The sequence below is a fragment of the Echiichthys vipera genome (assembly GCF_963691815.1).
Source record: "Echiichthys vipera genome assembly, chromosome: 9".
Classification (NCBI taxonomy): domain Eukaryota; kingdom Metazoa; phylum Chordata; class Actinopteri; order Perciformes; family Trachinidae; genus Echiichthys; species Echiichthys vipera.
The window spans coordinates 22,168,577-22,309,495 of record NC_139834.1 but is presented as its reverse complement, the minus strand read 5'-3'; the positions used below and the strand labels follow the sequence as shown (position 1 = coordinate 22,309,495).

General features: G+C 40.9%; 8 protein-coding genes across 9 annotated transcripts; 5 read left to right on the top strand and 3 right to left on the bottom strand.

Annotated features, from left to right (window-relative positions):
* Window positions 1–6,761: 6,761 nt before the first annotated feature.
* Window positions 6,762–12,076, top strand: actr5 (actin related protein 5; the record flags this gene model as incomplete). Its single annotated transcript, XM_083919893.1, has 9 exons — window positions 6,762–7,145; window positions 8,612–8,850; window positions 9,049–9,218; window positions 9,481–9,698; window positions 9,939–10,100; window positions 10,441–10,545; window positions 10,772–10,911; window positions 11,152–11,284; window positions 11,453–12,076. The coding sequence occupies 9 exons, from the start codon at window positions 6,762–6,764 to the stop codon at window positions 11,783–11,785; spliced, it is 1,884 nt and encodes a 627-aa protein (XP_083776019.1). The 3' UTR covers window positions 11,786–12,076.
* Window positions 12,077–18,080: 6,004 nt separating this feature from the next.
* On the top strand, window positions 18,081–25,556 carry ndufa4l2a (NDUFA4 mitochondrial complex associated like 2a). The gene is made up of 4 exons (XM_083920955.1): window positions 18,081–18,197; window positions 23,974–24,059; window positions 25,300–25,360; window positions 25,472–25,556. The coding sequence occupies exons 1-4, from the start codon at window positions 18,153–18,155 to the stop codon at window positions 25,526–25,528; spliced, it is 249 nt and encodes an 82-aa protein (XP_083777081.1). The 5' UTR covers window positions 18,081–18,152; the 3' UTR covers window positions 25,529–25,556.
* Window positions 25,557–30,575: 5,019 nt separating this feature from the next.
* LOC310952155 (serine hydroxymethyltransferase, mitochondrial-like) lies at window positions 30,576–40,652 on the bottom strand (the record flags this gene model as incomplete). The annotated part of the gene is made up of 12 exons (XM_083920662.1): window positions 40,581–40,652; window positions 39,348–39,542; window positions 36,210–36,289; window positions 35,096–35,296; window positions 33,962–34,043; window positions 33,671–33,793; window positions 33,392–33,531; window positions 32,998–33,160; window positions 32,695–32,794; window positions 31,643–31,798; window positions 31,280–31,387; window positions 30,576–30,703 (listed from the first exon to the last, which is right to left on the bottom strand). Exons 1-12 carry the CDS (start codon window positions 40,611–40,613, stop codon window positions 30,576–30,578), a joined length of 1,509 nt encoding a protein of 502 aa, XP_083776788.1. The 5' UTR covers window positions 40,614–40,652.
* Window positions 40,653–41,205: 553 nt separating this feature from the next.
* LOC310951283 (neurexophilin-2-like) lies at window positions 41,206–46,163 on the bottom strand (the record flags this gene model as incomplete). Its single annotated transcript, XM_083919432.1, has 2 exons — window positions 41,206–42,048; window positions 46,086–46,163. 2 exons carry the CDS (start codon window positions 46,161–46,163, stop codon window positions 41,206–41,208), a joined length of 921 nt encoding a protein of 306 aa, XP_083775558.1.
* A 5,340-nt stretch (window positions 46,164–51,503) lies between these two features.
* On the bottom strand, window positions 51,504–57,828 carry stac3 (SH3 and cysteine rich domain 3). The gene is made up of 13 exons (XM_083920031.1): window positions 57,549–57,828; window positions 56,650–56,689; window positions 56,115–56,193; window positions 55,412–55,565; window positions 55,184–55,281; window positions 54,955–55,015; window positions 54,688–54,785; window positions 54,447–54,516; window positions 54,158–54,207; window positions 53,098–53,180; window positions 52,876–52,927; window positions 52,617–52,754; window positions 51,504–52,485 (listed from the first exon to the last, which is right to left on the bottom strand). The coding sequence occupies exons 2-13, from the start codon at window positions 56,655–56,657 to the stop codon at window positions 52,378–52,380; spliced, it is 999 nt and encodes a 332-aa protein (XP_083776157.1). The 5' UTR covers window positions 56,658–56,689; window positions 57,549–57,828; the 3' UTR covers window positions 51,504–52,377.
* A 2,373-nt stretch (window positions 57,829–60,201) lies between these two features.
* mbd6 (methyl-CpG binding domain protein 6) lies at window positions 60,202–76,819 on the top strand. 2 transcript variants are annotated; one of them, XM_083920026.1, is made up of 13 exons: window positions 60,202–60,372; window positions 61,338–61,563; window positions 62,430–62,569; window positions 63,749–63,851; window positions 64,488–64,659; window positions 66,901–69,342; window positions 69,772–70,793; window positions 71,153–71,261; window positions 71,665–71,810; window positions 72,450–73,217; window positions 73,439–73,491; window positions 73,822–73,888; window positions 75,172–76,819. In XM_083920026.1, the coding sequence occupies exons 3-13, from the start codon at window positions 62,454–62,456 to the stop codon at window positions 75,241–75,243; spliced, it is 5,070 nt and encodes a 1,689-aa protein (XP_083776152.1). In that variant the 5' UTR covers window positions 60,202–60,372; window positions 61,338–61,563; window positions 62,430–62,453; the 3' UTR covers window positions 75,244–76,819. The 2 variants fall into 2 exon arrangements, with proteins under 2 accessions (XP_083776152.1, XP_083776153.1); XM_083920027.1 differs by lacking the exon at window positions 60,202–60,372 and adding an exon at window positions 60,649–60,748.
* Window positions 76,820–78,339: 1,520 nt separating this feature from the next.
* On the top strand, window positions 78,340–98,946 carry kif5aa (kinesin family member 5A, a). The gene is made up of 29 exons (XM_083920028.1): window positions 78,340–78,882; window positions 82,563–82,650; window positions 82,740–82,813; window positions 83,361–83,465; window positions 83,573–83,621; window positions 83,775–83,830; window positions 84,092–84,179; window positions 86,909–87,033; window positions 87,115–87,219; window positions 87,890–88,038; window positions 88,498–88,646; window positions 88,766–88,944; window positions 89,465–89,533; window positions 89,665–89,871; window positions 90,689–90,835; window positions 90,987–91,175; window positions 91,320–91,437; window positions 91,581–91,642; window positions 92,211–92,320; window positions 92,520–92,621; window positions 92,926–92,986; window positions 93,177–93,248; window positions 93,714–93,818; window positions 94,655–94,871; window positions 95,054–95,228; window positions 95,589–95,668; window positions 95,914–95,953; window positions 96,179–96,264; window positions 96,734–98,946. Exons 1-28 carry the CDS (start codon window positions 78,754–78,756, stop codon window positions 96,255–96,257), a joined length of 3,129 nt encoding a protein of 1,042 aa, XP_083776154.1. The 5' UTR covers window positions 78,340–78,753; the 3' UTR covers window positions 96,258–96,264; window positions 96,734–98,946.
* Window positions 98,947–111,248: 12,302 nt separating this feature from the next.
* LOC310952076 (pleckstrin homology domain-containing family G member 4B-like) lies at window positions 111,249–139,697 on the top strand. Its single transcript, XM_083920562.1, has 27 exons — window positions 111,249–111,565; window positions 121,914–122,111; window positions 122,246–122,575; window positions 123,578–123,770; window positions 124,359–124,538; window positions 124,673–124,876; window positions 125,581–125,701; window positions 125,829–125,922; window positions 126,386–126,472; window positions 127,368–127,484; window positions 127,597–127,695; window positions 127,905–128,056; window positions 128,585–128,723; window positions 129,403–129,525; window positions 129,628–129,825; window positions 130,279–131,000; window positions 131,254–131,700; window positions 133,260–133,509; window positions 133,897–133,986; window positions 134,921–135,247; window positions 135,339–135,509; window positions 135,666–135,843; window positions 135,951–136,067; window positions 136,875–137,159; window positions 137,420–137,655; window positions 137,847–137,905; window positions 138,819–139,697. Exons 1-26 carry the CDS (start codon window positions 111,563–111,565, stop codon window positions 137,883–137,885), a joined length of 5,100 nt encoding a protein of 1,699 aa, XP_083776688.1. The 5' UTR covers window positions 111,249–111,562; the 3' UTR covers window positions 137,886–137,905; window positions 138,819–139,697.
* The last annotated feature ends 1,222 nt before the right edge of the window (window positions 139,698–140,919 follow it).

The following is a 140,919-nucleotide window of genomic DNA, read 5'->3' as shown; positions in this document are numbered from 1 at the left end:
AAATTGAATTGTTCCTCGTGACCTGCTAAACTGTATTTTAACATGTGAAATCAATCTTTAAATTGTGAAATGAAGCACGCGGACTGCGGCACACCAGCGTGCAGTCACAGACAGCCGAGAGTCGTAGCTTCTCTGTAACGTGAAGACAAAAGGCCTGATACTCCACGCTTTATATTTTCAAGAAATGGTGAAATTGAGTTTCTACATTATGCCTTGGCTACACATTTGCATGCATTTCCAAATCATATTCTACTATTTGTTCACACATTTTCATTCTATAAACGAGCGTAAAAAACACCATGTAAGCGTTTCCATAGAAATACGCCCCGCTTTCATATCAGACATTTAAATGACTGACGCTATTTGCTCAGATCTGCGTGTTTGAATTTCTCTTAGATGTACAGATTTTAACTTTCCAGCTCATTTAACATTTTATTCCAGATGAGCATGTTCGGCAGCCTGTGAAGGGATGCAACTCGTTGCTGATATGATGAGCATCCTGCAGCTGGCCTGCTGCAGAGCAGCGTCAGCACCACGGTCAGCTCCTCAAACACAGAAAGAAAGGAAGACGGGCCACACAGAACTGAAGGGGAAAACAGCGTGCACTTCATCCAATAGCTGCTAATTATTGTATTGCAGTGGACTACATTTAACCTGCTAAATATCTGCAGAGTGGGAAAAAAAATCTCAGGGGGAGATTTATTTTTCTCCACCTCAGCTCTAATCCTGGGGAATACGAAGCACCTCGTCTTTGCTTCCATAATCTGCTGTGACACGGCTGAGCAAAAGTGTCATCGCATTTTTGCATCGTGCTACAGAAATGTAGCCCGCTGTGGCAGGAAAGCTGAAAATGAAAGCATTTCTCTCTCTTGGTCATTTGTGAGCTCTAAAAAAGATATTTAAACATTCTGTTGATTAAGGATTTGTGAAGCAAATTTTCCCCAAGGCTGTAACAATTGTTACGCATCGTAACAATTAACAGAATAAAAGTATTATAATGCGAGAGAATGTTTAACGTGCAGCATTGCAAGACAAAAACCCAACATGGAGGAGAGGTCTAAATTTAGAAACCAGCCAGAGGACAGAGAAAGTTCCGCATATTTTCATGCTTGGCTTGGGCTGCTTTGCCAGCTGCCATTTGTGCTCAGGCCAACATAGTGTTTGTTAGTGAGTGTGTGTCATCAATGTCTGGGGGTATGTGCGTGCGTGTGTGTGTGTGTGTGTGTGTGTGTGTGTGTGTGTGTGTGTAGGACAGTGAGGAAATAGGGAGAAACCTTGAGGCATCACTCCCTCCCCCATCACACACATATTCCCCGGGCTGACGCTGGGACAGAGGCTGCAAATGTCACACGCACACACGTTTACACGCACACACGCACACGCACCCCCCCCCCCCACACACACACACACACACACACACACACACACACACACACACACACTGCCTTACCCAAAACCTGAAAAAGCTTCTACTCCTATCAAAGAGAAATGTGAAAGAAAGACATGTAGAAAAAGAAAAACCGTTGCAGAAATATAAAATAGATTTTCACATATAAATATAACTGAACTTAATATTGAAAAAAATATACCAGGCGACATTAAATTCTCTCCAACACGATAGTTGTATTTCTATACTTCCTGACAAAATGGATTTTCAGTCTGCCTTTTTTCTTTGAAAGGGCTTTAAGATTGGTTGCTGGGGCGACCAATTTAGCTTCTAAGGCTACAAAGAGAAGGATTAATTCAGACTCAGTGTGCGCGCGTATGAGTGAGAGAGACACTCAGAGATGGGAGTGTATGCTTGCAAACACGCTCGCTTCAGTGTGTGTGTGTGTGTGTGTGCGTGTGTGTGTGCGTGTGTGTGTGTGGAGGCCTGAGATACGGAGGGGCTTAAAGCCTCGTCTAACAGCCAGTGCTGACTGGAAACAATAATCTCTGATAGTTGCCATGGCTACAGTAATTGGACAGGGTGTGTATGTTGAGAATTTAGAAAAAAGAGAGGTTTTTTTTCAGCACAGGTTATTTGTTAAGCTACTATTTGTGTCGTAAACCTTTTCCTGCTGGATGAAACATTTGAGCCAATAAACCTTTTGTGCGGCTATAATGAGCGACGATGGATGAAGCAAAATACAAATTAGGCAACGTTGTCTCTTGCCTCTAACAAGGCTGAACACTCTCAAGAAACTATTATGATTTTATGATATGAAATATATTTTTATGCGGACCTGCATCCGGATCTGCATCAGATAACGCTGATTATTATTGACTGACTTGAAATTGAACTGAATGTAATCTCAAGTGAGTCAGACTGGAGTCCGGTGAATTTGGTTTCAAATGCCTAACTACAAAATAAGACCTTTTTTTACAGCCGACATTTTGATTTTAGCAGAAAAATGACAGGTATACTGTACATGATACAAGTGTCCTGGTATTGTGCATGCTGGCTCACTGTCACACCGTCACACTTACTGGGGCACTTGAATACAACAGAGCTATCTATTGTTATGAGTAACATCTGTGCTTTTCCCACTGTACAGGTTAAACTGTCTGCTTACAAAAAGTCCTACCAGGCCACACTTACAGGCAGGGCCATTTGTGGCTTTTTGGTGGCCCTATGCAAATGTTGTGGGGTTGTGGGGGGCTATTTTGTGAACCTGCTGGGGGGATTTCAAATCCTCCGCGTGGTCCTTGTGCATGCATTTAACTTGTAAATGCATAATTCTGGTTCACTATTAAAATTCAATTCAAATCAACATCTCAAGTTGACCTTTCACACTCTTTCATTTCTAGAAATAAAAACAATAAATAAACACACACACACACACACACACACACACACACACACACACAAATTAATTATAATATTCACATTTTTAGAAATACCCTTCACACACACACATGCACACACACTCACACACACGAATACATTATAATATTCACATTTTTAGAAATACCCTTCACACACACACACGCACACAAACAAATAAATTATAATATTCACATTTTTAGAAATACCCTTCACACACACACACGCACACAAACAAATAAATTATAATATTCACATTTTTAGAAATACCCTTCACACACACACACGCACACAAACAAATAAATTATAATATTCACATTTTTAGAAATACCCTTCACACACACACACGCACACAAACAAATAAATTATAATATTCACATTTTTAGAAATACCCTTCACACACACACACATGTACATGAATGCATGAATAGTGACAGGTGCACAAACACATTAATCACTCCATGGCCCAAAAAGATCTGCTGGGCTTACAGGGCCAGAGACTGAAGAGAGTGGTAGTGACAGACTCTGTGTGTGTGTGTGTGTGTGTGTGTGTGTGTGTGTGGGTGTGTGGGAGAGAGAGAGAGAGAGAGAGAGAGAGAGAGAGAGAGAGAGAGAGAATGAGAAAGATAAATAGAAAGAGAAAAAGACAGACACACAGAGAGAGAATATACCGTGTACACTGTAAATGTCTCAAAGAGGAAGGATTTCTGTGTGTGTGTGTAGGCGTGACAGGGCGCGGAGGAGAGTCATGGAGGTTGCAGGGGATTTTGTCCGCAGTGTGGCTGATATATCAGAAGTGCTCAGAGTCAGGATCGTTACATAAACTGGCCTCTCTTCCTCAGTCACCCCCCTCCCCTCTCTTTCTTTTTTTTTTCTTTCCTCACGTCACACTCTTTTCAGCCAGGTTCTCCCACATTCACAGATTCATTTTTTAATTCACTGGAGTCCTGTGAATGAATGGGCAGCACTGTACAATAATTTGGTCAACTGATGTTTACAAAATAAACGGCTGTGTTGTCATGACAATGAAACAGAAATTATTCCATAATGCCGTGATTCATCCCTGGGGTGGACGATTAAACATTAGGAAAACATATGATTGTCTCATGAAATGTATATAAAAAACACTGTAGCATTAAATATCAGCATAAAAGGTTTGAAAAAAAAGTTAAATCCTGTATTTAACATTTTATTTTCCACATTCGTCCCTATTAAATCTCATCATTTTCAGTTGAAACCCCCCAAAATAATTATATAAAATAATGAAATCCATTATGAAATCAATGACTTATTCATAATCACTAAACATGACTGACCCTATCTAACATGATATTTCCCCCTCCTTCCCCTCCCATCACTGGGAGACGGTCTTTTCATTCCTCCACAAAATGGAGGCTGCTTGGCATCACGCGTGGCAGTCCCAGAGTGCTTGTAGCCTATTAGTTCCCCTGCGCATCATCACCGATGCCTGGATGACAAGCACAACAAGCAGAGAGCTGCGAGCATCGTGCACGTGCGCAATGTCATGTCTTGCCTCCTGGGAGGAGTGGACATCATGTGTGTGTGTGTGTGTGTGTGTGTGTGTGTGTGTGTGTGTGTGTGTGTGTGTGTGTGTGTTTGTTGGAGACGAGAGAAACTAGATGGGGTCGTATTTGTATGAGTTTGTCACCGTATGTGCATGTTTGTGTGGGTAAGGACGTGTGGATAGTGTGGATGCGTGAGTCTTACCATTGGGTATGTAACCATGTGTGTGTGTGTTTGAGAGGGTGAGCTGACCCAGATCTGCTTATTAGCATCAGGAGGAGGGGGACGGCAGTCACTTAGAGCTTTGTGCTTGAGCAGTGAACTGTGCTCGTGCTTCGGTGACACACCATCAAGCTTCATACAGTACCCCTCCCACACATATACACACACACACACACACACACACACGCACACACACACGCACGCACACACACGCACACACACACACACACACAGTTATCTTCATCTTCTCATCCTCCTCTCCCAAATATCTGTGCTATCCAGGAAATAAAACACACCCATAAAACATACTTTCTCCATCGTTCAATTGCATATTCTTCTGACCAAGAGAGCCTGTGGAAATAATATAGACACAACAAGAATAAATACAATCAAATGTATTGAAATGTATAAGACAGTAGGCCATATGTCCTCATTACATTTTATTATAGCAACAGATTGAGTGAAATATTTACACCTGGTGAGCCATTGTAGGCTATATGGCTGCACCATTACTTAAAATGCAATACTGTGCATTTCTTTGACCCTTAAAATAAGTGTTTGTAAAGATGGATTTGCAGATTAATCATGCAGATTTTAAGGAGTTTAACTATCGATCCACCTTTGCACGTTTATATGAAATCCTCCTCTAAATTTTTTAACATTTTTTAAAATTTAAAATTTCAGGAATTTCCCAGCTTTGGATCAATAAAGCATTTCTATTATAATCTATCTAAATATATGGTACATAATGTATGTCAGTTTACCTTCAAAATCTACACTGGCCGGAAAGTGTCACTAAATATTCTAGTTAAAAAAAATCAAAACAAGAAACAAATGCAGTCGGTTATTGATTCACATAAATTGCAGGAGGAGGAATTCAAACTGCTCTGATGTGAAAAAACCCTAAAAAATATTTTGTAAAAATGTGCACAAGCATGTGCTTCCATTTCAATGCAACAATGTAAGCTACCTTTTGATACAAACATTACATTGATGTCTGGCTTTAACTTGCATATGTATGGAATTATGTAATGAAGGTATGCATGGGATATACAGAGCAAACCGATCAGTCAACCATCTACCATGGGAAAAAACCCAGCACACTCCAATAAAATCCACATTGCAAAGCCAAATGGGCTGTAGCCAGTAGTACTTATCCAGGTACATTTGTTAATTGGCTGACTATACTAAAGTCAGGATCATTAAAATCCTGATTGAGAGCTTTCCAACATGAGCATGTGCATTGACTGGATGCTCTGAATTGAAGCAGACTGGATGTACAGTAGTTTACATGTGCAGGTGTCCCACATCACCAGCTGAGGCCTCACTCGGTCAACTGAGAGTAACAGGACGGCAGACAGAAAAAAATCAGGGATCTCGGGGCCTGAGGGAAAATGTCTGTTCATGTTAATGCAGCTTCAAAATCGGACTCAACCATTTCTCGCATTTTTATTCAGTTCTCTCCAAGTGTGAGGTGAGAAGTGAGGATAAGAAAATGGCAATGGGACTTGAAACACTACTTTTAGGTTTTCATACAGATTGGAAATGGTTATAGTTGGCTTCTTTTATGGCTGCAGTATGACATCGAGTGGAAACTTTGGGGTCTAAAAATTAAAATGAGGCTGCACAAAATAGATTTTTATATAGCATAGCCTCAATTGTTTGAAAATTTGAAAATATTATGATAGGAAGCTATACAAGGCCTTTGCCTACCCAGTTATCCACCTAGGATACATCAGGGTGTCTCATCTCAGAGGGATTTATCCTTATAAAGAGTGTGGTACGACCTCTGGTGGTAAATATTTGTCAAAATCACATTCATTGTAAATGTGGATACATATGGTATACATGGTATGCACAAAACCGTATTAATGTTAGTGCAGATAAACAGGGAGTGTTTTAAAAAAGCCATAAAAATGTGTTTATCACACTTGGATTTTTTTTAAGCCAAAACGTGTGTTTTATTTTACTTATTTAAATAAAATAGATTATTTTGCTTATTTTTGTTCACGTTCTACTCGGATGTTTTCTACACATTGCGGCACATATATTCAACATGGATATAGAAAAAAATAGTTGCATATTGAATAGTCAATCGGATTCAATGCCTTCAATGTAGGCCGTGCTTGATTTAAAAAACAAGTGGGAACCATAACTCGGCGAGACTGTGACTCCACTCGGCTGTGTTTTGCAGTGACACCTCTTTAAAATGGCTTCCAAACAGGAGCCGGTCTATCAAATTTTCTCATTTCAGGACTGTAAATCCTCCCCAGACCCGGTTTTTGAAATCCCCGCCCAGTGTTTGACCCCGACCCCGGCACCGATAGTGATCGATAACGGCTCGTTTCAGACCCGGGCCGGCTGGGCGGCTCCGGCGGGGGAGGATGACTCTCCGCGGCTGCTCTTCAGGTCGGTGGCGGCGCGCAGTCGAGGGGCCGCCCGCAGCGAGACCCAGATCGGTAACGATATCCCAAACCTCGAGCCTCTACGGTGGCTACTGAAGAGCCAGTTCGACCGAAACGTGGTGGTCAACTTCGAGATCCAGGAGCTCATGTTCGACCATGTGTTTACTCACCTGGGCCTCGGCTCAGAGGTCAGTGGTGGACGGGGACTGGTGTGTCCTCTGCTCTGGCGCCAACATTTATATCAACCATGTGTTTCCACGGCTTTTCCCACGCTCACACGTGACATTGGGTTATATTTACAAGTTATTTTATTATGCCATGTATTTTCCTACCAATGCCTTTTCAAAAAGATCAGGACAAGTTTATTTACTTTCTACAATTCACTTTTATCCCGGGACAAAAGATACTGAACTCATAGTCAGTGGCGGATTAAGGTGGTCAGGGGCCCCTAGGCTACTGTTTGTTTGGGCCCCCCACTTTATTAATCATGCTTTATCAGAAAACCCCCCGCTAGAACAGAAGAAGAGTCCGCAAATTTGAAAAATCCTGTCAATTTAGGAATTTTCTTTAGTAGATCTTGGTCCCATTGTTCTTTCGTCCTTGTGCTTTTCTTTTTCGAGCTCCGCCATCGCATTTCCTTTCTGACATTTTGCCTCAATACTGTGTAGTAACAGTGAGTGACATTTGACAACAAAACTGCCACATGATGGCGGCTGATTGGGTAAATGTCACATATCTATCCAATCAGTGACTTCATTTTATTAATGTTTCTAAGGGCCCCCATAGGAGGCAACTCTTTTTTTTACCCAGTGTAGTAGATAAAAAACAACCAAAAAAAAACAGTCTGTCCAATCCTGCACACCTGGGGCCCCTAGGATGCAGTCCAGGCCAGCCTGTGCATTAATCCGCCTCTGCTCATAATGTAAATTTCGTTCAAACACCATTAGCCTAATTTTGTAGATCTCAATTTGTGGCATCATGATATTTTTACTTCAACCAGCCCAAATATCTGAGGAAGGACACGATAATCCCCAAAAAGTATGTGTATATGTTTTTAACCTTTAACTCCAAAGTTGTCAAAATTGTCAGTCACATGTACACTGAATTAATGCACATTAACTGTTTTTAATTTGTTCTTTGAATTTAATAAATGTGCATATCTGTGCAGATATATTTTGTTTATAAATTCATTATTCAATAATCCAGATTGTGATTATAATGTTTTAGAACCAACTAATTCTAGAAATTAACCCTGACAAAATCCAGAATAAATCAAAAATAAATAACAAACATGTTAATTATCAGTCAATTGCTGACTATTTAAACAAAGAATAAATAAAAAAATAATTAAAAAAATTCTGTGTGACACAATTTCTGTGTAATGTTCTGTAAAAAAGGTTTTCATACCAGCACTTATATATGTCAGTCTGGCTCTAATTCATATCAGTGATGCAGATTAAAGGAGGAAAGAACACATCAAGAAGAGAAATATCTTTCAAATGACAAAAAGAGTGAATTTGTAGCAGAATGCGGCACGTTTTACAGTTATGCAGGCTGGTAACATTTTGCCATTTCTGTTTCCTATGCAACATCAAACTAACTCAGCGTGACAACTGGATAATAAATCTGCATTTTGTTCTCCATGCTTTTGTAGGACAGTGTGGCACACCCCGTTGTGCTGACAGAGGCGCCCTGCAACCCGCTGCACTGTCGACAGATGATGTCAGAGTTGCTGTTTGAGTGCTACCGTGTCCCGCACGTCTCCTATGGCGTGGACGGCTTGTACAGTTTCTACCACAACAACACTCAAAGGAACCTCCAGCCACCACACACCGGCATCGTTCTGTCCTCGGGATACCACTGTTCACACATCCTGCCGGTCATCAACGGCAGGTGGGGGTTCACAGGCACAGCTTTTGGGTTGTATTTGCCCTTTCAAAGTTACTTTTTATTATACCTGCATTATTTTTCTCTAAGAAATGTTTTTCCTGTCTGTTCTTCTTCCCTGATTATTTTTCACTCTCTTCAGTGTAATAAATAAAGCACACGTTTCTTCTGTAGAGATAAATTTTGATATGGTTTTGATTCTAGATTTGATGCGGTGAACTGTAAGCGTGTGAATGTGGCTGGGAGTCAGGCAGCGTCCTACCTGCAGCGCCTCCTTCAGCTGAAATACCCAGGTCACCTCGCCGCCATCACACTCAGCCGTGTGGAGGAACTGCTGCATGAACACAGCTACACTGCTGTGGATTACAATGAAGGTACATTATATCAGCGCACACATACATTGATCCACTAAGAGCTTCTCTGGGCAAGTTCACAAATACCTCTTTAGGTTTTTGGATAGTTTAAGGACCACCAATTATCTTAAGTAACATGAATAAACTCCACACAGACTGGCTTCAGATGAATTTGCTATTTGTGTGGCTGGTGAGGATGCAGATGGTACTAGACTAAAGGAGCTAGAGGACAACATTGAGATGTATGCAACCCCTTTCTTTTTTTCACCATCTTTCTCCACAGAGCTGGAAAAGTGGCGCAGCCCAGAGTTTTATGAGCAGGAGGTTCACCGTATGCAGCTTCCCTTCTCGGGTAAGGTGCCGGGCGGCTGTGTGAGCGTGGAGGAGAGGCAGGAGAGACGAGCTCAGCAGCTCCGACGGCTTCAGGAGATTAATGCTCGCCGCCGGGAGGAGAAGCTGCTGCAGGACCAAGAAAGGCTGGACAGACTTATGGCAATACAGGCAAGGGGCCTATTGTATCATTTACAGTCTATTCAGATAGCATTTGTATGTGTAATGAGATTTAATATACAGCAGGAAAGCCCATTTGACCCATTCACTATCTGTTCTTCTAAGGAATTTTGTGTGTCCACGGCCACAACAACAATAACTATAAAACATCCCAATCTTCCCAAACCTGATCATAGTTAGAGCATTCTGAGCTGGCTACACAGTGACCCCGGAGTTTGTGTGTATGTGCAGGAGCTGCTGGATGACGGCCTGTTGGATCAGTTTCACAAGAGCCTGGTGGAGCTCAACATGGACTCTGCTGAGGAGCTCCAGTCGTACATTAACAAACTGCAGCTGGCCGTGGAGCAGGGCAGACAGAAACTGCTGCACGACGGAGCAGAGGGAAAGACAGAGGTGGGTGTTACTCCACCAAATCAGAGAGAAACAGAATCAGGAAAGCTTGATTCGTTCTTATATTCGTCCAAATTGTGAGACTCTTTGTCTGGACAAACATTTGAATAGTCAAATAAATAGACAGACTACACTTTATTCTCCACAAAAAAGGAATGACAGCAGCTTATCAATTTAGTCATTAAGTTGAGGTCACATTCAAATGTATCAGTAATGAATTAGGTCTACATGTCATCGCTGTGAATGTGCTGCGAGCCTCTACAGGATCAGTCATTGAGTGCTGCAGTCGATGTGCTGCTGCAGCTGACATGAAGCCTGAGGCTGTTCTGTTGCCCTCTGCCAGGTGTCTGAGCTGGAGCAGCCGATGGACGAGGGAGACGGAGTGGCGCTGATGGATCCTGACTTCCCTGAGGACACGCTGCCAGAAAAACCTGCTAATGCAATTCAGGTGGTGGCACAGACACACTGGAGCACACCCAGACAGATATTTGGATCCTCATTAATGCTGTGCAGGCAATTATTTGCCAGTTAACTGTGTGCCAAAACGTGTTAGAAAACCTTTTTGTCCTGTAGTATATTTGTGAGCCAGAACAATGAGGAAGCAAACTTTGCTCATATGCGGAAACATTTAGTTTCACAAATTCTGTGAACATTTGCTTTGTTCTTCTCTCCAGCCTGTGTTCAACATGGCAGAGTACCACCAGCTGTTTGTAGGGACGGAGCGTCTGCGGTGTCCAGAGATCCTGTTCCAGCCATCGCCGACCGGAGAGGACCAGATGGGGCTGATGGAGACGCTGCAGTATGTCCTGGCCAGGTAATGATACAGTACAACAGGTGCACACAAAATGACAAGAACACACAGTATGGCGCATATAAACATAACATAACAATAATAAAATGCTGCTAATGAAATCATGGAAATGCACACGTGGATATTTTTCCATTCGATTTATTTCAGGAATAATGTATTTTTGGCTTTTTTTTAGCATCTTAAACGCAATTTTTCGCATGTTAGTTGTATTTGTAAACTCATGTATCAATATACCCCATACAGGTACACTCCAGAGCAGCAGGAGGCGTTGGTGAGCAATGTGTTTCTGACAGGAGGGAACATGCAGTACCCGGGGATGAAGGAGAGAGTGGAGAGAGAACTGCTGGCTATGAGGCCCTTCCAGTCACACTTCAAGGTTCATGGTCCTTTTAAAAACCCTATGTATATCTATCTATCTATCTATCTACCTATCTATCTATCTATAAAAGAACATAAGAAGTAAAGCAAAAAACAAAATATTAAGCAAGAGAAAAGTCTTCAAAATCTTGTAATTACATTTGAACCCTGACTGACTCCTTCCCAGGTGACAATGGCGTTGCGGCCAGCCCTGGACGCCTGGTACGGGGCAAGAGACTGGGCCTTGGAGCATCTACCTAGTGGAGAGGGAGGAGCGACAGAGGGATGGATAAGCAGACAGGAGTACGAGGAGAAAGGCGGCGAGTACCTGAGCGAGCACTGTGCCTCTAATGTCTTTGTTCCCATGAAAATCATAAAACCAGTTCCTGCTCGCCCCTCCGAACCCTCTGCTACAACACTGACATCCACTGGAGCCTCTGCTGCCGTCACCACAGTTACGTCTGCCCTGACTTCCTCCTGTTCTACTGTTGCTGCTGATGTTGCTATGGTTACCTCCTAAACTGGAATCTACATCATCATGAGTCTCTGATGTTCAAAAGTGAAATGTGACTCTTTTGGTGTGCCAGCTTTAATTCAATTTGACTCTAACGTTTTCCCAGAATGCCTTTCACCAACCCCCAAAGAGCAGGTGGAAAACCTTGCTCTTTGATTCTGAGGGACTGAAAACACAACTTGATTGAAACAGCAAATAATATATCTCAATGTGGTCTTCTATGAGGCATTTATCTGTGGATATTTACAGAAACACAACGGAACAAAAATATAAATGTACCAAGGAAGTTACCATCCAGGGGTGTTGAGAGGGAATACACTTCCACTCTGTTTTTCGTCTGTTATTTTTATCAATTTTATTTGATTTTCATCATTCTTGGCCAAAACCACAAGAGATCATTCATATTGAATGGTCATCAAATATGTGATCTTGTCTTGTGGGAACATTTTGTTTTACTATGTAAATAGAATTTGTTGTTTGTATGTTTTACAAAAATATATTTTCACTGATGGAAACAGCTGTTTGCTTTTGATTGAATGAGAAGAAAGTCTCCCAGCAGTCTGATGCCACCGTGATGAAAAGTCTTACTTTTTGATAACACACACACACACACACGGACACGCACGCACACACACACACACACGATCTGACAATGCATATCACAGTTTCCCAGAGTGTCAGGAAATGCTTGTTTTTCTGACCAACGGTAAAAATCCTAAAGATATTCAATTCATAGTGACAGATAAGAACAGATAAGAAAAACAAATCCTTAATAAAGTTAGATTTTGCATGATAAATGACTGAAACGAGTCCATTATAAAAATTGTTGAGTATTTATTATTAGTTCAGACAAATATGTCCAATAAAACCAAAAATATTAGCAATAATACATAAGGTAAGTGAGCAAATATTGTTTTTGTGTATTTGTTTGGGTGAACTGATCCTTTAAATGCAGCATGATTAGGTGTTGCATTATAGTTTTACACCACTAGATGGCACAGAAACCGAATCTAGACCACTTTTCAGCTTCTACAGTGGAAACTGAACATATTGACAATAGCTGATGCAACATAATGAGACGTTTTCATTAATTTAGTTTTTCTTAAAGCCCAGAGTATCAAACTTCCTCTGAGAAGCTGGTTTATAAACCTATAACCGTAAAGTCTGCTGTGTCAGCCAGCTTTAAGAACAGACACATTCTCTCTATTGGTTTTCATTAATACTGAAACTGATGTTATGGAGTGCCAATCCAACAAAATGGACATTGTGTTCAACCTTCTAATCTACAAAGCCACACTTTAATCAGCCACAACAACAGCAGGGACCCTTGATACTGTATACGTGCAGTTCTCTCTCTCTCTCATCGGATCTAAAGGTTTTGACTCTCATTGAAGAACTGTCTTGCAGGTGTGTTTGCTTCACTGTTTTGTTCCCAATTTGTCCACATTATTCACCCAGCAGACCTCTGTGGTCTAATAGTATTACATGGTGTTAAACTGTGCCACAGCTCAAGGTTCAAACCTTCTGCCAGCTTGTTCTGTTTCTCCTCAAGCTGCCGTAAAACGCATGCACGCACGCACACAGACGCACGCATGCGCACGCACACACGAATACACGCACAAACACACAGCAGGGCACAGTGAGGCTAATCAGAGTCAAAACAGGCTCAAATTTAACAAGAGGGATTAGAAAGGAAATAAATTGTTTGTGTAAAAGCAAATAAGCAGGATTTATTTCTATGGCTACACTAAATTTCCGCAGTTTTCTTATTGATAACTTCAACTGCAGGTGCAACTCAAAGAATAATATGTTTCCAACCTTTTTCATGTCCATACTGTGTTTGGTTAATGCAGAGATACCATTGCGTGGCTTTTGGTTTGTTGTAAATTTGCAGGTGAATCATCTCTGAGGGCTTTCTGATGTGATATATTTGCCATATTATGTTGCTTCGATCCTTCCGTCTTGATAGTGGCCTGTTCCCACTTTTCCCTTCAGGACATTTCCCTTCAAATTCAACAACGGAAACGTGAGGTGTGGTGCATGGTTCCCACTTTTATCCGTCTTCATACCTGCCTTCCCCTTCCTCTTCCCTGTGCTCAACCTCTACCACCTTTCCAGATGTCAGAGATGCACAAGTTAAATTTACTGCTAGGAACAATGTACTTCATCATTAGGTGAGGTCTCTAAATAAATTCCCGTCTGAAAAGCTCAAGGGATACTGCAGCTACACCATGCACGCCTGGACTGTATTGGACCTGTTTGTGTCATAGTGTTGGCTAGTGTCCAATTAGGAGGATTTATCTGTGAGCTGTGTTCTGCAGGTCAGCAGGGGCAGCAGGCAGGGCTGAGCTCATGTCAAACAGTCCCGTGTCGGAGGGGAGGAGAGAATAACGACCCAGAGTTGGCGGTGTGACAGATGCACAATGAGGTTTTGGTTGGGCAATCTTATTTTATTATTCCTGTGTATAACTGGAGCCTGTCACACATTTTAAATAATTCTGGAGGCCACAATGTGATCCACTTATTTTGTTCTTGTCTTGATGGTTGCAGAGTTTAAAATAGCCTGTTGTCAGAGTGTCCTGTTGGCACGGTTACATAAGGTGAAGACGTGTTGAAATCCAACACAACCTTTGTTGCAGACAATCCGGCTATTTCTGCCCATGCTTCCTGTTTCTCTTCATTCACAGGGACAAAACTTTTGCAGACTATCGTGAAAACTAAACAAATACTTGAAAACTAAACACTAACTTTAGCTGTCAAATAGTGGAGTGAAAAGTACATTGTTTCACTGTAACGTAGCGTAAAATGAAAATACTCAACCTCAACCCATGGATTCAGTGCTTCTTGGCACCTATCCATCTAGTCTCCAACCCTACAGACCTGATATCTCCTACCACGACAATTTGTGACAACTGTGAAAGGGATGTTCCACTTAATTTAAATTAATATTTGAACATAAAACACTCTCCTCCCATAGTCTTGAAAAGTGGCTATAAAAGCTTTGTAGTTTCCTTCACAAACAGCAAAGGTTTACATAATGGATAAGTGCCAAAATAACCACAGAAGCATGCTGTTCTTTTTAAATAAGATTTTAAAATAATACTTTCTGTACTAATACTAATACACTTCTCTATTGTCCACCCATGTATTCCACTGCTGCAGAGCTTTGAGGAAGGGGCTGATACAGAAGCAGTGCATTTATATCTATATCTTTGAAAGATGATTTAAATGTGATTGACTGAAAAGTTGTCTATCACAGGAGCAGTTTGAGAAGTTTCTGTGGATGTTTTACTTTTTACTTTTTTTTTGCTACTGTGAAAACTTGCCACCTTAGGAATCCTTTGTAAGTGACTTGAATCCAACCACCTGTCAAACCTACAGGGGGTAAAGTAGGTGTTTCATACTGAAAAAGTAGATATTGGATGGAGTATCTCTTAAAAGCAGCTGTAAAACACTGTTGAATGTGCTTGGATTATTGTTGTTATAAGGCCCTGTCTCACAATGGGATATATAAGCGTCTGTGGACACCTCATCCGAGGCTAAAGGTCATTGTAGTGACTAATTGGCCCTATGCTGAGGTGTGTTGAACCCTAAAATTGTGTCCTTGATGCGCATACGGTCGTCTGCCTCTCGTTGAGGTGTTAGTAATTGTTCAAATAACTTACATTTTTTATGTTTTTATTCATTGTGTTAATCATTCATATGAGAACTGTTTTTCTCTCTGCCATTCAACCAACACGCTCAAACTACACACCTGTGCCATTTATCACTTAATTTTGTGACATAACCCATCACCATCAAGTTACCGTCCCCTTGTGTAATCATATACCAATCAAGCCCCCACCACAGCGACTTCCTGGTCGATCCTATACGGAAGTGCCAAAAACTGCAGTTATCTGAGTGTCCACTAGGAGCAGTTTGAACAGTAGAGCAGTTTCTCATTGACCCCCATGTTAAACAGGCCGTTTTCACAGCCCGATTAAACCTGTTTAAGGCCTGGTACAAAAAAAACATTCTAGTCTGTATGTTTAGGTCATATCTCCGTGACAACAGTGAGTGGGGTGAATGTTTTTGTACCAGGCTAGTTTTTATTTTATTGGAGGTTAAAGTTTATGAATAATTAGGGACGTGGCCTCTTGAGTGACAGTTAGCCGCTGGCCCTCACTTTGGCACAATGACTTGAATATAGATTACTAGCGATGGCACATACACTAGATGCTAATCTGGAGCACCGGTAGGATTCGGGCCGTGAGGGTTGGTGTTTTACAGTCTATGGGCATGGTATTGTGTTGAATATCAGTTTAAATCATATATCATAAATGCTAGATGCCTGTACTTGACTCACCACGCCGTCTAATCTCTGTTAGAGACATGGGAAATAAAAAAAAAAAACACTCCGGGTCCCAGAAAAAATCTCAACATTGACTCCCACTCCTTTTTATCTAGTAACATGTTGTGTTATCCTAGCTCCCGGGCGGTGATGCTAATGTTGCTAATCCAGTATACGTTAGCTAGATGGACGTATCTCCCTCCCCCGCAACGTCACATACATGCCCTTTTTTGGTAAGAGGAAATGAGGCGGAGCCAAAGTCCAACAACATGGCGACTCCCAGAGGCGAGTACGATTGCATCAAGCGGAGAGAACGGGCCTCGACAGAGAGGCTATATATGTCTGCTGCTATGAAAAAATCCCTAGCTCCACTTTTGCGAATGACCATTTTCATTTAAACTAAAATGATACTTTCCATATTAAAATGTAATCATTTAGTATATTTAAAAAACAACCATAAATGCCACTTAAAAGATGAAGATATACTGTATGTTTTTTCTTTAACAGTGCTGCTTTATTATCTGAGGACTGATGTGCGGCGTCTGCGAGGTAAAGACTTGTTTGTGAGGTTGAAAGTGAAGCGCTCAAGTGCCAAAGTGGGTTGTGTTTGTTTAAGCATCCAATTAAACTAGAGTGCAATGAATCAGAGTCACTGGTCCATTAAACAGTCTGGGACAGGGTTTTCTTTTCATAAGAGAGAAGCATTGTTGCACTGACCTCTTTTGGTTGGAAGTTTTATTTTTGGGTTCGTATCATCATTTCTGGGCTTGAAAAATTGTGCAACAAGAATAAAAAAAACACATCCTCTGAGCTCCTGTTCATTCAACATGAACTGATGGTTTTACGACTGTTAATGTGAAGGTAACATCTTTATTCCACTCTTCAGTCATCACCGTGTTATGTTGGCCTCTGTGTTTTCATCTTTTTTTCATGTTTAGCTATAATCATACAAAGCTAATTATTTCTCGGCTGAACCACGTTTGAAGCACTTGCTGGGACAATGTCCCTTTAATACCCCTCAACATTTTTGGCTGTCTGGGAGTTCTTTTGCAATGAATGGTCAATCTGAGTTGCCATTGTGTATTTAAGTCATCCACTATGTCGGCTGCCTCTTAAAAAGTCCGTAAAAGGTATAAATGGTGGTGATTATGGTACATAATTATGTTCTGTGTTCCTGACTTTAGTTGCCAAGATAATCAGCCAGGAGAGCATCTCATTAATTAGACGAAAAAGGGAAAATTCCCCTGATTTTGAAGAGGACTCAACGCAAACGCATGAAAGAAGTCGGTGTAAATGCTTCTTTGGTATCATTCATCGTGTTTTGAATAATTTTTTCTTCCCAATAGTTTACTGAACCCTTGTTTGATTTTCATTATTGAGAATCAAAATATGCTCACAGAGAAACAAACTTCAACTGCCGCTGCATTTTAACTCAAGGAGCCGCAGTCCTGTGTGTGGATCTTCTCTTTCTCCAGCAGCGTTCAGTTTAACCATGTTTTTGGGATGTGTACATCTTTACTGATAGGATTTGTGCAGCTGAAGAGGTCCAAGGAATATAGATATTCCCAAGTGGCCTTAAAGAGGACACAGTGTTTGTATGCTTTTCCATTTCCTCCAGTCAGCTCCCAAAGGGTTGAGAAGTCTTCAAACTGCCATGAAGGAAATGAGGGAGAAAAAGCCTCTGAGCTCCATGCAGGAGCATACACAACTTCTTCTGGGTGAACTCCATGATAAGAGCATCAAATGTCTCTGGCCTGGATACTTAATGAATACAAGGATGAAACCTTAACGTTTAAATATAAACTATTACACAGTGTCTAGCTCAGGGTAATCAAACTAACAAGGGAGCAGAAGTAGCTGTAATCAGATGTAAATGACCTCTTTCTCCTCCTCCTCCTCCTCCTCCACTCCCTCCTCAATACAGAGAGCAACAGGTCTAAATCCTGTCTGTGCACGGCTGCTTGTGGATAACAAGGGCCTAACACACTGACACTGAATCATTTTATTACATGCATTGTTCCTACATTTCTATAATCTGGAGCAATGATCTTTCGGACAGCAGTAGAGCATGCTAAGAAGCACCCAGGCGTAAGTAATCTTACTTTCTTTCCTGTTTGTTTGTATCCAAAAACGTTTTGAAAGTGTAACTAAAGTTAAAATTTGTTAACTTTGTATGATTCATTTTCCTGATTTGCTTGTAAAGTAATGATTTAAATGTATAAGGAACATGAAAATAAAAAGTAGACATGCTTGACTGAATGGGATCATTATTCGGACAGATCATGTTCACAAAAGTGAGTCTGATATAATGTAAAAAGAAATCCTGCAATGTTAATTTCTCCCCACATTTTTAAACATCAATGCTGCAATATATCTGGGTTAACTATAGAAGCTAAGTATTCTGCTTGTTTCTGGCAGATAAACTTTATTTATGCATAGGACAAAGAATGTGATGTAACTGGTTAGGCTTTAAAACTCAGACCCAACTGTAGTGTGTATTTGTCTTTTATGACATCACAATAATGTGTATAACATAACAGACACACTTGATGAGTGTTGGTGAATTAATTGAAACGATAAGAAGTCTAATTTGGTCTCATCTAATCTTACTTCCACTCTCAGTCAGCAGGTTAAGTTCCTCCAGTGGCTCATTTAAAATCGAGCCACACTGAGAGAGGCTTAAGACTTCAAAAATATGATCTTTACAAACCTCCAAAATCTAAACTGACAAAATCTAAGCATATAAGGAATGAGTAGTTCGAAAAAAGAAAAAAAAAGACATTTAAAAATATGAGTTGTCCCTGGAGGGGACAGGATTATTTCTGTTTTTTTAACCAGCTGTCAGAGAGCGCAGTGACAGAGTTTTAACTTGTCATTGAGCTCCCAGGAGAGATGGAGAGTGAGAGAGAAGCTGCAGGGGGGAAACTCCTATGAGACTCTACCAGAGCTCCTTGATATGGTCTATCATCCGGACAGACAGACAGGCTGAGGGACAGACAGTGTGTGTTTGTGTGTGTGTGTGTGTGTGTGTGAGAGAGAGAAAGAGAGAAAGAGAGAGCGAAGCACTAGGGAGCAAACCCCTACGAGACTCTTACAGCTTCTTGATGAAGTTACAACAGACAGACAGGCAGGTGCAACATTGGCTCTGAGGCTGTGTCCAAAATCATTCACTACCTAAAATATAGTCTCATTTGTCTTGTCAATACCATAAATACGTATGTTGCATTTTACTGCTGTGGATGTTTACGGTTTATATATGGTTGGGTAGTTTAATCTATAGTAGTGCATCATATTCAAGCACTTGGGTAAAAATAGTTTACACCACTGCAGCGCTTAAAGTCAGAAGTGATTAGATTAGACGATGGCTTAATCAGAAGGATAGAGCGTTTAAGGACAGTCAGATTCTCTTAGAACAAGTCTGAATGGGAGAGACAGAAAGGTAAGTAAAGTCAGACGGACGAACAGAGTTTGACAGGCAGAAATAATTAAAGACAATCGAGATGATCATTCAGTCGTGTTGCTGCAGATCTAAAGCTGACAGAAAAAAATGTTTTGTCTAACAATCAAATCCATGGCTGTTTTGCTTTTTCCGTCCATCCTTAATTTAGGTTTTACTTGAATAAAAGTACCAATAAAACAGTGTAAATATACTTTTACAAGTAAGAGGCGTGCATACTACAAGGGTGTGTATTTCAGATCTATGTGTTGAATGTAATAACAATAGAGTGTACAAATTGAATTTTCCCATTGATGGATTAATTAAGTGCTTCGTCATACTAGTAAAAGCATAGAGGTATTGTCAGTTAAATATATATTACATAAATATATATATACATATACAAACCCCAATTCCAATGAAGTTGGGAATTATATCATAATCATAATACAATGATTTGCAAATCCTTTGCAACCTATCGTACATTCAAAAGAATACACTGCAAAGACACAATATTTAATCTTCAAACTGATAAACATTATTGTTTTTTTGCAAACGTTCACTCATTTTGAATTTGATGCCTGCAACATATTCCAAAAAAGCTGGGACAGGGGCATGTTTACCACTGTGTTTCATCACCTTTCCTTTCAACAATAGTCAATAAGCAATTGGGAACTGAGGACACTAATTGTTGAAGCTTTGTAGGCGTAATTCTTTCCCATTCTTGCTTAATGTACATCTTCAGTTGCTCAACAGTCCGGGGTCTCTGTTGTCGTATTTTGCGTTTCACAAAGCGCCGCACATTTACAATAGATGACAGATCTGGACTGCACCAGGCCAGTCTAGTATCCACAACCTTTCACTATGAAGCCACGCTGCTATAACATGTGCAGAACGTGGCTTGGCATTGTCTTGCTAAAATAATAAGCAGAGAAAAGACGGTGCTTGAATGGCATTATATGTTGCTCCAAAACCTGTATGTACCTTTCAGCATTAATAGTGCCTTCACTGATGTGCAAGTTACCCATGATGCCACGGGCACTATCTTAAATGTGAACTTGTCAGACCACAGCACACTTTTCCACTTTGCCTCAGTCCATTTCAGATGAGCTTGGGCCCAGAGGTGACAGCGTTTCTGGGTGTTGCTGATATATGGCTTTCACTTTGCATGGGAGAGCTTTAACTTGCACTTGTAGATGAAGTGATGAACTGTGTTACCTGACAATGGTTTTCCAAAGTGTTTTTGAGCCCACGTGGATATATCTTTTACAGAATGATGTCGGTTTACAAAGCAGGGCCACCGGAGGGGTCTAAGGTCACATTCAACGTTGGTTTTCGGCCTTGTTGCTTATGTGCAGAGATTTCTCCAAATACTCTGAATCTTTTGATGATATTATGGACTGTAGATGATGAAATCCCTTAATTCCTTTCGATTGTACATTGAGAAACCTTGTTCTTAAACTATTGGATTATTGCTCACTCAGTTGATCACAAAGTGATGAAGCTTGCCCCACTCTGGCTTGTGAACGACAGAGCCTTTTATTGATGCTCCATTTTTACCCAGTCATGACACTCACCTGTTTCCAATTAACCTGTTCACCTGTGAAATGTTCCAAACAGGTGTTTTTTGAGCATTTCTCAACTTTCCAAGTCTATCTTTACCCCTGTCCCAGCTTTTTTTTAAACGTGTTGCAGGCATCACATCCAAAATTAGTGAATATTTGCAAAAAAACAATAAATTCTATCAGTTTAAACATTAAATATCTTGTCTTTGTAATGTATCGAATTGAATATAGGTTGGCTAGGATTTGCAAATCATTGTATTCTGTTTTAACTTACATTTGACATTTGGAACAATATTACATATTACAAATATGTAACACCTTGACATCAGATGGGACTGGAAATGCAACACTGCTTACAGTAAAGTACGTCCTGGGGAAACTAATGTGCTCTAATGCAACAAAATGTTACAGATCTTGATCTTGATCTGTTGTTGCAAACATTATTTTCTCTTCATGAACACCTCACACCCTCTTGACGACCGCCTGGTCAAACAGGCAGAGCTCTTTCAGTAGGGACTGGCAGAAAGCCCTGAAGGGCAACTTGTCCATGTACGCTCTGATGTGACAAGGACGCTACAGGAAGTCATTCCTGCCAACTGCCATCTCCTTGTACATCCCCCATAGCAACCACTGCCCTCTGTTTCAAGACAGGAGGGGCGGGAGCTGAAGCCTTGCTTTCTCCCTAATGGACTAAATAATAACACATTCTTATCCTGGACTCATACACATTTCATCCCCTTTAAGTTATCTGAACCACAACTGATTTAATTTAACATTTTATTTTGCCCCGCTTACACTTTCATGACTTTACACATTTATACTACATGGTAAATATTGTCTCATTTATTTAGGTATTGTCTAGAATTATTGTGTATTGTTAAGTTTTATATCTATTATTCCCCATTATATTTTTTAATACTGATGTATCAACACTTACGCAGCATTTTACTGTTTGATACGTTAGTGCAGCCTGCGCTCAGGACCCCTCCAAAGATTTGATTAATTGGAGGAGGAAATAAGACATTAAAAATAAAGTTATACAGATTTAGAATCATATTATACCTTTTTTGGGCCTCAAATTGTTATTAAAATGAAACCATGGGAGAAGTCCAGAGAAGAGATCAGTCTAACATCTGAAAGTTTAAATGGATTCTATTTTACAAGCTTAGCATATGTTTTATTTTTAAAGTGAAATCTTAATCTTAAAAGTAACTACTGCTGTCAAATACACACATCCGAGAACTGTGTGTCAGCAGGTTCATTTGGATGACGCAGGGTGACTGAGCAAAAGCAGGGCAGTTGTTAATCTTTAGAGCTGTTACAGTAACTAAAATCTGCAGACAGGAAGTGACTAATATAAAATATGCGTCTTCTCCAACAGCAGGGAACAGTAAACGTCACCTACTTCAGCAAAGACATTTCCTACTTTATGAAAACCTTGTATAATTTAGTATAATTTTAAATTACTTAATAGGAATTTGGACAGAGTTACTGTGGTGTTACTGTTGATGGTTGGCCTGGGATTCTGTGGAGACCTTTTCCCAGTTGAATAAGAAGCATCTCACTATTTAATTAAAAACATTTTTTTCACTGAGTCATTCGGCTAACACAGTGTCAGCAGTCATGAGGCTGAAGCTGACTGAGGCTGATGCAAGAGGAAAGAAGAAGTAACTGTTTTTCATCATTATAACAGCTGCTTAACACACTGTATGAAGGCTTTTTCTCCTGCAGACATTACTTTGGTTTTAATGACCAACAAATCAGAATTTTCTCATTTTGTGTCACAATGTCTCACTATACTGTCTTTGTACTTTATTGGGTATCTTTTTAATTGTGTGTTAATATTGTAGGATATAGCCTAGGCCTACACCATACCACAGGGTGAACACTACTTTATTACCCTGTATATTGGTTATTTTATATTGAGTATTGAATATGGACAGGGTGACAATAAATTCTACCTTGAACATTGGACATAGCTCCAGACATTAGAAGATTGATCATATCTGTAGGCAACCTCAAGGACTATATGGGGTTACTTAGCATAAAGACTGGAGGTAGGTGGACACAGCTAGCCTGGCTTTGTCCAAAGATTAAAAAAACAACCAAAAAAAACCCCCACTAAGCCAAGGACAAATGTAATTCATGAAGATATAATGTGTTAATAGTGTAAATGTAGTGGTGCTGTGCTGATAGGTTGATTCTTTTAAATGATGGTCAAGCTAGCTGTTTTCCTCTTCTTCCAGTCTTTATGCTAGTAAGCTAATATTATTATTAATAATAAGCTTATTTGATATAGCAACTTTTACAAAGTCACAAGGGGCTTCACATGATAATATCGTTAAACTAAAACCCAAACAGGAAAATGAACATGCAAAAAACAAACAAATAAAAATACCAATGCATATAAAAATTAAAAAGTCTTAAGTACACAAACACAAACACAAAATTACAAACATGAGACAAAAGGCAGTTTAAACAAGTGTATCACCTGATAGATTGGTGTGATGTGAGGTAGGCAGCTTAATACATTAAATTGCTTCTAATAATAGGCAGTAAACATTGATATGAAGTACATGTATTGCTTACACTTCTATATTTCTTCTATTTAGTCAGAATTTGAATACTGACCCTGGGGACTCAGTCCATCGATCAAAGAGATATGGTGCTTCAGATAATTTAACTTCTCTGTAGACTGTAAACCTTATCCTATACACTATGGATAACAGAATATCAATGGTATACACTCTCAGGTTATTGTGAAAGGTCAGGTTGTGTTGTCACAGTGAACAAATCAACTTGTGTTAAATAAAAGAAGATTCAAGAAGCTTAATCTTTTGTTGATCTCACTCTGTGTCTGCAGCTCATCCCCCAGTTCTTCTTCATCTGTTTGGGAATGGGCGGGGCCTCCCTGTATCTGATCCGGTTGGCCAAAGGACCCCATGTCACGTAAAGACCTCTGATCATATTTAACAAGACAATATGTAATATCAGTGGAATGTCAGCATGACAAAACAAACTTTTCACTTTTTACGGATGAGTTTCGTGGCTGGCTGGAGCTGTTTACTGACAAAACAGCAGCCTTTTAGGTGATCCGCAGTCTCCAAGGAAGAATCAATGACCCCCTATGGTCACAGGATGGAGTACACCGCCATAGATTTCATTATAAAGATGTGTAAACAAGGAAATGATGGATTTTAAGCTAATTAAACGCAGGCTTCCTTCCTCTTATCATTTCATCTTAATGCAGATTTCCGCAGATGAACACTTTCTACACTGTATCTAAGCAGAGGGATTTGTTTCAGGATTGTTACTGACTACAGGGATCCCAGCTGGCTTTCAATCCCCCCTACCGTCTTTTGCTTGGACTTCCTCTCCTCCTGCTGCTATCCAAACTGTTGATTTACCCTTAATCATGCTCCAATAACAGGAGACACAGCTAACTACTTTTAACAAGAGCTCACAGGGTGGTGGGTTGTCTTGTCTGTTTGCAGGTTTTTCCTAATTTATTTGTTGCAATGATTCTTTAGTTTACATGCTCGATCAAATTACTAGAGAAGAGTGGGTTTAAAGGGATTGTTCTGATTTTTTTGAAGTGGGGTAGTAAGAGGTACTCATCCATAGTCAGTGTATTACCTACAGTATTTGGCATCTGCATGTGCCCGGTTTGAAGAAGCAGGCACAGAAGCTATGAAATGTTATGCTGTGGATGGGGAAGCAGCTAAATAGATTTAAGACACCTCAAAAATATAATATAAGTTTAAGTGTACGATATATTTAGACCACCACTTGACCTTGCCGTCAGACACACCTGTTTAAGTTTACACTGAAGATACTCTATGCTTTCACCAAAGCCACCCGACTTCATTGCCAAAAAAAGTAGTTTTACCTCAATTGGTTAGTTTGTTTGTGTTCTTGTGTGACTTTGGTCTCTTAAAGGTTTAGGATCTAATAAAACTGACAATGATACACTGGCTATAACTCCACTTCAAAAATACCAAACTATCTGTTTAAAGCATGTACTTTGAGCTGAATCCTCAACTTTTGCTTGCCTTTGCTTTTAGTGTGTGTAATCTATCAAAAACAGTGATGAAACAAAGCAGCTCTCAGGGGTATCACATCACTTGTGACTGAATTCCCAAAGAGCGGAACTTATCCCAATCCTGTCTTTATCTATTTGTATGTGTAGCTGGAACAAGACCAAAAACCCTGAACCGTGGAATAAACTTGACCCCACATACCAGTACAAGGTACATGCAACACACTACAGGCATTCATTGTGTGGAAACTGGATATACACGTATATTATTTCTCTGCATAACAGCATCAAGCTTCAGTTTGATTTTCTTTTTTTTCCCCAGTTTGTGGCCATCACCACAGACTACAAAAACCTGAAAAAGGATGGACCCGAGTTCTGAGTCTCTCACTGGGCTCCTCTCACAAACCAGAGTGGAAAAGCATAATGGAAAATCCTGATCTAGGGTCAGATTCACTCCCCCTCTCCTCTTGACATCTTCACTGCAGGTGGAAGGTGAAATGGATCCTAGATCAGGATCAGTAACCCCTTAGTGTCTCTGTGCCTGTGTGATGTTTGCATAGCAGCTGGTGATCTGGTAAATGTGACCAGGATTGTCAGCGAATAGATCCTTGAGTTGAATTTAGTATTTCTACATAATTACACTCATTCAGGAGAGATATGACACACACACACACACACACACACACACACACACACACACACACACATATATGCACAAACTATAAATGCACGTATTGCACCATGCAAGTATTACATTTTCAACCCAATTTATACAATTAAGGGATACATCCCAGATTACTGATGCATGTATTCTGCATGCTGCTTTGTTTTAGAAATTCCAGTGTGTTATTTTGAATGTTTCAGGCATCCATTTGTTTCTATTTTCTGTTAGCTATGAAAATCAATTATCAGACTCCCAAAAGCCGCGGTGGATGATGCAAGTAAGCTTCAGGAGTATGCTAATTGTTTGGAGACTGCACAGATATAAATGGAGCCAGACAGCTGCCTGTAACAGAGGGCAAAGATACACTGATAATGTTAAACTACACAGCATGCATCCAAAAATGAACTGCACAAATACATCATTTGTAGTTCAAGCCTACAAACACTTCAATCGTCAACTTGTAAATGTCAAAACCAACAGCATGTCATCATCTCTGAAAAGTTGTATGTATTCCTGTTTGTCCTGCAAGTATAAAGCTTTACCAACCTTTGAATTTAATTGGTCTGCTGCAGAGCACTGATGGTAAAATGAATGTGAGTTGTCTACATGTGTTTCTTCATTACTGGCACACGACTGTTGTTTTAGCAGCCACTAAATTCAGCAATGACTGTGTAAGTTATGGTAAGAAAAAGCCAGAGATGGATAAACTGGGCTGGATTCTTTCAATAAACAAACTGTCTGTTTCATGTTTAGATGAGAGTGATTGTCGCCAATCTGCACCTTGACTTTCCTCACCCACCTGCATGGAACTGACTCAGATACAGATCTTTTTTCCACCTCTGAAGATAAAAACACACATTCAGTAACTCTGATGGAACAGATCCATCTGTTGGCAGTGCAGCTGTCACTTTGCAGCCTGATTGGTGTGCGTGCGTGTTTATCTTTATGCACCAGTGTGTGTGACAGCAGTCCTGTGCCTTTGATCAGCGACAGCAGTGGCAGGATGCTGAGCAGTCCCCAGCGTGGCGTTGATGTGTGACAGCAGAGCACAGAGTGTACACACACTCCCACACACACCAGTTCACATCCAGGTACCACTGTCTCCCACTTCAGACACGAGCATATTTTACTTACGGGTGAATCAGGCGAAAACTCTTTCTCTCGTTTACTTCTAACTTTTACTTCTAACTCATCTGTGCCCACAGGACATCACTAGTTTCTCACACTGCTCTATTATTTTTTGCTCAGTGTTTTTTTTCAGTAAAGGTTTTTGTTTAAGTGCCTTGGTTAATAAAAAAACAAACATGCTAGAACAGTTGTGGTATAGCCACAGCTGATATTCTATCAAATTCTGAACAATAGAAAATAAATAATATCAGAATAAATCAAGTATTAATAACTTGTTTTCTAATTTTTATCTCCAGTGTAAATCCACGTCTGTCTTTAAAAAGAGATGCAGATGAAGAGGAGGAAACTGGTTATCATCACACACATACACAGAGAATGTGGGCTTCATACTAAACATAACTTCTTCCATCATCACAGGATTTGTCAATCCCTAATCCCTATGATATGACATATTGTGATACAGTATTTATACCTCCCTTATTTTCCTCTTAACTTTTTCAGTAACACCATTGCTTCTTCTGAAGGATTAAATTAAAAGCAAACCTTTAAATTGACAGGATTTTGGCTTTGTTCAGTGGAGGTGAGACTTTTGTTTTATCCTTTTAAGAAACCTTCAAACCTCCTCCGACTCTATGTGCTTATATTCATCTCATATCCTCCCCGTAGAAAAACAACAAAAAGATCAAATGAATAGAAAAGAAAATGTAAAATCATCCAACTTAAAGGGATTGTTGTGGCAATGAGGAGAGGGCTGGAATGATGGAGCATGAGGGAGCATGTTATTTTCCCAAAAGGACATTTAAAAACCTTTTAATCTCTCTCTCTCTCTCTCTCTCTTGCTCTCTCTCTCTCTCTCTCTCTCTGTCTCTCTCTCTCACACACACACACATGCACAAACACACACATGCACTCTGCGTCAAAGAAGTTGTCAGGTCATGAGAAACAAGCAGCGATGAAGCAGATGAGTCGTTATTTGTGTTGAGATGCTACGTGTGTGTGTCCTCGTGTGTGTTTTCTGACGACAGAGTTGTGAGAGCTTCCCTGAACCTTGACCTGTGATTCAGCTGTCCGGTCACCGTGGAAGGGGCACATTCCTCTGGCACAAACTCAAGCAATAACCTTCAACTGAAAAACTGGAGGACAGACTGAAAAGCCCAGCAGGACTCAAAAGACGTCTGACACCAAACAAAAGTCCATTCATTTCTTCAGTGAAATAAATATGAGGCGCCCCAATAGGCAGCGGCAGCAGCGCTTCATGTTGCAAAGCTGCTTTATAAAAGAAACTTTCCTTTCAGAATAAGAAATAAATACATCAAAATAAAATACGACAAAATGTCATCCCAGCGTGAAAGAAAGAGAAAGCAAGCTCTTTTTTATCTGGGATTATTCAGATCTGACTGCAGCAATTGGGTGAGGAAGGGTTTAAATAAATAGAAAATCAAGTTTTGTGAGGACAGTTAAGGACTGTTGCATAATGCTCTGTTTATTAGTATTATGTAATGTGGGGTAAGGGAAAGGGAAGTTTGGGGTCCCCTGCTAAAGCTGCTGCCCCCGCGACCCGACCCCGGATAAGCGGATGAAGATGAGATGAGATGAGATGGGTAGCAAGGTGACATAAAGAGAAACTATCAAAAAACATAAATGGTATTAAAAGAAGTAAGAACTTCATGCAAAGAAGTTCATTTTAATTGAAGTTGTGACACAATTAATTCCCTTAGAAAACAAAACTAGCTCTCGAGTGGAGATAAGAAGTCTCCATCGGACAAATCAGGCGTCTGAAGCTCCCCGAAAACATATCAAAGCTCTGGCTTTGACCATCTCCATGTCAGATCTCTCACTGTCTAAAGATCAGCTTTTATTTTCTCTTTCTGTTCCCTGAAGTTGACAGTGAGAGGAAATGACCGGAGGAAATTCCAGCAGCTTAACACGGGTCAGTGTTTATAAACAGTCTCCTCCCTCTGTCCACTGTACACATAAATCATCTGTCTCTCTAACCAATGCATGTGTGTTACATGACAGTATTATTCATAAGACCAACGCAAGTGACAACAGAGAGCCCATGAAATGCTGTGAGCATTGAGGATCAGTTTTTATTGCAGGGAAAAACAGATATCTACTGTATATGAACATTTCTTCACAATTCCCTTACAATAGAAGTCAAAGTGAAGGTATAGAAGACGATATCAGTGTGTTATACCAAAAAAAGAGCCTAAAACACAGTTTGCACTGTTTAAGGGCTTCTCCCTTTAGTTTGTGGTTTTGCGAGTGTAAACTGAGCGTTTGTTCATTTTCCAACAGCTGCTGTAAACTTCCTGCCCTGGGACAAAGCCTATAAGGGCTCTAAAAAGAGCTTAGCGGCAAAAAGCCAAATACCTTAAACACTTACAGACTTTCAGGCTCAGGGCAGCAAATAACAGACTGAGAAGTGGAAAAGAAATAGAACTTGTTGACGTATTAACTTGAAGATAACATACTCTGTAACATCTTTAGGCCACTGCAAAGCATCTTACACTTACACTTACATACATCAAATAAGCCATCTAGACAGATTTTTGCGAGTAACTATTAACGGAGAAATCCGGTAGAGTCACTAACAACCGGCTAACACTGATTAACTCGGGGCAGTACGGTGAAGGCATAAAAATGGCTTTTTTAACCGCTAATACTGCTCAAAATAACACCAAACCTCTGCAGTAGCATGATAAGAGTCCTTACACAAAAAACAAATCATCAATGGGCTCCTTCCTTTTGGATTGCATTTGGTAATGGACTTGAATGGACTTTACTACAAGAGGAGCTGGTACCGTGGCCAGTTGGTAAGTCTTTCAAAACATTCTTTTAATAAACTCCGGGTTCACTAACTACGTTGTTGTAGCTTCGGCTTATCCTGCTACTGCAGAGGTTTGGTGTTATTTTGAGCAGTATTAGCGGTTAAAAAAAAGCCATTTTAATGCCTTGTAATGCCCCAAGCTAATCAGTGTTAGCCACGCCCGGCTGTTAGCAACTCCCGGATTTCTCTGTCTCAGTTGCTTATTTGATGTATGTAAGACCATGGGATGTTTTTGACATTTTAACGGAAAGCATCATGATTATAAACCTCATCATAACTTGCCATCACGAAACAAATTCATATGTCGTAAGATCAAACGTCTGCATTTCCTAAAGCAGCCCATAAGAATGTTGCACATCACCGTAATAGGTTGTCAAGTGTAATAACTTGTCCACACAAATGGATTGCTAATACAATGAAAACTAGCTGAACTATGTTCTACTATAGCATTCATTTTCTCTTATTACAACAGCCTTATAGTTATAGTTGCTGACAAATACATCAATAAATAAACACACAAAATATCTGCATCATCTAGCAAGTTGTATGATGGGACTTTTTATTTATCTTTCATACATCGTATTGCATTTTCATGATGGATATACAGTGATGTCATTAGTGGATATGGAAATGTGACAGAATGGACCGCAGATGTTGTGCAGTGCTACACAAGTTTCAACTGACAGTGTGTTGAAACAACGCTTGTTTCCATGGAAACATTATTGAAAGACTATTACATTGAAGGAGTAATACAGGAAATGTCCACAAAGTGGTGGGGAAACTGCCTTTCTGTGAGTGCTGTAATTAGTGGTCAGTGAACCCGGGCATGGGGAAGGGCCTGGAGAATAGCTCCACCCGCTGGCGGAGCTCTGCGATGCGCGACACTGTCTCTTGGTCCTCCAGCAGGAACGACTTGAAGTTGGCTAGATTTCCTGTTGGGAGAAAGAGGAATCAAAACATTAGATTTTATAAATCTGACTACAAAATATCATCTAGTGCTGTAAAAACATGCCTGGCATATGCTGGAAAGTTAGGGACTGTACAAAAATATTGGGGTTGGGCTGAAGATGATGTTTTCTATTATTTTGTCCACCCCATTTATATCCATGAGGGTAGGCTAAATAAAAGCATCAACTTCTATATCTAATGCAGTACAATTCAACAGCCTCACAAACTACATTCTCCAAAATGAGCATACAGCTGAATCAACACCTCTCTGAAACGGTTTCAACAAGAACCTTCATGACGGTATCATTTATTGCAGGACTGTTGTATTATACTGCATTAAAAAAATGGAAACTGAGTGTATATTTCTATAAATAAAAGGATTTTCAGAAAAAAATAATTTTAAAGTCTTAAAATGTTTAGAAATAACATTATTCCCTTTGATGCACATCGTTATGTCATTTTTGAACACATTATTACTGGTTCATCTTGGCCACAAAGCATTAGAAAGCTTTCTCAACCAACAACATGTCAACAACCCCAAACTCTTCCTCCTCTCTCACCCGTCTTCTTCTTAACATCCAGTGCGATCTGAATCCCTTCATCAATAAACTCCACAACCTTTTCAAAGTCTGCCTCCTTGAGCTGTCTGGAGGTGAGAGCCGGAGTTCCTGTAAGAAACAAGATTATTATTAAATATTACGGCGAAGTTAAGAGAGAGACTGCTGACAGGTTCACTGACAGACCAATGGACACAGACACATTTACAGACAGACACAGAGGGACGAGAAAGGGTTCGGTATCATAAGTTGACAGACCGGTTGACATATTTGGCCCAAACAACCTCCACTCCTGCAGATCTACACCGACAATAATAAGTTAAGCAACACATCCTGTACATGCTTTAAATCTACTCATTTGAGTACCGAGCCTGAGTCCTCCTGGGGTGAGAGCGCTCTTGTCTCCAGGGCAGGTGTTTTTGTTGGCGGTGATGGACACCAGCTCTAGGACTCTCTCAGCTCGAGCCCCATCCATCCCGCGGGGTCGCAGGTCAACCAAGACCAGGTGGTTGTCTGTTCCACCTGGTAGGAGGAGGAGGGGAGAGATTTATTCATTTTTATTACATAAATTCAGTTCAGCTCTGGGGAAAATTCTTAATATTATCCCCCGAACACACCCCCTCCCCACTCTGTCAAGTGAAGGTTACATGAGCTTTTCCAAAGGCTTGAAAACAGAATTGACATTAGGATGGAGCAAATAAGAAAAGCAATTGCATCAGGTACTCTGCAGTAAATGCAGTATTACTTAAAGTTTAATTCTGGCGCAAAAAGCATCCAACGGTCTTTCGCCGCATTAAATAAGCCATTTAGATGATCACCATCCAAAATGGCTTTTTTAACCACTATTGTTGCTCAAAATAACAACAAACCCAGACAGTAGCATGGAAACAATCCCTACACATAAAACTAAACATCAACAATGTAGTTAGCGAACCCAGAGATTATTAAAAGAGACTGTTTTACAAGCCTTAGCAGCCGGCTACCTCCGTATTGAGAGGCAGTTTGTACGATTACAGAGTTCAGTTCAAGGAGGTTTGAATATGGGGTTAAAAAAGCCTTTTGGATGGTTCAGCGCTCTGCCCCGAGCTAATCACTGTAAGCCATGTCGAGCTGTTAGCGACTATCTGGGATTTCTCTGTTAATAGATGATCAATGAAAAAAAACTGTCTCAATGGCTTATTTGATTTATGCGGAAAAAGACCATGGGATGCTTTTACGCTGGAATTACACTTTAAATTCAAAATTACTAAATTACTGTTAATCACTTTTAACTGGTAAAATGTAATTCCATAATCAATAAAAAACAAAACAAAAACACATGAACAAACTTCTTATGTCTAAACGAATATGTGTGGTGTGTAAATAAAACATGAAGTGTGTCTTTATCCTTAAAAAGCACGCCTCGGCTCCCTCAGTACCTGACACGAGGGTGTAACCTTTCTTCAGCAGAGCACTAGCCATGGACTTGGCATTCAGCATCACTTGAGCGATGTACTGTTTGAACATAGGAGTGGAAGCCTGCAGAGACAGAAATGATGCATGAACGACAAAGACCAGATCAGGACGCTCCGGATGACTTGTATGTTTTAAACATGAGCTGCTGAAACTAAGCTGGAGTTGAAAATGTTCTGCATAGTGTTTTCTCAAAGGATTTTCTCTCTCGTTTTTTTTTTTTTGCTTTCTATTCTTGAAAATCAATGATATTATGTTGATATTTGGACCTGTTTGAGGGCGACGGCCACTCCTGCAATGGCGTGGTTATGGGGTCCTCCCTGAAGTGACGGGAACACGGCAAAGTTCACCTTGTCCTGGAGGTCATAGGTCACTTCCCGACCTTTCTTATCCACAGACCGCACGCCTTTCCTGTAGAAGATCAGACCTGCCCTGCAGAGAGGAGAGAGAAAACCGAATGCACGTTACCCGAAATGTCCCATTAAAATGTTTTACTTGATTTAAGGCAAGCATACCCAGCTTATTATGCTGTATTGTGCAATACAAAGCAACGCGGTTTCATGGTCACATCACGTAAATTTGTTACATTCTGACCTGACCATCATTAACACATATTATGGTACAAGTGAAAAGATCATTCACACACAACATCCAGGCCCTCACCTTGCTCCACGCAGGGACTTATGGGTAGTGGAGGTGACCAGGTCAGCGTGCTGGAAAGGAGAGGGAACAGCACCTGCTGCCACAAGGCCGCTGATATGAGCCATGTCTGCCAGCAGGTAGGCATTAAGTTCCACACACAGCTGAAACACACAGTCAGACACATTATTTCATATTCATTCATCATTCCTTCAGCTTGTTTTCTCTCGTTGGTGAATAAATAAAATAAACAGCTATGATAGCTATGTATTAACCACTACTTTTTTACAAAACAAGAGGTACCTTCTTTATGCGAGAGTAGTCAATGAGGCGAGCGTAGGCGCTGGTTCCTGCTATGATGAGTCTGGGTCTGAAGAGTCGGGCGGTCTTTTCCAGCTGGTCATAATCTATCAGCCCTGTTTTGGGCTGAGATGCAACAGGAAGATAGAGGGGAGCGACACATGATATTCAGCGGTAAGTATCTTGTAATTAATTGTTTTTCAGGTAAAGTAAATGCTTTCTCACTGATTTCTCTTTGACAATTTTGGTTTGAAATACAATTTCTATTTACAAAAAGTCAACCAAATTACTCACATCCAGCTTGTAAGGCATCGATTCAAAGTAGATGGAGGTGGCCGAGATTCTCTTGGTGTCTGTCATGTAGCCGTGTGTAAGGCTGAAATGAGGGGGAAAAAGAAAGAAAATTTAAATTTAAAATTTAAGTGTGCATCCCAGAAGTTCAGCGAGTTCCCTTTGCAGCACTGTGAACTTATTCTGACCTCTTTAGAACCTTATTTATTCTCCATATGATCAGAATTATTTATGTAACTAACTATGGTAAAGAATCATTTCTGTGAAACTGACTTCTGTAGTTGTGGTGCTTCAAACACCTTCTTCCCACTGCCTGCATCCTCTCATCTGCAGCTCCTCTTTAGTTGCTGCTGCTTAAGTAGTTTGAACATTTTTACAATATTTACAATTCCTCTGCTCATGTAAAGACTAGACCTTCCTTTTATTATATTGTGACTTTGAGAACTAAAAGGCTGTTTCATGTTGTAACTTAGTGTATTAGTGTGTATCGTCCCTCTCTTTGCTATCTTTTGTTATATGCTACTGTAAATATATGAAATATTTGTATCCATTTGTATAAAATCAAATCCTTCTGTACCTTCAGTAACTGTACCCCTGCCAACCATCATATAAGTTTTATATACAGTACATGTAGTGTCAGGCATATAAAAGTTCATCCCTAAGCCTGCAGCAGATATACTGTAGGTATGACTCAGATGTGTATGTCAGTTTTGAAAAAAATCATTAACATTTTCCACACTTCCGTAGTTCAAAGAAAGAGGGTGGTATGCTTTGACAACTCCAGACTGTGTGAATTATATTTTGTCATCTACATTAATTCCTCTTGACATTGAGTTCCATAAAATCATCCAGTTTCATGCAGGAAAATGTCAAAACCACTCAGGCAAAGTCTTACAATCCAAGACACATTTAACAAAACTGTAGCAACTCATAACATAATACCTGTCAAAAAATATCAATAACATGTCCACCTAATTGCACTAAATAACAGTGATGGCACAACATCATATTATGTATATACCCGGAAATTATAATATGTTCTATTTTATGTAACATCTTGTAAGAATCACAAGAATGTGAGTTATTACATTATTAGTCAGTGTTATCATAAGCTCTATATATCTGAGTACAACTCACTGTCCTCCATCAGGAAGATCCAGGCCCATAATGCGGTCATGAGGCTTCAGTACAGATGTGTAGGCTGCAAAGTTAGCAGGGGATCCAGAGTACGGCTGGACGTTAATGCCCCACAGATTTGGATCCAGACCGAAGGCGGTGAGGGCTCGCCTCTGACACAGCAGCTCAATCTGGTCTACGATCTCTGCACCTCCGTAGTACCTGAGGAAGACAAAATGCATTGATTAGGATTAGAAAGTATCATATTGTATCAGTTTGTACTGTTATATATTGTAACGTATTGTATATGCATGTTTTATATCGCCGTGTATTGTATCGCCGCGTATTGTATCGCCGCGTATTGTATCGCCGCGTATTGTATCGTTGTGTATTGTATCGTTGTGTATTGTATCGCCGCGTATTGTATCGCCGCATATTGTATCGCAGCGTATTGTATCGTTGTGTATTGTATCGTTGTGTATTGTATCGCCGCGTATTGTATCGCCGCGTATTGTATCGTTGTGTATTGTATCGTTGTGTATTGTATCGCCGCGTATTGTATCGCCGCGTATTGTATCGCCGCGTATTGTATCGCAGCGTATTGTATCGCCGCGTATTGTATTGCAGCGTATTGTATCGCAGCGTATTGTATCGCCGCGTATTGCATCGCCGCGTATTGCATCGCCACGTATTGTAGCGCAGCGTATTTTATCGCAGCGTATTGTATCGCCGCGTATTGTATCGTCGCGTATTGCATCGCCACGTATTGTAGCGCAGCGTATTTTATCGCAGCGTATTGTATCGCAGCGTATTGTATCGCCGCGTATTGTATCGCCGCGTATTGTATCGCCGCGTATTGTATCGTTGCGTATTATATCATGCGTATTGTAGCGTGATTGTATTGTATCGTATCGTTAAATATTGTATCGCTACGTATTATATTGTTATGTATTGTAGTGTTTTGTGCCATATCATTTCATATATGTCATATGGGGTCATAGTGTACCATATAATAGTGAATTATATTCTACAGTACTGCATGATATTATATTGAATTGCATCATATGCATTCAAAAAAAAATTTGTACATAATTGTAACAACATATTTTGGAAAGTGCATTGCTCTTCTCAATACCTTTGTCCTGGGTATCCCTCAGAGTATTTGTTATTCAGACAGGAGCCCTGGGCCTCGAGTGCAGCACGGCTGCAGAAGTTCTGACAAGACAAACAAACAAGCACTGTGTCAGGATCCACAGCCACACACTGTACTTTCGTAGATCCACAACACTGTCACCAAATATAACCTTTATTTACCTGGAGAAGGTTTGCTCTTTTTCAGCACAGCTACACAGTCCAAACGTATTATTCAATATGAAGTATAAGAACAATAGTTAAGGATTTCTATTCTATGTACCAATTATAAAAACAATACAACACATCCCAGAGTCAGAGAAGGATAATCAAATCTGTTTTAATGTGTTGATTTTTTTGTATAAAGCTTACAAAAGGTTCAAATATAAGTGGTGCCACAGAGTCAAATTAGAAGAGAAATCTAACTGCTGAATCCTTGTGAGGATCAAATCTCCCAAAGACACTTGAGAGACAGACGAGAGATGGAGGTGAAAAAAAAGGAAAATTAATGTAAATTATTTTTTTCCCCGGCTCAGTCACTTTTTTTTATCTCCTCTGTCTCCCTCTCTGGCCTCCTCAGCCGCCCCCTCTGCCTTATTTTTATAATAAACCTGTCACTGTTCAGGGATCCCTCAATCATTCCAGTGGGACTTAAAATCAGTCCCCCATGTGACACAAAACTCTCTCTGTGACATTTCAAAACACTATCTCTAGACACACACACACACACACACACACACACACACACACACACACACACACACACACACACACACACACACACACACACAATATCACCCCTCCTCCTCTGTCTCAACTTAAAATGTAGAGATCAATGGTAGAAATCAGTGGGGGATCCTAATGGGATCACAAAATGGTGGCTCTCCATTGGGAGTCAGCCTGCAGCTGCGAATGACTGACAGCACATGCACAAGAAGATGAAATTCTTTCAGATGTCATTGTGACTGATAGTGCTGTGGATTCATAATTGCTAGAGAACAGAAGAATAAAAAAGCTCTCGTCTTTTCCCACAGCTTCCACTTAGATGGAATCACTGACTTGCGCGGGGGAAAACTCTCTGAAGAAAACAGTTAAATTCTAGAAACTATATCTCTGGTGACTTGTGGTTACACTGCCGAAGGAGTCTCCTCTGCAGTTTAAGTTGATCTTCTTGCTTTCTGACTAACATACTGCGATCGTTAACACCTCTGTCGACAGGAAATCACAAAAGATAATTGGCAACATCGTTTTATCACCTTTATTCACAGTTTGAACAGCTGCCATCATGTAGAATTGACAAAGCACGATTTTAAACCAAACGTCCTTCACACCAAACTTCATGCAGATAATGAACTACACTTTCTAGGCTCACTATTAAACGGTTTATATGCACATACTGCGATTATTGCACAGATGATATTAATTTATACATTTAATGCAATCATTCATTCATTCATTAACTGTGAACTATCTTTGCGGCTGAGAAAGTCTTCCATGAATTCCGCAAACTTCCATAATGGTTGAGTGATAATTGAATGTTTAATGTATGTTCGTCGAGTACTATGTTCAGTTTGGTTTCTGTTTTGAAATCATATTCTGGCACAACCTCATTTACTAATAATCTGAACTGAACAAGCAAATAAGATAAAGGAAATACACCCGAGAACTGGATTCTGGCTTCTGGAGATGCTGTACAGCAATCCTGTTTGTGTGTCAAAATACACCTGTTTTTCCTCTATCAATTTCACACACACACACACACACACACACACACACACACACACACACACACACACACACACACACACACACACACACACACACACACACACACACACACCACACACACACACACACACACACACACACACACACACACACACACACACACACACTATGTGTAATGCAAGATACTGAACAAATATTTACACAGTCACATTGAATCCTCCTCCTCACCTGACTAATGGACATGGCTTATCACAGTTTAAATTCAACCTGCATTTAAATGCTGTTTTTTTCAGTCCGGATATACACTGGAGATCAATCTATCTATCTATCTATCTATCTATCTATCTATCTATCTATCTATCTATCTATCTATCTATCTATCTATCTATCTATCTATCTATCTATCTATCTATCTATCTATCTATCTATCTATCTATCTATCTATCTATCTATCTATCTATCTATCTATCTATCTATCTATCTATCTATCTATCTATCTATCTATCCAACCAATCAGCTGCAGTTTTCATGCAAGACAATTCCCCCTGTCACACTACAAAACGGGTTACACAGTTCCTTGAAGCTCAGAATATTGAAACAATGAAATGACCAGCCCAGAGTTCACATATAAACCCCATAGAGAATCTCTGGAAAATCCTTGGCAAGAAATTGCTAAGAAACCCACTACTGTTACCGAACTGTGGAAGAGACTGCAAGAAGAATGGACCAAGATCAAACCAGAGAAGAGTGAGAAACTAGTGAGGTCCTGTGGGCGCAGATGAGCTGAAGTCATTCAAAGCAAGGGCCTCTACACTTCCTATTAATTTTAAATTCTACAGCCCTGAGAAAACATTGTTTGAATCTTCTCTTCTAATACAATGATTACTGTTCTCTAATTTTACACAAAATTCCTTTGTTATTTAAAAAAGCATGCTACTACATCAGTGATATAGTCACAGCTGATATTCTATCAAATTCTGAACAGTAAAAAATAACAGTATTTCAGAACAAATCAATATTTAACATGTTGTTCTCTAATTTTGATCTCCATTGTATCTTTTTCTGAGAGGGTCACACAGGGTTAGGCAGAGTTACGCAGCCCCCATGTGTTGTAGGAATATAGTTACTACAGATTCATAGAAGCAAACATACAGAACTATTTAGAAAAAAAAGGAAAGAGGAGGGAACTAATCATATTGCATTTTAATAATGAATCTGAGGTCGTGTTGTGCTATTGCTGTGTGTACAACATTCAATGCGGAGAGTTTACAGTCAATAGTTATTTCCTCGTCAGCCAAATCCTCCAAGGGATCACCCCAACTCTCTATTATTGTTTTATTATATTTACAATGAATCTCTATTGTTCTTTCACTTTATAGTTCCACTCCACTGCTTCTGTCTCTTTCCTCTTTACCTCTGACGCGATGAGCTCCAGTCCCCGACACTGCCTGTCCTTTTCCTGCTGCAGAAGACTCCACATCTCCGGGTCGTCCTGGGCCAGGCTGTCCTGTCCCGTCCACCCGCCTGCACTGCTGAGGCCTCGTCTGCACGACTCTGCTGTCACCTGCCCCTCTCGGCCCAAACATCCTGAAGCCCTGAGGAAGAGGGGCTGGTGGATGGGCACACAAGAAAACATTATCATTTCAGCTAACACCTAAATGTCCACTTCTTAAACGATAGTTGTAAAATAGTTCTCTGTTTGGGAAGAGCCTGAAAAAAAGGTGCAACAAACTTGTCTCAGTGTAGTTAATAAAAACTTTTATGAGGATACAAACACCGTGTCAGAGGATTTTATTAAAACTCTCCATTGTGCTATAAACTGTCTGTGCAGAAAAAAAGTGTTCATTTTTGTTGTTGTTTTCCGAGATTGCTTCTTTGGTGTCTTTTGAAAACCTCAGGAAGAGTGAGCCTGTGCAAAAACACTTTCATCACTCAAAATTATAATACTTTGCACCAGCGGTTAGGAAACAAGGGAGTTAAAATAATGTGCCTTTTGATGTTCTAAACAATCCATTAAATGAAAGGCAGTGAAAAAACAAATGTGCTATTCAGTGGAGCAGTTATGAAAAACCTTGGACATGAAATAATGTGGGCTGGCCACACAAGCAGTGACTTATTTATCAGGGTCTTGTTTGTTGAAGGCAGCTTGTGGCTGCATGACAGTTACGTAACTAAGTGTTACTTTGGCCTAATAGAGATATTACTGTTCAAGCATTTACAAATGTTCAAACAGGTCTCCTTTTATCTTTTTTGTTCATGTTTCTAAGCCGTGGGTAAATTAAGTCTTGCATAAAGCCGGTGAACAGTCTACATTACTTCAAATATTCTGGGACAAACAGCAGCACTCTTTTCTCTTTTGACAGCCTGAAATAATTGTAGTTACTGTATCAGATAAACAAAGTGAAACTTATGCAACTGGACTGACAATTTGAAAACACAACAACAAAGTCGAATACAAACCAGACATTTCTATCATGGCTGAGGTGATATTGGGTGACAAGCTGACCTAGTTTGCAGTAAAAAGTGATTTAGTTAAAATAGCGGATAGGAGTGGGGTGAGGGATCTCCTGATGCAGATACAAGTGAATCTGTGTGTACATTTAAAAAAGCTCTAAAATAAATGCATTAATACAAAAAATGTACTCACCCGTAATGTTTGACGTAATGACAGAGAAAGCATGTCTGTGACAGCTGAGGGAAAACAGAAACTCTTCAATGTGCAAAGGTTGGAAGTAAAATCGGTACTGGAAGAAAGCCAAGGACATGCGTACTTTGTTTCCCTGATAAAAGGGACAGCTTGAGTAAATCATCTGTTTCACCTCCCTCTGTGACTATCAGTTCTTTGAAGATGAAACATCTAATCAGCCACTGTACAATGAAAAAGCGAAGGAATTGATTAGTATTATTAGTAAAAAAAAGAGGATTCTCTCACTAAAGATCTATTTTTGTTTTATTGATGAGCTAAGAAATCCCATTGTTAAAATTGTGAATATCAAACTAGGGATTTCAAGTCTTTTCTTCCATCAAGAAACAAAAACCACTACACACAAATTGATATCATGGGTCAAGTCACTGCTTTTTTTTCAAGACGATTCTTCAGATGAGTGTAGTTTCCGACAACACGAAGCTCACGTTAAAATCTCACTAACACATTAACACAAGGCTCAAACTGCACTCACTGACATGTTGAAAATGTGTTGTTAACAGCATATAAAAAACAGTCAATCTCCAACCTATTTTGAGAACTCAGTCTTTTGATATCTCAGAATCCGTCATCCGAAGTGCTGCTGGTTCTGCTCTGTCTGAAAGTTGTGGTCCGGACAGACTTTCTGCACCAGCCTGTAATCGGTGCCGGTGAAGGCGATGAAGATGCATATAACCTTAAAGGGTTTGGCGCAGATCCAGGCTGCCTGGGATTGGGTGTTTTCTGAGTAGCAGGTCTGCCCGGGGTCGTACATGCAGGGCTTGGTCTTCTTGGACCGGTTGGTTCTCTGGTATTCGATCCGGCAGTTGAGTTCGGTCACCATCAGCATGTCCTGCTGCTGCTTCTGCTTGTCTGGAGGAGAAAAGCTGGTGGACTGAGGTGGGCTCTGGAACTGGGACATCAGATCTGGAACCAGGACTGAGTTTTTGGCATGAATGCTCTGGGCTTCTGCATCCAAAACCTCCCATCCTACAGCTTTGGAGGGGGGAACGATGCTAACGGATATGTTCCCCAGACGGGATGAGTTGTGCCGGAAATACACGCTGAATGTGCCATTGATGTGGTCCACAATCTTCCCCGTCACCAGGAGGCTGAACTTCACTGTTTTCACGTTGAAGTAAAAATCGCCCCAGCCCAGGATCTTCTTGGCCTTTGTGGAAGTTTTTGAGGGAGGTTTGGATTTTGGAGGAGGGCGGTACAGATACTGATCCAGGGCTTGAGAGAAGTTCTGGGGCCATCCGTACGGGCCGAGAGAGCCGTAAGCAGGCGTTTTTTGTTTGGTGGAGATGATCTGTAAGTCTTTGAAGATATGTTTCACTTTCAAAGGAGCTCCCACAGTGTCTCCTGTTCCTCCCTCCTCCTCGCTCCATTGTTGGCTCTGAACGTCCAAGGGCTTGGATGTTTCTTGAACCTGCAGAAAGCAAAAAGATAAATCAGGAAATGCTTAAAATTGTAAGTGCTCATTTGATCCTAGTCTAAAGGGTGAACTTGATACAATCGTCCTCGCCTACGGGAGTCCCCATCTTGTCAGACTTTGACTCTGCCTCATTTCCTCTTACCAAAAAAGGGCATGTATGTGGCGTTGGGGGGAGGGAGATACGTCCATCTGGCTGACGTAAACCTAAGGGCCAGAGGCTAGCTGTCACTCAAGAGGCCGCGCCCCTAATTATTCATATAATTTAACCTCCAATAGAATAAAAACTAGCCCTACAAAAAAAATCAGTCCCCTCAGTGTTGTCATGGAGATATGAACTAAGCATATAGACTAGAATGGTTTTATGTACAAGGCCATAACAGGTTTAATTATGCTGTGAAAACAGCCTATTTAACATGGGGCTAATGGAGAAACTGCTTTATCATGAAACCGCTCCTAGTGGACACTTGGAGAACTGCAGTTTTTGCACTTCCGTATAGGTTTAACCAGGAAGTTGCTGTGGTGGGGGATTGAGTCACCTCTCTACTTCCAGCCACACACACACACACCAGGTGTGGGCCAGGTGCAGCTTTAGTGGTAATGGATAATTTCTCCTATAGCTGTCTTCATATCTTTCCATATTCTTCAGAGGTACTTTTATACCTGCAGATAGTTTTGAAGAACTCATTCATAGTATAATCTCTTCAAAAGACAGTTTCTCAATCTAAGTACAGTAAATACAGTACGACAGATTTGTTTTGGTGCATTATAAAAGATGAGAGACAATAGGCCTCTGGACCACCAGGACGACCTCAAATGAAGGACAGTTTCATTGTAGCTGCATCGCGAGGTAGCAGATAATCGAAACAAATAATTATGCTCAACTTGAAATTGACTGTGATCAATACATCAGCACCTTCAGGCAAAGACTACACTACCACGGAGCACGCACACACACAGTCACATTCATATTGCCATTAACACGTTTTAATTTGGCTGTCCTCCTTCACACTCTCTCTCTCTCTCTCTCTCTCTCTCTCTCTCTCTCTCTCTCTCTCTCTCTCTCTCTCTCTCTCTCTCTCTCTCTCTCTCTCTCGCTCCCTTGTTAAAACTCTCAATCCTCTTTTCAATGCCACCTTGATGACGGACTGAATCTATGGGCTTATTAATCAATATGTTTGAGAGAGAGAGAGAGATGAGCACGGTCAACACAGAGATCACTGTTGAAGTGATATTATCTGTGAAAGAGCTAAACACCTGCAAACTGTATATAATATATGTTTCATACTGATCTCCCTCTGTGCCAAATATGTGTCAGCCATCTCAAAAATCCCTCTTCCTGCTTTTAATCTTTTTCTTCACCGTCGTCCCCTTAAATATCAATATTTCCATTTTTACATTGATTTGGATTGCTTGAAATTAATAAGGGATTAATCTTTTGACTGGAGTCACCATTCACTTCTCCTTCCTGTCCCTCATATTTTTGTATTATATTATTATATAGTACATTATATTTTTGCTTTGGTAGGATGGTGATGTCAGTAATAGTTTGGTTTCCATAGCTCACACAGAACAGTATACAGATATACGGTTAACTCCACCTGACTGTCCCTCTCCGTTATAAATAGCACTGCATAAAAATTATAAAACAAGTGAGGCTGTGAAAATGAACTGCATGTCCAGATTAATGAAGCATCTTATTATAAGCCAGGCAGCCAACTGCTATCCTGTCTATTACATAAAAATCTCAAAGAACTTTACTCCTTAATGAGGCTGTTTGTGACTGATATGTCTGAGATTCACTGCACAGTTGACGTGTGTAGGCACAATCAAAAATACCAATGTTAACAAAAAAAGGCTGAGTTCAGCATAAAAACTAACGACTAGTTGGGTGAATCCAAGTGCATGACTTTCTTTCCTCTCATTTGATTTTTAAGTGGAAGTGTGGATGCAGTGTGGGAGACAAGTCAACGTGTTTTAATGCCTGGAGAGAGTTTAGACGCGAGTTTAGGACTTGATCTCTATTTTCATCATTATGTGCTGAAAGCAGATAAAGGTTCAGTGTTATTCTCCCCAGATTTCCGAATAAACAGCTCCCAGGATATCATTATTTCTCGCACCTAACCACCCCCGGCCTGTGCCAATCTCTGTCTTCTCCTGTAACCATGAGCTTCAGCTGTGCCTATTGTTACAAGCCGAAAATCTCCAGCTATGTGCTGTTCTCACCTGTCCTAATTGGAGCCCACTGGGTGACAGCCGTGTCATTGGCTCTGTGTCAAGATGCCAGCACAGTGACTGCAGCTGAGCATTAACAGTGGAGTGGAGTGGATGCATGCACAACACCTGAGCAAAGCACCTGTAGAGGCACTAAAACTGACAAACCTGAGAGCAGTAATTGCATGTTAAGGACAGAGAGAACATTTTTGCCATTGGCTAAAAAGATCCTTAATGCATAGGATCATTTTTCACAACTTCACCACAATGTTTCTTGAAGTGAAATTTCGGCCAGGGTCTTTTTCGTACTTACCTACATCAAATAAGCCAACAAGACAGTTTTTTTCATGAAACAAATATTAACGAAGAAATCAACTAGAGCCGCTAACAGCCGGACGTGGCTAACACTGATTAGCTCGGGGCAGTGCGGTGAAGGCATTAAAACCGCTTTTTTAACCGCTAATACTGCTCAAAATAACACCAAACCTCTGCTGTAACATGATAAGAGTCTTTACACATTAACCGGAGCACCGGTGGGCTCCTTCCTTTTGGATTGCATTTGGTAATGGACTTGAATGGACTTTAGTACATTTGTGGTGCTTCGTTTTATGTACAGGGACACTTAGCATGCTACTGAAGAGGTTTGGTGTTATTTTGAACAGTATTAGTGGTTAAAAAAAACCTCCACTGCGCTGCCCCGAGCTAATCAGTGTTAGCCACGTCCAGCTGTTAGCGACTCTCATGGATTTCTCCGTTTATAGTTGTGACACGAAAAAAACTGTCTCGATGACTTATTTGATGTAAGTGAAGAAAAAGGCCATGGGATGATTTTGCACTGGAATTACGCTTTAATCGTAAAGGGTGATAAAACCTTTAAAATGGACAAAGGCTGCACATTAATCGTTTTAACTAATAAAGCACAAAATTAGGTTGCTTTGAGGTTTTCACATGGCAACTTCGATTTTCAAGTTACAGATGCTGCAGTCAGCCGCTCATGCAGCTAAATTAAGAAAATTGAATTAAAAAAAGGAGAGCCAGTTCATCTACAGTCATGTCTGAAAGAGAATCACAGATCAGGAGACTGGAACAAATTTACATTATGATGTTGGAACAGACCCATTTTGGCTGAACTTCACCACCTGATAGAAGAGACAACTTTGTCCTTTCAGAAAAAAAACAGTGAACATTTCATTCCTTGAATAAAACAGCATACTGCAAATGTTTCAATGGAACATTTTTAAGACTTGAATGTCCAAGTTGAATGTGAAATTACCTACAAAGTCAAGTCTCAAGCTAGTTAAAAATAATCTTACTGAAGTCACACCTGGGCACATGCCGATTAACTGTTCCCAACTCAGTCTATTTCTCAAAATAACATATTCTATCTGCAACCGATGTTACCATGTCAACTTGTATATTATCCTTTAAAAATGCCATAAAACTTGTTTTATTTTGAGCTTTGAATAATTTCTTTCTCTACTCTCTCTCAACAGAGTTTCATATATTTAAGAAATGATTCATGCTGATTGATTATTGATGATTCCCTTTCTCATACACAGAACAAACACATCTTCAATTATGAAAAAACAACAAAAAACACAACAAAAGAGGGCCGTTGATTCATTGTGCGACAATCCAACAAGATGTTTAACCGTGGCAGAACATGAGCAAATATGAAATCAACCGCAAATTAACAGCAAGTAAGATAAATAAAATAAAAGGACACTTCCGGGTGCCACTGCAACAACACCTTGAGTTAATAATGAGCAACACAACCTCAGGAGCAGAGCTAAAAGCGACTGTTTGCTGATCCTACTCACCGCTGAAGGGAGAAGCCACAGACAGGTGATGGCAAAGTTCAAACACAGCAATCTCATTTTGCAGCAACGTTGCTCCATGCAGAAAGCCGGAGTGTCTTCGAGGCAATCTGGCCGGCTGAATAAGTGGTGATTTACTGAGTTAAAGCTTACACTCACTTCAAAAGTAGAGAAGACATTCTGCAGTGAGAGACTCAAAATCCCCAAGATGTGGAGTGAATACTCGGCTCAGTGCTCCTTCTCCCCCCCACCGGCTCTCTCACTCTCTCCATCTTCTCTTCCTCTCTCTACCCCTAAACACACACACACACACACACACACAGAGACACACACACACACACAGACGCACACACACACACACACACACACACACACACACACACACACACACACACACACACACACACACACACACACACACACACACACACACACACAGAGACACACACAAAGAGACACACACACACACACACACACACACACACACACACACACACACACATACACACACACACACACACACACACACACACACACACACACACACACACACACACACACACACACACACACACACACACACACACTCTACCTCATGAATAAAGCATTGCCTCGGGAGGAGGATTGTGCCCAGTAAGATATTAGCCTAATCAAGGGAGAATAATTTGAATTTGTCGTTGGCTAATTTGTAGACGAATGTTTGTAACAGAAACAGTGTCACACTAAATATTCCTACACACAACCCCCCACACACATGCAGAGTCTTCACTCGCCTCCGTGCTCATTTTCACCACCTGACCGGCCCTTATTATGACTCATCAACCCGGGGAAAGGCCCTTTCAGGCGGGTACAGTTTGACAGCCCTGCCTGCTGTCCCTGCATACTGTAGCCACAGGGAAGCTGACAAAATGACAAGGGCTCTCTCCGGGAAATGTAAAAATCACTGACAAGTGAGATTCTGCCACTGCCTCTGCCTATCAGTGGAATTTCAAGCCAACAAATCACTGTAAGTAGGTCCTCACCGACCACACAAGTTGTCTCTAATAAAAAATGAGAGTCTGCATACCTAGAAACCCATTACATTTTATGCTCCCACATGTTTAAATGGCAAATACCATAACATGTTACGTATAAGCCCTAGTGGCTCATTAGCATGCTGGACGTCCAAGCCTCAGGCCGTGTGCCGTGCGAGTCCCAAGACTTCTAAAGGAAGTTTATTGCGGGGCCCTCAGTGGGCACAGCGCAAGCTGACCACTATGGCCCCTGGGTGCATAAGCATTACCTAACCACTAGGGCCCCCCCAGACCTGTCCAGCACTTACAATGTGAAGACTCCCAGGCCCCTTGGTGTTTAAAATGTAAGCTCACCAATAGAGCGCCCTTGTGTTTGAGCTGACCACTGGTACCCCCCGGCCCCTTTAGTATGAGGATCCCTGGGTACAAGAAAACAGAAAAGGTAATACAGACAATAATAATATTACACAACTGGAAAGCATAGATACATGAATAACAAATGCTTGATATTTGTTCTTCTCTTTTTTAAAAGTCTGAAAAGGAGTGGAAAGAAGTTTACACTTAAATCAGATGTACAGTGTTGGGATAAATCCTGTTATCAGGTGTCCCCAAGTCCCCAAGGCACCAAGTCTAAAGTCCACATCTAGATAGTTACATGCAGTGTTTTTGAGTCGTGGAATAATGTAATCAGACTACAGAAAATAATCAGTCCAGATTACATTTGTGAGTGTGTAATTACATTTTAGTTACATTGTCAAGGATTTCTTGATCACATTTTTGATTATGTCATAAAAATACAGAACGGAAATTTTAAAATGAAACTCTTTTCATGATACCAATTTGAATTCCTGAATATGTTCTAGCGTAGGACTGTCCCAATGTAAGTTACTCATCTCAGGTTGCCCTTTTTGTTAATGGTGACATAACTTTAAATTTGTTGTTGTTTCTGTATGATGATTGGTTGATTGAGTTTGTATTCCTTTTTATCCTATTTACATTGAAAATAGGATACCAACCTTTTAAAGTAAGTCCTTTTGTCGTGCAAGAGCAAAGTCCTCCATGTTGCATTTGAACAGCAACAAATACTTACATTAAATAAACAGTAACCAACATGTTAAATACACACAGTACACATGCAGTTTGTAGTACTGTTTTTGCATCAGCTCTAAATAATAAATATGCTAAATGCATTGTATTTGCATTGCAGATCTTTTAAGATGTTTAAAGAGAAAAAATATTTGTTGAACTAAATGTTTGTGGGTATGTAAATCCATGATTTTAAAATAAACTGCGGGATTTCCAATGTTTCATTTCGATGCCATCTACAATCTATGATCTAAGTAATCCAATTGATTACACTACATATTCCAAGAAAATGCATAATAATTTGTATACAGTAGCTGATTCAATTCAAAGTAATCTGACCCAGGACCCAACCCTGGTTACACGTCAGTGCGTCTCAATACGGATGCCCCTCTTGTTTTGTTTGCGCATGCGTGCGAGCAGGTTGAGGCGGAAGAACGTTTACGGTAAAAACGAACAAACAAAAAAACAGGGCCATATTAAAAGACAGAAACATAATTAAACATTCTACTTTCCTATGGTCATCATCGTCGCTTATTCAACAGACATAAAACTTTCGGCGAAAGGAAAACAGTTTTTCTTCTGGAGGCGATTTTAAAGAAAACAGAGGCGTGGTCAGGGTCTTCACATTCCCACAATGCATCGCGCAAATGTGGCATTTACAGGGTAAAAGGTTTAAACATTTATATCCTTCGCAGTATTGCTTCGACTAAAGCACTAAAGAGTGTATCGCTGCTGTGTAGATAGTTTATTTTGTGGAGGCTAATTAATTAAAAAATATTATATCTTTGTACATTGAACCGTCAGTGAGGATCGTAAGGCGGAGAATCACTCGAGCCTCTTTAACTGAATAGAGTCAGATCACTCTTGATTCTCTTCAGATCGTATAAATCTTTCGCCTTTTACTAAAGATTTCCGTGGAGAGGATCAATAAGAGTTTTAACTAATTTTTTGATGCCCTGCTCACGCGGGGCTTCCTCTATATGTTCAATAATAATTACCTTAGCAACACCAATGTATCTACCATGGCAATGACAGGCTTCAGATATATGTGCATTTCATTGATACATATATAACATATGTCCTGTATCGTGTTGTGTAAGTGTGTTATCTGCAGCAGCCCCGTGGACGCGGTACTGGAGTAAAGTGTCGTTGTTTACCGGGAAGGTAGGAGCAGAAAGTCCAGAGGATGGATGTTTGCAAAACAACAACAACTCTAATTTCACATCCTCGCGTTATTCAACAGTCACATCTTTTTGGTTAAAGGAAACATGACCTTTTCCTTGGGGGCGGCTGGGAACCGTAGGGTCGCCAGTTCGAGTCCATGTGTGGACCATGAATGGAGTGTGGGCTGGTGGCTGGAGAGGTGCCAGTTCATCTCTTGGACACAGCCGAGGTGCTGTTGAGCAAGGCACCGAACCCCCAACTGCTCGGGGCGCCGATCCATTGGCAGCCCCCTCGCTCTAACATCTCTCCATTAATTGCATGTATATATGTCCTGTTTGTGAATGTGGGCCTGAATAATAATAATGATAGTTTTTTGGTGTTATATTTTAATATTTGTGAATAATTATACATGGATGTGTCCAGTTTATTTCAATACTGGTAGCCTCTTAGCTTTTAACTGAGTCCTCTTTTACTCTTTTAGTCATTTATCCTGTCCTTATCTTTGTCTTTTAATTTTCTCTTAAAGGTTTTGTTATTCATTCACTTATGCGCGGAGTGAGGATGTAAAGGCTTTTGTTTTATTTTATTTTAATGGAAAGCACTTTGCATAAATGTATAAATAGAGTTGATTTGATTGCTAGTGCAATAGAATCTAAATGGGGATCCCTTTCCCCCGCACCTTTAGATAATGTTTATTATTTATACTTTTTTATGCGCACTATTTTCTGCTTTGTACTTCAACTGCTGCACAATCATTTCCCTCGGGAAAAACAGTGAAACAGTCTGAAGTAGACACTGAATCAGTTGCTTTACGCGCCTCTCTCCACTAGAGAGCGCACACCTCAAAATAAACCCAAACTTATCTAAACAAACATGATTATGATCGTCATGAATTCAGGACCGATGTATGTAAAAGCATAAATAATAACCCTAACTCGCACTCTTCACCCTTAGGTTTATTAACAATCAATTCGTTTTTCAGATGCATACACTTATTTTTTTATCGTCTCTAAATATCCTGCAAGAAAAAGAAAAAATTCTGTTGTATATTCCCTCAAAATAAAGCTATCAAAACTCCTCGTTGACAGCTTTATTTCTCCTTTTTGGTGATTTTAGTAAACAAACGAATTCAAAATGTGAAACAAGCTCCGTGCATGACTGCGGGGGGCAGCAACACACCAGCGGCGCAAACATCTACAGAGAAAGAAGAAGAAGAAGAAGAAGAAGAAGAAGAAGGGGAGGAGGAGAAGAAGAAGAAGAAGAAGGGAGGGGGAGGAGGAGGAGGAGGAGAAGAAGAAGAAGAAGAAGAAGCAGCAAAACACTAAATAGAAACACAATGTTGTTCCAGTGTTGCAGCTGAGGAAGGAGCAGAGAAAGAGCAAATTGTATGTGGACTGATGTTGATCTATGATTCTATCATTTATAGGATAATAAGATAAACACCAGTACTGTATCCAGAAGTTAGTTTGTCATCAGTTTAGACCAATCATGGATGCTGATGAGACTGAGGTAAAGACTGAAGAATAGATAGACTGTGATAGTGAGTGCTGCTGCTGCTGCTGCTGCTGCTGCTGCTGCTGCTGCTGCTGCTGCTGCTGCTGCTGCTGCTGCTGCTGCTGCTGCTGCTGCTGCTGCTGCTGCTGCTGCTGCTGCTGCTGCTGCTGCTGCTGCTGCTGCTGCAGCACCTGTGTGTGCAACATTGTGTGAGCAGAGGTAAGGAGGATAGGGATGTGAGAAATCTGCTAGAAGCCTTCCATCCAAGACCTGTTTTAATGCACTGCTCAGCCAGCTTGCTTTTCAAAAAGGTTGAAAGCTGCTGCTTCTGCTGGAAGTGGATGTTGAGGAGTTGTGTGAGCAAGGCAGGATGGATTTAGAAGGTGAAGCTGGTTCTTTGACAAATATATATTGATGAGTTTTATTTAGAAGGATATTTAGTAATACCTTGTTGCTGGCTTTTTTTCTGTCAAGAGTTGATTAAAGCACTCATTAGCTAATACTCCATAGTAAGCTGGTAACTTAAACAGCAACAGTACCAAGTGCTACTATACTGGACATGACTGCTTAATGCATTTAACTCACCAAGATGAGCCCCTCTGCCTCTTTTTGGTTAGAAATGCCATGTTGCCTTTTTTGGAAACATTTTAAAGAAACGCTCACACAAAGGGCACTTTCGGTTTAATATTTGAAACATTTATACTTCAAGCATTCAGCTAATTTTATCATCAGGAATTAGTGCAAACACTCAAGACCCCTTTTGAGCAGTATTGCTGTTTTTGTACCCAGTCTGTTATCATATAGCTTTTCTTCAGTTTGTCACATGTGAAATCATGTACGAGCCAAATCTAGAGAATGACCTTTGCACTGTTTACTCTCTGTGTTAATATAAAGCTATGTACATGGAGAAATGGCTTTGCAAACCAGTCATTAGTATCAGACAATAAAGATTAAAAGATCACTCACTAAGCAGGGGAATTGGTTCATTATCAGTACATTTAATTGTAATAAATAGTTAAATTCATGTTTTTGAATAATATAGCCACTAAGAAAAAAAACAGAAAGTTCAATGAATGGCACTCAGAGGTCTGAGGAACCCTCAACTGTATTGTCAAATTGATTTAGAAATATATTGCATTTTTTAAAATCTTTGTTAATTTTAAACCTTCATATCAAGTCACGTATTGATGCATGACCTTTCTCGAGGCTCTCCAGGTAGTCTCCACTTCTCCTCCTCAGCAGGTAGTAGCTCAAAGCATCTGACTGTTTCTATTACCATGCAGTCACAACAAACCCATCACCTGATCGTCTCTAATCAACATATTAATGTATGTAATGTATCGATCATTAATCCCTCCCCTCACAGCAAATACATTTCTGCTGATAGACATTCAAAAAGAGCAAATTTTGATATTCTTTCAGGTAACAAAAAGGAAAATTGACGAAAGTTTAGGTGGATCTCCCAAACAATGACATTTCCAATCTGTGCTGATGTTTAAAGTGTGTTGCAGGCTCTTTCATAGCATGTTGTGTTTTTCTTATGTCACAGTGATCTCCTCCAGCAGATCAGCAGGGAAGTAGCCCAGCTTGCGTCCAGTGCTGACCTTCAAGTAGCCGCCTTTCTCGTCCCCTTTTTTCACCACAATCTGAAACACAGCACAACTTAACACCCCAGCACCAGTATCTGCTTGATACATTCTCGCTAAGATCTCTACAGATTGATGCATCATTTGCAAAAGAAAAAAAAACGACTTTACTGGCAGACGTTCACACTTACCTGATCTTTCTTCAGTGTGATTTGTCCCATCTCTCTGTTCCCTACAAAGGAGCGTGTCACCTTGAAAACTCTTTCCGATGCTCGCACTTTTATGAGGTAGTTGGTGGGGAAGTAGCCCGACTTCTCCCCCATCTTTCCCTAAAGAGAGTGAACAGACTTTTAACAGAATCTGTTTTTTTTTTTTCGCAGACTGGAGCTGAACATTTAACGGATTATGTGAAAACTGAAAAGAATCAAGAAACTATTACGTTATACTCACCCTCCACCACTCTTCATTGGAGTCATCCAGTACTGTGATCCGATCACCAGGGCTAATACACAAACACACACTTTAAATGTCTTTTATCGCGGCCTTTTGGTTCAATTAATTGTAGTGTAGTGAACATTAGGGTAGGTTTAATTATTAAATAAGAAATGAATAAATGCTTTGTCTGAATAACATTAATGCATCTTGTGAATTATTTGCATCTTCCAAACATACTGAAAGTCGAGGTCGTCTTTCTCTATGGCCTTGAAGCGGTAGAGAGCCAGGTAATAGTGGGTCTGGGAGAATGTCCCCTTACTCTGTGGACAAAACAACACAGATGCAACTATTTTTAACATGCATATGCAAACATACAGCAGTGATACTCTGTCTGATACTTACTGCCTGCGGACAACCCAGTCACCTGAGTAAAATGTTGGCATTGTATGTTTGTGCAAACCAAAGATACGTTGAATATCAACGTTTCTGAACTGTCCTCATTCCCTCTTTGTCGCATACCAACACTATTTCACGCAGCAGGTTTTGAACACGTGGTTAACATTTCAAATTTAAACAAGAAAATTAACGTAACTTAGTTTTAGGCGTTAAAATTACATGGTTAGGTTTAGGAAAAATACATTTGAGGTGGTTTTACACCAGAGTCAGTTGAAAGCTCGATATGTCTCATACAGACAGAAAAAAACGGGCAAATATGTTTCATATCAACAAGGCCAACATTGTTTTTTCTAACGACTAAGCTTAGGGGTTGAGTGGCTGGTCGACCCTTTGCTTATTAAATCAAATAAAAATAAATTGATTCAAACTGGGATTTTTTTGTTTACTCTGTAAATAAGGTGCCAGAGCGCATAATAATTGAAAGCATCATAATAGAACTTGGTTATCAAAATATCCCCCTGGAACCCCCGATAAGGAAGTCTGGGTTAAGCCCTGAATGTTGTAGGAACACCCCTGCTTTCAGATGACCTGTGGGGAGCTGCTGTGACTGGATTTACCTATTGGCAAAGATGAGTGAAGACAGAAAATATTAACTGGCAATTCAATGAGAAAAGGAGCGATGGAGTTACCTTTTTTACCACCTCATACCAATCCTAAACCACTGTGTTTAATTTGACCATTGCTGTATGAAAGGTTAATATAAATATTTGTTTATTAAGATGCCCCCTAAGAAAAGCAAGTTGGGTATTTCTGACATACAGTACAGTAGGTTACTTTAGTTACTGCTTGAGAGTAAAACTGAACTGTTTTGTAAAAAAAAACAAAAAAAAAACGTCCTAACCTTGTCATCTGCTTTGTCTCCTCCTTTCTCCTTCTTCTCATCAGGCTTCCCTGTATGGACATAAAACAGCTGACTCATCAATACATTTCTGCTTTTGGCGAAGGCGAAGAAGTTTGAATAATGTTACTTATGTTATATTCACTGTTTCATGTAACATTTAATCCCTACACTTTAAAGAATACACATTTTTTTATTAATTTCATATATATGATATGATATGATATCGAAATATGCACAAATTTTCATTTCTTTACAAACACGTAACCATCACAATAGTTTTTATTTGTACCATCTCCTCCCTCCTCATTCTCTTTGGGCTGTTGGTTCTCCTCTTCTTCTTCCTCCATCATCATCATTATCTAGAGGGGGAAACGCTGTTAATGTCAGGTGTCATATTTCACATCATTTTAGATTAGCTTTAATACTGTTATGTCTGGATTCATGCTTGAACAATTTCCTCTGCAGGCGTACGACTGAAGGGTTTGACTTTTGCAGTTGGGTTAAAAGTTAATTTTACATTTTTCACTCACATTTTTCTTGTCATTTTCATTCTTTTTGCGCTCCTTATTTGCCATGATGACTCCGACCCGCAGGGTGTCAAAGACGGGGTCGTTCCTGTTCGGGTTGTCTGGTTAAAGACAGAGTAGTTAGCCAGATAAGTAAATTATAGTATTGCTAATTAGATTATACACTTTTACAAATAAGCTATATTCTTTTACACACAATCAATACATTGAAAAGGTTGATAAAACGTATCGTAGGTATACATGAGACATATTGTCATGCAGTGTACTCACTCGGATCTGGTATGTCACTGCTGTACAGCGGGGAGCTGTAGGCCCTTCTAAAGCCAGGTGGCTACAGGAAACAAATAGATCCCATCAGGTTTCTCTATTTCCAAACATATCTGTCTCATAAGAGGTAAAAGCATGGGAATCTGTATACATTTGAGTGGCCTGCTGTAGCTACACTAGGTCTAGGTTTTTTATATCGAGCAAGCATGACAGCGAAAGGAACAGGACTCACAATTTTACCAAAGCACTTCTGGAACTCGACGTAAGACTGACATGAATGGTGGATGTTGGTCTTGCAGTTTTTACACCTCAGCGCAAACTTGTTGTTCACTGAAAAATGAACACAGGGACAGCAATCGGGTCAGTCAGAATCAGCCAAGATTGAGTTATATGTAGAAAACATATAAACTATATACACGCACACATATGTAAATAACAAAGTATAATTTCCAATACATACGGACTATCATGCGAGCGCAGACATCACAGAACTTGGGTTTTTTGCAGTAGTGGTCCTTGAACTTATGGGGTTTGTCGTTGACCCGGACAACAGGAGGAGGAGGTTCTGGTTCCTTCTCCTCCACCTCCACCTCCTCATCATATATGAAATAGACCTAGAGACACAAAAGGCATATCTCAGTCATTTAAAAAACACAATACAGGGCAACATTTTGATGCTTGGGGAAGCATTGCCTGCACGGGGGAAATAATTTGATTAAGGGAAAGCGATTAAGTGGCAAATTTGTTGCTGTGTGTTGCCCACTTTTCGTGATTTGATGCCAATGTGTAAAATCATGACACATTTTTTGCATTATGTAGAGTTTCTTCTATAAAAACAGTTTGAAAAATTATGTACCCACTGTTGCATTTCTATGGTATTTAATTTTAAGTACAGTGAAGCATTCTTAGGATGTGCATAGAGTCATTTATATCATGTGATGTTTGACAAGATTTGCTTCATTTTGGTGTTTTCTGACCCCACAGGTGTCAGCCAACAGTGTTGCTTTATCCCACAGAGGATAAAAGAGATAAACATTTAAGTCAAGGCTCATAATTTTCCAATGGACTCTGCACTGCGTTCCTGTCCCAGCTGGTGGCTATTTTAAACTAGCCCGGGAATGGCACTTCTAAGAGTGGGGGGTTGACATGGTCCTGTCACTCACAGTGTCTCCGTCCTCTCTCACTACGTTGTCAGGAGCTGGAGGGTTGTCATGGATATCCACAGAGTTTTTGTCATCCTCCCTGACACACACGAAGAAAAAAACAACAACAGTGATGTGACTGTGATCAAACCATGCAGCTATCATGCATCATTACTTTTACGTTTGTGTCAACTTTTGTTTCAAAACAGGTTACAAGGTATTCACAGGACGACCTCATGGAGCGACCCAATGTAACCGACATATCAAATTGCCATTCCACCTCAAAATAGTTGATTATTTATTGTTGGAGACTCATTTGACATATTTGCTCCAGTGGACACAGAGCTGGTTTATCATTGTTGTATTTAAATATACTGAAATTGATGAAAACTTGGTTGGTTAGGAGGTTTTGTGCTTTTTTCAGTCTGGACTGTTGTAACAAGTAGCCCACTAAAATTTAAATGGAGGCTTGTGAAGATGTAGGTGAAGAGGCAGTCAAAGTCGGGCAAACAATATATTCGTACTGTAATTAAACTTATTTCAAGAAAATACTCACAGGTCCATGATGTCTGGTGGATAATGTCAATACTGCCCACCTAAAAAGATGCATTTATATATTATTATCTTTCTGAAGCAAATAATTGTGAGAAGTTTTGAAACAAGTTTGCAAATGAATGATGGCAGGAATAAAGGACAAAAGATTTAGTCTTATATTTTAAGCACTTTAACAAAGAACTAAACTTATGTCTTGTTTCTCCTTTACCTCAAATACATGCGTCTGTTTAACTATGCCAGCTGTTATGTAAGATCAACAAATAGCCACCACAAGCCACATACAGTATGTATATTTCTAAATGCTCATAGAGACACAATTGAAGGAAATAACATTTAGCGTTTATATTTGTCATGTATGAATGTTGACCTTTACATGGCACCCAATCAAAAGGTATTACATATATTGTGGCACTGTGCTATATCGTCTAGTATCTTCTATAAGACGATTAATATACACAGCAGAATTATGTGGTGTTTGTGATGTGGAAATTAGATTAGCGCAAACACTGTTGTATGAAACACAGGACACACAAACTGATACAGGGTGTATCATTGCGTCTGTATTAACAAAAAAGCTTACATGTAGCTTTGCACTTGAAGACACACATACTGTAGTGCACTTGTCTGCTTGACCCAAACTATTCAAGGGTTGTGAAATTCAATCTCATCGCAGCTAAATTTGGGTGCCTCTGCCAGTCAGGAAAAGAAGAGCGAAATTCTCGAAAGTAGTAAGGTAAATATGGGCAAAACATTCTTATCATGGCAGTTATTCACCTGGTATTTCAAAGCTTTATGTCACTGCCTTACACTGAAATGTATTTGAATAGACCTACTTTCATGCTTTTCTCATGCCAACACATTTTTGTAATGGATTAACTCAAGCTTCAAACTGGAACATACCTCTTGTCAAGATTCACGCAGCTCAGAGAAGAAATGACAACATCCAGTGTGTGGGGAAATCTCTGTGGGAGTGAGCCGTTCACCTGCTGGCAATGACTGGAGCGCTGTGCGACCACCAGTGGATCTGAGTCTGACAGACCAGCCAAACAACCTGTTTCCTCACTACAGGCCCTCAGAATTATGTGTCAACACTTGGACAGTCTGGGCTCTTTCTTTATTCCCTCTATAGCCTCTGTAGGTGATTTCCAAAGCGATTTCATGCTCGGGTGTGTTGCATATGTCTGTATTTGTGTACTAATCTATGATTTTGTGTGTGTGTTTGTGTGCGTGCTGGGCTGAGCGCTCATGTGTCAAGCTGACTGTTTGCAACAGCTGGGGACCTCAGAGTGAGCACTGATGACGAGGGGAAATCAGATACCTTCGCTCCCTCTGTCTTCATGCTGCTCACTGTCTTTGTCCTTTCATCCCTTGGAGACCAAGAACAATGCACAAACCTGTATATCACTGTTTTATTAAACATTTTATGTAATAATTCACTTTTGTTTTTACAGCAAGTATTAGTGTGGGTAGATGACAGGAAAGTTGATTAAGTCACCGTGAAGGTTTATGGTAGGTGGGTCTCAAATATCTAAGCTTTGTTTTCATGTAGGGAACATTAAAGTGTGCAGCAAATGGTGTGTGTTTACAGCTAATGGTTTATCTGGAAATTGAAGGTTTGTCCTGGTCGTGGTTTATCCTGAGGACATCAGGTCACCAAAATCTGGACCAGATTGATTCACCATTGATGAGTGTATACCGTATGTATTAGTTTAAGAATGTACACATATATTTATAACACCACCTAAATTAAGAATCCCAATATGCTATTTCCTTGACCTAGGAAGGTTCAATCAATATTTGTGAACACGAGCGTCTCTCTCTCAAAGCCAGAAACCAGAGAAGTAAGGCTCAAACTTGTGATGTCATCAGGTATAAAGTCTGCAGCTGCTCCATAGACAATTAATGGGAGACGGGTTTTGTGGAGCCACATTTGTCTTATACCCTATTAAGGTTTATTCTAGAGTAGTGTTGTCAGTTCTGAACCAAAGAAATAAATAAAAGGTGCAAACATTCCCCTGGATGGACTCATGTCATGTATGACAATGCCTTTACTTACTAATCACAAATTTGAGTTTTATACTTGTTTTGTATTTGTGAGAGTGTTGTTTATGTTTACTAATATTTCTTAACACCATAGGAATAACATGCATGAATTCCCTTTATCCCCTTAAGGCCCTTATCAGTATATCAATATTACCAGACAAATAATTATCACACACTTTGCATGTGGTGAACCTGGAGCCCTGGCTCCCCCTGAGGGTCCGGGGCCCCGGGGCAGCTGCCTTCTTTGCTAGGCTGTCTTATTCAATCATGGTATGCTCTCTAAATCACTGACAGCACAGCAAACACAAACAAGGTAATTACTTTACTTCCTGGCAGACATTTCTATAAGGCCCAATTTAACATAACATTGAGGTATGCATGGAATCAGAGGTGCTGCCTGCCAGCAGGCAAAGCAGCCAACTGCTTGGGGGCCCAGGTCAGTAGGGGGCCCCCGAGGGCTTTTAGTAGAGCACAATTTTCAAAGGTTTGTGTAATTAAAGGTTGAATATGGACAATAAGAAGAAGTCATAGTCGCAACAACAAAACATCATTCCACCACTCAGGTTGCCATGTTTGTCAGACCTGGTCCGGTAGCCTACAGGAGACCAGAGTCTGTTTGAGCCTGTTTGAACCCGTCCCCTCCGGCAAATCGCACCATAAAAACTAAAAGTATTGCAGAGGAGTTTGACTGGCCGTTATTGTTAGCCGTTACCATTAACATAAAGTCATTGTCAAACCCGTAAATTCAAAAACATATATATTAATCCAGACTTAATATATATTTTTTATGTAAAAGCAATACTTTGATTCTCTACCCCTTAAAACGCACCACGAGTGTATTATTTTCTTTTTAAATATAGCTTTTAATAAAGATTCTACATGTTCAACCTTTAATTAACCTTTTAAAAAACCTTTTAATGATTTCAATTCATATTTTGAAAATGACTAAATATGACATTTTTAAAATGAGCCCTTTTTAAAGATGTATATTTTTACATTTTGCATTTTTTGTAGGTGTCAGAATATTCATAACATAATGGTGATGAAAGCAGGTTTGAGGGGCCCCTTGTGATTTTTTCCCCCAGGGCCCCAACAGTCTCTAGAACCGCCTCTGCGTAGAATAATTATTTGGAGCTGGGGGCGCTGAGAAGCAATATAAAATGTGACATGCATTATCAGATTGGACACTTTTAAATACCCTACATATGTAACTGGGCATGTCTTGCAATAAATGCATGCATCTTGATGAACGACGTGTTGTGTGGGCTAAAATCCAGTGAAGAGAGGTGCTCCTGAGTCCATCATTGTGTTCTGCGGCACACATGCATCACGGGCCTGTAATTTTGTCATTATCATGTCCTCTATCAAGGAGCTCCGCACTGATGTCTGTCTGGAAACACTACAAAGGTCCCGTTGCATGTCGGGTACAATACTCCCTGGGCGCCCGAATGCGCATGCCCGACCAGAAAAACTCCATTATTTTTTTTTGCTCGGAATCTGTGAGAAAAAAAAAAACAGTGGGAAACTGTGAATTTGGGATTACATGGATCGTTATGATCGGCGGAATATTTCTTTTTGAGTGCTGGGCGGTTTAGCAGAGCTGAGACCAAAGCGACGGCTGGATAAGTGCGCAGAGAGAGCGGGACATCCTCCAGTCTTGTTGGGACACTCACAGAATCAAGTAAATTACACTCACTTAGCTCTGCTAGCCTGTTAGCTGGTAGCGTTAGCTCCTCAGACCCCAGGCGCAGTAAAAATGAAGCGTTATTGCCCTTTGTTTTTATATGCGACTGGCAGACGTTGCATAATCGCAGAAACCTGCTTCGTCGCCCCGATGCGCGATTTGAATGACTGAAATGTTTATTTCACGGTTATTTATTAAAGTATCGGCCGTTTTCAAAACATTTCTCTGGCTAGTCCGTTAGCCAAGTTAGCCAGCTAACTCTTGATTCTCCCGCGAGCCAGAAAAGCGAAGAGTCCAAAACTTCGCCAACATTAGAGACACAGAGAGGTTATAGGTCCTGCTAACATCAGCGTTAGCTCACGGCTGTCAAAAAGTAAGTGCAATCTAGTGGTCACATTAGCATTTTTTATTCTTTTTGCCAAGCAGTATTGTGTCTGGCTCGTTTCTTGTAACCGTAGCTAACACGCAAGAGTTTTGCATCGGGAGTGTTTTGTGCGCCTGACAGCTGTCACGACAACACAGTACACATTAGCTTGTTAGCTTAGCTGTTAGCCTAGCTGCTAGCCTGCCTGCATCAGTCGTGTAAGTGAGATGTTGTTTTATCGCTGCACAGTGTGTAGGGGTGTCGTTTCCAGCTTAACTACGATTTCCGTCATTTATTTCAAGCTCTTTTAATGTTGCTGGCTTGTTAAGCGTGTGTGCTGTGTGTTAGAAATTCAGCTGCTTATATTGTAGCTGGACATCCAGTAAACCACGGGCCTATCTAAACACACCCTCCCACTTCAAAGTAGCCGCAGCTTTGCTCTGAAGTTGTATTCTTTTTGAGAGATCAATGCATCTTATATATTTTTTTTTAAAGTACGCTCGGATCACATAACGTGCAGGGAATCGTTTATTACTCTGGTTATTTACATTGGTGGTCCCTGTCAGATTACATAATCCACCTCCACCTTTCTTTGCAGGCTCTCCATCCTCATCCAAGACCCTACTCTGATGTGAACTGAACAAAGAAATCTGCAGGAGTCATCCTCTACACTGAGGATTTGCCTTGTAAATAGCTGACCAAAGTCCAGTTTGGGCATCAAGTCAGGTTTTACTGGCAGTCTGTGTGCTTCTAACCCACCAGCATGTACATTGGACAGTGGATACCCTAGCCAAAACAGATCCTGGCTTCTCAAAGATGACAAGGTATGCTAAAAGTGCTTCAGTTATTCTATTTGTATTACTTAACCTTGACAGCAAACCAAAACCTTTTTCTAGCACTGTGGCCACACCCAGTGGGGATCTGTTTATACCATATTTGGGGCTTTAATTAGATACAGCATTCTGTAAACACTTCAATTGTCACACACTCACACACACACTCACACTCACACTCACACACACACTCACACACACATACACAAGTAAACAGTGGGCACTTTGCCCGACGTTTTGTTGAAATGTTAAACCTAGGCTGATGTCATCATGGTGCCAAGGTTACATTTTACAACATTTGATGTTTGACATTTGGTGTAATCAGGTGAATGTGGCGCGCACATTTGACATGCAGGGTAGAACACTGGGTTCCCCAAGATTTCACTGCAGAGACATTCGTTCATCCATTTTATGCATGAATGTGTTTACTTATTTAGTGACTCGCAGTGGGGCACAATAAACTACGCATGTATACATCCATTTTTAAAAGAAGTTCCGCTGGCTTATGAGGTTTTGCTGACCGTGGGCCATAACAATAAGCATGTCTATTTTAAACCTCTGGTGTCATTGCAAAGTTTTATTGAAATGTGATATACTGAAAATTTAAATTGAAAGATGTTTATAGTAAATTCAGTTTCGAATACTACTGCCGCTCTAGGACGTCTTAAGTGCGTAACTTAAAACATTGACACATGAAAACATTTAAGACAATGACATTGACTTTTCAAATGCAGAACAATGATTTTCCAGTGAAAGATGTATGTAATCATTTGAAAACCCTGGGATTTTTGAACAAATGTAACTTCTTTTTATGGGATTAAAGAAAATATGTATCAACCCTATGCTGCTTTTCCAAGGTGCTGGCAAGCCGCAGCTACAAAATGATGGGAGGCAGTGAGACTGTTAGTGGGGACAAGGATGGGGTCCACACCACTGCAATACACGTCCCCATCGGCTGGCAGAGGAGAGTGGAGGGCGGGCACGTGATCTATGTCAGGTTGGTTGAGTCACTGCAGACTTATTGCTTATGTTTATTAATATTTGAAAAAGCATTTTAATTTGAAGGAATATGAGTGTGTGCTTGTGCGTGTGTGTTCGTGTGCGTGTGTGTCATTCTGGAGAAATAGGAATGCTGGTTTTGATAACATATTTGGAGAAGTATTACCTGCAAAGATGACTTTGCCTTCTGTGGGTTTGTTTTAGAAATATGTCTTATTGTCTTCCAATAACGTTTCATTTGCCTTTTTTGCCTTGGCCGGCTCAAAAGAGTTTATTTTGATTTGATATGAAAACACATTTTTTCATTGAACTGTGGTTTGGAATTGGTGTGTAAAATATGAAAATATAATTTTAAAGCTAGTCAAATGGAGAGAAGCCTGACTGATCTCTAAGCAGACGTTGATAGTAAAATGTAAGTGTATTCTTGTTATGTTTGCTATAACCTAGAATTGTGATCAGTTGAGTCACTAATGTTAATAATCAAGTCAGTGAACTGCAGTTTCTTCAAAATTACTTTAATACATCATCATTATGCTTTTTTCATCACCCCCAATGCCCCGTGGGCTGCAGAAACTGTTTATTTGACTTTACATTTTTTATTTTTAGAGATTCTTTTTTCTTATCCTATGCTGAAAGTTTTGTGCTGCATTATTCTTAAGTAAGAGAATCCTGATCTAAAGGAAGATGTTTCTAGATTTCTAATTGGAATTTTGTTTTAGCTGCGTTTCTAATTTCTAAATTATGTTCTTATTTAAATGATCTGAAAAGAGCTATTAGATAAACTCTGATATCCGGTATCAGAGTTTATCTAATAGCTCTTTTCAATGGTACCCCATTGCTAGGCAACAACCTGGGTCCTTCCGGTCCTTCCGGTCAGTTGATGTCATTCACATACACTGCAACAGGAAATAAACTTGGACACCGTTGTGTGAAATGGTGAAATGGTCAAATGCGTACGTCAGACTGAAGCTACTGTATGAAGCCCAACATATTTCAGTTTGTATATACAGTCCTGTAGATGGCTGCAAGTGCTGGAAATTCTCAAATCTCAATGAGACTTTTAAGACGGAGGTGTGTTTACCGTTGCAACTTAGAACTTTTCTTTTTTTTTTTTTTTTTACATCTTTTCAGTTTGCTTTAAGTTTTCTGTTACAGTTTGTCTGTCTTCTGTCCATAGTCCCAGTGGCACTACCCTATCCTCTCTGGATGAGGTCAGGTCCTATCTGTTGACTGATGGCACCTGCAAATGTGGTCTTGAGTGTCCACTCATCATCCATAAGGTACAGCAGGTCTACATGTTTTAAATTAGTTTGTGTTATGTGTCCGTGGTAAAGGTGGGCAAAACAGAGAAAAGACAAAGAGTTTACAGTACATCCCCCTATTATCTGATCCTTTGAATTTTCAGATTTAGTAATTCTGTGACAATTTGCACTTATTCACATATTTTTACAGCATGGTGATGACCTTTTAACATTCTTTAAACTCATTTGACCAGTGTGATGTTTTAGTTCTATTAGTCATTACTTCAGCAGGATACTTGAGATAGCTTTTAATATCAGACATTGTGTTTGCATAAAGAAATATTAAAACTGAGTCAACATTATGGTGATATTCAAGTAGCATTGCACTGGAATGTTTTTGTTATGAAGGAGATTCAATCATGTGATGTCCCCACGTTTGTGTTGGATTAAATATCTATGACTAACTTTTTGCATGAAGGTAGTCAAACTGTCTGGAATCATGGCTTACCTTTTCATTCATAAAAATGTGAGTGCAGTCTGCAATAAGCAAGCATCCTTATGTGACTGCATATTCTGAGTGTAAAATGCAACCACTGGTGCCCTTAAACTCTCCTAAATGTGATAAAATGTTATGCAAAGAGTTCTATCTAATCCTCTTTATCTGGCATCCTACAGGTTTTCAACTTCACTGTGGGAGTGAAGGTGGAGCAGTACAGCCAGCCATTAGGCAAAGCAGAGCAGGACATGACCAAACTCTGTAACCACCGCAGGAAAGTGGTAGCAATGGCTGCTCTGTGTCGGAGTATGCAGGCCTCACAGCTGCCCTTTGCCAACCTTCATCATTCAGGTAAATTTTGAAGCATTATGACAAGCAGTTCCCGTTGATTGTCAAACATTGCGTAACATAAACGCATCTATTAAAATAGTTTTTCTGTACTCATTTCTACAGATATGCTGAGTATCTGTACTTTTCTACCAAATCTTTTGATACTGGGTTGCCTCAGTGTGCTGTGTGGGCGGTACAGACCTCTTGTAGCAGACTATGATCTTGTAGGTAACACAGGACCAAAGTCACATTTGCTCTAATAAAGTGTGTGGGATAGGGATTACATTTTTTTTTTTTTCAGTGACGGTATTATATCATTGTATTACAAAATTAAAAGGGATATTCTTTTCACGGTATTGGCAATTGGCAGTGTTAATTGGATTCAATAGAAATGGAAATGGGAGGAAGATATTTCCGCAAAATGTATTTGAATTAGTAAATGTAATGTAAAAGCGTTAATAACAGACATGCTGTTATTCTGAGTTGTGATAGAACCGTATTACTGAGCAACCTGGATCCGAGGAATAAAACACACAAAAAGTGTTTGTGTGTTTCCCACAAAAAACTATTTACATAGAGGCTGGTCCGCCACAGTATCAAAGAACGCAAGAACGCCATACATGATCAATTTACTCCCCCTGCCCCTCTCCTACCTGTACAGCTGTGCACAGCATATTGATTCTCTCTTTGCTTTGCTCACTTTTTCTCACAAACACATCTCTCTTGTGTGTGCACTAAAACCAAAACATGTGGGTTTAACAGTAATGACGCTCTTGCAAAATCCATGTCCTTGCAGAACGTGATACTGGTGAAAGTGACGAAGCCGGTATACCACCGGCCCCTAGTGGAAGTGCTTTGTCAGTTTCATCATTGTGGGATGAATTGGGGATGTGATTGGTCTTAATCATGCATGTAAATCCATTCAGTCTTCCAGTAAACCACGTCTCAAAAATACAGAATCAGATATTCTTGGTATAGTTTTCTCCTTCTCTCTTGTCCCTCCTTTTTTCTTTCCTCTTTTTTTTCTATGAAGTCTGTCGTCTTTCCATCTGGTTTGTGTCCATTTGTATGGGATTTGGAATTAGACAGTATACAGTGACATGATCCATATCCATGTTTAGCTACATTATTATGGATTTTTCTTAAAGCTATAGGAACTGAAAGAGCTAAATGTGTTGTTCCCTGCGAGAAAGGCCAAACAGATTTTCTCAACATCTTTGATGGTGTGTGTGAAGAACCACCACAGGAGGGGGCGGAAGTGGGATAGGGTATCTGTCAGAGCAGTCAGTGATGGTCAGAAATACTGCGTGAACAGGTGGGTATGGGATTGAAAAAACTTGTGCTGGTCATTGCAGCAGCTGTCAGCCTCACAGAATTTAAACCACTGTCATTTTCCGAACCGTCATGTACTTCAAGGTTTGGAGCAGAAGACACTCAGTAAAAAGTGTGAGGTGTGGTTGGTGGACCCTTTGTTTGCATAGATGTGTTGTCTTGCTCCACTGTAGATCCAACAATATATTTGAACATAAGTTCAAAATCATCGGTCTCATATATTTTTTTTTACCTACATAAGTTTATTTATATCTTGACAAAATGTATCAACTCCATTTTATTATTTGGTTTTGTCCCATTACCTTCTGAGGCCATCGAAATGGAAAGAGGCAAGGACACCAATCAAAAATGGCGGTGGCTTTGGGAGTATGACACGTGCTGTGGAACTGGAGCTGCGCTGTTCTCTTTCTATGATAGTGCAGACCAGATTTTACTGCGCATGTGTCGTACCCTCAAAGCCACCGCCATCTTTGATTGGTGACTTAGCCTCTTTCTACTAGTCTTCAGAATCTTGAAGCACACACAGGGCTCCAGACTGCCCCCGCAGCTTCTTTAACATCAGGCTATAAGTGTCTGTACCTGACGGATCTGAAGCCTCCGTATGTGAGGCATGGGAAAGACACTCTCTGCCGTCTGTCGGCAGCTCCTGAGTTTTACCGCTGTGAGTACCATAGGCTATATCGCGGCTAACACAAGTACTATGCAAAGACACCTGCAGCACCACAGCTCTCTGCTAAAATCAACCCCCCTGTAAAGAAAATACAACATTTTTTAAAATAGTGTTAAAATCTTGTCTCGTGCTCGTGGACTCAATGTCGTGTCTCGTCTTGTGAGCTGAGGGTCTCGTCACACCCCCAATTCTGAATGTATGGTATATTTTTTAATATTGTACTGTTTTGTCCTTTTTTTGTGTGTGTTTGTTCACTTCAGAGATGAGCAGTGGAGTGGACAGCTGTGATTCAAAGCGAGTACTCATGGAGCGGGAAGAAGAGGACCATGGCATTTATCATCCCAAACTGCCACTGGTCCCAGCTCGACCCCACAGCAACCTCCACATAAACCCCTGTGCCAGCCCCAAATCCCCCCATCAGTTTATTTACCCGTACAATGGTTCCTCCCCTGTCCTTGGCACAAACTCTCACCATTCCCTAGATGCTTTGAGAAGGCTTCACCATCCTCCTCCTATTCCTGTCTCCTCCAGCTCTTCCTCCATCCCCTCATTCCCAGCATACAGCGCTGCCCAGAGGTCACCCCGCACCCCCACACCTCAAGGTCAAAGAACACCCAAAACCCCAGAGACTCCAGGTTCTCCTCGGCTGGGGCCCCTCTCTTCACCTCCTCCCTCTTCCCCCATGACCATGGGTGGAGGAGGAAGAGGACCACAGGCTCACGGACATCATCCTCATGGTGTCATTGTGGGTGGCTCCCCCCTCTCTCCGTCTCCCTCTCTCTCTCCCTCTGTCCATAACATGAACTGTGTGTCTCCTCACCAGCGGTCCCGCCACCTTTCAGCCTCTCCTTCCCCTCTCTCTGATCACGGAGGATGCTCAACGGCATCAGCAGCAGGAGGAGGACTGATGGGAAGTAACTTGCATCAGAGAAGGAAATCCACCTCTTCCTCTCCACACTCCCCTCTCCCTGGTGGTTCCCCAAACCCAGTCCCCCACTTCCCCAAGTACAAGCTGGAAGACATCTTGGAGCAGTTTAAGAACTCAGGCAACAGCAGCACTAATAACCACCACCACCTAATCCCTACTAACCCCTCCTTACTGACTAACCAAAGCAGTAGCAACCCTAATGCTCTTTCCTCAAAGCCCTCAAAGAGTACCATGAGTCCGATTCCTAGCGCAGGACAACCAGGTCTTGGGCTGAACTCCGCAGCGGCTTCTAGTTTACCTCTTGGGCCGTTTCTGAACCACCACCACAGTCACCAGGGCAAGCTGCCACACCCAGCTTCTTTCCCTGCGAGTAGCCTGCTCTCTGCAGCTGCCAAGGCTCAGCTGGCTAACCAGATAACCCAGGGCCAGAGCTTGAAGGTGGCCAGCAACCCAGTGAGCTCGCCCTCTTCTCTGGAGGTCTTGAAAGAGACACAGCACCAACAGTCATCAAAGGTAACAAACAGCACTTTACATAACAGCCACCCTCCCTCCTCCAATGCTTCTACTAGGCCTCCCCATCCCTCCCTTGCAGCAGCCTCCTCCGTCCTTTTTCCTCCATCCCACTCTCTTGCCCAGTCCCTGGCTTCCTCTTTGCCCCACCTGCCTCCCACAGCAGAGCGAAATGCGTCGCACAGGAAGAGGCAACGGAGATCTCCCACAGTGCTTAGCATGCTAAGAGACACCCAGCAGCTGGCTAATGGGCTGCGGAAGACCCCTCCAGGAGACACCGTTTCTGCCACAGTTATCAACCTGTCCTCCTCTTCCTCTTCCTTCCCCTCTTCCTCCTCGCACTCGTCCTCTACCTCAGCTGTGCAGAACCAGAATGCTGTCATGTTAGAAAGCCATCATCATCTCCTCCCTGGGCAAACGCCAAGGCTCCCTGCTCCCCGACAGATGGCACACCATTCCAGGCCTCCTAGACAAATCGAGGCTCTGGATTACACTACAGGCCTGACACCTACACCTCTTGGCTTGGATCCTCCGACCCAGCCTCTTTCTGCTCTTTTACACCTGCTCAGTGTGCAGAACGCACAGGCCTCAGCATCGAACTCTGCTTCAGCTCAGCCAGGATCTGTGTCTATTGAAGGAGGTGGACACACTAATAAACAGAGCCCCAGAAGGTCACCCTCTTCTCCAGCCCCTCATTCTAATGTTAGGCAACCACAGACTCGGTCACCATGCCGAAGGAGTAACACTAATCCTCCCCACCCATCGGTGCTCCAGCCACTTTCTCCTCCCCCTACTTCCTCTCAGTTCAGAACAGTGCAGTCTCCATCGCGTCCTCAGTCTACTAAATCAAGTCCTCTACATAGACATTCTCCTTTATCAACACTGCTGCCAAACTCAAATTTAGCTTTACACAACAGCAGCAGCCCATCTCGGCATATGTTCCTGACTCCCTCAGACAGGAATTATCCAACTGGGAATCACATTCCTACAATAGACTCTGTTTCCCAGGCTCCATTGCGGGGAGCCTCACCACAGGGCACTGTGGCAACAGAGATTGCAAGTAACAGTGTATCTACATCAATGGACATGAGCCCTCCTCAAGGCAGTGTTTCTATGGCGATACCCAGCTCCCCGAAGCCTCTTGATCTTAGCAACCATGTCCTGGCCCTTCTCGCAGCATCGTCCACTGTACCCCAGGGGGAGGCTAGCTCCTCTGACCATAGCACTGAGGTTGTGATGTCTTCTCCAGGAAATCCCACTGCAGGTGACTATATTTTTCAGTCTGAAGTGTGTTTTTAGTCTTGAAGATATAATCTTAACTTTTGAATACATACTGAAGTAATATGGTTTGTAGCTTTGATGTAGACAAATTCATAAGTCAGATTAGTATGAACTATGTGTGTGTCATGAGCGCTCCACTTTTAATTCAGGCTTTACGGATGATCAGATCTCTTAGGATGGCTCAGAACAGGGGGCACAAATGTTTTCTCATGGTTGCATCTTATGTGGGTGCTGCTCTAAATTGATGTGAGAGCACGTTTATTGATGTGTTTTTGTAAGCTTGTAAATGTAATGCTGTTTTTTAGCTCAGTGCTTTACCAGAGTCAACCGCCCCAGTTAAAATGTTGGTAAAAGTGCATGCTGGCCAGGTCAAAATCTGAAAAGATGTAAATGATTCATGTCCCTCCCACAGGGCCAGAGGAGCCTAGATGCGTGGACCCAAAGGACTCCATAGAGACCAAACCTCCAGCAGCCACAAGCCCTGGGCTTAGCATCTCATCTCGTCTCGGGGATAATCACAGTCCTCATACACCTTCATCTGTGGGTGATTCAACCTCTCCTTTACCTTTGGCAGAGGCCTTCCCCTTCATGAACCAAGAGCAGCTGCTACAGCTGCTGTCATCCACAGGAGGTCTACCATCCCTCCTGGACCCGGCAGTCCTTGCTTCTTTGCCCCTAGGAGGGTTGTGGTTGGGAGGGCAACATGCACATATACACCCTGCCAATGCTACACCACAACCACCACAGACTCTTGCAGAGCAGCAGCAATCAGAACAGCAGCAACAATTAATGATGCAACAACAAGAGACGCAGCAGCAAAACCAGGATCATCAACAAAAGCATCATCATATTAACAACAATCCTCTGTTTCCCTTGTTGCCGTTGTTGAGTGGTGCCCAAGGGGAGCTGCCTCTGAACCTTTTGGGCCTGCTTAACCCGCTACCACCCCCCACCTCAAATCCTACTCCAGGACAGGAAGCTGATATGGGGCTAGCAGAAAAACCTAGCCTTCAGGCTCTGCTTATGGCCTCCTTGTTGCTCGGGCAACATCAGGCGTCTTTGTTACCTCTATCTGGGCTTGGTCAGTTGAGCCAGGTCAGCTTGGAAGTTCCTCTCCAGCAGCCACAGCACATCTCCACCACATTAGAGGGCCTCACATTGGATAAGACCTCTGGTCTCCTGGATCCATCAACCCTATCTGGCACAGGACTCTTGGAGGTCGCCCAAGGCCTCCTCCCCATTCCTCAAGGAGCGGAGGGCTCTATTCAAGCCCTGCAGTCTCTGCTCCTTCCTGCCGCTCTTCCTCCTCCCCACGCAGCCTTCCTGCCCCTCAGTCCTGCCTTGCTCAGTGCTGCCCTGAGCTCTGCTGAGCTCCACCCACCTCCCCACACCCAATTAGCTCCTGCACAGCAAACCCAACATACCCAACCTCAGGTAGGCTCCCCTATAGCTATTTCCTCTGAGCTCCCCCTAGTTTCCCTAGAAAAACCCATGAGCTCATTTCCTTAACTGCTCCATTGTTTTCCCCTGTATTAGTTGCATATTTTCCTCAAAAACCCATCAACTGTTTTCCTTTACAGATAAAATATGTTTTTTCTTTCTTTGATTGGGCTGGTTACAGTATGCCTATTTTAATGTACTTCAAGTGTGAATGCACCAGTTTCTTTCGAAACATTTTTAATTTTTAATTTTGAAATGTAAAGAGTTTGTCTGTTTTGCCTCTCTGTATTTCTCCGACCGCAACTAGCGTAAATAAACTCCTCTTCTGACCTCTACTGTACTCTACTCTCCAGGTACATACTGATGCTGGTGTTGACACCCTCATCCCCCTATCTCTCCAAGGCAAGGACAACCCCATCCTCCAACAGTTACTGCCCACTTTGCTTAACTCTGCTGTATTAGGTAAGTTGGTGACACCTTCTGTAAAACTTGTTTCTAAAGATAAAACTGACTTTTACTTATTAATTATTTTTAGCGTGAATGTCATCTGGTTTCTTTACCTCTCTATCACAGTTAACTACATATGTTTGAGTTGTGGACAAAACAAGACATTCTAGGACATCATCTTTGGCTTTGATGAACACTGATTTACATTTGACATTTTAGCGACCAAACAAATCAATTAATCAAGAAAATAATTAATAATAATGAACTGACAATTAAGATAATTGTCAGTTGCAGCCCTATTTCGTATGTCAGGAATAATATAAAAGATACCTGCAAAAATTAGCAACTCTTCTCAGTATTAGAACCTCTGTAGCAGTAAGCCATTATATCAGTGTGTCTATGAAATGTGTCTTTGTAGGAGATCTTTCTGGCATCGCAGGCCTCCACAACATGTTGGGGATTGGAGCAGGTTCAATCCTCCTACCCCCAGTCCAGACCTCTGCTTTGGGCATGCCTCTGCTGCAGGGTCCTGATGGAGCTATCAACTTGCTCAACAACATACAGGTATGTAACTGGCTCTAGTGGATAAAACATCCAGGTAACAGCTTCTCATTTGCTGACCGACGCTTTCGTTGGTTAAAATGATCAACGTAGCCGACGGCAGGCTGGATCAGCTGTCGCTAATTAAAGTCTATTTTGTGAGTAACTTGATGACAGGCATATATTAAGTTTGGCTGTTGTCAGGCTAAAGTGCTTCATGTAAGCTGGTGTCTGTATGCCTCCACTCTGTACAACTGAGAGTTGACAGAGTCATCAGAGTTCTCAGAATTCTTCCAGTTGAACTTTTATTCACATAAATAAGTTATTAAGCTCATAAAATCAACTGTTTCAAACCAGGACTTTCAGTATTTGGATCAAGTATTATTAACAAAGCTGTGCCTGTTTCTACATCTGTTATTTCAATGTGTCAGATGCATATATAAAATATAAAATTATATAAATGTAAAAATAAGTATAGGATTGGACTCTGTATCTGCAGACCAACCCTGAAGGACTCTACTCAGAGCCATAAAAACCGGAAATGTCGATAATTTGCTTTTAGATTATTTTGCATCAATGAGAATACTTGTTTGTTGCTAAACATTTAGTTTGGGATCTTTGACTGTTATTAACTGCCTCAACTTTTTTCCTTTTTTCCCCCAGCTAAACCTTGCACCACCCTCAGAAGGAGAGAAGCCAATGTCAGTGCATGAAACACACAGCCCTGCCCCACAGGAAGACATTCCAGCCAGTCAGATGGCCCCCGAAGTGGTTCCCAGTCCTGTTCCAGCTCCAGTTTCAGCCCCTGCCCAAGAACACACCCCACCCCCACAGCGGGTATCTGAGGGCAGATCTGTTATCGATCCTTACACCTCTTTCATGGACACGATTTATACCTCCTTCCTTCAAGTCAGTGCTAAAGAGCAGGAAGGCAGGGCCCACATGGGGCCGTCTGACCCCACTTCACCCTTCTGTGCCTTACCACCGGTTTCTTTCCCTGTGGAACACCATACCCCGTCCACCATTATCCCAACTCTGCCCCAGGCAAGTGCCCCAATCTCCCTCAGCCCACGTCGGGCCTGTTCCCTACGCAACCCGGACTTATCCCGACTCAGCTTGGAAGCAGCAGCCCATTCCCCAGCCCAGGGGACGCCCAAACCCACTGAAGATGGGTCTACGTCACCCTTACAAAGGAAACCGGTAATGGTAGAGGGACATACCCACCCAGAGCCTCCTCTGCCATCCATATACTTGGAGGAGGCTAAGACAGACTGTACTGGGCCTGCTGCGGCCGTGTGCCCCTATGTTGAGGCAGGGGTAGATAGGCAGGGGCATCTTGCCCATGCAGGGTACCTCAGTCCCAGGGATGAATGCAGTGGGAGACCCAGTGAGGAGACCGCTGGGGCATTGCTGCACACCGAACAGGGAAGGGTGAGTACCTGGGTTTTCTGCTACCATTAAACTTATATACAAGATTTTATATCACCAGTTTTATATCAAGTGGGACTGCATAATAATCCTGCTGAACACCAGAATTTAGTTTGGGACGGACTGTAATAAAAGTTGACTTGAGACTTGAATGACTGCATTTTTATGCCAGATACCTGTAGTCGATTTCATCATGATTGTGATTTCTGATTGTACCTCCCAAGGATCAAGCGGGAGCAGCAGGTGGAGCCAGAAGAGGAAGGAAAAGGAAACAAACGTAAGTTGTCTTGTTTATGTTGTGGCAGAATGTGTGTACGATGAGAATAAAACTATCACTGAGACATGTCAAGATTTTGCACAGTTTATTGGGCTCTTTATTGGCTTCTGGAAGCACAGTCCCTAATGCAACAGTCAAAAGCAGTTGTAAATTTCTCAGACATGCTCTAGATAGCGAATCACCTGGATAAACCAATCTCCAATAAAAATGCTTAAGACATGCTTTTTTTATGTTTCATATCAACTGTCCTATAGCTGGCTAATATATATGGCTTATTTTGTCATATTGTGCTGTATTTAGTGTTAATGTGCTTATTACTCTGTGTATCAGGCTACAGAATGTGTTAGAAGACTTCAGAGACATGGATGCTACAGCACTAGAGGAAACGAAGGCTACGGTAAGACCCAGCTCCCCCTCAGTGAATCATAGGTTCAAGTTGTTCACAAATATGCTGCTGGCACTTTCCATCAGCTTTGAATTGTTTAGCTATGCTAGCGTCTGATCCCCTGACTTTGCCCTGAGCACCACCATGAGGTTCACATTTGTGGTCTTGAGGGAAATGTCTATACAGCTGTTGAATGGATAATCATGACATTTGGTACAGACATGCATGTTCCCCTTCAGTGTGAGTTATAATAACTTTGATGATCCCTTAACTTTTCATCTAGTGCCATCATCAGATCCAAATTTCAATTTGTTCACTACTTTGGTTTATAACCAAAAGCCTGCTAAAATGTTCATCAGCCTCAGTTTTACTTAGTTTGCAAATTAGCACTGAAAACAAAGACTAAACATGATAAATGTACCTGCTAATATGAGCTTGTTAGCATCGCTATTGTGATCATGTTTGCATGCTGACATTAGCTGGCTGCTTTACCACTCCCTTTTATATGATGTGCAAGTATGAGTGAATGAAAGTGTTTTAATTTGCTTGTCCTAAAGGTGCAGAAACACGACAGCAATTCCAGCGTGGCAAAAACACGTCATTAAAAAAGGCCGTTTTTAGAATGCCCTTTTCAAGAGATATTATTTTATTTTTAAAGATTATTTAAAGATAACACTTTATTGTCCATTTGCACAGACATTTTCCTTGCATCACAAGCTCCAACGATTATACATAAGCACATGAGAAAAAATCAATAAAAACATAAACAACAGCTATGAATAATAAATATGACGGGGGTCCAGCCCTGCAAGTGTGGCATTTGAGAAAACAATCTCACTACAACATAGTTTTTAGCTGAGCGGAGTTTTCAATGAAACAACTTTATCTTCATCAGCAGATTGAGTAGCCCAGTTGTTCAAATTTCCATTTCCTTTTTAGGACTTCTTGTACATTTTGGCTTTGAAACAGCAGTTGAGAAAACAAAAAAAACTCTTAAATGGGCCTTTTGGTGAGATTGTTTTCTCACCTGCTGTTTCCAAGCTCAAGAAAGGACCCTTGACCTCAAAAAGCAGGCTGATTCTTAAAGAAAGCAAAAGCAAGACACTGACAAGAGGGCAGTATTGCACTGCACTCTTAAGGAAAGCAAATGCTAGATGTGCAGGGTTTGCTGAAGAGAAAGCTTTGTGTTCCACACTGTGAGTGAGTGTGCGGTTCTGACTGCTGTGGTAAAGGCATTCAACCACTGGGAGGCTGGAAGGAGGCTGATTGTAGTTTCTCTCTCTGTCTTGCCCCAGACAGCGCTGCTGAAGCCCGAGAGGTCAGTCCGTGGCAGGAGGCGACGAGGCGCCAGGTCTCAGAGGCAGTGATTGGTGGAGGGAGCTGTAAGTCAGAGCTGGTCAATCAAAGGCGGCCAAACGCCTCTCCTCCCCCCTCCATCTCCACCATCTTCACCAATGTTTAGACCTTTCTTTTTTTTTAATCCAACTGCACTAATATTATGCCGTTGTCATGTCAAACATTGTTATGGCAACCACTATGAAAAAAAACCACATAGGAGAGAGATATAGTCTGAAAAGTTAATTTATAAAAAGTGAAAAAAATGAAGAGAAATTTTGCCGATGCTTTTTCACTTAGGTCTTCTCTTAGGTCTAGTTCACAGAATAATGGACGCTTGACATTGTGATCAGAGATCTGTTAATTATGGTTGGTGTTAGAATTTTATCATTGAGAAAACTAAAAAAAACAAAAACCAATAGTACAGTTTTCTTCTCATCAGTGTATAACTGTGAGTCAGGATAAAGCCCAACTACTTGAACGATGCTCTCTGTTCGAAGTGTGTCTGTACGTGTGTGGATGTGTGTGTCTTTTTATGTGTCCGAGTGTGTGTTGGACAACAGTGCTATTGCTGAGCCCCTCACTGTCCGACCGTTAGTGGAATTTATTTTCCTTCTAGTAAACGAGACCTTGTCTGTTTGTAAGATAAAAGGTCCTTTGCAGAGACACACAGGGGTTGTATTTCAAAGAAATGTGTTGAAGGGTTTTCAGAAGGTGCTGGAAGAGAATTATAACAAGAAACAGACTTGAGTTTTTTTTTTCTTTCACAATATAAAATATCTTTTCTACGGGACAAGCCAAGGAAATAATGTTCAGATCAGGTTTCATGAGTCAGTTTACATCAACCATTGGTCACACAGAGAAAAGGTGTCATCGTGATTCCACGTGTCCTGTGAGATGTTCCTTCATGGTTTGTGCATCACTAATTTTTCTTGAACTTAGAAAAGGTTAATTTAAAAAAATAAAGATCTTTTGTACAACTCTTTGAATCATGTCGTAACACATGTCAGGATACTCCTGAAATATGACAGAGACCATTTAATATCTGTTGACCTAACGCCCAGCCACAAATAGATGTCCAGAAAAGGTATTGGGTTTTGAAATGGAATATTTGCAGGAATCCTTGCTGTACTCCTGAAAGTACAGTCCAGATTACCCTTTAATTGGTCGACCGAATGGCTGGAAATCTTAAACACAAGGGAGCAATGACGTCTTACATGGATCTGTTGTGTCTGTGTGTTACTGTGGATTTGGAGTAATACCTTCCTTTGTCTCCTCATGTCACTGTTTTGAGCTCTCCTCCACACACTGCCCTGCCCCCAAAAGTACTGGCATCTCTTGCTGTATTTAAAAAAAATAAAAATGAATAAAGCAAAGTGAAAAAGATAGCAGATTATGCAATTTCTACACTTGGAGATTTGTACATATGTACAGTTAATGTGTTTTATTTTGATTTTATATTGTTAGAGAAAGAGACAAGAGAGAAAACGATGAATTGTGAATTTTTCTGGGAATTGTAATTAAGTATTTTTCTCATTCTACCCCTTGCTTTCAATACTTATGTTTAAAAAGACGATTAAATTGTGGACTGTAGCTTTCTTTTTTATATGGGAGTCTTTTTTTATTTAATATTAAACTATTTACAGAAAATGTACCCTTGTTTTGATTTCTGTTGTGAAAAACATGATGAACTTCAAAGGTTTCTGAATTTGCCTTTAACTCATTAACTCATCACATTGTTGGATATGTATTATATTGGACTTCGGCAAAACATTGTGGGCTGTTACTACAAAAACATCCGTTTGTTTTATAGCATAAAAGGAAGCCTCACCCGGGTTAAATCACTGTTAATGTACGTATAACATGCACATACAATTACAGTAACGGTTTACTGTAGGTACAATAAATCTCATCTAGTTAGCAGTGTGGTAGAGGTCTAAAATGTCCAACAATAAAATAAAGGGTTAATTACACGTTCCTTTTATGAAAACAGGGTTAAAGGTATGGATTATTAGTGCATAGTTATTGCCCTTCAGGAGTTCCCAGTTTATTACCTCCAGTGAAGGAAGTTGTGTTTTCAGTTCTGTTTGTTTATCAGGATATCTTGAAATCATTATACATGAAAATATCCTTAAATTAAAACACGGTTCGTACAGGTGCTTGAAATCCTTGAAAATGCTTGAATTTTAGTGTTGTGTTTTTAAGGTTTGTAAAGTGCTTGAAAATGCTTGACAGTGTATCCACATTTCTTTCACAACAAATAGCTATAGATTTTCATTCACTTATTACCTTCTGGACACAATTTTAGTTGTTTATTGCCTAATACCGCCTCTTTTAACGTGATTTAAAAAAAGGGCAATCGTTTTCAATATATATGTATTCCTAGAAATATGTATGTATGTAACAGCTGTAAGGTGAACCACCAAAACCATGAAAATGTACATTGAAAAGTGCTTGATTTCAACCTTTGAAAAGGTGTACGAACCCTGTTAAGAGAATCTGGCACAATACCCCATCATTGTCTATGTATTCCGAGGCACATACATATCCAGTATGAATTATACATTAACAGGATTTGCAGCCTTAGTGTAAGTATATGTTCTCAGTGCATTCTGAATTATATCTGTGATATTCACTCTGAGGATGAGAAGTATTTTTAAAAGGGCATGGGAATGTGTTTCCAGTTTTGACATTGCTGCATCATCCCAGTCTCATCAGACACCGTGATGCTCCTTCAAGGTGAGGCCTGGACTCCTCTTTTAATCAATAATCTCCATAATGGTCTCTTATGCCTTTCCCAGAAATACAGCCAGGCGTGGGAGAAGGGCCAAAGTAAGACTGTGGTGATTAGTCACCGGGCCTGGCAGCTGCTACACAGAAACTGATGAAGTTATTCTTCCAGGGCTCTGTGAGGATGTGACGCCCCAGCACGAGCGGGGTCTGGTTTCCGCCTGCCTATGCTGAGAAGATGCTGAGCCGATGATGCCGAGGGTACCACTTTAAAGAGGCGGATGCGGACCACGCCCTTCCTTTACCCGCAGATAGAGGGCGCTGTGGCGACCGAAGCAGGCCGATCCTCAGCAGCTTTACCTCACTGCCCTTCCAGCAGCATCTCACCTTCAACCGGCCTGACGCACATCCACCGTCGCACCCCGAAAAGGAAAACAGAGAAAACACACAAGAGAAGAGACAGCGTCCAACAACACTAACAAGAGACACCGAGCAACATTAGAGTCGGTTGTTTTTAATGATGTAGGGGAGCGTTTTTCGATTTGACATCTCATTTAGCCTGCCCGCCTCTCTGCGACAAGAAAACACCGTCCAGCTGCGCATAAATAAATTGCATCCGCTCTCTGCTCGTCGGGATTAAACCATCCAACCTTTTCGCCTCTCCACGCAGACGGGAGAAGTGACTGCGCATCCCTCGACGTTTATTTTTGACGGTCACATCAGGCCCCGATCAGTGACGGGGTCGCCTCCAGCCTCAGCAGCATCTCTCCTCAGCAGAAAGCAGCATCCTTCCTCCTCCTTGAATCTGCGCAATGGCCGACGTCCCAGCGGAGTGCAACATAAAAGTGCTGTGTCGCTTTCGTCCTCTCAACCAGTCGGAGATTGTACGCGGGGACCAGTTTATCCCCAAATTCCAAGGAGATGACACAGTCGCCGTCGGGGTAAGTGAAGGGAGGCGCTTTGTTGTGCATGCAGGCCCCTCCATCAATAAATCATCAGCTGGGCTCATCTGTTTGGGTCGTGGATTGGCAGGAAAACATGATAATCGGTGCAGCACAGAGACATATTACAACATGTCCCCTCTCCAAATCTGTCTTTTCCTCAACATGACAAGGCACAAATACATGTAATGTTGTTAAAGTGCGCCAGCTGGCCTATTGCACCGCCTGACTGAGGTCTGCAGTGTGTAGCATGTGAATGAAACATAGCCCACACCTTATCATACACATACTTTGTATTCTAAAATAGATGCAAACACAATAACACAACAGGGTCATTTACAGATGGAGTTTCTCAGTAATGACCCTATAATCCTGATTCATCTACAACTTTAAAAGGCAAATACTTGTAATTTTTTTTCCACGCATTCATTCATTCTGTGTGTTAACATTGACTAGCCTAAATGACCTCTCCTTAATGGCTAAGCTTGGAGAAATGGAGGCTAGTGAGCTACATGTGGACCAAAATGTGATGATGCTGCATGTCTTGTTTACCCTGAAGATTAGTTTATGTTTGTAAGGGGAGCACCAGTTTTATGCCAAGAATATACAATTTAGTCTCTTTAAATTCTGAATGTTTAATAGCTGGAGAGCATGTGGCTATAATTAATATCAGGACTCTTGAATTAGATCAAATTAAAATTGGAAAAAGATAGTATTCTCATACAGTTGATCCAATGCTGCAAAACATTATTTTGTTTGATTGTGATCATTGTTTTTGTATAGTACAACTGAATCATGAAAACCTTTATTCAGTATGCTTAAAGAGTAACAGTTATACAATTTGAATTTTTTAAATTCTAGACAAAAACTCTGATAAAAATGTAGCTTTTGGTGCATAGAATTGTTTCATATTAGTGATTTGGTCATATGTGGTCACATTTACATTTGCAATTCAGAGGATCCACTCCTGGAGGCCAACATCCAAATACATCCGGTGTAAAGGCTAAATAATGAAAAACGAATGGAACATAAGAGGATTGTTTCCTTATTTATGTTACTGGTTGAGATGCTTTGTTCTTGGCCAAGTATGTCCTGGGTCCTGTGTGAGGAAGGCTAAAAGAAACATACACACAGTACACAAGGACTTCTTAGAGAGCTCAAAAGAGAGTTTTGGTTCTCTAGATGAGAAACGCAGTGTGCGGAGCGAGGATTGTTGAAACTTTCTCCAGCGATAATGGAAACATCTCAGCCCGACCCTCCTCTCAGCATGACGGACACTAGAGTCAGAAACTGATCTCTCTAATTGCCCACAGAGAGGATCAATAATCATTCAGCGAGCTTATGCATCACCAGCTGACCTGCTTTGTTCCATCTCTGGCTCCATCTATCTGTCTGTCTTTCTCTCTTTCTGTCTTTGCATCTTCCCATCTCACTCTACTGTTTCTCTCTATTTTGAAGCTGCCAATTTGACTCTCACTCTTGGCTCATCCGTCTCCATTTTTATGTCTCTTTCTGTGCCGCCTCCTCCCTCCCCCCCTCACTTAATGTCTCTCTCTCTCTGGTAAATCACTCTGTCATGGGGGACGGTCTGCAGATGAGTCAATCTGTTAATGACATTTAATACGACTCATGTTCCAGCAGCTCGCATCATTGTGTTGCATTGTGGCCTCGATATCAGATAGGACGGTGACATTCAGAGGTTTGGCTTCTGCAGCGAGGCTCGTCAGGGCTGAGTCACTCCTCTGTGTGTCATTCTGTATTTTAGGAGGAGCTGATTGGATTTGCTTCAAGCATTCCTGTGGATTTCACCTCTTATTATTCCCTTCTTACACAATGAGAAAATTAAATCAATGTAAAAATCAGAAGAACATTTAATGTGTTCTGGTTCTCATGCACTTTCTGATGAGCATTGCAGTTATTTAGATACTGTTCCACTACTTCCTTATAGTGTGCACAAGTGGTTATTTTGATAAAAAATGCTCAGTATGGAAACAATTCCTTAGAGGTAGAGAGATGATATTGGCCTTCCTGTCCAACTAGAATCTGTGCATCAATTTATTTTCGATATTAATCAGTTTTTCTTAAAAGCCAGAGCATGTTTCTGGAGTTTTCCCGTCGTGATAAAAAAATAACTACACACCTTTACGCAACAGTAAAATATGAGCATTTATCATTTGTAGGAATAATTCAACATTTTGGGAAACATGCATATTTGCTTACTTACCAAGGGTTAGATGAGAAAATTGATACCACTCTTATATTTATCTGTTAATGAGCCAGTAGACGTTAGCTAGCCGACAGAGTTAGCTAGGTAGCTAAGGAAAAAGTCTGAAAGTAGGGGAACACCGTGCGTAGCATGCATGCACTGGGATTGGCCAGGCGTCCACGCTCGCATGTTTAGATCCTATCCCCTGGCCCTGACCTTGGCTATCCTGACTCTAACCGCTCCAGGTCAGTGCCTCACCTCGACCCTCTGCTTAACCGTTCAGCTGCTATGCAATGCGTGTCTTGCAAAAAAAAGCATATGGAGTCATAATAAAGCCTGCAGCACATAACCCCCTTAACTTTCCTTTCATACACCTCCGTTTTTGAGACGATTAAACAAACATGATTAAAACTAGTGGCTAGTGAGCTTCAGAGACACTGTTTTTTCCCTGTTGGACAGGCTGACTAGCTGTTATCCTGTTTCCAGTCTTTGTGCTAAGCTACAGTCGCCAACAGTCGCCTGGCTGAAAGTGAACAAGTGTATTTCACAAAATGTCAAATTATTCCTTCAACAAAGATAAAAGGATGATTATTGTATATGTTAGATTCTCCTATATTTAAGAATATGTAAAGAAAAACCCAGGAACATGTTTGTATTTTTTTAGAAAGCCCGTTGAAAGAGTTACCGATGCTAGAGTAGGCTAACAGAAGCTCATTAGCACTGATGAGCTACACCTGAGGGTACTGCAGAAAAGCTGCACCTCACTGGAAACACAGATATTATCTGAAGTTGCCAGTTCCTGGATGACGTATGGCTCAGTAGCTGGGAGATAGGAGGATAGGATAGAAACAATGCAGAGATTGCTTCCTCACTCTCACTGATATAATCTTTTGTTGTGTACTTATTCTTGGGAAGATACAAACCGTCCATAAAAATGGTAGCAACACTGCATTCCCAGAAACTGGGGTGATGTAGCTTTTTTTTGCCATGTCATGAGAAAATAACACATATTCATTGAGTTATCTGTTAATTGATATGTATTCCTGAGTTTTCTGAAAACATTTTCAAAGCACGCCATCAAGACATTTCATACACGTTAAGAAAATGTTTAGTGTCTTTCATGTTAATAATATGTCATTCGGTCAAATTGGTATTTGGAAGTTTTCACATGACAACAGCAATATGTTGTGTTGGCCAGTAACATTAACTTTGAAAGGTTTAAAAATGACTCACCCATTTTTTTAAGAGCGTGTATCTCATTCTGTGATGGTCAGGCACGTGCAAACAGGATAAATCAATCACTGGCCACCTCACGGGGATGACATAATTTCCCAAAGACTGATGACATGCTGCTACTAGAAAAGAGACTCAATTACACATACGGTTACTGCAGCTATGACTTAATTTAATCATAGTGAATCATAATTTTTATGTTTTTTTGTAAATTGTTTGTTGTTGTTGTTGGTCTTCACAGGGGAGGTCCTATGTGTTTGATCGAGTGTTTCCAACCAACACCACCCAGGAGCAGGTGTACAACACCTGCGCCAAGCAGATTGTCAAGGGTATGGATGATTAGCCATGCTGATATATATAAAATAGTTGAAATGTGTTGTGTGTTGTGGTCTCATTTGTTGTTCTGTTTATCTCATAGATGTTCTGGGTGGATACAATGGCACTATTTTCGCATATGGACAAACCGCCTCCGGGAAGACCCACACCATGGAGGTACAGTATTCAGAGCAATAATGCAAAACTACTTCTTCAAATGAACGGTAATATTATCCAATATCAGATCTGAAAAGCTACCGCAAATTGAAACAGGGGTCCGACCACTGTGAAGTTTTTCTCGTGTTTCAGTTTTTGGGACGGTTTGGTCTTTGCGATCATTTAAAGAACAACTAATTTATGCACACTGCACATTTATGTCACAATTTCCATTACGACTACAATGATGTTCACTGGAAACTGGTGGCAAGACTCATAGTAGATCTAAGAGACATTAGTTAACTGACATTTTATGAGAATTTTAAAATCATTATTGCATGAAGTCTCTATTTACCTTTGGCCCTGGATTGATTTCACCATCTCACTCTTATGCTGTGTTCACCCCGGGTTCTTTTTGCAAAGATAAAATTTGTGTCATGTGATGCAAATTACCAAAACGACACTAACAGCATTATGGCAAACAAGCAAGATTTGCGCAATGGAAGTGAATTTACATGGCCGATGTGAACACATTAGTCATACCTTTATCTGTGACTTCTTGTTTCAGGGCAAGCTGCACGACCCTCACCAGATGGGTATCATTCCTCGCATCGCTGAGGACATTTTCAACCACATCTTTGCCATGGATGAAAACCTAGAATTCCACATCAAGGTGCTGTATTTGATGAGTTACGGTCTTGATTCTGAAAACAAATAGCTTGATGATACACTTCAGCCTAAGCTAAATTTGGTTCCCTCTTTTTCTTTCCTCTCCAACAGGTTTCATACTTTGAGATCTACATGGACAAAATCCGTGACCTTCTGGATGGTGAGTGTTAATGAGCTTCTTCATGAATCCCCTGCAGCAGTGTTTTGATTGTGAAATATATAAACTAATATAGCATCAGTGTAACTACTGCATGGCTTTATTCTAAAATATTTAAAAACACTCATCATTTTACATTGTCTCTGTTTCTTTTAGTGACAAAGACCAACCTGTCTGTCCATGAGGATAAGAATAGGGTGCCATTTGTCAAGGTTTGTGAAAGTGCTTTTTAGGTGAAAATGTACCTGTGTGCTGCATCAGATCCATGACACTGACTCATATTCTCTCCTGTCCTGTCCTGTCCTCTCCTCTCCTCTTCTCTCCTCTCCTCTCCTCTCCTCTCCTCTCCTCTCCTCTCCTCTCTTCTCTTCTCCTCTCCTCTCCTCTCCTCTCCTCTCCTCTCCTCTCCTCTCCTCTCCTCTCCTCTCCTCTCCTCTCCTCTCCTCTCCTCTCCTCTCCTCTCCTCTCCTCAGGGATGCACTGAGCGTTTTGTCTCCAGCCCTGATGAAGTTATGGATGTGATCGACGAGGGCAAAGCTGCCCGCCATGTTGCTGTGACCAGTGAGTCTTTACCTTAAAGTATTGTTGTTGTAACACAGGATATTACAATACAGAATATTGCAATCCTTTTTTGTTACGACAACATATATATAAGCAAAATATTCCACAAGACAGATGCTCACATTGAAACATTTTTACATTCTCCTTGAGGATGAAGTAAGTTATCTTGTTCCTCTACATCCATATCAGAGGATGAGATCCTCTGTAGTTTGTCTTTAGTGCCAGCCGTAGCACTCAAAGCTGATTACTGATGCGTGAAGTGACAGCTGAGTTCACATGGCCTGTTATTGTGTCTTGTTATGTAATCTTCGCGTTACAGCCACCTATAATTTTCAAGCTTCATTCATTCTCATAAAGAAAAATAAGATCCTGTCAGATGGAGTTCACTGTAATGTAATTGGCAGCAGTGGGCAGTTATTGTGGGTTTCGGAGAAAGTAACAAAGCAGAACAATGTCTCTGCCCACAGCCATTATTTCAATAAAGTAATTCCTAGTAACTCTAAGAAAGAGCTTGTCCTAGTTTCTGAAAGTGCTGTATTATATAAAAACTGGCAGCGGCAATAGTATGTTTACCTTTATGTATGTTACAAAACCTTGAAAAACACTAGAAATAAAAGTCTCTGATCTGTAATTCCTGCACCTTGTTTTGGCCTCCATGATGCTGACTCACTCATCTGTGGTTCAGTAATTGTATCCTACTAATGGCTCCAATACTGCGGGTTTACAAGTCAGCGTGATATCATTATAGTTTAATAAAAGCAGCTAAAAATAAGACGTGACCTAATTACCAGTAAACTTAGTCATACTGCATCAAATCCATAAAAATGCAGCAATATGTATGCAATGTTCTTACAATGTGGGTCAGTAGGATTTCTCTTATTTGGTTTGATATCCATATATTGTGCCAGAGAAAAAAAAATCAAAAGCAATGATCAATGATCAAACCCTACAGACTAATTTCTTTAAGCAAGTGATAGTTTGTTTCAATCACTACTGTACACCTCACTGGAGAACTATCCAAGCAACAAAGCTATTGCAAAATATTCATGATTTATTTTCTGTGGTGGGATCTTGTGCTGACTCACAGTGCTGAAGGAGACAGAAGTAAAAAGAGAGAGAGCTGATGAGTTTTGGGATTTGGTGCTCAACAAAAACCCAAGCACTGCCTCACTGTAATAAATCTCAGCCTGTGCAGTTCTGCTTTCTTCAAAGTTAATGCATTTCTGTGTGTTTGTTCGTCATCACACAGACTTTCTGTGAATTTTCAGTGATCTGAGCCAAAACAGGCATCCAGTTTCCTTATTATTGTTAACCACACAGCGTGCTTACTCAGCTACAGAGTGTTATGGGCAGTGAGAATTCTGCATCCTGATGCAAAATAAAAAGCTCAAATTGCTTGTGTGGTACAGACTGCTATAAAAGAACGTAGGTGTTATAAATCATCCATCTATTGAACTGATCTATGAGCAGTCTTTTACCAGCCAGGCCAATAGAATAGTGTCTGACCCAACTTATACTCTTCACACTGAGCTGCTTGTCCCCCGGCAGAAAATAAAATGTCCCCTGATGTATGCGTCACTATAAATATTCATTTCTGCCCGTGCGTTAAATAAACCTCACTGCAATGGGGTTGATCAACAGGCATGCTCAAATTGTATGAGCTAGAAGATTGGGTATTAGATTTTTTCACTGTGACAAATTAAGTAGATCTCAGCTCTTTTAAAAAAAGGAAATTTGAAATATCTAAATCTAACTATACTGAGTAGGTGCAGATCCCCCTTGTTAACCTGTCACCCCATATTAGTCTAGTCTGCCTGATTCATTGATCCGTTATCTGACTAAGGTTAATACAGGTTAGAATCTATGGCCCCAACCATGGCTCCGAAATGTCAGCAGCCTAGAGCTTTAAATGAGCCTCTTTCCCTGAGTCCTTGGATCTATAATGTAATATTCTCTAAACTATAGCTTATATAGCAGTTCTTCTCATCGCTAGGGTTGCTCCCATTTCCCACTGTTATAAATGAACAAATCACCTACTGCTTATACTATATTCTATAGAAATAATACAGATTTTTTTTAATGATAATACTGTGAATGAACAATCAAATCCTACAACAATCTAGCTTTGAAAATCCACTGAATGTAAGATACGTTCGCAAGCAGCAAAGTCTTCTCTGTTTTCTGGTTGACGCCTGCTGACTCACGGTGCTGCAGAGCGGTGTACTGATAGCAGACTATCGTGGCGACACTCTGCAGACACTGAGCTGATGCCCCGAGATATCATCAGCAGAGAAACCTGAACTTACTTTCTGTGAGGAGCTCTGAGGCATTTCGATCAGTTCTGCTTGTTATCTGCACTCTGAAATGATATCATTCTGCTGCAGTCAAGCAAAAATAAAAAACATGGAGGACTTCACTCGCATAGATAAAGTACTTCAGATTAATCTGTTAATAGTTACATTAATGTAACATGATCCTAAGAACTGCTGGTATTAGATAGAAGAGAGGCAGGTATAGTAAAACATGGTTGCCTGTACACAGAACTAGAGCTAATCTTTCTTTTCTATCGTGAAATGTGTCATGCTTTTGCAAATCCAGGTACATTTTGGCAGAAAACAACAGATAAAAGAGAAAGTTTTTCCACTTTAACATCAAAAGTAAAGTTCAAGGACTGTCCCTCTTTGTCTTTTGTTCCACCAAACTGTTGTGTTGCTTCTGACTTTGTGCAGACATGAACGAGCACAGTTCTCGCAGCCACAGCATCTTCCTGATCAACATCAAGCAGGAGCATGTGGAGACTGAGCAGAAACTATGTGGAAAGCTGTACCTGGTGGATCTGGCTGGCAGCGAGAAGGTAGGAGAATCTGCTTCAAATGAATGACTTCTGTGTTTGCCTTCAGCTATTCATCCCTCATGTTTGACTTCTTTATTCCAGGTCAGTAAGACTGGAGCTGCAGGCGCCGTCCTGGATGAGGCTAAAAACATCAACAAGTCTCTTTCTGCTCTGGGAAATGTCATCTCTGCGTTGGCTGAGGGCACGGTGAGCTATTTTCACCCTACTTACCTCGATATGTATAGACAGTAGAGAAACAAATGAGACTGTGTGTCTGTGTGCACAGAGTGGAAGTTGAAGTAGGTATTGTATGTTTTGATTCTGGTTTTGAAGAACACTGAAACATATGTACCTTTTCCACAACTGAAGCTTGTTTTTATTATAGAATGTGTGTTGGGATCTCACATTGCACCAACTGGATATGTCTTATTTATCTCCAGGTTCAGATCCTGTTTGCAAATTGTTTCTCATTTCTAACACTCACATAAAGTAGCTGTCAGTCCCTCCTGTCGACTTGTAAATTAAATATATTCTGCCCAGTACACGCACCCCTCTTTCCTCTCTGACAACTCAGGGGTGTGGTTGTCAAATGCCTAAACTATCGCTGCCAATTCTAAGATTAGTTGGATGTGGCACAATAAATCTGAGACTTCGACAGCATTTTGGGGGGTTTGTTAGAATCCAGAGAAATGGCAACATGTACATTTTTGCCGAGGATAATCTTCTGATGAGTCACTGTAGAAGTACAAGTCCTTTCCTCACCTCTTCCTCTTTAATTCTTTCTCTTTCTTTTTTTATCTTCTTTCTCTCATCATCTTCCCTCCCTCGCCCCTCCTCACCCCTTCTTCCATCTCATCTCTCCTTCTCTCTCCTGCAGAAAAGTCACGTGCCGTACCGTGACAGCAAAATGACCCGTATCCTGCAGGACTCCCTCGGTGGGAACTGTCGCACCACCATGTTCATCTGCTGCTCTCCCTCCAGCTACAACGACGCAGAGACCAAGTCGACCCTGATGTTTGGACAACGGTAGATACATGCTTTGGAAAGCAATTACAGTATACAGTATATGCATGGAAATCAAACTCAGTTTAACAGTTTTTTTCATGTGCTGCCATGTTTTTAAGCAAAAAACTAAATTGAAACTGAAACTGAATGAACCATTCTGACCTAAAATCTAAGCAAGGCAGATGCAGATTCACATTGCCCACCTGACTATGTTACAGTTGAGGAAAAACCTCAAGAAAGTTCTTAAAAATACATATTCACCTGATATTAAAAGAATTTGACATTATAACTGTATTTGATTCTTGTTTCTTTAGTAGTTTCCTTTACTACTTATCAGGTGACTTTAGAAATATGTCACCAACTTAAAGCTGAACTTCAGTTAAACACAAACACTGATCATCTGTCTTTTCTTTAATCAATCAAAAAGCAGATTGTCATTTTTTCTCCGTGTCTCCTTGTCTTTGTCTTCCTCTGTCACAGTGCCAAGACTATCAGGAACACCGCCTCCATCAACCTGGAGCTGACGGCTGAGCAGTGGAAGAGGAAGTACGAGAAGGAGAAGGAAAAGAACAAGACTCTGAAGGAAACCGTTCAGAAGCTGGAGATCGAGCTCAACCGCTGGAGAAATGGTGAGACGCATAAAATGTTTTCAGAAGCCCAGTTTCTGCTGCAGAACTAACTGATTATAAACAAAACGGCCTCATTCTGATGTATTTGTTTCCCCGTGTCCCCTTGTCCGTCCCCCCAGGAGAGGACGTGCCTGAGACCGAGCAGACCACGCCAGACGTGGTGACCCGTATTGAGACCCTGGAGGAGCGTCCCATTTTGGACAACGACACCTCCTCCATTGTGGTCCGCATTTCCGAGGAGGAACGGCAGAAGTACGAGGAGGAGATCCGCAAGCTGTACAAGCAGCTGGATGACAAGGTCCAAATACATGAACATACTAATTACAACAGACACTTTTTGCCTGCACATTAGTATACATGCTTACTTTAGCTCTACCTTAATTCCACCTCTTTAACATGGTTTAAATGCAGATGCTATTTTTTATAATCAGTAATATACAGAAATAGGTTTTGTGTTTTTCTCACTAGTGCGCAACATTTGCAACTTCTTAAAGATGAAATGTAGTTATAAATATAAAATAGTCATGGAGAAAATAGATTAAAGTCTATAAGGTTTTACATGTAACATATAGTCATAATTTTACAATTAATGAGTTCTGCTTCAGGAAGGGGACTTTCTTTGTAGAAAATTTCATAACCTGGAAGAGACCAAGCTGTAAAATAGCTTTGGAATGAAATGAAATGTGATATAATTATTGAACGCTGCAATGGAAATGTTGGTGTCTTTATGTGCATGACACAAACATCAATCAATCAATCAATCAGTCATATACACATGCTGATCGATTGGCATTTATGATAATATGTTGTTATTGCAGGATGATGAGATCAACCTGCAGTGCCAGTTGGTGGAGAAACTGAAGCAGCAGATGCTGGACCAGGATGAGGTCATTATACACAAACATACACACGCAAACTATCAAAACCAAGCTCTAGATTTCAAACAGCTAATTAAAGAATTGAGAACTGGAGAAAATGTTATAATTTAAAAAAAATATCTGTCTCTTTTCTCCTCCAGCTCCTGGCCTCATCTAAGGGCGACGGGGACAAGGTCCAAGCTGAACTCGGCAGGCTTCAGGTGGAGAGCGACTGCGCCAAAGCCGAGGTGAAGGAGGTGCTGCAGGCTCTGGAGGAGCTGGCAATCAACTACGACCAGAAGAGCATGGAGGTGGAGGAGAAGGGCCTGCAGAACCAGCTGCTGGCCGACCAACTGTCCCAGAAAATGGTAGGTTTCAAGAGGAATGGTGTGAATGTGAGATTGAAAGAAGGAGAACTAAAATCAGAGACAGGGGGTGGAACAGAGGGACGCTCACTTGATAAGCACCTGATAAGTAAAATAGTATTTTTACATTAGGCTTAGCGCATCGCTTCTGCCAGGAGGTTTTCAGTCCCATTATATTTATTGTGGTACATAAACATTGAGAGGATTGAGAGGAAATACTAGATGTTTGCAATGCAATACTATTATCTCATCATTGCTTCTCCATGTGGCCTAACTGCCATCACTGTCAGATTTAAAGGATCTTGAGGTGGGGCTAGCATTTTGATCATTTTAAATGGCCATGAGTCTGACTAAAATTATATTTTGCCCCATTCATTCTTGAAGAAAGCCATAATGTTCCTGGACAGGTTTTAGATATGCTCCAAAAATGATGGCCTCCTACTGATTGTAATGTTTACCACTAAAAGCAAAGGCTAAACGATAAGTTGATTGTCAGAAAAATAATACATAAAAACTATTACTATTAGTACTATACAAAACTATTCTGATAATTGATTAATTGTTGGAGTAATTGCTTTATGCAAAATTGGCCAAAATGCTGTTTGCAGCCTCTTAAATATGAATATTTCCTTATTTTCTCTGTTTTATATGGTTTTATATCATATTAGACTGAATATCTCTGGGTTTTCGACTGAAAACAAGACCTTTAGACATTACCTCGGACTTAAAAAATAATCGTTGCAGCACCATCTAGATGTAAATCCCACCTTTTTTTAAACTTCACTGATGCATACTGACCCTCTCTGTTTCTCTGTAACAGGCCAATCTGATGGAGCTGGAGGCAGAGCTGTCTCGTATGCAGGAAGTGAGCGGACAGCAGAGGAAGCGCATCGCTGATGTCCTAAATGGCCTAATGAGGGACCTCAGTGAGTTCAGCACCATTGTGGGCAACGGGGAGATCAAGCTGGTGAGTTGGATTTAGGTGTAAACAGTGATTTAAATGCAGAGAGACTATTGGTACACAAACAATACTTAATAAAGTTTTTATAGAGTTTGTCCTGACTTGTGGAGAAACCGTGGAAGAAAAATAATCTTAATATTTTTTCTCCAATCCTCAGCCGGTGGAGATAAGCGGTGCAATCGAGGAGGAGTTCACGGTGGCTCGCCTCTACATCAGCAAGATCAAGTCGGAGGTGAAGAGCATGGTGAAGCGCTGCCGCCAGCTGGAGAACATGCAGCTGGAGTGCCACCGCAAGATGGAGGAGACCGGGAGGGAGCTCTCCTCCTGCCAGCTCCTCATCTCTCAGGTGAGGGATGGAGGGAGAGGCACAGACAGGAGGGGAAGAGATGGAATTGATGAAAATCTGTGCATCATTTATTGTTATTGTTTGTCATGGCTGGGTTTTTATGACTTTTGTTTTTCTCCCGTGTGTGCGGTTTTGTTCGTACAGCATGAAGCTAAGATCCGCTCTCTGACGGAGTACATGCAGAGCGTGGAGCAGAAGAAGAGGCTGCTGGAGGAGAGCCACGACTCCCTGAGTGAAGAGCTGGCCAAGCTCCAAGACCAGGGTAACATACACGTGTACACATACACAAAAATACTGTTGCAAGCAAAAGGAAATGCGGAGTAATTTACCTATCCTCTTTCTTATTTTTCTCAGTAATTTCCCCGAAGAGATGTCATTGAATTATTGCTCTGTTTTTCTTCTCAGATAACTCCGTGCTTGAGGAGAAGGATGGAGAGAAGGGAGAGACTGAGGAAGGAAATGTGAAGGTAAAAACGATTTTTTTTTGTGTGCCAAACTTGAAACCTGGCTATATTGATTCTAATTAGACTTAGACTTCTCTTTATTGATCCCTTTGGGATGAAATTGAATTTCCAGAAGCTTACAAAAACACGAGGGAGGTGTAAAGAATTCAGTATAGGATAACCAATAAACTCTTTGCTAAATAAATACAGAAAGTATAAAAAAACAATAAACAGTAAACAATAAACTCTTAGTCAAATATATATGAGATATATATGTAAGAATACAGGTAAAATAAAATGACTGAAATTCTACCATGGGCATCATATCACTCCAGAATAGAATAAAAGCAAAGTACTTTTTTGAGTAATTTGTGCCATTTTCATGCTTCTGTTGAATCTGCCTTATATTGTGCTTCATGATAAACTGTCCCTTCATATTGTCTCTGTTGCACAGAGGGATCCTTAAACTCCCTTGCTCCAAAAGAACCATCTCAAACAGATTGTGGCTTTTTAATCTGTGTATTTACTAGTTTTCCCTGTTGACACCAGAATCTCTGAAGAGACATTGCGCGTTTGCTCTTTTCATTTGCAGAAGGTTCCTCGACAGCAGGGGGAGTCTCACCGTGGCCTCCACCACCAGCAGCTGGCCCGCCTGCGGGATGAGATCAATGAGAAGCAGAGGATCATTGATGAGCTCACTGAGTCCGTGACCATCTTAATCAGTTCTTTCTATTGCTATTATTATAATTAATAACATAATTAATAACATACATCTTTTCATACTGCTTACACAAACGTTTTACAGATGATTATCTGTGGAATAAACAGGTTTGCTGTGCATTTAATTCTTCCCTTTCTCCTTTTATTCCTGATCACATGTGCTGTTGTTTCACACCTGCAGTCGTAACTCCAAGCTGGAGCTGGAGCTGGCTCAGGTTCGCGCTGACTATGAACGCCTGAAGACTCAGGACAACACCAAGAGCGAGCGCCTGGAGGAGCTCTCGTAAGTGGTTGGGAGGCCCATTTTCTCACACTTGACCTACAGCGCAGTGGTACAGTGGTTAAAACAAAAGAGTATATAGAGTAAATAATGTATGTGATTAGTCAACATATGGGGGAGGTGTTCTGGAGTGATTTTTATGATTATTTCAGTGGAGGATATAAAAATATTTGAGCACAGAATTAAACAGTCCATGCTCCTTTCTCTTAAATTCCAGCAGAGGGCACTCAAAGCAACAGATTTTAAATAGTCTTGAAGCACACAGAAATATTGTCTTATCTCTAAATGGTTTTGCTGTTTCTGTCAGATTCCTGCATGAGCGCCATGAGCAGACTAAACAGGACTTGAAGGGTCTGGAGGAGACTGTCGTGAGTAAAATATACACCAATATACCTCTGTCTGAAACAATGTCCCCCTGCTGTGTCTCTGTTTTCCTTATACCTTCTTGTCTTGTCTTGTCTTACCTGCTCTCCTTTCTTTTCTTTTCTTTTGTATAACCTTTCTCTTACATCCAGAGTTGTCTTTCTAACTCTTTCTCTCCATCTGTCTGTCCTCCAGGCCCGCGAACTCCAGACCCTCCACAACCTGCGCAAGCTGTTCGTTCAAGACCTCACGTCGCGGGTTAAAAAAGTAAGCAGCTCAAAGATGATAAGATAAGGCAGTTTTTAATCATGCTAGGGTGGTATTAAGCAATCTGTGACCTGAATAACCACTGTTAAATCTCAGTAGGAATAGCAACAATATCCTTCATTCTTCTAATTCCCTTGACCTTTTGATATCATGACACAAGAAATTAACTTGTCCTGCAGACCAGTGGATTAAAGATCCAACAGAAAGGTATTGCAAGAAGTTAATATGTCACAAACACAAAAAAATGGATTATCGGTTTTGGCCTAGAAGGAGCTTGTGCGTTCATAAGACACGGTCGGAGGTTTGGTTCCACAATGACTCAAAAGTGAATTTGATAAAGGTTTTTTCACCAACATTTCTAAATGCTTGTTAGACCCTGTTTGGTGTAACAATGATGTTCTGCCACAGGACAATAGAGAAAACCATCGTCTCGCTCTCATTCGCACTTCGTCTTGCTCTCCGCAGAGTTCCGAAATGGAACCTGATGATAGCGGGGGGTCTTGCACCCAGAAGCAGAAGATTTCCTTTCTTGAGAATAACCTGGACCAACTTACAAAGGTTCACAAACAGGTGAGAAACACACAGAAAGACAACTGGAACTGTTAGTGTTGTTAATACATTCTGCAGTTTTGACTGTGTTAGACCAGGAGAGAGTGTCATTCTGATCTACAGCGATATTGGGAGATGATTTGCCTGCTAGTTGCACAAACTGCACTCCCGGGAGCCCAGCCTCAGTGGGTGCATAACATAAAAAGATGTATTGCTATTCTGAACACACTTTAAGTAAAGTTCTACAAAATGTTCAAAACCCAAGAAACGCTTTTGATACCATAAGTAATGCTCTCTAAACCTTTATTTAGTGACCAGTGGAAGTGGAAGTGACCTAAATGATATTGCATCATATTACTGTAATTGCATGGCTTTTTGTGGATTTGTACATAAAGGAGTTTTTTTAAACAGGAATTTACTAGCTTGTTAAACTGTAAGTGTCCTACTTGGCTACATATTTTCCCTCCCTACTCTTTCCTCCTTTGAAATACAGCTGTGACAACTGCGCTGGTATTATTTTCACCTTGTGGGTCCGTGGGGGGTTGAAAGTTTGGAAGGGACCTTAGCCCCCCACTTAACTTCCCTGGTCCAATAACTGTTCAAGATGCAATCATGAAACTTTACAGGTGTGTAGATGAGATCAAATTGAAGGCCGAGTTCAAAGATGGGTGCAATTCGAGCAGGGTGGCCGGGGGTTGGTGGGTAGTAAGTAGACAAGGGGCCATTGCCCCACCACTTATGCCCCTGGGTGATTTGGAGTTGCGGCTGGTGTGATCCAAGATGGTCTCTAGTTATTTTTGATTCAAATCACGATTTTCCCACTCTGTGTCATTTCTCTCTCTCTCTGTTTCCACCAGCTGGTACGTGACAATGCAGATCTGCGTTGTGAGCTTCCAAAGTTGGAGAAACGGCTTAGGTCTACTGCTGAGAGAGTTAAGGCCCTGGAGACTGCACTGAGGGATGCCAAGGAGGGTGCAATGATGGACCGCCGTCGCTACCAGCAGGAGGTTGACCGCATCAAGGACGCCATGAGGGCAAAGAGCGCCCTAAGGCGCCCCCATGCAGCACAGATCGGTACTGCACTGAAGAGTTATCATTTGATTTATGCTTTTGTTTGTGTCACGACTAGGTAGCTTTGAAATGTATGAAATGCATAAGATTTTCAACTGTCCTTCTTGTATTTAACCTCATTGGTCTGCAGCAACCTACTTTCATTATAGTTGTACCCTCCTTACATTATTTTATCCTCCTGACAGCCAAGCCAGTGAGACCGAAGCAGCTGACTGTCTGCTCTCCCACCAACCCCTTCTACTCTTATATCCGTGCCACTGAACACGCCAACACCTACAGCAACGCCCTCTTCCAGGGCAATGTGACACAGCCGAGCGCCGCCAGCGTCAACTGCAACCCCAACTCTGTCCAGAGCAACACGTGAGTTTAAATCCTTTTTTAGACCATTTGCAGCCACAAGTTGCACGGTTTGATGTCAGGTGTGCGACAGACGTCAGATGAGAGAGAAAAGTCTTCAATGGTCTTCAAAGAACAGAGCATCTTGTGGCGTTTGTAGACGGGTACTGAGAGGTCATTCATCCAAACATGGTCATCTAATTATAACCTCCAGCTGGCTCTTTGATATTAAGTGTTGCTTTAACAGTGTGTTTCATTTTACCCTGTAGACCTTTTGAATTATTTTTTGACAAAGTACTGGATCAGACAAGTCTCAATCGTAACGTCTCATACTAAGCTTATATTTGACAGTGTTTTTTGTTCACTCTGTGGTGTTTTATCCAGAGTTTCCACAGCGCTGGGCTACAGAGCAGGCAGATATACTGGAGACATACTGGAGTCCTTCCCACTCAACATTGACAACGGTGGGTACCAGAGCACACACACACATACCTGTATCCAAACTAATGTTCACATATGTATACGTGCGTGCACATTGATGCAGATTTTGACATCAAATCAATTTTTATCAAAAGATCCTTGATAGTTATTTTAAGATTATAAGATATTTATCAGAATTGCTTTATTCGCATAAATGTACAACTTACACAGGAATTTGACTTGAGATAATTCACGATAAGTCAATATTAATCCGTTTTATTTTCAACAGGCAACAACATCAGTGACACAAGAGACATCAATGACAACAGGTGAGGATGGTAGTTCCAGTAAAACAACAGTTAACACAAACACTGAGCTGTTTATTGTTTCTGCTCACTTTAATTAGAATAAATCAATTCTTCTTATGTTGTTATCGATTTACCTAGTCCTACACTGCTTGGGACTGTTATTAAATGTGGATTATGATATTTATAGTCTATTATAGTCGGTGTACTGTGCGTTTGTAAGATGTTTTTGTGTATCTGCATTAACAGAAGCGATGGTCACTGTAGCAGCGAGGTGGATGACTCAAACAGGCACTACATCATTCAGCAGGAGACCGCTGCAAGTTAATGCCATGGTAATTAACTGAGTCACACACACACACACACACTCACACACTCACACACACACACACACACACACACACACACACACACACACACACACACACACACACACACACACACACACACACAGACTTTAAAATCGTCTTTATCAGTGCAGTTGCTTACATCATACGGTTTTGCATATTAACAACAAATCATCTGCATTTTAATTTACAATTTAACAATTTCAACCAATTTTTGTCCTTTAATTTGTTTCAGTCAAAACAAAACAAAAATCAACACAGTTTACAGAAAAAAAAATGAAAAAGGTGGAAAAAGTGTTCGCTGTGATGGAGTTGAGAGTTGTTAAAACGAACAAAACCATCGCTAAATTTCTTTAATAAGATACACTAGGCAGTTCATTTCTAATCATTGAACGGAACTTTTTCACAGATTTATGAATTTTCCAAACGATGACTTCCTCTTATTGTCTCTCTCCAGAAGATGACCAAACACTGTACGTGTCCATGGACCCTCCCCTCCCATCTGCATGCACCCTGTCTCCCCGTCTCTCCACTGCATCACTGATGAAGATGATGAAGAAGATCAGTAGCCCTGTAGTCTTCAAACTAGATGAAGCCCCTCCTGCTCCTATACGGTAACCACTCTCACCCTCAGGTTTGGGGTCCAGTCCCTTTCAGTTCAGTCAGTGGAGGGGAGTAAACTAAAGCTTTCTTTTTTTTAAAATACAGAACTTCCCTCTCGGCCAATCAATTTGCCTCCAGATATCAGTGATGCTGATTATCTCCTGAGGTGGTTGAACTGAAACGGGGCTGACTCCATCCCTGACAAATTAGTTATACAAACAAGTTGTAAATAATAGTGCTGTATACTCCAGTAGAGGTTTTTGACCAGCAACTGTTTGTGTGAATGCACAGCCTCCACCGTCCCCCCGCACACATCTTCCTAAGGGCATCATATGGATGACATACTGTAGGCAGACATGACCTTTTTTCCCTGTCGTAAATAGGAATATAGTGTGTAACGCCAGCTTGTAACAGAAGACCCACACTCTGCATGCATGTCGCTTAGCGGGTTAGCTTTCAAATCTTTGCATGTGTCCTGATTCCAGTCAGGAGCTGGTATGCTGTGAGTGAACAGTCTGATCGACTTAGACAGATGTCACAGAGAGAGAAAGAGAGAGAGAGGGAGACAGAGAGAGAAATAAGAGAAAGAGAGAGAGAGAGAACTGGTTTCCCTTAATCCTGATCCCAGTGCTTTAGGTTTTCTGTTTTAAAGTAAAACTGGGGTTTGGTGTTAACATGGCTGAATCCCAAGAAACTAGACACAAAACACATCTGGGTCGTGTTTTAATTTAATAGAAGAGGTTAAAGGTGCAACTTGCGTCCCAGGCCTGGCCCAGACTTAACAGTCTGTGTTGAGGAAACCTTTTGTAATTGCTTTGATACTGTGATGTCGCAGCTGTATGATGCCATTGTACATTTCCGGTAATACTGCCCTCATCCATTTATTGTGCATCCCTTCCTGCATTGCACCCACACCTTGTGAGTCTTTATATCGAGCCTTAACAAGAGCTGACTTCTCATGATCAAACTAACACGCTGTCATGTGCATACATTTGTAATTACTACCTCTAGAGCTACTCATTATACACTTATTACAGTATCCTCATATCCTTTTAAATGCTGAATAAGAGCTCATCTTAGATTTTCTAGAGAAAGTTACAACTTAAGTACACCAATAGATGTATGTAGACACTGAAAAAATGTTTGCAAAAATCTTTAAGTGCAGGAGAGGACCAAAAGGTTGGTTAACTTTACCATATTATGGCAGGTCGGACAGTGTCAAGGTATTCTACATTGATATTCAAAGGTTAATACCTATAAGGTAAAGTAACATCTCAAGCCCCTTTTGGAAGTCATTCAGTGATTCAGTACTGCTTAATCAGAGCCATCAAAAGTGGTGGAGTGTCTGCAAACGAGTCCCCAGCTGAGCAGCCACCAGTCCGGGATCATGGACCGTTTGACAGAAGCTTGTAGTTTGTAGCTTGTTGTCCAATCATGCTGTTATTCTTCTGATACAAATCCTGACCAGCCAATCAGGATAGAAGAGATCAGCGTGCCTCAGATGGATGATCAAGATATGGATGTGTTTGAACTGAGCTGAGTCACTGAATTTAAGGACAGATTAGTCCAGAAGTGTGTCACTCTGAAAGGAAACATGCATAACCAAATCTCTTACATGGGAAAATATTTCTCTATGTAAAGTTCAGTGTATTACACATCATTACACATTAGCCCAAATAGGAACCCGAGTATGTAAACAGCCTCATTCATGACAGCCCCGCTGTTTCATCATGCTCTATGCTCATTAACAACATCTCAGGGCTTCACATTCACAATCACAGCCATCGTGGGCCATCACGGCGGTCTTCCTCATGCGAGTGCTGATGAACAATCAGGTCAGTGTGTGTTCTTAGAGGCTTAGCAGATGAACAAGATCATTTTATACGTAGTGTATAACATCTCCATTCTAGCTCACGAAAAAAAAATCCCTCTGGTCAGACCCTACTGTATGTGTCCAAGCAGACCCTCTATTTGACATCATGTTTTAAGTATAATAAATAAATCTGAAGGAGGGGAGGATGTGTACTATATTGTCACCTGCTGTTCCACTGTCTGATTTCAACATATCTAAAATATATGTGCTATATATTGTTAATCTTGTAAGTAAAATAGCGTGCCATGACATAGTGAAATGCGAAAGAAATGTACACGCTAACCTTCTTCAGAGAAATGTTTGTTTAATTTATTTCTGTATGCCTATACTGTAGCGTCAACATGATTATTTGAAGAATCACAGTTCTGTATATATAGACTCATCACTATGCTGTATTGTATGTGAACCATTGTGTTGTAGTAAAACGTTCAATAAACTTGTAGAAAGGAGTTTGTTGTGAGGGAATCATTTGGGTCCAAATGATTGTATGAAGAGAAACAAGCTCACTGTCCATGGATCCATCTACTGGATGGAAAAGAAAATTGTATCAATACAGATTTAACTGAATGAAGAAATGACTCTTGCTCCTCTGTCAGCACAACTTTTCTAAGAAGACACTGCCTTCATCTGAACGTATGGAATAAAAGTATACTGCATCTATATAAAAGAAAACGTCCCCAACACTCCACTTATAGTTTTCCAGCTCACTTTAGAGTGAAAGAGATGGAAATGTTTCACTTTAAAAATACTTCAGTATATTTTAGTTGTTGTTTTTCCAGCTGTATTGTTTACCCTATTAACAGCTAAGCCCCTCAAAAACCATGATTTGATTGCTATCAGTCACTGCTGCTGAGCTGCATGTATGTTAGGCCCCTTTTCTGTTGTTATTTCACCCGCCTACACAAACAGGAAATGAATTTTAAAACTATGTTTTGAAAGGGATCTTTGCCAAAAACTGATGTCTTCAAAAGCTAGTTAGCTGCTGACGCTTGAAAATTGAAATGAAAGGAATCAAAGAGTCATCATTGCAGTACTGTATCTCATATCTGCCCACCTAAACCACACTGTAAGGAGAAGTGTCAAGGGGATGATCATCGTCATGGTATACTGGGGAAAAGACTCTTTAAGTCATGTAATCACCAGCTTCTTCTGTGTATTGATCAACTTGATCATGGACATGTAGCCAGTCAGGTGAAACTTAAATATTAAATTAGCTTTTGTCCTGACGTAAGTAGAAGAGCTGAAAACCCCTGAAATCGGAGTCTGTCGCATTGAACCCACTAATCACTGTAATGCTGTATTTTTGCGAAGAATCAGTGGCACTAATGCTTTGTATAAACACATTCATCACATCACATTTTTTGTTGAACTGATCTCATCCTGAAAAGGAACTTCCTTTGTGCCTCGTATTATTAGAAGCTGCTCTTCATCGTTCCCACGAGAAAGGAAGCAGTGATGTAAACAGCAGCGGATGAAGCCTCATCATACTGTAATATGGTGTGTGTGTGTGTGTGTGTGTGTGTGTGTGTGTGTGTGTGTGTGTGTGTGTGTGTGTGTGTGTGTGTGTGTGTGTGTGTGTGTGTGTGTGTGTGTGTGTGTGTGTGTGTGTGTGTGTGTGTGTGTGTGTGTGTGTGTGTGTGTGTTTGTATGTGTGTGTGTGTGTGTGTGTGTGTGTATCTGGAAACTATTTGAAAATGTTATGTGTTTCTGAATAGTGATAGAGAGAGAAGAAAAAAAAGTAACTGATAAAAGCTGATGTCTTTCGACTGACCTAAGGTGAGTGAGTATTAAAAGTTTCTGAGTATAGGGTTTGAATAAAAAGAAAGAACTTTTTAGCCTAGCTTTTCCTGTTTCATTTGTCCATGATCAATAGCAGTCGTATCTCCCTGTTTATTTGCTTTAAGTATTCCATTATCCTTTTTTGTGATATAAATAAAGGTTACTGCTGAGCTAAGCAGTTTAATTTTTTTGATGTTAGTTATAAATCCATAATCATCTTTCATCATATTGTAATCCAGGTGTTCTGAGAGAAAACTAGAAACTAGAAAACTTCCTCTTGGTTCTGTTTTCAGTCTTAAGAAAAGCTAGCCGTGACGGGAGACTTCGGCCAATCACAGGTCGTTTCAAAGAGCGAGCGCCTGTTCCTATTGGTTCTGAACAGAGAGGGGCGAGAGAGAGCTGCAAGAAGAGGGGAGGGCCCAATTCCAATGCATCCATGCAGGCTTAAAAATCACACATGTGTAGGAAACGGCACATACCTTAAATACAAATGTTCGGTGTGGTAAATTCCAAAGGACATTAATAAGTTGACAGACTATTTTCGTACACACATGACAGAGTTAGAGCATCTTCCATTGCATTTAGGATAAAATAAACCCTTGTTAAGCCTTGAAATGGTTCATTTGGTTGAAAAGTGTTTATAATATATGTATAATTTACAGGGGCTGTTGCAAAACCAAGCAGCTCATAAACATCACGAAAGAGAATATGTTTATACCAAAAAAGAAGATAATAAATACCACCAAAGAAGCTTGGCAGCCTAAGTTTTATTTGTTTATTTGTTTATTTTAGTTTCTCTGTGCATTGCGCATAGTTGTTCTTTTGAATACAACCAGTACTTGCACATTATTATTATTATTATTATTATTATTATTATTATTATTATTATTATTATTATTATTATTGTTGTTAGTAGTAGTAGTAGTAGTAGTAGTAGTAGTAGTAGTATTACTATTATTATTATTATTATTATTATTATTATTGGGCTGGCTGAGGTCTGCTTCAGATTCTGGCGGGGTTTTCTCATGGGTTTTCTGGTTTACTGGTTGTTGTTTTTTTAACCTACTGCAGCTTTAATTTGACAGAACAGGAAAGCGAGAATAAAGCATCCGGTCCTCACTGCAGGATCAATATTCAGATACACTCATATACATCATAAAGAAAAAAGTACTCCTCTGAGTTCATCTACCAGGTAAATGTATTCATTGCATGCATCAACGTTAAATTTCACTGATATAAAGTTTTTTTTACCCTGTTTGGTTTCATTCACTAAGTTTCCACCCCCTCTCTACAGGCTGATCACTCACTCAGCACCCACAGATTTCCGCTGCTCGCTGCGCTCTGCGCGCTCCCGCTGCCAGTGGATCAGACACTGGACACTGCGGCGACAGGAGGACCCGAACATCGGGGTTTGACAGGACTCCCCTCCACACACATCTGCAGGTGGACACAGACGCATCGTAAGCGCCTCCGCAGCAGCATGTTCCTCAAACATCGCCACAGTCCGGACATGAGGAGCGACGTGCAAGGTAGAGAGCTGCCACATTCATTAAGTTTGTCAATTATGTGCTAATGATTGGATGATCGATGAATGTAGGCGAAAAGGGGGGAACAACTGATCCTTTATGTATTTGGTTTAATGTTAAAAGGCTATACCACCGACGGAGCTGTTAACCTAAAGCTTCAGTGTGTTTAAAGTTGGCACAGTAGTGACTAATTGACTTGTGACATGATGGTGTCGAGCATACCCAGCACAGTTTTCCCTTGTGCGAGTCACACTAATTAAGATTTGATTGCATAACACAACAGGCTTGACTTCACAAGTCACAGTTTGAAAATGCCATGTGTTGTCTTCTTTAGCCTCCGGGAAGTTTAGCTGGTAAAGACCCACTGCTGTGCGTAAATGTGCTCCCATAACTGTAGAAAAAGAGGCACATCATGATTATTTTTGACGCAGTTGAAGCTGCCTCGATCATACATGCATGTACATGTCACTATGAAAGATCCCAGATATCCTTATTATGATTGAAATGTTATCTTGTTATACCACACAGCTTTGTTACACCGTATCATCATCAACATGTCTGTATGTCAGACTGTATCTTAATCATTTCATAATAAATGAATTGATTTACTGTAGGTCTTATTTTCAAAGACACATCAGCACTCAGAGGATTGTGTTTCACTCAAATACAGAATGAATTAATTCCTTTTAATCAGAAGCCAACAAGGAGGTGATAATCTTCCCAAGTATTTGCTCTGCAGGCGTCCAGTTACATCAACTTAAGACTGATGATGTGCTGACACACACACACACACACACACACACACACACACACACACACACACACACACACACACACACGCACACACACACACACACACACACACACACACACACACACACACCTAGTTTCTGTATCAAAATGAGCGTTATTGACGATCTGACTCCTCTTCAAAGGGCTGATATTTGATATTCATAATTGCGTCTGGTGTTATTCCACAAGGAGAGGTTTTGTTGCTGAATGACATGTTAGTTTTTAATAATTGGGTCATTATACATATATATATCTTTTTTCTCCTGGTGAATAAACTGTACATGAGTTAGTAAATTAGACCATAATTAGTCACACTACTCTTCAGTTATGCCAGAACACTATGGTTTAAGATGCCATGAACATACAGTTATTTAGTTTTTTAGATGAAAGAGGGAACGATTTTTGAAAAAAGAAATGTAACACTCGACACACTAAATTACTAACTTATTTAACTTGCATTTAGACTGGTACCAGTGGAAATATTTTTAACTTAATTTGTATTATCTGTTAATTTTTTCATAGATTTTGTTGTACATTTTGATTAATAATTATAGCTTGTTATTAGCATATTTCATTAGCCTAGATAAGTTATATATTTCAACTGAACTGACCTGAAGGATAGTTTGTTTGATCTTCAAAAAACGATTTTGTTCTTTTAAACAAATACCAAAATTGTAAACTGTTAAGGTTCGTTACCCTCTCTATGCAATTTTATTCCATAATGTTGGCTTTGTAACTTGGTGGTGGATACATCTCATTATGTTATTACAGGCTAAACACTAAGTCGAACAAGTAATTGATAGATAATCAGTATGGATAAAGCCTTGCGCTGCCCTCTCTGTGTTTTTCCAACCCTAAAGTTCAATCTTCCTCCTGTGTGACCTGAACTCTTTGGCTTCCCCCCTGTAACCAGCTGTTACTGTCTGTCTGTGTGGCTGCCTCTTCTCTGCTGTGGGGCGTCTTCTCTGCTGTCTGGGCGAGGTTATAAATAAGATTCTGTAGGTTTTTGCGTGCGTGTGTGTTGTTTAACCAGCTGCTGTGGAGGTTTGTTTGTCTCCTCTCAGTGCAGGTGTACTCGCTGGCCTCTAGATGCTGTTCTCGGGCCTCTTTTAAGGTCCTCCCCCCTGGGCCAGCACTTACCACCCTGCTCTTAGCTCAAGGATTTGAGTCTATTTGTGTTAAGTCAGCGTCACCTGTCTCCAGTGTTTAAAATGTGTGTATGTGTGTGAATTTTGTGAAAGGTTTCGTTCAAAATATGTAGACTTTGATTCACTTTGGTTAGTGATATACTGTATAGTAAATATATAAGTGATGATGGGATATGATCATGGGGTTGTAGTTTGTCCTGTTTTCTGAGACGCCAAGGCTCAAACACATAACGATGACCTCCAGAAATCTCTAGTGATGTGAGAGTTTGGGAGGATTGCCTCTGAAATGATCGCTGTAGTTTTTCCTGAGAAACTTACAGCAGAGAAAAAGTTTAAGAACCTATATTTTGAGGTTTTATGCTATACTTTATGCTATGCTAAGAGAAATTATAGCCTTATATGTGTGTGTGTGTGTGTGTGTGTGTGTGTGTGTGTGTGTGTGTGTGTGTGTGTGTGTGTGTGTGTGTGTGTGTGTGTGTGCGTGCACGCATGTGTGTGTGTGTCTAGGCTGAGAGGAGCATGGGAAAGTGGCCTGGACAGACCACCAGCAGTGACAAATATAAAGTATTTATATATATACTGTATATATATATATATATATATATATATATATACCAACAGCTTGATATCCTCAGTGTGTAACAGGACCAGTCTCCAAACTCTATTCTATTGACCATAGTGGTTTTCATCTATCAAACATGCCTACATGTCGCAACAATTTCTATATATTTTATAAACAGCTTCATAAGAACAGCATACATACGCTGTTATATTTTAACCTCTTTATGAAATAATTGTGACAATGTAATTTATTCTTGATAGTTAAAGGGTATACTGTATATGCTCAAAAGTGTATTGGTCAACCTCTTCCAGTTATATCACAGTGGAAGTTAAACCAAATATAAATACAATAAAAAGATTAAATTATTCCAATGAACAACAGTGTATATATGTATATATAGAGAAAAAACAACATAAAAGACAAAATAAATGACTTACATAAACAGGGAAATTGCTTTCAAATTCAGTCTTCCATTACTTTATTCAAGGATCCCAGATCTTATCAAAGAGGTTCACCGGAACAGTCAGACAAGAAAATCTAATATATGAATGAGATTTTCTCCAACCCCAGAGAAGTTGAGAAGTTGTGTGAAACCAAACGTGAGTGTTGACTTATTTTGACTTACGTATATAAGCAAATTTATTTACATAACATTCATAACTAAATTTACTTATTACCACCCAGACCACAATCTTCTCCCAAAGCTAAACAAGTAGTTTTGTTGAAAAAAACTACCTATAACATGCATATTGAAAAATGACGCCAAAGGGGTATACCCACAGATGTGGTGCCGAGAGCTCCTGACCAAGCGGCATATGTGACCGAGTGATGATGTGTTGGAGGATTGAGATGCTAGCATTTAGCTCAAAGCATCGCTGTGCCTAAGTACACTCTCACAGGTTGTAGACTCTAGTCTTGTTTAAATACAGAAACCGTAGGACGCACCACAGGACATATGCATCTGCACTTCCGCTGCAGTTTGTTAGTGACGTGGGCAACAACTTTTTCTCCAGACCTACTGCGACCTGACATTCAAGGCCAGGGTTACATGTGAATCATATGGGAGTCAAGGCATTAGAACCTGCCTAAGGAACATGCACTGAATGAGTCAAACATAAATTACCATAAGACCTCGCCACCACGCCAGAACTGGGTCAAGGCAATGGACTGACTACTTTTCTTAGGGATTACTGTAGTTGGTTTTTCATTTACTATTGCATGTTATGGGAATATCAGTATGAATAGGAACGTCTAGTGTATGTCCTCTTTTTCTTTTGGTCGCTAGGTTGTCTTTATTCTTATTTAATCAGTGTCCCAGTTTCCTGTCATGCTTGCCTATCTGTGTTGTTGTCCACCCGGCTACTGTAGGAGTCATATTTCAGTCCGACACCTTCACAGGCGCACACATCTCTGCGAGAACAATATGTTTAAAAAAAATCCAGCCAGCCTCACAGGTCATTCAGAGTGACCCCGAACAGCTCACGGTGATTTATAACAGGGTCAGCTCCAGAGCAGGCTGTGAGAGGGTCAAACAGTAGGTTGGATGTCCAAAATAGACGCATTTCCGTCACTCCCCCACTGGGTCGATTTGTCTCTCTCGACCCAGAGCTGTCGCTGTAAAGCAAGTGTTGGATCAGGCGGTCTGGATCTTCTGGGTCAGTCTGTCAAAAGACCCTGACTGTTTTAAGTTTTCCCGTAGCTCACTGTTGTGCCCATACTGGGTTTACCATCGGTGTGGTATAATATTAGCTCCCAATGGAATACTTAACAGTTTTGTATGTCACATGGGCGTCACTGCCATGATGATGACATTCGTGCCGTGCCTGTCCGCACCTCTGCAAAGGGGGGGGGGGGGGTGGGGGGGGGGGGGTGAGTACGTGTACAGCTTCTTCATCGGGATGCTTTTTTATTGTAGTGTAGCTGTACCTGTTGCAACTGAAATGTTCAGACACCTGTCAACACACACCAAAATATACCTTGATGATAATTTTAAAATTGCAACAAAAATACAACATAAAAAGGGAAATAAGCCAATGGGATCTCAGCTTTTATTGACTTGTAGAAAGAAATGTAACCTTTTGACCTCCCCACATAGAGGTTTTGGAGCCAGCATCTAGTAGTTATTACTGGTACAGCATCGTACACACTGGATTGACACTGGAAGGAGCGGCTGTGGTGGTTGCTGCTTGGGTGAAAACCAATGTGGATACAGCTAAGTGCACTGTTACAGCAGAGAAATTCTACGGTTGTTTGCCAGTTTTTCCTTGTTCACTGACCACTGATTACAGATCACAAAACACAAACAGCCAGGAATGAAAAGCTTGTGGTTAGTATTTTTCAGATTGACTTACAGCCAAATTCTTTTCATATCTTTTCTTTTTCTTCAGATGGTACACTGTACCAGGTTACTGAATTTGAGCTTTTAGCTTTACTGATATGTTGCCATGCCAAGCAGTAGTAGCATAGCTATCTAATGATGCTTTCTAGTTGAACAGTAACAAGACCTGTTGCTGTAAAAATGAACAAAATAGCTAGCCTTCAGTAGTTTGGGTTGCAGCTTCTCTGTGCCACGATGCTAAGTTTTTACATCAGACTTTTCTTGAGAATAAAACTGTCTTTATCTTAACTGTAGTATCAGACGTGCTCCCCAAAACAAATGGCGTATAGGTTGATTGTGTAAGCAGATTATTATGACCTTTATTTACATTTGTTGCTAGGCAGCACCCTCTAGTGACCATAGTAATTATTGCGAGAGCAAACGAGGAAGTCAAGTGAACTTCTGAAATCTACAGCAGTTTCTTAGGTGTCCTCTTGTATGAGATCCAAGCTCTTGAAATGCCTCTTTATCAGCAGAAGCATGCCTGCATCCCACGCACTCCATTTAAGAAAAACTGAAGCAGCCAATTGCTCATAAAAATGTCAATTATATGAACTTCCTGTGCAGCCCAGCATAGACTCCTGCATGCTCACTGGAGGAAATGCATCCCACGCTATGTTAACTGCTTTACAGAATGGTAATGAGGTGCTGGCTGCCTAAGCCAGAGTTCGGGTCGATGCATTCTTGAAGTGCTGAGGATGCTAGAGGCGAAAATAGCAGGCCGAGGCTCGAGGTGTGTTTGTTTCCATCACTGGCTGGGATTAGCAGCTTCTAAACACTCTGTTCCATTAAGGCTATTGTAATAAAGTACACCGACTCATGAACACACACACACACACACACACACACACACACACACACACACACACACACACACACACACACACACACACACACACACCCACCCTTTTTAAATCCACTCTGAGACAGTCCAACATTGACAGTGCTGCCTCAAAATACAGTAAATCCAGTGTTACATTCAGAGCAGCAGGCTTGTTTTATTGGCTGGTTTTAGACGCCTGGAGCTGTTAATGTTGCACAGACATTCACAGTGGGGATAAATAGAAAGATGACAGACCAAACACTACCTGCAAATACTTCTTATGGTATGTTTTATTCTGTGTGTGGTGTCAGATAATTAGATTTTACAATCCAGGCTTTCCAAGCTGCTTCGCTTTGCAGTGAGTGCTGGAAATATGTGACGCTCCTAAATAGTTCTTACATTTTGACCATTTAAATGATACAGATTTTCCTAAACTTCAAATTCTCTTAATTATTTTCAATCTAGCTGTAGTGTTTGAACCGTTTCTAGCTATGTAGTGCAAACAGCTTCAGTGCATCTAGCTAGTATGTAAGACTGTTTTGGAGCAACATACAGTAGTGTTTTCATTTTTATTTAAGCTGTGATCCTCACCTGAACCTAAATCAGTGTGTTTCACAGTGAGGAGATTGTCATCCTCTGCCTGGGTGAACACTTTTTTTAAGGACACACACACGCACACACACACACACACACACACACATAGATAGAGAGAGAGAATTTCATGGATTTATTTTTGTTAAACATTTATTTTTAACTAGGACAGCCTTTGCAGATTGTAATTCACAATGACGCCCAGACAAAGACGCAAAGGAGGATGGGCAGAGATTTGGGATTAAGTAAAACATCCCGTTTATAATGTATGAGTGAAGGAGAGAGAGGGGGAGAGAGAGGGAGACTGAACGAGAAGGGGATTTTGGGAGAGCGAGATGAGGACAAGGGCGACACGGCCTTGGCTGGGACCAGTTGAATCAACAGCTTCTCTCCTCTGGCGAGGACACGCTCACTTTGCTCAAGCCTAATACCACAGACATGCTGTCACACACACAACTCAATTTTTTTCCTCTCACAGCCTCGCTACATGCCACTTTTTTCTCCTGTTCTCCCTCTCTGTCCCTTTGCATATTTGCCTTGTCACCCAATAGAGCCAGTGCATTAAAAGCCTGGAGGAGGAGAGGGGGAGGAAGGGGACAACATGGTCATGAGGACAACAATGATAGCTGCAGTATATGACAACAACAACATCAACACACGTTTGTCCTCAGGCTTGTTCTCAACTGCAGAAGTCAAGGCAAAGGTCATGCTACTCTCAGATATATTCTAATGAATAAGTTGTTCTGTTGCCGGGTAAGAAACAGCTTCTGTTCTTACTGGTGCATCACATCAGCCCATGCAGACACACAATTAGGGCCGGGTATCCTCTAAATATGACAATATGATACCTTCTGCGCCCTTTAGTCCTAAAACAATTAGTCCTTTAATCAGTTGGTTGGCTGACAGAAAATGTAAATGATAAATGCAATCAAAGCCATTTATCAAGCTAAAATGTCAAAAATAATCTGGTTTCAGATTATGAAAGGTTAAAGTTTATGAATAATTAGGGTTGTGGTCTCTTGAGTGACAGTTAGCCGCTGGCCCTCCCTTCTCCTCAGAGGTCTACGTCAGCCAGATGGACGTATCTCCCTCCCTCAGGAAATGAGGCGGAGTCAAAGTCTGACAAGATGGCAGCTCCCATAGGCGAGGACGATTGTAAGTTGAGAGAATGGACTTCAAGAGGCTACGTCCATTTTTTGCGCAGTCTATGGATATCATACAAACCTGTTGATGAAAAAACTTTGAACATACAAAGAACAACACAATCTTGCTTCTGTCAATATGATGTTTCACCAAACAGCATCGCCTAATTTTTTTCTTCACCTCCTCTCCTCAGCCATCTCTTCTCTAGTTTCAACTCCCATCCCCAAAATATCCAGGGACTTAAACTCAGGATAAAGTACTTTTGGTCTCCATAACAAATATGAATATGTAGTGCAACCATTCTACCTTTGATTCACGCCACTTCCTGTGATGTTCTGTGTTGTACCTGTATGTAAGCAGTTTAAATGTAAATAATAATGACATTTTTTCAGATATATTTTGAATTATTTACTTTTGTTTCTTCAGGGCAGACACTTCTCGTCCCTTCTCTTCTCATTTTTGGCTTGCTCTCATTGTCACAATAGTCTTGTGACAAGAAGCGTGAAGCAGTGGTAGATGGTGGTTTTCCTGCCGCAGGGACAGCATTGAGCATATCAAACAATTTGTAACTGTATCACTGTAGACGGCATGTTAGCCTTCTGGGAAGCTGTCTGAGTCCCTCCTGATTAAAGAGTTTGTACATAATAATAGAATGGATTGATCTGAATTACACCTCATTTACCAGAAAATGTGCAGAAAGTCCTTTCAGTGTCCCATTTGGCTCTTGATATCTTGTTTTTACAGTATCTGTTCTGTATATGCCAGTACATCGACATGTGCAAATATTGTATCCTGGACAGTCACTGAGAGAGCTCACACAAGTGAATGCAAATAGTTTTCAATTTGTGACTTAAGTTTATTTATACCCTCACCTCTACTGTTTATCTCCAAAATCAAAACACAGTGAATGGATGGCAACAAACTTCAGAGACTTCTCTGTCTTCATCTTCATCTCCCTTCAGTCTGCACCAGCACACACACACACACACACACACACACACACACACACACACACACACACACACACACACACACACACACACACACACACACACACACAGACTACTTTTTGCCATAGTATGTGACATCATCTTGCCGGAATTCCCTGGATGATCTGATTTAATCTTAACCCTCAACCATTCCCATAAATTGTGATGATAACTCTGTGGGGACCAGCTTTCTGTCTCCATGTTCGTAATGTGACAGATTTACATCCCCAAAATGTGGGAACACACACACACACACGCGCACACACACACACACACACACACACACACACACACACACACACACACGCGCACGGCTTGTTGGTATCATGGATCATGTTCCTTGTTTGTTGTTTGTTTTTGGCATTTTATTATATTGTAGGTTAATAATGACCATGTTATTGTCCTGTGTGTTTGTGTGTGTGTGTGTGTGTGTGTGTGTGTGTGTGTGTGTGTGTGTGTGTGTGTGTGTGTGTGTGTGTGTGTGTGTGTGTGTGTGTGTGTGTGTGTGTGTGTGTGTGTGTGTGTGTGTGTGTGTGTGTGTGTGTGTGTGTGTGTGTGTGTGTGTGTGTGTGCAGGCGTGGAAAAAAAAGTACAAATTTGCACTTGGATTTACTGTGAGGCTTCTCTCTCTTTCTCTCTTTCTCTCTCTCTCTCTCTCCCTCTCTCTCTCTCTCCCTCTCTCACCTCTCCTCATGTTTGGTCACACTGCCCCTCTCAGACAAACATAGCGCCCGACACTTGAGGTACTGCGAGAGGGAGAGAGCAAACAGAGACAGCGAAGCGGGGACAGAAAGCAGAGAGAGCACAGTAAATCAGAGACACAAAGAGAGAAGAAGAGGAAAACAAATCAAAGACTAAGTGCGGCTCAGCTGAGGACTTGACAAATGCTCATCCGGCTGGCTTAAGGTTGTCCTTACTCGTTCGGCCGCAAGTGATTGTCCGGGCAGAAATGGATTTCATTTTGGTCCTCCAGTCTCTGAGTAGGAAGAGCAGCTCTGTAGATTACTGTCACTGCTTTTGGATTATTTCACACACCGCTGCAGTTGTGATGAATGGGAATGACAGCATGCAGAAAGGAAGATGGTAATATGACAGTCTGTATGCTTATACTTCCATGCTGTTTTTGTCTTTTTGTGCCAGCTGTAGCTCTCAGAGTTTAACATTTACTCTCTGAAAATGTGTAGTTAAGTAAGATTGCCGTTTTAAATGGCATACAGTAATTGTAACTAATAGTTTAAAAGTTGTTAGACACTTGAATAGATTAATTTGAAGTTTTGGCATACTTCTGTCAGTCCTGAGCTTGTACTTATATATTGAATGACCCATCTAAAGGTGTTAGATGTTGTGTGGCATTTCAGCTTCCTGGCGTTCAACTCATAATCCATCACTTTCCTGTCGTACGCCTCCCTGTTAGACGACAGAGGAGGACGAGATGCTTCATGTTACTCCGACTTTAGTAGCTTAAATAACATCGTAAGTGTCTTAGGTGTCGTAAGACTCAATTCATAGATTTGAAATTTAGTTGACAAGTTTGATAAATGACTAATGGTTTGCTATTCATCAAGCAAAAAATTATGACCTGATTCAAGTTTAGCTGCTTTTCTAAATTGAAATAAATGAAAATTATTACTAGGAGCCTTTTTTTTGAGAAACACATCTTGAATGATTCATTCATGTAAAACATGGCCGTTAAAACACTGTCCCTTTTTTATATAGTGCTGCAGTCATTTATTTATCACGTCCTGACAAGTGGTCTTTTATGTTGAAACATGCATGTACTCTGACTGTGAAGTACAGCATAGCTCCTGTAGCTTGCGCTGGCTGCTGCTCTCCGTTTTGAGTCGGAGTGAAGGTCTCAGGTTACGGAGGGCTGAGGCAGAGTTCACAAAACAGCCACTGTATCCGCCTCCTTCCTGGATCCCTGTTTACTGGCATTTGAGTCACGCAGAAGGAGAAACCATCCTATAGCGTCAGGGAGGTGATGTTGGGCACCAGTGCTGTCGGATTTGGAAAAGTTCAACGCTTTCCTTTTATTTTGGCCCGTTGAGAATCTCAGCCTCCATATCCTGATGTTTCTGAATGTGTGTGTTGTCACCTTGGCTGCAGAGAGGGTGTGCCCGGTTGAACATAAAGTAGATTTTGTTTGGCACTCACTGACTGGAAGGATGTCATAGAGGGAACTGAATTTCAAAATGCCCGCCCAGCTCCCCTGTAGGATTGTGTGTGTGTGTGTGTGTGTGTGTGTGTGTGTGTGTGTGTGTGTGTGTGTGTGTGTGTGTGTGTGTGTGTGTGTGTGTGTGTGTGTGTGTGTGTGTGTGTGTGTGTGTGTGTGTGTGTGTGTGTGTGTGTGTGTGTGTGTGTGTGTGTGTGTGTGTTTGCACGCATGTGTACCTGTGATTTTCCCGCCCTGTTTTCTGCATATTTGCCATGTTGTAGAAACCAGAGTCCATTAACCCGACTATTCCTGTTTTAAGAGTGACCTCAATGTTTGGGTACTTGTTCCTGTGTGGACCAGGTTAAACAGAGCATCCTTTTTCTCTGGGCAGAAAGACGTCCTGTCCCGTTCGTGGTGATGAAATGGAAATACACAACAGTCAGCTCAACTGCCCAGGTTGCAAAACTACAAATCATCACCCCGCCTATACATGGAACACGCTCATTTATGTCTCTTTGGTGATGAAATAGGCTGCATGTGCGTTCAGACAACATGTCTAAGATATAAGAACTCTTCTGCGAATTTAAGTAGACAGGTTGACTGAGCTGCTGTAGCTGTGAGACAGCTGTTCAAAGAGTTTAACTCTGATGGGTTTGACAACTGCAAAGTGTTAATTTTTATTCCCTGAGCAATACATACACTGATCATTTCCCTGCCTAGTTTCGGCATTCAGTGCATCAAAATGTCTTTTTCAGCCAAGACAAATGCACTCAAACAGGGATTCAACATGATACATCTAAATGTAAATCTGATTAGCATAATTGTGTGTTTTTCCTGTATCTAAGTGATCGTTTCTGGTTGTTTGTTATGAAATCTGCCGGTGTAAGTTACATTAAGCACAACTGTGCCCTAATTACAGATGAGACAAGTGTGTCAGTGAAAGCTAAGTCGCACTTTGATATAATAACACGCCTCGCGCACGCTCGGTGACAGACACGTCAACTCGCTCAGGATGAGTTTAAAGATGTCCTTAAAGTCTCGGCTCATTCATAATTCTCTGACGTGTTTTTAACGACTTAAACACAGGCCTCGCTGCCTCCTGACTGCTACTTTACAGCCACCTTCAAACCATCCTGCTGATCAAGGCCGACATGATTAGTGTTTGCCCTCCACAAGCTCCGATTTGCTGATCCCTGTGAAGCTACTAAATATACGGTCTGCCCGTCTCGGTACCTCAGTGGTCATGTACAGGAGCTCTACTCAGCCTGTGTTTATGTCCGTCCTCCGTGTAACCTGGTTTGTGCTTGTGCTCGGGTGTCAGGTGTGTTGCACTCAGAAAAAGACACAGATATAGAGAATAAAAACTTTCGGGACTCTTTGTACCTTTTAGTCTAAAGGTGCAGCTTTTAGGCTAAAAGGTACGTTAGGTAGGCTACATCCATTTACTCCAAAGATGGAATTTATCACCTTTTCTCTTTTCATACTGAAGGTTTCCGAGCTGAAAATAGCACAGGTGGTAAATTATTTACACAATAAGTGCTCAAAAGAGTTCCTATATGTTTTGGGCCACCTGTAAAGATCTGAAATTGTGTGAGTTTTCATCTCAAATCTCTTTTTGGGCTGTTGTATGAGGCAGCAACAATCTGGGAAGCTAACTGACTAGCATTAAACATCCAAAGAATTGATCCCAAGATATGAAAATTCAAAGGTCATGCTCCTCCGATTTAAATCAGATGTGTGCTTATTTGTAATGCCACATTGTAATATTTTGTGTCAAACATTTAAACCACTGATTGATAAAAGATGAGATTAACCATTTTCAAATGGGTTCACACAAAACACAAACATTAGCAAAGACACTAGAGCTAGTGCCTCCTTGATGTTAATTATTCCTTATTGAAATTAGTTTGTAGTTACTTAAAATAATGTTTAAAGTTAAGTTTACAGATTTGCTGATGTTATTCACAACCGAAGCAAAAACTTTTAACATGTTGCTTCTGCACCATTTACGAATCTCAACTATTACAGGCATTTGATTTAATAAGAGGACTCATTTTGCACCGTGCCTGGTGTGAGTTACGTGTGTGCACAATTGAATTTTCTTCCAAATTACAAAACGCTTATGGTTTTCTGTCACTATCAGTGTTTCCTGGTCAGGGCACGAGAGCTGTTGTCATTCAGAAAGTTGTCATTCTCAGCGAATGTCTCATCAGAGCAGCAGGCTGAAAACAGCAGTTCATCAAACTGCTGTGACTCCGATGTTACTGTGGGAGTCCATCCTGCTGGAAAAATGTGCACGGATGAAAAAAGTTTCCAATTTTTGTTCTTTTTTTTTTTAGGTCTTACAGCATGTGAAAGTTTTGTAAAATATTTGTAAAACAAGAGAGATCTGAAACACAGGAATATACGAGGAAAAATGTCTAATAGACAAAATAGAGCACATTTCTAGTTTTTATATTTGTTAAAATACTTTTCAAATACTTCATAATAGAGAAAAAAAAATCTGCACTCACATTAAGTCATCATTCTCTTTTGCTCGCCCTTGGAGTCGAGACAAATTGACCTAATAATTTTATTTGGTTAAAATGCATCATCTCCCATGAGATGAGATGAGATGAGATGAGATGAGATGAGATGCATCATCTCCCAACCTGGACTCCTCATTTACTCAGCATCTAAAAATGATCCGCCAGTATTTATCAATGTTCCAGGTAATTAAAAATCCCATTAAGGACTCATTCTTCCTCTGATTTGTCCTCTAATAGGGCACAGCAGGATGCACAAGTAAAATGTGAAGGTAACAGTCATGGATTTATAAGTCGGCCTCTTCACAGAGCTTTAAGCAGCCCAAATGTTCTCTTCGAAGAGTAGAGCAGGATTTAAATCATGCGTTAAATGCTTCAGAATGAGACTCTTTCCTGTCATCCTCAGGCTGTCCTGTCATAATAAAGGTATGAAAAGGTAAAAATATAAAAATAGAAACATGATAACATGATTGTCATGATAAACATAAATCTGTTTTTTTCAAAATCATCCATAAAACATATAAAAATAAAATAAATCATAAATATTTTTCTTTATTGTTTATTGTGGCGATATCGAAAAACCAAAGGTCCGAACTGCGTTACTGCAATATTTATGTCATATGGAAAACACGTAAGGTTCGGATCCTTGCAAGTTTGCAATAAAGTTCTTCAGTCGGTACTTTTGATTTGTCAAGCATTTAATTCACACAGGAGTAAACAAAAATAGGCTTTACCATGTGTTTTTTTAATATAGACTGATTATTTAATGAATTAACAGAAACCATGCTGCATGGTGATATATTTCGTTATTGAGATATGAAAGGACCTATATTGGGATAGAAGGTATTGTCCATGTCGCCCAGCCTAATGCATTTGGGATAAAATAACTAAATCCATGTCTGTCCCTCAGCTCCTCTTTGTGTGGGCAGCAGGAAAACCATTTTAAGTAGTTTGTGTAATCCAGTGGGGAATCTTTGTATATCAGCTCTCTCTCTCTCTCTCTCTCTCTCTCTCTCTCTCTCTCTCTCTCTCTCTCTCTCTCTCTCTCTCTCTCTCTCTCTCTCTCTCTCTCTCTCTCTCTCTCTCTTTAAAAAAAAGGATGAAAAACCGCAGACGTAAACACAGGAAATGGATTCTTTTCATGCTTATCTAGACGCAGTATCAGTGTCTGTAGAGACTTTGAAGTTTGGCCGAATCACACTAGTTGTGCTTATTGTGCTTCACATATTTCTCAGACAATTTGTATATATGATGTTACACAGACTGAATACTTGTGAGGATACTTCATTGGATTGTGAGGGGGGTACAGTAGTTATATAAATAAGAAAAAGTAAAGACAAAATTAAGTTTCTATTGAAGTATGTGCATTTTTGGAAGCAAATACTATGATTATTAGGTCCCTTTTCTATTTCTAAACCCTTAAAAACACTGACATTAGTTTTATCTCTTATGAATATGTGATTGTTTTCATTCTTTCCAGGACGTACTTAGTCCCCATCTATTTACCAGGGTTGAAAGGAATGATTAATAATAATTTTGGAAACAATTTGTTAAAAATGTGGTTTCTATCTAATGGCACAGTGGGGGTCTTCTTGGTGACCTAGTTTAGGGATCTGAGATGCAAACCGTGTAATCACAACATCCTCAAATGAAGCCGGGGACCTTTGCTACATGTCCTCACCTCAGGCTAAACAGGCTAAATGCCCAAAAAACAGACTTTAAAAGAGTAATGTCACAGTCTTCATGAGGGGAGAAAAGTCCCACAGAGATGAATTTAGTCACCATGAATGCTTTCCCTTTTTGTTCTTCAATATGTTTTTCTTGTTCAGGCAGGAACCTGCTTGACATCAGGAATGTGTTAAGACTATTTCTGTTTCATAATGATACTGGACAGAGACATTCAAACTGTCCTCAGCTCTCACACAGGGACATCTTATCCACAGTAATGTGAGTCGTCATTTATTTCAGTGGCTGAGTGAGAGAGATCTGAGTGTTTATATAGAGCTGTGTGAATCTTCGGCAACAGTATGCCGGCCCGGGCAGAAAGACAGGTCCGTACAGTCCACTTATGCACCACATAACTGGAGACAGCCTCACAAATAAACACAGACATAAAAATGTCAAACTGAACAAAGAATGTATTCTGGAAACAGCATTGCATTTATTCTCGTAAACAGACATACAGTAACTGGTGATGTGTCGTGCTTCTCACAGCTGACTCATATTACCAGCGGTGTAAACACGCTCCAAGTTAAATTTCACTCTTGTTTTGTAAACACTCAAAAGGCTAGATAGCAGTTCCTATCACTGTTGCCAGGGGACCCAACCCAACATTACTACATTAGTTATCTTCTTAATGTGTATTTCCGGTGAAAATGGATCCCACTGTCTTTTTCTGCATGAATATACATCAAATAAGCCATCGAGACAGTTTTTTCTCCTCGAGTTCGGTTCAATACTTTCCTCATTGGACTAAACTCCAGTGCATTTGGTCCACTTGTATGGACTGCCTATCAATTTGGACGTAGCCAGCTGCTTAGGCTTGTAGCAGTGTAAGGTGCACTCTCATCGTGCTACTGCAGAGGTTTGGTGCTATTTTGAGCAATATTAGTGGTTAAAAAAAAGCTATTTTAGATGGTTCAGTGCTCCGCCCCAAGCTCCTCAGTGTTAGCCATGTCTGACTTTCTTGATGGTTTATTTGATTGGATCCATTTTCGCTGGAGTTACACTTTAAGGTTTTTACGTGGCAATTTGCAACTTCCCCTCAGCTGAAGGGACCACCTGCTACATTTTATATTGTATATCATTTAGTTGCATATTAAACTGAGCCTCCAATAACAGTGTAAAACAATATTTTTAAGGTGCATGACATACCAAGCTTATAAGATAAGAATAACAGACATAACCATATATTTATACATCATGTTTTAATGTTAAACATGTAGAAGGCACAGTGAATCCTTAAGCTTCACTGTATCTGTGAATGGCTACCTTCACAAGTGTTCAGACCCCTTAAATCTTTCACTCTTGGTTAATTTGCAGCCATTCAAAGATGGTGTATAACCATCTCAAGGATGATCAAAAGAAATGGACAGCACCTGAGTAAAATATGTGTCACAGCAAAGGGTCTGAATACTTATGACCATGTGATATTTCAGTTTCTGTTTTTTAATACATTTGCAAAAATTCTTTCATATGGGTGCTGTATACATTAATAAGGAAAAAAATCTACTTATTTGATTCTAGCAAATGGCTGCAAATTAACAAAGAGTAAGAAATGTAAGTGGGTCTGAATACTTTCTGTACCCACTGCACCTACAGTACAGGCCAGTAAGCCTATATCAATATATCATATCAATGTTTTTTCACGAATAGGTCGATTTATCTTTGCTAATACTATGTTGGATCCATGTTAATGTGTATTTTCAGACATTTTAAATGTTTGAAAAATAATCAACAGTCAATAATCAGACAATAATTCATGTGCTCACCTCCTTTATGACCTTGAGCAGTCCCATCCCTTGTATCCTGTTTGGTCAAAGCTCCCCCAGCCACCTTGACCTTTCACATTGTTAATAACTCACTAAACTCTTAGCTGGCACTCCCAGGGATACTTTCCAGGGGGGCTGCTCATGGTTTCAACTGTCCAGTCTCATTTTACTGTTACTGCTGACAACCTGTTGATACATTCTGACACTTTCTGTCCCGGGAATCCTCTGCTGCATTTGTTGATCTCTGGGGAACAATCGGGCAGCACAGACAAGAGTTTGTTCAGGCGAAGGTTAAATGTTTGTAGGAAAGAATCTGTACTACAGATTCAGAATCATCAAACATCAATCAAACAATCAAACAATCAAAAACACAGACATTTAGGATGTACAGTATGTCATTCAATCATTTGCAAAATGTACCTCTGAGCTTATTGGGCTGAGAGATACTGTATGGACATCAGTCATCGTTTTTGTACATACCGTCGCATGTGTCATTACCCTCAGAGACACTAGTCGTATTGAGAACTGCCTCTGCAATGAAACTGTTAAATCGACTTGTTTTGCAGTGTGCCAGGCTTAGAAAGTTTCCGGTTTTAGAAAGCAGACATAAACAATAGCCACCTCCAGCATTTTGTAGGTGGGGTATGCTGGTCTGATGCATACTTTTTGATTTTGTTTGAATACTACATAGCTGAACGATATGGTCAAAGTCTTCTATCCCCATAAAGGTTAATTCATATCTCGATAACGATATGTATCACAGTATAGCATGTTCTCTGGTAATTCAATGAATAAATAGTCTACATTAAAGAACCATGTGGTAAAGCCTATTTCTTGTATACTCCTGTACAAATTTAATATTTAACAGATATTGAGTATTTTCTCATTTTATTAAGAAGTAAAATCTCTCAACTCAAAATATTTCACATTAGATTTTAGAAAAAATGTGTTTGTATGTTCTTATTATCAATTAAGACAATGTAATTGTGTGTCACACTATCTCAATACATGATTTCATCACAATATGATACGATTAAAAGATGATAAATATTTGTATTAAATTATACCCCAGCCCTTATACTGCATGCTATATTTTGGCAAAATCAGTATGTACTCCTAGTTTAGTAGGCGGTTTCGAATACAGCCTTTAAATCTAGAGTCTATCCATCTTTTCCCCTAAGTCTTCATCTACTACCGCTTCACTTTTGAATACATTTGAGAATAACATTTCACCTCTCTTGGGAGCATTTTGTAATACTCCCTTATAAACATGATTATGTGCAATTGTATACAGGTTATTTTAATTTCTAGAATTTCCAAGCTGCCCTTTGCCAAGAATCCAGACCTCCGTCACTGACAACCGAGAAAAAAAACACATTCACGGACAGTCACGGACATCATTTGAGAGTTAATGAAGAAGGGGCTCATTGTCTTCAGGCTGGGAAAACATTTAATTAAAATTTTATGAACTGTGAACTGAATTTGCTTTACAGTACATACTGTGCTTCTGAGCCTGACCCCATCCTCATCCTCCTCTCCTTTGGCCCCACAGTTGCTTCCTTTATCATCACCGTCCCCCTCCTCCTTCTCTTTCATGTTATCACGATGAACATCGCTGTGTTTTGTCCCAGCAGGGTGTGGCAGGACCGACCACAAAGCTCTGAGTCACAGTGATGTTTTCCAAGCCGTGGGGGCTGTGGAGAGTCCAGCATTTTTAGATCTAATGTAAGGGGATAGGATAGAGAGGGTGGATGATGCCTATAGGGGAAAACAAGTAAAAACAGACGCAGATAAGAAACAACAAACATATAGGAACACTGAATAGGAAAGAGAATTCACTGAGTACGTCTCCTGGTTATACAGTGCTGATCCTGCAAATCTGAAAAGCTTTTGAAGAGAACGAGGGATACATTTCTTTTTCTTTCAATGGTGCAGAGAAGGAGATGCACAACAGATAACATCTAATCTGAGGGGACATTATTCATAACACAATCTATTCTGTTTCCATCTCCCCCTTTCTTCATAACCACAGCTGGAAGTGATTTTAACAAACAGATATGAGACTGTTATCCATCTCCTCATTTAACTCTGCCAGCAGGCAAATAAATGTATTTTCCAAAATGTCACATAACATTAATGATTAATTATACTCAAGACAGGAAGATTTTTAAACTAAGACACATTTCCTGACTGACATTGATGCAATCCCCTACAGTAAATGACACTGAACACATGCCTGAGGGGAAAGGGGGCAGCAGCATTCATGCTATGTGTCGACATTCACACACAGCCCTTACCGATGCCATATATCTCCCCACAGAGCCTCAGCCATGCATGTATATACATTAACCCCTAAGGTCTGCTGCCATGGCCTTTGCTGGATGCTAAATAAAGCAGGGCCTAAAAGTGGGTAGCGGGCCATGAGTTCAGGTCAAAGGGAATGTGAAACTATAAACCAGGAGGCTAGCTAGCCTTGAGACGAGCCATCACACAGTGTTTACTTGGATGTTTGCTGTCAAGCTGCCTGACTATGTTTGATGATGAGCACAGAGTGTTTGTGTTTGTGTAGCTATTCTCTCAGCAGGCCATGAGGTTGAGGACGAGGCCTGTGTAATTTACTGTAAGAGACGCCAGTGAGATAAAAAGTACTGAACTTAGTTTCCTGTTGTTCAGCATTACAGCAGATTTAAGTAAATGACTTCACTTGAAGTCACAATTTCAATGGAAGAGACAATAAATTGATTAACTGATTGTGAGAATATTAATCAACAATTGTAATAATTAACTAAAGACCATCTTGCGATGGGATCACACCGGCCGCAAGTTAGAAAATACCAAATCAAGCCAGGGGCATAAAGTGGTGGGGCAATGCTTCGTCAAGCACCTTTGCTTAGACATGGTTTTCATTTTGATCTCAACTACACACCTGTAAAGTCTTGTGACTGCATTTTGGGCCAGTGGGGTAGTGATAAAATCTGGCCACAGACATATAAACAGCTGGCAAATTACACAGTAGTTCCTGCTACAGTAGGTGTCTCCAGGACCACATTTTGCAATGATGACATGAACACACAAACACACACACACACACACACACACAATATCACTCTAAAACTGAAAACTTGTCCAAGTAGTGCACGTCTATAGCGTCCACAGATCATGACCTGCCTTGTAACTGATGTAGTGTTGAAGAATAATGAACCAGTAGGACATTGAGCAAAGCTTTTCTTTAACCTCTGCTTTCTCTCTCATGTTTTCAGAACGTTAATTCTCTGGAGAGCTCGATCCAGAACCTGCTGTCGGTGCTGTACCCGCCCTTCGAGGCCACTGCCCCCACTCTTCTCAGCCAGCTTTTCCAAATTATCGACAGTCGATATGAGGGAGATGCCCTTCGGTGCCTGCTGGACTTTCTGGTCCCAGCCAAGCACATCTTAGACACCGTGCAGCAGGCTGCATGTGTAAGTCACTGTCTGTTTGTTAATATGGAACAAAGCTGCCATAAGATCTTCTTGCTGGACTTAATATCATAATAAAAATAGAATAAAAAATTGGTCATTTCTGAAACTTTGTCATTGTCTTTGTCCCCTTTTAGGCTCAGTACTCCGATGTACTTTTCCTGTGTGAGGGCTGGCCTCTGTGTTTGCGTGACCAAGTTGTTGTCCACCTGGCTCCCATCAACCCCGTGCTACTTCAGCCTGGCGACTTTTACCTCCAGGTGGCACCCTTCTGTGACCAATCAGCTCGCATCGTCGTCTGCAGCCTCCTGGAAGAAGAGGGGCTGATAGTGGAAGTAGTTGAGGAGGCCCCGATCCCTGAAACATCCTATCCTTGTATATTCAGCCGTGACTGGTTAGAGGAGATCAACCAGGGCCGCCATGGAACACCTCTCAGCCAATGCCTGCTCTCCACCGAGCGGGGCGTGGTGAGGTTGCCATGGGAACGGGTGGCCGTGCCTGACTTTGTTGACGTGCCACTGTGTGCTGGGAGTAGTATGGCCTCTGCTCCTCCTTCATATCCTCCTTTACCGCCTCCGCTTCCACATCCTCCACCTCTTCCTCATTTTACGGAGAATTCTTCATCAGATCGTTCATCTCCTCTTTCTCCTTTAAGGAAATCTGCACCAAAACAGTATCCTGTAACCATTCAAAATTCTATTTTAACATCTTCTTCACATCCCTCTGCCTTCTCCGTGGAGACCAGAATATGTCCAGCGAGGCACGGCATCGCTGTTTCACTCTGCCTGGTTGATACTAGCGCTGCTTCTTCATCTAGGCTAGTCAAAGTGAAAGAGACTGAAACTGAGCCTAAGCCTATTGGCTGGGTGTCCCCTAATTCGTGGGACAGTTGCTTTACTGGGAAAGATCTAAATACAGCCACAAAAACAAGGCCTGTTTCAGGTACATGCACCCCTGCAAGGGGAGATATAACTACATGCAAAGGCGAAGATAAGAGTGTGATTGTTTCTGCAAATAAAGGGCCAGATAAACATAAAGATACAAACGTCAAAGATACAAACAGGAGAGGGCCAGCAGACCATGTGGTTGCAGAAGGAGAATATATTGATATTCTTCAGGCAACTATGCTTTTTAGTAGAGCTCAGTCAGCAACTGAAGAACAACAGAAATTAGAAGTGCAAATGCAACCGCACACACAAATTGAACCACAAATGCAAAGATATCTACCCAGAGAAGCACAAATGCATCGTCATGCACAAATGGAATCATACATGCAACTACAGAGACAGCCTAACACACAGATACCACTTCAAGCACAGTCACAAGCACATGTGCACTTACCTACAAAACCACAAACACAAAGTCATTCTAGATCAGAAGCTGTTGTATCATTAAGGCCCAATGTGTCCACAGAAACGTCTCTCCACCATTCCCAATCCCATCACCCTGACTCCCTTGAATCTTCTCAGTGTGTCCGCACTGTCCGGTTCTCAGAGAAGCCCTGTACTCCGTGCATGAGGAGAAGACAAGGTGGAAAGGCTTCCAGAGCTCTGGAGCTCAGGTGTCGATACAGGGACTCCTACCAGGCTGCTATACAAAACCCTGTCACCTTTGGACAGGAGAAGGAGAGGGCGAATATGTTAGCTCTTGTGGAGGAGGATGGTGATTTCTCACAGTGCCCTGACGTAATGCCAGAGACTGAAACAGGGGATCCATGGTGTAATGTTCAGGGAACATGGTTTGATCCTAGGAGGCAACACCAGTCTCCTTCCTCTGTCAGTGGAGCCATCTGTAAGGAGTCAGGAGAAAAGAATACGGTTCCATACTGGAAAACAGGAGATACAAACACTGCTCCCTGTATGGATTACAGGGGAACAAATGTATTAACATTAGATGGGCTACCGGAACAAACATTAGAATTTAGGGAACCAAGGAGTGCACATCCTGCCAACACTTATGGCAATTTACACAATGTGAACGGGAAAACATTAGCAGCAGGAACGAGGATAAACATTAACGGAGCTCTGTCGAGTTTAAACGATCAGTCCAATGTCATCTCTGCCAAACACAGCAGACTTCCATTTACTTCAACTGAAATTTCCACGCCGAACATGAGCCTAAAGCCTTGCGAAAGGCTACAAAGCAGATTTAATTCCACAGGAGTGGGTCCAAACTTTCCAAACCCTCTTTCAGCGCCACAGAACAGACGGGAATCCATGCCAGATGGAAGGTGTTCATCCCTCTCCACAGCTGTGGTGGACACCTCAGAGAAGTGTGCGCTGGTCATCGTTGAAGGTCAAAATGTCAGGAGAAGAGAAAATACTGGCTCCTGCGCAGAGATTCCCCAGCTGCATGTGGTCAAATGTAAAAACAGCACAGCTTTTGGACTGGTTTCACCCAAGATCAACAGGAGGAAGACGGTCACTCCAGGTACAGACTAATGTGGTTCTTGTACCATATTCTATTCTAGTTTGATTTTTAGCATCTCATTATTATTTACTACCATATAGAAATTAAACTTCATCAGCCTACCTACAGAAAAACAATATGTCCACTTTCTACAGATGCTGCTCAGCCTGGGAGTACGTTCATAACAAGTAGAAATGGCCATCAGAAGGAGAGCTCATCACAGATAGATCCACCTCCAGCGGCAGAGACACAGAAGATCTCCCAACGTGCCTCTACTCGTCCCAGACCAGACTACCTTCCCCTTGGGTCCCCAGACCCCAGAGACCACCCCCTCTACTCGGGAGTAGCATCTCTCACTGGTAAGTTAGCGTGAGACCCAGCAAAAAACATCAATCAGCCACGATTATGATCATAATCAGTATTCATTGTTCAGCAGTTTTTCAAAAGCAGTAACAAAGTGAAAAAAGGCAACATATACAAATGAGATCACATAAAATATCTGTATTAAATAATTCATTACTAGCTTTCATAAAAACAGGAAGAAATTACAGTAAAAATGTCAGTTATACAGCACATATGAGTGACACTAATGTATATTTTATTTAATAACACTTATCCTGACTCTACTGAATCTATCTCTATTGTAGTCCTCCTCAAGGATGGGTATGAGCATGGCAGTGGAGCAGAGCAAAATAAATCAGATGCTTTCTTCTCTCTTTCTTGTCTTCGCCCTTTTGGAGATCAGTCAGTAGGTAGTCTTGGATTGCCAGACCATACTGCAGCGGAGTAAGCTTATCATTTTCGGATAGAGGTGGGAAAAAAGGCTGCGGCTTGTTTGTATTAATCTAAAGCGTTGACAATCGTTTTGGGCAGCGCTAAGCCCGAAAGTGGAGATAGCAGATGGTAAGGAGAATGCCTGACAACCGGTGTGTGTGAGAGACGTGCTGGATGTCAGGCATTCTCAGCACTGTACATCCGGTAAGCCATACTAGTCAACAGGTTACTGGAAATGGTCACAGATAACAGCATATTCCCTTTTATTTCCTCTCTCTGACCCTTCCAGGTGGCAGAGACAGGACAGGCAGGGCCATAGTCGAGCTCTACGGACACTACCAGGGATGGAGATCAGCTGTAACCAGTCAAGAGCTGTTCCAGATGCTGCTCTACTTCTGCACTATCACCAGGTAACAGCCATTTGCTAGTAAATCAATGAATGAATGAAGGAATAAATTAGTTAACCAGACTTGAATCAATCAATCAAAAAAAAAGTCATACTGGACGGAAGTTTTATTTGCTTTTTTAATCCATCAGGAGAGAAATCAGAGAAGCTGGGATGACGCTTGTTTTTGATTCAAGGAAGTCAAATCCTCAGCCGCAGCTCTACAAGGCCTTGATGGCGCTTCAGGTAAGAAGCAAAGAAACTTGTGCATTGCAGCTGACCACAGCAGAGTTAACTGTTTGGGTGTTTTTTGCTGCTGTTTAAAGACGATGAATTGTGAGTGAACTGTCGATCCTGAGTAATGCAGCAGCTCCTGAGGATAGACCAAATATCCAGAAGTTCTCCTCTTAATTGAAAAGTTGTGTGTAATGTGACAAAAAAAAATTCCTTCACTTACTTGTAATGAAAGGCACAATATCTTGTATGATGTACAAGTTTGTTTGTTTTTTTACAAATTGAATATACAGTTTCCTACATTGATATCAGTTCTATTTACTTACATTTACAATTACATTTCATTGATGCCCATACGTTTTTGACTTTTTAAGTGTACTCTGATTAATTTGCAATGATCACTAAAAGGGTCTAGCTCAAATCAAAGGGACGTGAATGTAGTTAGGTGGCATTTATGTCTTCTAAACTGTTGCAGGAGCAGACTCCCCAGGCTGTGAACAGTTTTGTGCTGCTGGTTGACAAGGAGAGCAGCCATCGGCCAGAGAGATGTCCCGGCATCCAGGTCAGCTTTTTCACTCTTTGCATTAGTTATTATAAGAGCTGGAGAAACACCTCTGTTTGGTTTTCTATGAAGGGTAGTTCATCTGAATAGACAATAAGCTCTATCTTTTTTTCCCATGCTGACAGTGCAGCTATAGGGTTGGCCATGGTCGTTCGTCAGTCAGTCATTTGGTTGTTGGGTCATCACTATGGTCCCGACTAAAATATCTTGATAACACATGGATTAAGATGAAAATCAGGTGACATTCACGATGCCCAGAGGTGGAATATTAATCCAGTGAAATATTTCTACATCACCTGACGGTTAACTTTAGGAGCAACAGCAGGACTTCAGTGGCATTTACAATCAGATACTTTTGCATTTAATACCAGTAGTTAATAGAGTAGAATAACTTAAGTATTGTCAAATTGTTATTTCTTTTAAAAGATACCTGTCCTGGTCTAAAAAAATAATGTACAGCCATTTTTGTGCAAATTGTACAAATCAATCGATCAAATCCTTTACTTTTATAATGTAATTTAACTCCAATGGTTGCTTTAGCACCATCATCAGGAGAATATATTGAGTATACACTTTGTAACTGCTTAAGTCCTTAAGAAAGCAGTTTTGGCAAGAGGAAAGAAAGAATAAAAAAATACTTTATCAGCAAAACAAAACTGACTATTGACAGTCCATAGGGTCTGGTCACATAAAACAAATACCAACAAACAATATATAAATTTTTAAATTTGACAGATATGATGAAGAACATTGGAGAAAAATATATAATATGTTTATTAGAAGACTAGAAGATGTGGTGAATAATGATAAGAAGTGAATAAGAATCTCCTCGTTGTTCATTCTGTAGCTGTGAAAACGTGTTGCTGTTACTTTGACATTTGTTTCCTGGAAGCAGACTGAAGTGGTGACATCGATGAAAGCCTTATTCAAGCTGGTGGAGGGGAGTCAGCTGAGCTCCCACCTGGATGGCACACTGTCTCACAGCCACTGTGACTGGTTAGCGCTGCACCAGGTGAGACAATCACTTCAACACATTACCTGCCTCCTCTCTGCCTCTTTTCTCTCAAATCAGGCAGTGACCTATAGCCCGTGATTTACTCGATTTCACTGCTTTCATTCTCTAGAAACTCTTCCCGTTTGTGTCTGATCTTCATGATGCGTCCAGCCTTCTTCTGAGAGCCATCAGTAAGTTAGAGGAGCCCCAGAGGAAGGACACTGTACAGGTACCTTTATTCTGTCCTTTGACCGCTTACTCATGTTGTCATTTTGGCCTTGAAAGCTGGTGGAAAGTCTTTGCTAATAATCCCAAAAAACTTCAGTAACTATATAAAAGTGTGGGTGAATGCACACAGAAACAGCCAACAACAATTGTGTTGATGTGAAAAAGATATTGTATCATCCACTGATCTTAAAACATATTTTTGTCAAGCAGACTGTGCAGCAGTGCATGGTGGACCAGAGGACTCTTATGAGGAATGTACTGGAGGACAGCCGACTGGTCAACCTGCAGAGGGAGGGCGGGGCCATCCTAGCCAGGCTGCGGAAGGAGAGTGACCTCAAATACTCCCACTGGGAGGATCTCAGGTAAACTCTTGCTCTCACCTGCTATATTAACATGTACACAACACCCAGGTGTTGGCTCTACAGCATTTTGGAGGGTAAACTTGTTTACATAACCTTTGATGCCTTGTGTTTGAATATTCTAGCCGCTAGAAAATATCCACTTGACTAAACATATTCATACCAACCACACTTTTAGGTTCATTATTTGATGGCAGGTTATTTCAGATACACAGGACACAAGAAAGTATTCCAAATGTAGCCTACAGTATGTTCCTTGTGAAGGGGACACAATAACATACTTTTAGTATTTTGAGATCAGTAATAGGTGTACATTTGGTCTAAACACACAACAACTGCCTTTGTGCAAAAGCTGAAAAGAAAAAGTAAGATGTCATGAGCCAATTATTCCCAGTTTGTGTGAATTTGTGTTATTCAAACCTACTTAAGTTATGTTCCTTATCCTCTTCTTCCAGATCACAAGTTTTCATTATATCTTTTATGTATTTTTTTTTTAAGCCTATGCTCTTCACTTTCTTTTCCTACCTGCAGTGACGCAGTGGACTCGGTGACCAGCCTGTACAACCATGTGGAGGAGCAGGTTCACGTCCTTGTGCAGAGGTCCAACATGTCATTGGAACACCTGGAGTATCTGCTGCAACTTAGAGAGGTGGAGGGACACTTCAGGCAGGTGTGTAACAATAGCTGACATCTGCCCACTGAGTGATGTTCAGGTTAATGCTACTTACTTTTAAAATATATCAGGTTTGGTAAGTAGAGTAACGGTGCAAAGGTACCATGAAGGACATTACAATCCAGCGACATAAAGATAACGGACCAAATTTCATTAATTTAATTTTCAGGATTTTGCATTTGAATGGAAAATTAATTAGTTTGTTGCTTTTCTCACATAAACCAGTGGCCACAAAGTGATCAAATTCAGGATGTGAAGAAATAGTGACAGTATGTGCATAGTAAGATGATTGTTTTCTGTGTTTCATGTCCCTGCATGGTGTATTAATTTTCGTTTTCTGGGATGATTAAGTTGCTGAGCTCTTGGTTTTATTTGTTCTTTTAACAACAGTTAAGGCACAGTATTGCTCAACAACTTTATCAGTTCTATTTTAATTGAGAGATTAGGGCAAATGTGTACAGTTTACATTTTGCTCTTATATTGGACAGCCACTCTCAAAAATACACATAATCAAAAAGACTAAATTAAGAAAGTGCAACAACAGCAAGGGCACATTGTTTAAACATTTTATGGGAACTCTAATAATTTACATTACATTAGGACTTTAAAAATAAGTAACATATCAATGTACTCACACTACGAAACACAATATTGTTTTGCATCTTCTTCCCTGCAGATGCAACAGTGGTTTAATGAAGAGGGAGAGCGCCACCTGCTGGAGGCTGAATCAGTCGAGGACTCTGGGGACAGAATGGAGCAGATCCTCAACAGCTTCACCGCTTTCCTCATTGACGCTAATGTGAGTCCACTGTTGTTGTAGCTGTCACGTATTTGTGTTTCTCTGTCTGTCAACCTGTCTGAATCTTTCTCTCTCGCTCTCTCTCTCTCCCTCGTCCTCCAGGACCGAAGGCAGCATGCCATGACGTTAGTGTCAGAGGCAGAGCAACTCCAGCAGAGTGGGCTCTGCTACCCAGAGACGGAGGTTTTCAGGACTCTTGTTTGCACCTTTAAGTCAGACCTCGAGGACTTTCTGTGCAGGGCAGAGGCATGTGGCAGGGAGCTACAGATGATGGTCAACATATGTGATTTTTGTGAGCAGGTTGGTGTAAGATAAGTCATTATCAGCATTCAAAATTTAAGTGTTCAACACCAGTATGCAGATAGTGCTCATATCCTGTTGAGACCAAACTCACCAAGACGCCCATTTGGTTTAGATAACTATCATTTTCATTCTTTTTTTTGTTTCACCCAAAAGAAATGTAAGAAAGAAGGCAGCACTCCATGTTTAATGAAAGACACCTCATGTCTTAATGATTTGTTAATTTGTTTTTACTGTACAAGCAAATAACTGACAAATCGGCTCAAGCTTTTCTGTGTGAACCTTTGTCCAAATGTATGTTGCTTGAATGAGTTCTCTTTTCATACTACACATCATGCAATCAAGAAACAGCGAAAAAACAATGACACCTGTAGCATCTCTATAGTTAGAAGTTTTGCACATGAACTTTTGTTCTTTTGTATGATAAAAGAAAACTCTGTAATCTTCAAACAGGCTACAGCTCTGGCCAGCGAATGCACTGACTACCTGGACAGGAGTCAATCCAGAATCCACACAATTCAAGACCATGACCAGACTACAGCACCTGTGAATCAAACAAACACTCAGCCTATAAGAAACCAAAAGCAAGACACTGGACCAAGCACCGCATCCCTTTGCCCATCTGATATCCACGCAGCACATGTCTCAGACCCAACCACCACCAGTATTTTATTGTCAACCAACGACACTTCCATCCTCCAGACTTTTCAAGACAGGTTCCTCCAGTTCAGCCCAGAGAGATTTCAGGAGGTGAAGGCCCAGGCCAGCGGCCTGCGGGGCTCCAGGGGTATGCAGGTCTGGAATGTAGCCTGGCTGAGATGCCAGGAGGCCAGGCAGCAGCTTCAGGAGAGGATGCAGGATGTGGAGGAGGTTTCCCACCAACAACCAGATTCTAGCAGCTGGTGTGAACGTCATTACGTCGATGTCGTGAGCACTAATGTTCAGACACCTTCCCCCGGTGGCCAGAGTCTGGTGGTACAATCAACGCCCGGGCCTCAGCACCCACAGTGGGAGGGCATTGTGTCAGGAGCGGTGGATTTAGGGAAGAGAAGGCCGATCCTGGGCAGCAATAACACTAACTCAGAGACTGCAGCCTGCTGTAACATCAAACCTGAGGATCACGGTCAAGCTGGAACCAGCCAGGGGTCAAAGGTAACTCCACAGTCACCTCACAGGTAATTTGTTGGTCCATTCATCTCACTCAATCATCATCATCAGTTTTGAACCTTTGATGATGATGCTGATATCTGTTTCTTTTCTTTTTATAATTTAAAATTGCATATGGCCCATTTTGTCATTCATTCCTATTTTGAGCTGGTAGCCAGACCAGTATAAAATAGTTACCGATCTGTTCCAGCTCTTCAGCGAAGCTCCATGATGATTATGAAATATTCTCAATATTAATGCCTTTGTATAATTTGATTATAGGTCAGCGAGAAGAACAGAAAAGGAGATGAGGAGGAAACAGACGAGCAGAGCAAGGAGTGAGAGAGATGCCGCTGCTCTGTCTCAGTCCCACACTGTCGGCTGCCAGTGGTTTCCATGGGGACGGGGTCTTGGAGTGAGGTCGGTGAGCCAGGACTCGTGCACCACAGGAGTATCAACGGCAGGGCCATCCACTCCTCCAGAGCAGCGGGTTCGACCTCCGTCATCCTGCTCTCACCACGGTCAGCCGTCTTGTCGGATTCTCCAGGAGGCTCAGAAGTTCCAGATCTCCCGCCACGGGAGCTTCTGCTCCGAAGACTCCTGTATGAGCGACCGGGGGGCTGCAGGGGGTAACAGGACTTCATGCTGCAAACACTCCAGCCTCCCCATCGGGAGATATGAGGGCGCCTTTTGTTTGGCAAGTCCCCGGGAGAGTGCCAGCAGTGCCCTGTAAGTTGGGTGTTGTGTATAACTGATTGAAAAAAAAAACTAAATTATCTGACATGTGCTTGCAAGATAATATTCTGTGGGTTGAACGGCACACCTTTATTGTTTACTAATGCCGTGAGTCTTAACGAGATTTCATGCACTTCTTTCTGTCTCTAAGCTTCCAATGAAGTACTACAGGTACTGTTTCTTCTGAATCTCTTCACTTCTCTTTTTCTACTTGTCAACTTGATGGATTGCTAGACAAGATGGATAAGATAAGATCAGATAGGCTTGAATAAGATAAGATAAGATCAGAAAGGATAGGATAAGATAAGATAAGATAAGATAGGTACGATTAGATTGAGGGTGCTCCCACAGAGCCACCGTGCACCACAAGATAAAAGAAGACAATGTAAATGTAAAAACAGTGCAAACGGCATTTTTAAATAGAAACATAAGAAACAAAAAGTATATACAACAGTACAACAACTGTACGTTTCAAAGGTGCAGTGCTGTTAAGGTGCTTTGTGGAGTGAGGAGGTAGACCAGGGGTGTCAAACTGATCCTGTAACTGTGTGTGTGTGTGTGTGTGTGTGTGTGTGTGTGTGTGTGTGTGTGTGTCTGTGTGTCTGTGTGTGTGTGTGTGTGTGTGTGTGTGTGTGTGTGTGTGTGTGTGTGTGTGTGTGTGTGTGTGTGTGTGTGTGTGTGTGTGTGTGTGTGTGTGTGTGTTTGTGTGTGTGTGTGTGTGTGTGTCTGTGTGTGTGTGTGTGTGTGTGTGTGTGTGTGTTGTTAGCAGTTCGTATGATCAGTCTACTGGTGTGGGGCTTGAGTGACCTTTAGCGTTTCCCAGAGGGCAACAGGTCAAACAGTAGGGGCGGGTGTGAGGGGTTCTCCCGCATACAGAATAGTGACAATCGCTGGCAGTGCCTGAAAGGTTATCCAGCAATTTACTGGGAACTATGTGTGAAAGAGGCTTTAGTGAAGCAATTTAAATGTGTTTGCATCAGTAGAGGAGGTGCTCTGTAGGATGAGAGAGGTGTTTTACTCGTCTGTGTGCCCAGCAGCCGTTCTCATAATCCATCCATACTCAGCATGTTTCTTTTCTATCACAGTGCATGTAGAGGGGGTAAATAGCAGCATGTCATCACTGTTGGAGGTAGTTACAGGTGCTACAAAGCTCTGACAGCACCCAACTACACCCATCACTGATGCTGGCTGTGGTCAGAGCAGACACAAACTTTAAATTTCACTCAAAGAGGGGAGAAAAATACTGGTGTTCTGCCTGGCATTGAATTGTTCTTCAAATATTAGTTCAGTTAATTTGTCATTAGCCTTTTATATCAAGTGGTTTTGAAAAGACAAAGAGCGAAGATCAAATTCATAACACACCCTAACACCTTTCCTAATATAATTTTTTTTTTTACAGATGCAGAAAAGTTGCTCAAAGGATGATAAGATGAAATTAGTTATTGCAAAAGATACTAGCTAATAGATTAATTATTGAAGAATATGTACTGTAGTGTATTAGGTAACAGTCTGTCTTTGAAGTTAGAAAATATTTGCTGTGTTTGTGTTACTAGGAAGCTGCAGCGTGTCATGGAAGAGCTGGTGTTCACAGAGAGGGAGTATGTCCGCTCACTGGGCTACATCCTGACCCACTACCTCCCCCTGCTGGACAGACCAGACATCCCCCAGGACCTCAGGGGCAAGCGAGGTGTCATCTTCGGCAACCTGGAGAAGCTTTACGACTTCCACAGCCACTACTTCCTGCCAGAGCTGGAGGCCTGCCAGAGGGAACCTGCCATGGTGGCCCGCTGTTTTCTAAGACATGTAAGTAGTAATCCCCAAAGAAATTTAAGTCCAGTTACTTTTGACTTAAATTTCCTTGGGGATAACGATGACCTGGAGAAATGAGAATATTCACAGTGAGTAGTAATGAATAACTGCATATGTAGTATATTGTTTCCGTATATAATATTTATTAATCTATTGAGCATTTTCTTTAATTATTTTAGCCTAGTTTTATGGGATTCTGTTTATTTATATTTATTTTATTATTGTATGATTGAAACAACATGATTTCAGTCATACGACCATGATAGATGATTAATATTATTCTATTTCAGCTCTGGAGATATATATGGATACTAAGAGTAAATTTTTGCTAGTTAATAACATACATTTTCTAATATGGTTTAACCTGGGTTCTCTCCACAGAGTGAGAGTTTTGGCCTGTATGCTCTGTACAGCAAAAACAAACCTCTGTCAGACGCCCTGATCCTACACCGTCGCCATGACATCTTCAAGGTCAGTCAATGTGTTCTGTCTTTCTCTTCACCGAAACAGAAAGTTTCCCATTTTAAATCCTCCCTTTCCCTTTGTGGTTACACTTAGCAAGCTCTATCTTCCTCAGAAATTCTCATTTCAGAATCAGAATCAGAAATACTTTAATAATCCCAGAGGGAAATTATTTTCATGACAAGCTCCAACTGCAAACAAACAACAAATATTAACAGACAACAAATATATATATGTTGCTGATCCCAGTCGACATCGGGGGCGAGGCGGGGTACACCCTGGACAGGACGCCAGTCTATCGCAGGGCACATAGAGACAAACAGAGGAAGACAACCATTCACACCTTTTAGAGTCAATTTAGAGCCAACATTTAACCTAACACATGCACCTTTGGACTGTGGGAGGAAGCCGGAGAACCCGGAAAAAACCCACGTAACAAAGGGAGAACATGCAAACTCCACACAGAAGGGCCCCAGCCAGGATTCGAACTGGGAACTCTCTATAATAATGTGCCAAGAACAGATTGTCTATGGTTGAGTCTGAACCATAGAGAGGAGGTGACAGACTCTCCTAGGGATGCGTTGTATACTTTAATGACCACAGGCAGGATTGATTTCCTGTGGCGCTCTGTGATGCATCTGGGTGCGAGGAGTCTTCTGCTGAAGGGTGCTGGGCCAGTGTGTCGTAGAGAGGGTGGGAGACATTGTCCAAGATAGACCGGAGCCTGGACAGCATCCTCCTCTCTGCCACGGTCGTCAGGGACATTATATTTTGGGACATTATATGTACACCTACATTTGAACCAGCATGCTCTTTATATTTAAGAAAGGTTCAAAGTTACATTTTCAGCTTCAATGGATGCAGCAGTCATCAAACCCAGGGAGTGCTGGTGCTATTCTTTACCTTTTCCAGCTTTACAGTCCCACTTTGTTTCCCCTCACAGAAGAAGCAGCAGGAGCTGGGGGACATGATGGACCTTTCATCCTACCTGCTGAGGCCCATCCAGAGGATCAGCAAGTACAGCCTCCTGCTGCAGGACATGCTGGCTCTGGCTGGCTCATACAGGCCAAAAGACATGATCCAGGATACACTGCTCGCATCTAGTGTTTGCGCGCAAAGCGTTTGTGGCCCGGGTTCGTATGTGCCTGATCTGACGAGCAGTGAGAGGGAGCGGGAGAGGGCTGAGATCCAAGCTGCCGCAGAGCTGGTTCGGTTTCAGATGCGTCATGGCAACGATTTGCTCACAATGGACGCTATCCAGGATTGTGATGTAAGATCATAAAATGACAGATGAGGCATATGAGATGTACTTGATACACAGCAGTTTAATTGAGTTAACAGTCTTCTCTCTGCTCTATCAGGTGAATTTAAAAGAGCAGGGCCAGCTGATTCGTCAGGACGAGTTTACAGTTTTCTTTAGGAAGAAGAAATGTGTCCGCCGCATCTTTCTTTTTGAAGATCTCATCCTCTTCAGCAAAACCAAGAAGACAGATATTGGCAACGATGTTTATGTCTACAAGCAGTCATTCAAGGTCTGCACACATCCTTTTTGTAATCAAATGCTGATGGAGCCTTAATACTCAATACCTTAATACCAAATACTTCACAGTTGTCTTTCAAAAGTTTAATGCAAAGCTCCAGAAAGACACATGTAATTATATATGATCCCTTTGTGTTTTCTCTCCCAGACAAGTGACATCGGGATGACCCACAACTCAAGTGTGAGCAGCTTGTGTTTTGAGATCTGGTTCCGCAGGAGAAAAAGCCAGGACACTTACACCCTGAAAGCTCCCAGCATGGAGGTGAAGAAAGCCTGGACCATCGACCTGGAGAATATTCTGTGGGATCAGGCTTCTCACAGTAGAGGTAGTAATAACTACACAACAACATATATTGTTTATAAATCACTTAATTCATAAATCACTTGTTTCGAAGGTTTGAAAAACCGATTGTGGATAAACTATATGTTCCAGAGCTGCGTATGCAGGAGAGGGTGTTCATGGGGATGGGCCGCAGACCTTTCATGGACATTCAACACAGTGATGCTGCCATCTGTGATCGAGCCGTCAGCTGCGCCCTGCCTGGGAGAAGTAAGGAGCTGCACACACACGTTTCCTCATGACTAACTACTGAAGTGATAACATTTTACATTTAAACTATGTTCAGAACAACTTTATTTATAATGCACAATACATCTACAGGTTGTAGTATGTGTCAGGATATACTAATACACATTGTTAACCAGATTAATTGTAGATATATGGACTAAACAATTTAGATTAGATTAGATTAGATTCTCCCTTATACATTCATACATCATTATACTTTCTGAGCATTAGAATATTGACATTGTGGGCATGTTATCATTTTGCTTAAAGCACTGCTATGTACAGCCTCACAGAGCGGCTAGCATGGCTGTGGACTTTTAGTCTTGGTACCAGTTTGACAACTTTTTAAAAATGTATTTTGTTTTTTGCATCTTTTACATTTTGTCAATTTCAACTAAACCAGTGTTTCAAAAACTGCGGGCGTAACCCGTAGGTGGGGCCTGGAGTTTTAAGGAGGGGGCACAGTGAGGCTAAATATAAATGGTGCATGGTCCTGCACTGTTAAGAAAGCATTGACAAGTTTTTGAAAGTACATGTAAAACAGACGACGAATCTCCACCAAATGACACAACTACCAAAACAAAGACAAAAAAATTGACCATATGAGCCATATCTCCCCCTTGGCTTGACCAGTACAACTGTGGGTAATGAAGAGGGGGGCTTGATAATATTTTTATCTACAAAGAAGTGCCTGCAGAAGAGGTTTGGGAACCACTGAACTAAACCAAACTAGTAACTAACTGACAACCCCATTATTTTCTCATTGATGACATCTATGTGTGTCGTCAGTCCCTGTGGCCTGTTGTTCACACAGGGGTTTAGAGTATCCACGACCACACTCCATTGGCTCTGGCAGCACCGCCTCCACCACCCTCAGCCAATCATCTTCCTCCTCTGGACGGGGCTCGCTGCCCCCTGCTGGTTATCTTGGGAACCAGTCACAGGGGCCAGAGACCGGTCCTGCTGTCTGCTCTTCCCCTGAGGCTGTGACTGAAAATGAACTCAACAATCATCATCTTCATCAGCATCATCTTCACCGTAACTGCGAACAATGGAAAAGTCATCATTCGCTCTGTGAGTTTTTTTTCCATTTTTGAATATTTTTTGTTTTTCTTCACAGATCTTCTGAGGGTTTTTTGTTTGTTGGACTTCTTGGCTCAATATGGATCTAAATAATATATTAACAGATTAAAATCTGGGAACATGTTAATATTATTAGACATCACCACCGACATGAACCATATCTAGACAACGTTGATTTTAAAAAAAGTAGTGTCAAGTAATGCACAAAGAACTGCTTTCATTGTTTCTTAAAGTGTCTGTTTCTGCTTTAGTGGACAGCACTGAATCGTCCGGAGAACGCATTAACCTCTTCAACAGCTCTGACCGCAGCTGCCTTTCTGCCATCAGTGGAAAAATGGTGGACGACTCCTCCTCTGTTGTATCCCAGAGTTCAAAGCCCTGCCCACCACTTTGTCGGACTCCCAGCTTGAGGAGAGACGATTCGCCGGCGTTTACCAGAAAGAAACCAGGTGTTGCCCCCAAACCTCCACATCTGGCAAATGCCCAGGTATGTACTGTATGTATGAGCTGAAGACAATGGGTCAAAACTCAAAATGGTCTCAATTAAGTGTTGTTTCTCTAATGATAGCAGTTGTGGCGGTTTGATTTTGGTCTGAATGTTGAGCCTTAATGCTCTTTTATAAAACATTTGACCATTTTATTAAAGTATAATACAATATTTGATATCTTGCATTGCAGGTTGATGACATTATAATTGGAAAATCAACAGAAGTTTAATCTTGGATTCCCTGCAGGAGGTAATGTTCTTTAATTAACACGCGGTTAATGTGAAAATATATATTTAAAATAAATCAAAAGTAATATATATGTATATATATGTGTGTGTGTGTGTGTGTGTGTGGGGGGGGGGGTTCTAATCTTAATTTAGGGCTTTTCCTTAAAATAGTTAAACAAAATGACACTTGAGTTTTTTTCATCTATCTGTGTCCCCTAAAATGTCTGACAGTGACTATAATGACTTGTATTGGAGCAGCCTGTCACTAGAGAGGTGTTTTCACATCCCACTCCTGAAAGAGTAGATGTCTGTGCACTAAAATTTGAGATACTAACTTCAACAGCAAGCTTTAGTTGGTGCGTCACTGATCCATAAATCAATCGTTGTCTAATATAGGAAACACTATTTGACGGGGAAACGACTTCAGCACAACGCCGTCAAAGAAACCTGAACCCTCCAGCTCAGAGCAGACTTGTCAGTATGAAACTAGTAGAATGTAGTCACTGAGGGGTATCACTCTAGCGTGAGCGCGAACACGAGCAGTGTTGGGCGTGGTGAGGCCAGATGTAGAAATTCTCAATGAGGGCGAAACAGTAGATGTGTTTCCAGGAAGGAAGACATGTTAAACAAAATATGAATCATAGCAGTGTAGTTTTTAAATACTTTAAAACGTGTCTGGAGTGGGACTTTTAACAAAACACACAGTAACACTTGAATCAAGTTTGTGGGACATTATTCATAACTATTGCTAAAACCGACCCCTTATTTTATTTTGCTATATTTATTTCAGTGAATCCTTTCTATTTGTATTAGAGCAGTAATCTCCAATAACCTTGCTTGGCATGAAAGGTGATATTGTAATAAAATCGTTATTACTGTTTTTATCAATGACTTCTGTAGTAAAAGCAATTTGTGCCTTAAATATATTGTTGCAGATCATCTACCCACTGAAGCTCTTCCATGTTGGGGATCGTCTGGCCACCCTGCAGATGGACGGTTCCTCTGAGTTATTTCATGTGGCTACACAGTCACAAGACAGTCAGCTTCGCCTGGCCACAACATTTTGTTTTTAATGATTTATTGAAGCAATTGAGGTTTGGTGTGTTGGTATCATATGTCCTGTCATTCAGATGTGGTTGTCTCATATCACATATATCATGCAAGCAAGAAGAAGAGGATGCTACATGCATGATGTTGGTTTCATCACGGACTGAGACACACACACACACACACACACACACACACACACACACACACACACACACACACACACACACACACACACTACTTTGTGGGGTTGTCTGTGCTGTACAGCCTGTACAGGTGTTAATATGCAGGGATCAAAGAAGGTTGTACTTCATTTCTTAATTGAAATCAGCAGTTTATGTGGAACAAGCACACAACACACGTGGGAGACCACTTCAAGTGTATTGCTTTGTTTCATGCTCCTTTTCATTTGTTAGCAGGCAGAGCATTGCTTGAGAAACAATCATATATTGTTTATCACTATCCTCTTGACAGCTGACTACATTGTTTTGGTTACAAGATCACAAGGTAAACTTAATACAGTCTGAGATACAGTCCAAGTCCAGAGCTATCCACTGGCCACAGGCCCAGAACTAGCTGAGGATCCAAACTTAAAGTTGATGACCATAAATGGAGAAGCATGTGAATACGCGTGAAGATATGAGACGTAAAATGATTTATTAATGTATTGATTAGAAGTAATTCATTATTTTATTTTCTCCTACACTTTAAGAGTTTTCTGTTTATTTCTTTTGGGCCATTTTTATACTACTACTGTCTGTCTAATGTTTTTATTTGTCTGACTCTTACAGTTGTGTTGTATTTAATAATTCTTCAGAAGGGTCAGACCACTTACATGTGTTTCCACATCTGTATTTGAATGACTCTGCAACCTGTGCATTTGATATAGAGAGAAAAGATCTTGTCTATTAATCACACAACTATACTGCATAACAGACACAATTTATGAATACAAGCCTCAAGGCAAAAAACACTAACTGTTATTTAGGGTCCACGGTTCCATACTGATCGAAGCTCCAGCTACAGTACTCCCTCATGAAAATGACCATTACAAAAACTATTTTTCACGTTACTTTGTTTTCTTAATGAGTTATTGATGAAATGTGTAATTGTTTTGTAAGTTCTGGGATGTTTATTGTCTGTGCAAAATGTACAGTATACAAATCCTGAAAGGATCTTGAAAAAGGTCAAAATGTCATCCTCAGTTTATTTTATTTTAAAGCTGACCACTAACTTTTTACGACATGACAGATACCTGTTTTTTATTGCTTACTTGCTTTCTTCCAGGTTTTTTCTTTGTTCTTAAGATAAATTATAAGTTTCGTATTGTGTGGGTTTTTCCCTCTGACCTCTGACCGGACAGACTGCAGTAACATGAGGATATGACACCAGACTGTGATGATGCTTCACTTCCTTATTCCACAGACACATGGATTCCTCTGACGGACAACTGTAGACACGTATTGCAAAAGGGTTACTGTGATTTCCCTGTGTGCCGGTTTTGGTTTGGTGCTGAACATAACTGCAGTGGAAATCTGCTTTTATTTTATGTTTTTAGTGGTATTCTAAAATGTTCTAAAAAAGTCTAAAATGTGTTTTTAATGAATACTTTTGTGGACAAATTTGATGAAATGTTGACTCCCCCGGTCCCTTCAGTTCAGCCTACACTGACCTGCTTTTCGTTATTCGATCTGTCCACCAAATGAGAGAAAACGCTAATTCAAGTCACAGTTTCATAACCTATATATAACTTCCTCTAGTGGCTTTAATATGCAAAAGTGAAAGTCTCTTTATGTGACTTCAGAAAATGTGTGAAATATTTGACTGCCTTACAAAAGAAAAAAAATGAGGTTGCATACATTTTTAAACTCTATGATGTGTATCTTCCTGTTTCACTGTTCGATTTATCAGTTTTTTGATTCATTTCGAATGATAACATTTTGTTGAATCATGATTTACAGTATGTTGCAGCTAAAAAATGACATAAAT

Bases quoted from the DNA above. Each gene is read 5' to 3' on its own strand.
- ndufa4l2a (XM_083920955.1), top strand. From the start codon at position 18,153: ATGATCTTTCGGACAGCAGTAGAGCATGCTAAGAAGCACCCAGGC. The intron at 18,198-23,973 runs GTAAGTAATCTT...CTGTGTCTGCAG, and splicing joins ATGCTAAGAAGCACCCAGGC to CTCATCCCCCAGTTCTTCTT. The intron at 24,060-25,299 runs GTAAAGACCTCT...TTGTATGTGTAG, and splicing joins GCCAAAGGACCCCATGTCAC to CTGGAACAAGACCAAAAACC.
- stac3 (XM_083920031.1), bottom strand. The intron at 54,517-54,687 runs GTGAGTGAAAAA...TTCCCCCTCTAG, and splicing joins ATGAAAATGACAAGAAAAAT to ATAATGATGATGATGGAGGA. The intron at 52,486-52,616 runs GTAAGTGTGAAC...GCTGTGTTTCAG, and splicing joins TCACACTGAAGAAAGATCAG to ATTGTGGTGAAAAAAGGGGA.
- mbd6 (XM_083920026.1), top strand. From the start codon at position 62,454: ATGATGGGAGGCAGTGAGACTGTTAGTGGGGACAAGGATGGGGTCCAC. The intron at 71,262-71,664 runs GTAAGTTGGTGA...GTGTCTTTGTAG, and splicing joins GCTTAACTCTGCTGTATTAG to GAGATCTTTCTGGCATCGCA. The intron at 73,218-73,438 runs GTGAGTACCTGG...GTACCTCCCAAG, and splicing joins TGCACACCGAACAGGGAAGG to GATCAAGCGGGAGCAGCAGG.
- kif5aa (XM_083920028.1), top strand. From the start codon at position 78,754: ATGGCCGACGTCCCAGCGGAGTGCAACATAAAAGTGCTGTGTCGCTTT. The intron at 88,945-89,464 runs GTCCAAATACAT...TTGTTATTGCAG, and splicing joins ACAAGCAGCTGGATGACAAG to GATGATGAGATCAACCTGCA. The intron at 92,622-92,925 runs GTAAGTGGTTGG...TGTTTCTGTCAG, and splicing joins GAGCGCCTGGAGGAGCTCTC to ATTCCTGCATGAGCGCCATG.
- LOC310952076 (XM_083920562.1), top strand. The intron at 131,001-131,253 runs GTAATTTGTTGG...ATTTGATTATAG, and splicing joins ACTCCACAGTCACCTCACAG to GTCAGCGAGAAGAACAGAAA. The intron at 137,160-137,419 runs GTGAGTTTTTTT...TTTCTGCTTTAG, and splicing joins GAAAAGTCATCATTCGCTCT to TGGACAGCACTGAATCGTCC.